Genomic DNA, 116,555 nt, shown 5'->3' with positions numbered 1-116,555 from the left:
TCTTCCTCGCAAGCCACTCTTTGGCCGCCGCCTCGTTGCCCGTCAATGAGATGTATGAAGGGAGGGGGTCCGGGCGCTGTTGTGGAGGGGGGCAGGCAGGGAGGGTTGTGGGGAGGGTCCCTGCCATCCTCCCGGAGGGTCCCACAGTGAGGTTGGTTGAGTGACAGGTGGCATCTAGCTGGGTCCACCTGGGCCGTGCTGGCCAGTGCTGAGAAGAGTCAAGCCATAAAGTGATTGGAACCGTGTCGAAAAGAAGGGTCGTAAATGGTGTATTTGAGGAACAACGTAAGTGTCTATTCATTTCTGTTTGTTTTAGTCTGTTTCCCACATGGCCCCCTTCCTGTTTGCCAGCCCTGAGGACGTGTTCCTCTCACTTCCCACGATGCCCTTCCCCGAGGGCTGTGTGGCTGGCTCCTCCCATGTCACCTCACATGGCCCTCCAGGACCCCTAGCTGATACCTGTTCCCACACCCCCTCCACAGAGGCACCTTCAGCTAAAACACACACACACACACACACACACACACACACACACACACAAACCACCCCAGAAATTCTGATTCAAATCCATTGTAAAATAGGAGTTTGGGAGACCAAACGTTCACTTCCAGATGGTTTTTCTCCTTTGGGGGTGATTGAAATCGAGTTTTGCAATTCTAGAACTTCATGTGATTATTCCCCAGACGATTTATTAATTCTCATAATTTCACAATCTGCCATTGTCTGGACTACCTTACTGACCTGTGTCATCATGGGAAACAGGAAGCGGGCCCGGCTTTCCAGATGGCCAAAGCCCCGGTGGGGACAAAGGATGAACCCACGGCGGACAGAGCTCCATTCATTCGGTAATCGAATGTTCATTCTCGAGGAGGTTGTTGATCGGGACAGTCTGTCGTACTGAAATTAACTAAGGCCCCAGCATCGCCAGATAAGGCAAGAAGATTGATGGGGCCCCGAGGAGACCAGCAGCAAAAACTGTTCTCTGGGCCCCAAGAGGAAGGGCACGACGATGTTTGGCCCAGTAGAGGGAAGATTCTGGTAAAGGCCGACATGGGCTCGTAGGAGTCCCAGTCGCCCTGGAAAAGGAGGAAATCCTTTCCATGCTGATGAGAAAGGCACATGCGAGGTGAGGACAGAGTGATGAATGGGGGTGACAGGTGACCTGTCCGGCTCCGTCGGGGGGTGACCCTGGGGGCGCCCCCGCGAGTCAAGTGCTTCACCTCCATGTTGCCTCCTGTCCTGGTTGCTGCCGTCACCGCCGGAGAGAGAGGCGAACGGAGGACCCGCGAGCTCCTTCTGGCGGGTAAACGGTGGCTGTTCGGATTGGGTCCTCCCTCGCTTGCTGTTGTCCCGAGGGCTTCCTTCTTCGCAGGGAAGGAGGACGGGAATCCAGCGGGAAGTCGGCATGGACCGTGTGCCGGGACCGTGATGGGGACCGGTCTTCCCAGGTGACCGCAGCCCCTGCCTCCTGGCAGCTCCCAGGCCGGTGGGGGACAGTGCCCCAGCAAGTGCCCTGGGGCGACTTGGGGCAGCAGATGGGGTGATGGAGGGCCTTGCGGGGGCACCCACCAAACTTCAGGGGCAGGGCATCTGAGCCAGGTTCTGAAGGTCAGGCGTCGTTCCGGGGGCTGGAGGAGCCTGGGGCAATGCGGGGAAAGGGGTCAGGTTTGCAGGGCCCAAGACGAAGGAAGATGCATGTGCGTGGGGCCTGGATGTGGCTCCGGAGTGGCCAGAGCAGGATGGACAAGGAGAGAAGGCTGAGAGGAGCCGGGAGACGTGGGCGAGAGCCAGCCGGGGAGGGGACCCGCGTCTGCTCCACGATGGGGAGGGGCAGCGGGGAGAGGCTGGGTGACAAAACGCGGGAGCTGTGGTCCAAGGTGGTGGCCACATGTGTGCTGAGCCCGTGGGGCTGTAAAAATAAATACATAAATCAAAATAAAAAGATCCGGGCCCAGAGCAGGGGTGCAGGGGTGAGCCTTACACAGGGGAGAGAAGGTTCTTCATTGCAACGAGACAGGAAGAGGCTGCGGTTAACCGCGGAAGGGAGGGGGAGTCCGCGAAGCTAACGGCTTCGGCTGCCAGTTCCTTTCTCTGTGAGGCAGGTTATAAGTCACCTATTGTGTATCAGGCACTCTCAAAATTTTTGTAATTAGTGTGGAGCACTGATTTCAAGGTTCACAAGGAGCACTGATTCTGCAAGAGCAGCCACGGTATTTCTGACAAAGATCAAAGGGAGAAGAGTGAGCTTTCCAGCTTCCCAAACATCTAAGAGTATAGTAAATAAAAAGCGTGGTCCTGTGCTCCACAGAGACGTGGACTGACGGAACAGAAGTGGACTCGTGCAGAAACGGGGATTTGAGGACAAAAAAGCAGCTCCTGACGCGTGCTGTCGGCATTTCCAAGAAAGAGAGAATGCCACGAACATCAGGTCTCCCGTAAGGACAGCGACAAATACAGAGTCGCCAGAGTCCCCACGGCCACCGCAGATCTGAGAGTGGGGACAGCGGGGGTGGGAGGGCCGAGGAGACCGGGATGGGAAGTGAGCAGAGGATGTCATCTCCGGAAGGGAAAGGCTGGCCCTAACACGAAGCACGGAACGCGGTTCTGGGTTTAAACTCCACCGAGAAGGAGCGATGTCCCCGGGGGTCTGGCATCAAAGGGAGGGAGGAAGTCAGAGGCAGAATTCAGAGACCCCTTAGGAGGGAAAGAACAACCCACCTCAACCCCACCAACCTCCCCCATCAGCATCAGGGGCTACCGCGCATTTGCCTGGGAATCCGACCCATAGAACTCCTCTATAGAATTTCTCCTATAGAACAAAGCCAGCCAACTCTATACCGAACTGCCTTGAAAAGAAAATTTTAAATGTGAATCATAACATTTTAGCCTGTGACCATTCTTTTCGCACAAGACCGTGAGGCCAAGTATGACTATAAGGTGATGCACTTTAGACCAAATCAAATATCCTCGAACTAGCATTTGGAGTCACTGAAAAACACATAGAAATAGAAGTTTAGGGGACCTGGGTGGCTCGGTCATTTAAGCGTCTGACTCCTGATTTCGGCTCAGGTTGTGATCTCAGGGTCTTGGGTTCAAGCCCTGAGTCAGACTCTGTGCTGGGTGTGGAGCCTGCTTAGGATTCTCTCTCTCTCTTTCTCTCTGCCCCTCTCCCACTCATGCTCTGTCTCTTCTCTTTCTCTCTCTGTCTCAAAAAAAAAAAAAGAAAAGAAAGAAAAAGAAAGAAACTCGAAGATTAAGAACAGAAATGTAAGCCAGAGGAAGACACAGAAGCAATGCGAATGCAGGAAAGAAATGGCATAAAAAGGCAAAACCACCTCAAAATAAAAGATAAATAAATCATAACATGCCCAAGGGAAAAAGAGCCAAATTAAATTTTAATAAGGGGCCTTGAAGACAAGGCACAAAAGTAGCCAAGAGAATGAAATTGAGTTAAAGAAGGAAGTAAAAACGGAGCAGAGAGCGAGTTATTGAAATGGAAGTCGGTACGAGTCCCAGAAGAAGAAACACAGCGGAACAGCATTAATATTCAAGACCTTAATCCAAGAAAACTTCGCGGATGTGAGAGAAAACTCACACCTGTGCACTGAAAGGCACTACTGCGTGCTCTGGAAATTTTACCCGGAGTGGTCAAGTCCAAGACCACTATTAAATAATAGTATCAAATTAGTATTTACTTAGTATTAAATTTAGTATTTAATTGGTATTAATATTAAAAAATAGTATTAGGGGCGCCTGGGTGGCGCAGTCGGTTAAGCGTCTGACTTCAGCCAGGTCACGATCTTGCGGTCCGTGGGTTCGAGCCCCGCGTCGGGCTCTGGGCAGAGGGCTCGGAGCCTGGAGCCTGTTTCCGATTCTGTGTCTCCCTCTCTCTCTGCCCCTCCCCCATTCATGCTATGTCTCTGTCCCAAAAATAAATAAAAAACGTTGAAAAAAAAATTAAAAAAAAATAGTATTAAATTAAAATAATTTAATTATTATTAAATAAATAATAATAATATTAATAATGGTCCAAGACCATGATTAAAACCATTAGGATTTAAAGACCAAGAAAAATAATCCTCGGGGTCTCCAATCAGCAAGATCGGATTATTCACAGGGTAACAAACCAGGCAGGCAAGACACTTCTCAAGGGGAAACGTACAAGAAAGGTAAGCGTGGAGCCATATTTTCAGGAAACTCAAGGAAAAGTAGAAGGAGCCACAAGTTTTAGACCCGGTCCCGCTGTCAATGTGTGTAAGAGGACAGATTTGAATATTCAGGAGCTCGGGGGACACTGTGCACCCACATCCTTCCCAGGGAAGCAGCAACTGATGGAAAGATAACCCGGCAAATTTCATCCGAAGGATCAATGAGCCGGGAAGAAAAGGCAACCTAAAACCAAATGGGAAAATGAAAACAATGAGTCTATTTCAAACGAATAAACACACTGAGGGGGGGAGACAGAACCAACGCAGGTCAACGTTGAAGTCAATGCCGTGGCTGTGGCTGTGGACCCTCGGTCCAGACAAGCAAAGGGACAGTAAGCCTGGACTCCACCAGGATCGTCTCAGCACGCTGGCTGCGGGGGGTCTGAAACCACACGTCTGTTGCAGCACAGAGCGAGTGAACACCGTGGGGACTTTGCGGGGACCCAGTTCTTGCCGTGGAAGTAGGGAGATGCAGAACAGGGAAAGAAAGCGATTAATACCCCGTGTAAATATTTCCAAGGTCTGTCCGCGGACAGGACCCAGGAGTATGGTCCCCAAATGTCATTCCCACTAGATGGAAGTAGGTCTCTTGGACGGTGCTTGGCTCAAGGGCAAGAAGAGAATGGGCAACATGGTTCTGAGATACCTTGTGCCAGAAAGTTCCAATGAATAAATGAGTGACATGATGGTGGCTGGTCACTAGGAGGAAGGAACAGGCTTGCAGGGGACCCCACTGGCCAAAGCTGGAATAAGGTGAGCACCAAAGTTTGAACACAAGAGAAGTGGGACCGCTGAATGATGGCCTCCACAGACACGGGGGTCCTAAGCCCTACTGCCTATGAACGGCACTTTATATGGTGGAAGGGATTGGCAGATGTGATTAAAGGGCAGAGAGATCTGAACACGGAGAAGAAGTAGACCATCTATGGACCAGAGCCGGGTGCCACCCTGCTGGCTCTGAAGGTGGAGGACGGGGACAGAAGTGGGCAAATGTGCGGAACTGGGCTCTGGAAGCCGGAAAGGGTAAAGAAGGGCCCTCCCCCGGGGGCCTCCGGGTGGCCTGTGGCCCCACCACCACCTTCACTGGGGCTCGGAGAACCGACCGTGGACTTCCGACCTGCGGAACCGTGAGAGAACGGATGCGGTCGTTTGTTACAGCAGCCACGGGAGACTGATACGGTCGGCGGTGGATTATGAGTCAGCAATGCCATGGGAACCCCTGAATCCATTCGGTAGGTGGATGGGGGAAGAGAGAGGGCGGGGATAGGCAACAAGTGAGCGGAGAAACGGACGCGGGAAGGGAGGAGAGGGCTCTCCCTTCGGGTGGAGAGCTATCTGGCGAGGGTACAAGACGTGTGAGCGTCAGAGTGAAGACAGGTCCGGGCAAGAACCACTAATGAACTAGGGGCTCGTTCTGATGAGGGTCAAGGGAAACGGTGACCGTGTTGATCACCCCCTGGTCCGGCGTCAGAATGGCTGTCACCAGAGCATCAGAAGGACATCTTGGGCCTCCAGGCGTGAGGCCCCGGGAGAAACGGAGGGTCGTGCAAAACTTGAATCCAGGCATGAGCAAGCCCCAGACCAAACCAACCAGAGGAACGCGCTATGGAATATCGGGCCCCACGTCTCAGGATTGTCAGTGGATGAAGGAAGGCTGTGGAAGGAACGGGTCCGGGGTGACGGACGCCGGGAACCAGGGCTGCGCTGAAAGTGGGCATCGGCGGCCCCACCCTGACCTCACACCGTCCAGCACTCCGGCGGGTCTCTGGGCTCAGGTGGGAGACCCCGAGGGCAGGGCACCCCGTGACGGGGACAGAAACGACCCCTCGAGCAATGCGGGCCGCCCCGAGCCAGCAGGACCCCGAGATGGACCCCAGGACAGGGACCCACCTGAACTTCCCCGCCCACCTGCACGGGCCCCCCACCTTTCCCCACGTCTCCTCAGATAAACCTAGAGGTGGTTCTACGCTTTGGACACGGTCTTTGAGACGCTAGTCTGCCGTCTTCCGGGTGCCGGCCTCCCGGAAATAAACCTCTCTCCTGTCTCACCCCCACTCGTCTCTCTGCCTTCGGATTTTGTCGATGGTGAGTGGCCGAGCCTGGTGTGTTTGGGGCCCGTGGAGCTCGGTGTTTGTGAAGCCTTGAGCCCCACGCACTGGAGGGAAAGAATGCCCTTCAGAACAATACTGGGGGCGCCTGGGTGGCTGAGTCGGTTGAGCGTCTGACACTTGATTTCAGCTCAGGTCATGATGTCACTTGGGACCTCACCTGGGGTCAAGCCCTGCATCAGGCTCGACTCTGAGCCTGGAGCCTGCTTAAGATAAGAGACTCTTAAAAACAGAGCAAACTGAGGGTTGATGGGGGTCGGAGGGAAGGGAGGCTGGGGGATGGGCATTGAGGAAGGCACCTGTTGGGATGAGCCCTGGTGTTGTATGGAAACCAATTTGAAAATAAATTTCATATTTAAAAAAAAAAAAGATTCTCTCTCTCTGCCCCTCCCCTGCTCATTCTCTCTCTCTCTCTCTCAAAATTAATTAATTTTTTTTTTTAAAGAACAGTATTGGGACAAGAAAATAATTGGAACGTGGTTGGTAGATTAGGTGAAATTACATCCTCAGTGCAAAATGTTTTGAATTTAATATCAATATTTTGGTTACATAAAGGGATATCCTTATTCTTAGGAAAAACACACTAAAATATTAAGGGGTAAAATAAAAAAATACAATATTAAGGGGAAAATGGGATAATGTCTGCAAACTGGGAGAAGACATCTGCAGCAGATATTACAAAACAAAAATCAGTATTCCTAAAAATAATTGAGGAAGAAACCCCACAAATAACCCAATAGAAGAATGATCATATAATACGCACAGGAAATAAGAGAAAACACGCGAGAAGAGATGCCCGGGTCTCTCATAACAAAAGAGATATAACTTCAAACAAGGAGATACCAGAAGGGTTGGGAAACACAAAGTGTGGGTACTAAACCCGGAAATATTGGACTGTGAAATAGGACAGCCCCTTCCGAAGGGCCGTGCGCCCTCGTGGGCCCAGACGTTCACGCGGTCCTGCTCAGAACAGAAAGCTCGGAAAGGATGCGATGGATGCGGGTCGTTTCACCGAGCGACGCCGAGCTGTGGAAGGAAGCTCCGTGCAGACGCCAGTGACCGATACAAGGTACCGTTTGTGCGTCTGTTGATTCTGCCTGTAGTTACGTGAAAGCAAGAGAAACGGTCCTGGGGGATGTGCAGCCGCGACCCGCAGTGGGGTGAGTCTGCGGGTGCCCTGAGCGGGTCCCGCTCACCTCCCAGAAGGGGAGGGTATCGCGGTATCGCTTGTGTGATGAAGAGGTTCATGTACAATTCAACATTCGTTCACAAATGCGGGCAGCAGGCTTTACCTCCGCGGGTTACAAATCGGTTTTCTGTGTGTTGGTACGTCAGCTACCACCCCCTGGACGGCGGTCCCCTGCTGGCGCTCTGGCTTCTGCCTTTACTCCTCCTGGCACCTGGGGACCGGCTCTGTATATCTGCCCTGTTGGGACTTGGAGACCAGACCCCGTGAGCACAAAGAAGTCGCGTGGACGTTCACCTACGCCCTGCCTGGGCGCGCGCACGAGACCCCTAAGTCCGGGGACAGACCTGAGGGCATCGTTGGGTGAGGTCTGCAGAATTACACATTTTGGGAGCTCTGTTCTTTGGGGACGTTGTAAAATGATGGTGTTTCCCTCCCCGAGCCTGATGACCAGAGCGTAGGAGGCTCACGGGAGACCTCCGAGTCTCCTTAGGGATGTCTGTGATGTCACGTAGAATTCCTGGCCGCCTTAAAATATCTGCAGGAACCCTGTGAAGGCAGAGTGGGACCGAGGGTCAGAGGGGGCTCCCTGATTCTCACGGCAACTCATCTCGGGCGGGTTATGGTTGCTCTTGTCTGTTTTTAGCGGAGAAACCGAGGTCCAGCAGAGGAGACTGGCTTTGCAAGGTCACGGCTGAGGGCAGACCCCAGCCGAGCATCTCTACAGTATCACCTCTATATCTGGGTATGTCTTCTGTTCTTTCCTTGCATAAAACAAAGTGACGGGACGGGAGCGGAGGACAGTCCCGTCTTCTGTTAGTTCATCTGCCTGCACGGGCCCTGACACCTGCCTGAGCTCCGCACGGCGTTCTCCCCGCGAGCACTGTGTGCTTAGGAGACGGGGGCCGGGGGAGGGTCCGCACCGCCAGTCCCGGTGGTCTGCGTCGGGATGAGCCGATGGCAGGAGGGCCTATAGAAAACTGCCAAGACGGAGCACCGTTTCCATTGTCAAGGATAGAATAGAAGTTGAGATTTTCCGGTCATCAGTTACGAACGCGGTTTCCGCCAGTGGTTGGGAAGCTGGGTCTCGGCCTCCCCGAGGGGCAGGGGGACCTCGGGGGGACCAGTACTCGCAGCCCTCGCTGTTTGCGGTTGCTGCCCCTGTGCTCGTTCTGAATGACGAAGTTGCTAATGACAAAATTGTAAAAGCTGGCCCAAGCCTGACCTGCTCATTGTCACCGTATAAAAACACGTGAAGCCCTAAAGCCGGGTCTGCTGCGCGACAGGTGCACAGCGCAGGTGTGGGAGAAGCACGGAGAGGCGGGGCTGTCCCTGCAGTGAGTGGGTGGGTGCAGGGTCGGGTCGGGGAGGCCCCGCGGCGTGAGGGTGCACAGCGTGCCGTCTGGGAGCGGACGGTCCCGACATCGTCTGACGCTGACTCACGTGCACCTGTGGTCGTCCGGCCTGCAGAACGCCGTTAGCACAAGGTCATTGCCGACCCTCGCTGGGTTGCGGGAAGGTGGCCGGGGTGGGAGAAGGGCCGTCGTCCACCCCGCGGGGCTCCTGCTGGGACCGGTGGGGCGACTTACCAAAGGACCTGGTGAGTGAGATGTCAGTACGGGCCAGAGCAGGTGTGGAGTCCTGTGGACGCCCAGGCTTGACGTGCAGCACGTGTCGCTCGCGCAACAGTCGCTCAGAGTTCCATCCGTGTCATTTCCATTGCTGTGTGACCTGGAACCAACTCCTGCCCCCTCTGAGCTTCCTCAGAGACCGTGGGGATCGGGGGGTCGGTCGCACTGTGACCTCAGTAAAGAGGTGCAGTTCAGAATAAGGGAGGAGGGACTCGTACCCTCTGCGGGGTCACAGCACCTGAGCCACGTCGGCCACTTCCGACACCCTGCTTTGTGAAGGGCACCGACGGGCAGGTCTGCGGGGGAAACCGGGTCGGTCAGGCTCTTCGGAGAAGCAGAACCGACGGGAGAGACACATTCACGCCCGTGTTTCTAATACAAAGACACCTCCCCTACGGGATCAGCTCGTGGGATTAGGGCGGCGAAGCCGTCCCAGGGTGTGCAGCCGGCAAGCTGGGGACCCGGCAGTCCTGGGTGGGGACGCTGCCGGGCCCAAGACCCGAGGGGAACCCATGTTTCTGCTGGAGTCTGAAGGCAGGGCCCCGGAGTCCCGACTCCAGCCAGTCAGGCAAGAAGACTGGGGCCCTGGGGCTGCCGATTCAGATTCTGACCGCCCAAAACACCCCCCCGGACACACCCAGCGTCACGCCTGACCGAATGTCTGGGCCCCCAGGCCCAGTCCAGGTGGCACATTAAGCCAACCATCGCAGGAACCAAAACCCGCCGTCCCCGGAGTCTGACTCGACGTAAGAGAGAGCTTCCCAGCGTTCCGGGTGGCCGGGGACGTGGCCTCTGTCCCTGCAACCAGCCCGACGCCCCTCAGGCAGGAGGCTGCCACACGGGCAACACGAGATGCCCTCCCCGAATGGTGTGTGTGACCCGAGGTTTCTTCCAAGCACGCGGCTCTTTGGCCCGATGACTGTGGATGAGCTTGAACGTGAGCCGTGTTGCCCACAGGACCCAGCTGCACCCGCCAGAGTGCTCGGCTGGGGATGCTCTCGCTCAGTAACCTTCAGGGGCTCCCATCACCTAGTGAACAACACTCAAACTCAGTGGCCCAACACAGGCCTCTCCTGGTACCCGCATGCTGTCCTCACAGCCTGCCCCCACACAGACACTGTGCCACCAGAGGACGTGCCTCGGATTCCCCGGTCTCTCCATCCTGTTCCTCCTGAAAGGACAGGATCCTGACTATGACGCCCTGTGAGTGCCCTGGGCCCCGTGCTCTGACCCTCCCACCAGCACCTGCCACAGGACACTGTCTGCTCGCTCATGTCTGTCGCCCTCAGGAACCGGGCGCACGTCTGCTCCTGCCCGAGCCGTGTGCCCCGGTGTGGTACGAGGCGACAGTCTCGGATATCACTCACTGATTCCGACGGATGTGTCTGCCCTCGAGCTCCCTTCCAGCCATGGCCTTTCCCTCTGAAACCCAGAACCTTCTGAAAAGCTCCTTACTCATACCTTGCCTCCATCCCGTTAATCCCTCCAACTGATGCTGCGGGAACGGCTTCCAGGTGCCAGGTCCTGTCCGGGTTTGGGGACAGATCCGGTAGTGGGACCTGATCTTACCTTTCAGGACATTTGTGTCCCAGCAGGTAATGTAGAAACAGAGCTGATGGCCAGACGCCCCCCTGCAGGCACCCCAGTGCCCTTGCGCTGGACTCAGAGCTCCTGGAGGGCAGGGATGTTCCCGACGTTTCACCTCGGCATCTCCAGTGCCTGGCCTGGTGGGGAGGCCGCACATGAGTGACGGACAAACAAGGACAGGTATTTCCACATTTACGCCGGTAACGGGTCCATTTCTTCCTGCTCGCCCGTCCACCGGATACCAGATGTGCCCAGAATCTCGGACCTGAAAAGAACATCAAAGCTGAAGGAGTCCTGTTCCTGGTGGATCATTCCAGGTCCTTCTACAACATTCCTATGGTTGGTCTCACGAGGACAAGTAAGCATCCCTGCATCTGGAGCCGTCTTGTGAGAGCGAGGGGACGTCGTTCTGCTGAGTTTGGATGCGGCCGAGGTGGAGAATGGGAAGCGCGGGCTCCAGGGACGCCGCAGCGGGTCCAGAGCGGGCACCTGGTGCCGCGGCCCCTGTTCCTCACGGTGCAGACGCTGGCACGTGCAGCTCGGGCCCCCTCGCAACCAGCACGCGGAAACGACTGCCACCCTCCAGCCCAAAGCCCGCGAGTTCCACACGCCCGCCATCCCGGCCAAGTCAAACGCGTGGAAATTCACGGAGATCCTATTTGCCTCGGAATTAAAGCCACGTTAATTGGGGACATGTGACGGTTCACTCGGGGGCCTTTGTGTGGGCTTGCCGTGCACATCTGTCGCGGAAACGCGGGAAGAATTTAGCCCGGTTGGACATGACACACGGAGGCAATTTCCGAGTCCCCTTCAAGCCGCTGTCGAGGACAAGCAGTGACCGTGCTGCAGAGAGATCATCTCATCGATTTTCTTCCAAACACAGCCTGGTTCCAGCTCACGGGGCCACACAATAACATCTTGTCTCCAGGAGCAGTCACGTCACGACAAATTAACCTGCATTGTAGGGGCGAATTTCTTCAAGTTCTAACCGTTGTCTCACTGCCTCCTGTTTGGGGAGATGCTGGAGAAGGGTCTCTGAGCTCACAGACTCTGATTTGAACGTGTGATGAGCTGTCACAGTCCCCTTGGTGTGGACAGAGCCCAGGACAGGAATTCGGATCTGGGGATTCGGGAAGGACACGGATGGAATCTTTAGGGACCGAGTTACCGCGTCAACTAGGACCCAGAAGATGAGGGAGGGCTCCAGGGATGTGGGTTTGGGTTCATATCACAGCCCCGGTCCCCACGAGCTGTGTCCGCTCTGCCTGCAGACCCCACCTCCCCGCAGCCCAGTGACAGCACCTGCAGAGGGAACAAGGCACGTCCCCCGCCCCCACCGGGTAAGGGAGGGCTGCTGGGAGCTGAGAGCCCAGTGCGGATACTTGCGAACATGACCTTCTTCCTGCTTCTGTTCACACGTGTACACACGCACGGCGGGGCCGGGGGGTGGGGGGGCTCCGGGTTCACACCCCTGCACACCCTCTGCAGAGTCGAGGGCACCACAGGAACAGCTGTGGGCGTGATTGATGAACTCTAAGCGCTACAGTTCGTGGTGAAGGCCAGGAGGGAGGGTGTGGCGCTGACAAACCCCTTGCTTTCTTGATTGCCTCTACAAGAGCACATTTGTCCGGACGAGAGCAGGACAGGTGCCAGAGAGGACCTCTCACTGATTCAGTCCTGCGTGGCCTTCTCACTCAGAATGGGATGCGGGGTCCCCTTCCCGGACGGGGCTGTGGCCAGGCGGCCTCAGGAGGTGACCCCAGGGGTCCCCCCGCCAGCCTCAGACCCTGTTCCCCACCCTCGCGCCCACCCGCGTCCCAGAGGATCAACGCGGCCGTTTCCTCCTCTAACAGCGGCCCAGGGGCGTCGCGGTGAAGAGCTCGGGCTCCAGAGTCACAGGTGGATTTAACCCAGAATGAAAGCCAAGTTCACCTGTGCTGCCTGTGACTCTCTAGATGCACTTCCTGGTCTCCCGTGGCCTCTGTTCCTGCGTCTGCAGACTGGTTAGAATAACACCTACTTCTTAAAGATGAGTGAGTACCCGTGGGGACAGACGTCCTCGGCCCCTGTCCCATGCCACGCAGCCTCTGACTCCGCTGTGCCCGTGGGTCTCCTCACGGAATTGTGCTCAGGGCGGGGAGTTGTGTGTTCTGTGCTCTCAGCGCCCAGAGCCCTGTCTAGGGCACAGCTGGCACGTCGCGGGTTAGGTGAGTGACAGCGTGACTGCAGGGTCAGCCCGGTGTCATCGCAGGGCAAGATGCCTTCCAGGAGTCGAGTGAAGGGGTGGGGGGGGAGTCTGTGCCTGCAGATCTGAGAGGCTTCGGGAGGTGGCACAGCGGAGCAGACACGACCACGAACGCTGCTTCCGGGATGTCTGGGTTCCAATCCCACATCTCCCTCTGTGTAACCCTGAGGGGGGCGGACACCGGCTCCAGGGGCCCCCGGGGAGGGGCCGAGGCCCCTGCTGCCGCCGCACGGCCCCCTTCGTCCCTCCTCCAGGCTGCTGACCGGGGCGCTCTCCCCGGGGACCCCAAAAACAAATCTCGTACCATCGTGGGCTCCCGAGCCACCTTCTGACTCTTAGCCTTGCAGACGCGAGGGGAGCCAAACAGCTCCGTGAACGCGTCTCGTGGCCCGTGTCTTTGCTTACGCACAGGCTTATTGCCATCACGACACGTAGCGTTTCTGCAGACCCGCCTAGGCTGCTTCTCGTTACAAATGGAGAACGTCCCAGCTGCGTCACAGGAGTTTATCGACAGGCATTCGCGAGTTCAGTGGGCACTCCAGACCCACATCAATAACGTGTTTTCTGTCGCAGGAAGCGTCTCCTTTAAACAGCACGTGAGCTCTTTTTCACCTTTAATACAAATATCAGGAAACCCTCCGTTCTTTCCACAAATACTCACCAAAGGCCTCTGGGCTCGGCCCTGGTGTGTGGGCTGACGCAGCACTTACAGGGATTTGGACACAGTATAAAAAATAATGACATCGCACAGCGAGGTGACACAAGTGCCTGGACGCTTTCTAGCACGAAGGGCGGGGGGATTCGGGTGAGGGCATTGGGGGGGGGGGGGTCCGGGCCGGTGACACGATCCTTCCTGCCGGGACGTGCTGAAGTCCGGAGCGGGAACAGGCGTGCTGTGCTTGGGACAGAAAGGCAGCCGGGGCTCGGTGAGACGGGAGCGAGGCCCGGCGGGGGGGGGGGGGAGGCCAGAGACCCTGCGGCTTTAGTCCACATGTGACAGGAGCCAGGGAAGGGGACACGACCGGATCTCATCCAGTTGGTGGGAGCCTTTGGCTCTTTGGCTCTTACGGAGAATGGAGTCGGGTTGGAGGACAAGCAGCGGGTCGGACCCCGAGCTAATCCGCGGCCAGGCGGTGCGGACCGTGGGTGTGCAGGAGGGGCGCGAGCCGAGTGTGTGTTTGCGCCCGAGTCAGTGCGGGGGAGGGGGGGGAGGACAGTGGCGAGGGGTGAGCGAGCCCGCCCCCTCCAGGTGCACGAAGTGTGCCTGTCACGCACCCACGGCGATGGCCATCTAGGCTGGAGCTCAGAGAAGGGATCGGCGTTGGGATGTGAACCGGGCTCATCCGTATCCGGACGGTGTCCAATCCCAGGAACCGTGGACGCAAGGAGGAGGGCTCGGAAGGGAGAGGCAGGGGAGGAAGCAGAGAAGGGGAGGCCGGTAAGGAGGAGGGAGGCCCAGAGAGGAAAGGGTTTGAAGGGGGTGGGGAACGCGTCCTGCTGTGCAGGGGTTACACGGGACTGGCGGAAGGAAGCAGAGAAAGGCCCGCAGGACGGAGGTCTCCGCGACCTCGACCTCGAGGGGGCAGTTTCTGACGCTTCTGTTAGGAGAGGCGGGGCTGGGGGGCGGGGCTGCTCCCCCGCAGCCCAGAATGTTCTTCTAGGCAGAGGCCTGGGCCCACCTTCTCCCCCACCTCACGGTCCTGGGTGCCTCGTGAATAATGCCTGCAAACAGGGCTTTCGCGTCTGGTTGTCCACGGACAGAGAGCAAGTCCAGGGCCTGTGTCTCTGCCCGTGTCTCATTGGTAGCAGGAAGTCGTAGGTCGCCGACTTGATGGGTGGGAGTCGTGCTTATTATTATTCCCCGGTCACCAGAGTTAAGGCCCGGCGGGTGCTCAGTGGACGTAGGGCCGAGTGAGGGTCCCGACAGCTGCCCACCCCTCTGCCCAGGGTCAGCACACCCCAGGGAAGGCCTTCACCGTGGTGGCCCCGGCCCTCGCGTGCTTTCCTGCCTCCTGGTGACAGCGTCCCCACGTCAGGACCCCCTCGCGATAGGGCTGCTGACGCTAACGCCGGGTCCCCGGGAGCCTCTTTAGAGCTTCTGGAAAACCTGGCCACTTCTTTGTTCCCTGCTCTCCCACTCTTACTGAACGGGTCTCCTGGCTCCCACCCCTCCTTCCCTTCAGCCCCTTCTCTGCGTTGCAGCCAGGGTGATCTCGTAAGCACGTAACTCGGATCATGGATTACGTCGTATCCCTCTGCTTGCCACCGTCCCCAGGCTTCACATCGTACCGAAAATAAAACCTGACCTGTTTACCGTGTCTAACGGCCCCTGCCGCTTCACGGATGTCCCTCCCACCGCGCTCACCACATTCAAGCCACACTAGCCTTCTGCCCAGACTTCATTCCCACCGCAGGACCTTTGCACTGCCAGCTCCTTCTGCCAGGGGCGCTCATCCTGGGCCGTCCACACACCACATTCTCCAGGTCTTCCCGCTGCCCTAACTCAGGCAATACCTCTGCTCCCCTCTGAGGGGAAAAGCTTCCTTCAGGAAACCTCTTGCTGTTGGAAATCGTTTCCCTTATTTGCTTACTTCCTTGTTACCTGTACATCCGTTGGAATGGACGTTCCGAGACACCCGATCTCAGACTGCGTGCATTCGTTTCCCCCCTCGTTCGTTCAACAAGTATTCGTTAAGCATCTACTATGTTCGAGACATTGTTGCTCTGGGGACGATACTTCAGCCCCAAGCCAGTGCCCTGCACATTCAAGTTGCTTAACAAATGTCAGTTGAATAAATAAAGGAATAAATAAATAGAGCAAAGAACAGGAAGAAATAGGTCACATACCCATCGCTAGTGGTAAAACCGTGCTTTAATAATAAAACTACTTAGTAATAAAATGCTAACGTAGGCTGGCGGAGACATCCAAGTCGAACAGCATTGGCCCCGGAGAAAATGAGCCGGGAAAGCCTTCCTGGCCAGGACTTCGGAAATTATGCAAGAATCATCACACCGTGGAACGTGCCTCTGAGCAGCCCGCGTGAACTTTCCGTGTACATTTCTTCTCTTCACGGGGTGACAACTCAGTTACTGATTTGGCCTCATTTATTAAGTGTTTTCCTTGCAAAGGAAAGGAAACTGTATCTGCAACTAACCACACGTGTGCTGCTGAACTCCAACAATAATATTCTGTCCAGGACTTAATGAATCTTTCAGGAATCTTCCAAAACGGCTGAGTTGGGGTCAGATTTGAGACCGCAAAGACCGCAGGGGGTGGGGCGCGGTACCTGGTCCGGCCCGAAACGCCCGTGTTCCTTCGGTTCCTGTTTTCGGACGCTGGTGTCGTTTTCTCATAACATCGCTTCTGTCTGAAGTCGGGTGCACCTCCTGCCTCTCCTTTCCGTTACGAGGACTAGTCCAGATTGAATCCAAACCCAGGAACGGCCAAATCCCAGTGACTTGGCCGGTGGGACTTTCGGAAAGCCCGAAATCTAGAGAGAGCACTGGGAGACGTGCTTTTTTTAAAAGTGCGTTCAATGGTGTGACGTAAGTTGACTCTTGCTGGTACTTGGGGGGGAGGAATCTAAATAGCAACAGATTAAAATGCCTTACGATAGCACATCGCACATACATTTGTCCTCGTGAGGAAAATGAACATTTCCCTACAAGATTACATACATGCTATTTTCTCAGTTCACTTGCTCAGAGCACTCAGGCGAAATGCAATCCAGTCGATCCGTGTGCAAACCTCAGGTTTACGTCTGAACCAGAATTTACTGTAAAAGTGAGAAGCGTTCTTAAGCCTGCTGTGGTATCATTGCGCTGACATGGTCCAGGCCCTCATCAGAGACTTCTTTTGGCGTCCAGACGTCAAAATATTAATTGCCTTCTGCGATGTGCTCGGACAGTGTTTCGTCACTTTTCTTTAATGACTCGAGCGGGAGCTCGGTGACATTTGCGAATGGCAGGATGAACATTAAAGAAGCTGGATAAATTCTCTCTCCGGCATCCTCCCTGATACGATTTCATGGGCAAGAAATGTGCTGCGGCCTCTGCCCCTTCGGCTATGATTCACTTACTTCACAGTGAGGGACGTCTTCGTCTCTCTGGGGTGGAGAAAACTATGTTGATGTTGTGCTCACACAAGCACAGAGGAGCAGACAGGGCCGAATAGAAAGTCCAGGAAGCCATATATACGTTCAATAGACTTGTGTTAAAGAGGGAGGGATGGTCTTTCTTTTTTTTTTTTTAATTAAAAAAAACATTTTTAACGTTTATTCGTTTGAGAGAGAGAGAGAGAGAGAGAGGCAGAGAGAAAAGGAGACACAGAATCTGAAGCAGGTTCCAGGCTCTGAACCAATACCATAGAGCCCAACACGGGGCTTGAACCCACGAACCATGAGATCATGACCTGAGCCAAAGTTGGACGTTTAACCAACTGAGCCACCCAGGTGCCCCATCTTTCTTTCTTTTTTCAATGTTTATTTATTTATTTTGAGAGAGAGAGAGAGAGAGAGCAAGCACAGGAGGAGCAGCCAGAGACAGAGAGAGAGAGAGAGAGAATCCCAAGCAGGCTCCACACTGTCAGCACAGAGCCCGATACAGGGATTGTCACAAACTATGAGATCAGGACTTGAGCTGAGATCAAGAGTCGGACGCTTAATCAGCTGAGCCACCCAGGTGTCCCCAGGATGATCTTTCTAATTAGCGGTGCTGATCAATGGGTACCCACATGGGATAACCCCCACCTGACACCAGTGTAATGTCAACTCCAGAAGACATGCAGCTCCAACCAAGAAAAGTAAAACAGTAAAGCTTCAAGAAGAAAACAGAGCATCTCCGTGACCTTGGAGTCTGTACGAAGCATCTCCAACAGGACTCAAACTGCCAATCATAATGAAGAAACCGATACATTTCTATATCAAAATAAAGAACCCCTATTGATCAGGTACCAACGAGAGAATAAAAGTGCAGCTCACAGAATGGAAAACAGTGTCTGTAATGTGTATCCGACAAATAACTCATTTTCAGAACGTCTAGAGAATTTCTACAAATTGCTAAGGAAAAGACAACCAGCCTAATGGAAAATGGGCAGAGCCGTGAACAGGCACTTCGCAGATCAGGACATCCGAAGGGCCAACACACACATGAAAGGGTGCAAATCTCCTTCATCATCAGGGAGACGCAAATTAAATGCACGAGACACCAGCGCATACCCAGCAGAAGGGCTAAGACGGAACATGCCTGCGAGTAGCGTCTAGAGCAACTGGAGCCCCATGCGCACTGTGGAGGGGAGCCTCGGGGCCGCGTCACCCGCCACGGCAGCATGGGAGCTCACCTGGGGACCAGCAGCTTTACTGCCAGAAATGCACGCGTGCATTCACCAAAACCACGGATAAGCGTGTTCATAGACCCAAACCGGGAGCTCCCCAGACGCCCACCAGTGGGTAAAGAAATCATGCCACATTCTCCAGCAGATAACGCTGTGAAAATGGGGAGGCCACCACCATACACGGCGGCACAGATGTTTTCCACCGCCTCATGTGGAGTGAAAGAAACCAGACACAAAGGATACAAAGCATACGCTCATTTGTTTCTTACCTTCCGCCTGCCTGCACGTGAAATCACATGGTTTCTGTGACTTCTCTCTCTTCACGTGCAAACAAAGCAGAATCAGGTCCGCAAACACAGAGAACAAACTGGTGGTTTCCAGAGGGAGTGAGAGGAGGCCCAGGCTGCCAGTTACGGGATGAAGAAGCCACGGACGGAAGGCACAGCACATGGAATACAGCCAGTGGTGCCGTAACAATGCTGTGTGGTGACAGACGGTGGCCATGCTTGCGGGGCCCAGCATAGTGTACAGACGTGAGACTAATGTAACACTGTGTGTCAACTACACTAAAAAAAAAAAAAAAAAAAAAGTGCAAGGTACATGAATGCGTTTACATAAAGTTTAAAAAAAAAACAGGCAAAACGAATGTGTGCCCTTAAAACAGGAGGGCCACTCTTCTTCACCAGGTTTTAACTGGGAGGGGCATGAGGGAGGTTCTGGGAGGCTTCTGGGTGTCTGAGTGTCCTGTTTTTTTTTTTTTCAATCTGGGTGCTCATTACATGGATGGTTTCAATTTATGAAAAATCACCAAGTTGGACACTTCTGATATGTGCATAAAACTGAACACTTACAATTTACGCATCAAATGAAACCTCACCGCAAGATATCTTATAATTTTTCAGTTTATTTTTGATTATATTTGGAGAGGCAGATTTTCTATGATAGCTTCCAACCAACCATTGTACATTAACCAAATTTTACACAAGCCATTTGAAAAAAGATCTAAAAATGTGCTTAGTTATTGGTATTATATAACGTTGATCAAGCACCAAGAGTGTGCTAACAGCTGTACAGAGCAAACATAGAAAAGGTTGACAGTCCCCGCCTTCAAAAATACCCACTGCTCCCCGAGTCTCGCACATAGAACTTAAAAGTCACACCCTTTTATTCATAAGGCATAAATAAGGAAGTCTGTCGCAGTTTTCATTGTTCATCAATAAATATCTAATACCCTTTCCCCAATTACCCCGACAATTACTAATATCTCTGCCTTTAAATACAAATCTCTGTAGTACAATATACAGTATATACTGATTTGGTATTATTCACACGATGGACCATGATATTCTTGCAAGTTGGTTATAATATGAAGCATGTTGAATTTCAACATTCACAAATTGCTACACCTCTTAACAGAATCATTTACTGTTGGCAGCACTTTTCCGTTGTTGTTTAAAAAAACGAGGTGCCGTCGCTCGTACACTGATAAACTGTAAACAAAAACAGCACTGCCTCGATTCCGATAAGGGCATCGGGACTCACGGCACATCAGAGCAGCGAGCGTTGGCACATCTAAAGTGGCCTGGCAGGTAGCAATCGCGTAGCCCCATGCCCTAAAATACTAACGCGCGACGGTCAGCTAGTAATGGTGATACAGAGGAACTTGCTTCGACTGTATCTGCAGTTTAAAGAAGGGGGTGGTGGCGTAAAATATCCGAAAACCGAGCCGGGAGACGTTTTTTTTTGCTTTTCTGCAAGGCTGTGTTCGAAGCAAATTCAGACTAGAAGAGAGGAATACGATTATTCTGAATTTAATGACTGGCTGAGGGTATCTGATTTCAGGACAATCCCTTAAGTAAGAACATCTGACTGTTCACTTTTCAAAAGCAAGAGGAACGAAGTGAATTTTGATAGTGTATGATTCTAGGCGCCAGGCATGGGAAATCGTACTTCCTGTGAACGCACCAGAGCCGGTGGTACAAGGTGACGGCCGCTACGGGAGTCAGGCCAGTCCGCACGGGACGAGGAGAAGTCTCCTTCCCAGCCAGACTCTGGTCTTGCCCCGCTCTGCAAATACAGGGGTGGGGGAGGGGGGACGGCTAGAGTGAGGGGGTCCGGGGAAAGAAGGCTGTCACAAGCATGGGGTCAGGACAGAGAAAAGACCCAGCCGTGAACTCCACCTTCTCTAGATGCCAAGGCTCCGAGCATCTGTCAGCTTCAAGCTGTGGCAAAGATCCCTAACTTGGTACCACACTCCAAGCGATAAAGCTGGGGATAACCCGTCCCCACTGGGGCCATCGGGTTCCCCAGGGGCATCACCAGCCCTGGGTGTTTCTTCTCCGTCACGCGGCGATGATGTCGAGTTGAATTTTCAAGCCACACTAGATGGAGGGCCAGACGAGATTTCTCTGCTACCTCCTCAGACAGGAAAAGGGGAGAAGAAAATTCTACAGAGTCCCTTCTCTTCCGCACACGGGGTGGGGCTTACGGTCACACACCCTGCCTCGGTAGCTAGACGCGTGGCTCAAGCAGGGCCCATTAGGAAGAGGCGATGGCAGTTTGGTCCATCCGCCATGGTCCTACCTGGCAAGGACAGCAGGGGTTGGGCTTGGACAAGGTTTTTCTCATCCCAGGTTGGTGCATCTCCACTTCTCTGCAAATCATGGAGCAAGAGGTTGGGAGCTACCTATCTCTGATGCTCTCGTGGCTTAATCTGTGATAAGGGGGACCGTGTCACAGAGCCGTCCTGGACGGCAGGAGAGCGGATAGGGTAGCTCCCAACTCTTACAGGTGGGAACCCAGTATCCCTTTTGAGGGTGAAAGAAACAACCTTATTTAATGTACCCAACCCAGAACAGAGCACCAGAAGACGAAAATTCTGACAATAGACAGTAATGTATATATATATATATATATATATTTTTCATTTTCAACGATAAATCCTCAGTTCTGCATACTAAGGCTTAAGTTTCAGTCACCTAGTTGAAAGTCCACAGATAAACAGGAGAATAAAAACAGTGACATAAAGGCCCCTAAACATGAAGGCTCACTACAGACAAAAGCATCCGTCCCTTAGCTGTTCACAGCGTGAAACGTTCCGACTGCCCCGTGTGGGGAAACGGAGACCTCGACAGAGCAAGCTGAGAGTCATTCGAAGGTCTTGGGAACGGATGCTGGATCCTGCTGCTTTAAAATCTGAGATGCTCCCCAAACCCCTCTTTCGGGAATTTATTATGCCGTCCGGAGTGCTTCTTCCTACTCTCAGCATTTGTTCATAACCCACCTTGTTCTCAGAAGAATTAAGGTAGCGAGTTTCTGCCAATCATTTTTCCTTGACCCTGTAGCAAGACATTAGAGTCAAACGCTGAAAAGGATTCTCTCCGTGCAATTATGTCAAAGCACCATTCAACAGGTGGAAACTGGGATCAAATTCTGATCAAATTACAACAGCTTCCTGCACGCTGGAGAAACCTTGCTCTCAAGTTATTTGACAAAGAAGGACAATAGACCAAAACTAGGTGTTCAGATAGACATACACAGATAGATACGTAAATGGTTAAATAGAGATTTTTTTTTTTTTTTTTTTTTTTTTTGCGCTGCTGACAAGTATTTGGAACTCTGGAGTCGGTGCTGCGTTGTGGAGAACACCTCCGCGCCTTTATCGTGTGACTGACAAGCTTTCAAGATCCTGTGAAAGCCACCGGAAGTGGTTTTGTGGCACATAGAAACCATGGTCCGCAGTTAGAATGTCAAAGTTTCTACCTCGTCTCTACTCCTCAAGGCACAAGGACACGTTCCAAACTCTCCGACTCGCGTGTGAGAAGCAGAGTGCCCGGTACCACCAGGAGACAGAAGACCAAGGAGCTCATGGGAGACCACGTGGGTGGCCATGATTTTCCAGTACTGACCTTACGGTGTTGGTGAGCGGCTCTCCCCACACCCCGGGGTGCGGACAGGAAGATCTCCCGGCCCGGGTCCCTCAGGCTCGTACGCAGAGGGAGCACACTCCATGCTATGCCTGACTCGGCAGGTGAGCTCCTCCCTACGCCGTGCGCAGGAGAAAGATCCAGAATGTTCCATGAAGATCTGCAACGAGGATCATGATGGTGACCAAAGGGCAAGATTGAAAAGTCGTAGTCCTTCCTGCGAGTCAGCAGAGAAGTAGCATCCTCTGGGGACACACAACCTGTGACTTCACCTGCAACGCAACATTAAGGAAAACAGAACTCATCCAGCTCTCTCCCTCCGCGGCCCCAGGCAGGCACGTAGCAAATATCTGCCGCGTAACATATTCCCCACCGCGAGACTTCAATAAAATGGAAAGAATCCAATTAAATTTTTTTTTGCTTGGAATTCAATTTGCATGTTCTGCTCGTCCGTTACATTCTTTTGGGAGGAAAAGATATTGCACTTCTAACAACGCATCCGAGCATCATTGAGTCAAAGCCAATAGGAGGGTAGGTCTCTCTAGAACGCACACTTCCTGAAGCGCACCTTGCCCACCGGCAGAAAGCCCCAGCGAGCTGTCGCCACACGGCCCTGAGACCTCACGCCACAGAGGGAGAGCCGGCGGCCGCCAGCCGTGCACAGCGGGGCGGCCCCGGGCTCAGGATTTCATCGTGCAGATGGGCACGACAACCACGAGGATGACCGTGCACGCGGCAGCGGCGACCAGAGCGGCGATCTTGCAGACCTTGGCTCGTCTGAACTCGGCTTCCTTACGCTTCAGTAACGAGTCGTAGCCCGGGGTATAAACATCCTCCATCCAGTATTCTAAGTTGTTTGGGTTTAAGGACTCCTGCGTCTAGAAGCAACGACAAGACGTTAGGGACACGGGAAGTACTTGAAAGCAGGTCCCAGAGCGCCTGACTCGTCCGCAGCCCAGGACCACCGCGACATCCGCCATGCCAGCCCCGCCTGACACGGGCCACCGAGGCCTCGGGCTCCTCCACACCACGACTACACCTGCCCCGCCCTCGCTGCCTGAGTCCACGGGTCTGACACGGGGAAACCACGGGTCCTCTCGCTGTGAGCAAGCAAATCAGGGCCGAGACAAACGGGGCTCAACGCCAGGGGTCTGCGGCCACGAGCGGGCCGGCCGGGCCGTGGGACAACCCGGGAACCTCACTGACGGGTATGCTCCCCTACCGGCCCTAAGAACAGAGCCCTTTGAGGCAGGGGCTCTCTCGTGGCTCTGATTCCGTTCCCAGATCCACACAAAAGCGTCTACTGAGAAATCAAAGTCCTGTCCCAGACGAGCAGCTCACACACAATCTAAAATACGGTCAGGCCGCTGCTCGGAGTCCCGGTCCACAGGGCCGTGCAGACGGTCCGAGGGCCACGGGCTGCGTCCGCGATGGCAGGCCCGCGCTGACCTCGGTCTCCCGTGTCCTGAGATTGACGCAGCGTCTGTAGGAGAAACACCACAGTTCTCCTGAACGGCCCGTGGACCCCGCTCCCCAGTGATGTGCTAATCAGTTCCTGTAACAGGGCGGAGGGGGGAGCAGTGTTCTCCCCCTCCGGCAAGAGCTTTTAATAACGTAGCGTCACGTGAAAGCAAACACAGAAATCCCAAGCGAGGTCACCTAAATCTCTGAAACACAAACAAACGTATCCATTCTGGAGATTTTCTCGGCTTGTTTAATGCTCAAAACGTGCACGTTAAAGTCGCTCGGACACACGCACAAGATCACAAAACACATCCTTTGAAAACTGTTTGAAAACTGCATTGTAGCGTGTTTTGGGGGGGATGTTGGTGATTCTGACCCGTGTTACTCACTGGCCCGTCCTTCCAGACACGCCTCTGATATTTGTCACCTGGCTCTGGGGACAGAGCAGCCTGGCCCCGTGGACGCACGCCAGGTGGGCCCGGTCAGTGGACGGGACGTTTTCCCAATTCCCTCCAGGCGTCTGCTCCGGGGCCCTGGGCCTCGGTGGGTTTCAGAAACAGCTCCCTTCCCTCGGCCTCAGATCCCAGGGCGACGACATCTGTCCCTGGTGCTGGTGCCCGGAGGCCCCCCCGGGCTCTCACCCTGCCCATCGCACCGTGACAGCCCCTCCCTGACAGTCCCTCCCTTCCTGGGCCATCGTGAGTGACGGGACCCTCTCAGGAACGGAAAGTCTGTCAGGACAGGGGGCTGGGTCTCTGCGGGAGCCCCCACTGCCGCGTCCTCTGCTGGAGTCCCAGGAGCCCCGGCCTCCCCCAGCTGCCCGCTCCCGCCATTAGGACGAGCACCCGTCTTCAGGCTCCAGCCAGGGCTCCCTCCCCCCAAAGTCTGCCCCCCACGGGCACTTGCCATGTGTGGCTCGGCCACGAAAGCCCTTCAGCCATCTCACGGACACCGGACGGGAGAGGGGGATCCGGGACGGGTAATCTCACGGGCAGACTGGTCTGCCACGGTGAGCGGCCACCTGCCAGGGTTGGACGGCTGAACAGCAGCCCCCCCCCCCCCCCACACACACTCTGCACCTTCAAGACGGGCCCGGCCGCCTCTGCCTCCCAGTCTTGTCACGGAGGGAGGCCTGGAGCCAACCAAGCCCACCCTGCATGGCGGGTTCTGTCTCAAACGGAAGGAAGTCGGCTTCCTTTCACGGTCACGTACACCTTACAGGCAAAATAAACTACTTTTTATTAGCCTTCCCGATAACTTCAGGCTCTAAGGACAAGAAACAGCGGTGATACCACGGTTTCCAGGGCCAGGGGCCAGGGTGGCTTGTGACCAGGCCCCTAGACCCTTCGAGTGACAACAGGGCCCCCCCTTTGCTCCCGCCCCCGAGCGGGCGACCTCACACCCAGACACACGGGGCCCCGGAGATCGTCCAGATGGCACAGCTGTCCTGACATCACCTGAGTTTCCGAAAAGGAACGAGAACGAGTCAGGCCGCGCCTCCCGGCAACCCCTCCCCTCCTGCTTTGTGCAAAGGGCGCTCCCTCCTTGGCTCGACCTTAAGTGAGGTCACCAAAGCTCTCTAGTCTGAAGGCCCGCTGTTATTTCGGGCAATTTTGTATTTATACTTATAAACGTGGCACGTTAACATGTCACGCATCTGTAGGGGCAAAAAGTCACCTGTGCCTGGGAACGGCCCCCTCCCCCAACTTCAAGACGCTGTTTCAGGGCCCCCGGGCAGCTCAGTCGGTTAAGGGCCGACTCTCGGTTTCGGCTCAGGTGAGGACCTCACAGTCTGTGAGTTCGAGCCCCGTGGTGGCTTCTGCTCTGACAGCGTGGAGCCAGTTTGGGATTCTCTGTCTCCCTCTCTCTCTGCCCCTCCCCCCACCCCGCGTCTGTCTGTCTGTCTCCGTCTCTCAGAAATACATAAACGTTAAAATAAAGACATTAGTCGATCTAGGACTCGTTCGATTCATCTGACCCTTTCACGGCCGTGTACTAATTGAACCATCCACGCCGTGAGACCCAGGAACGCAGGGGGAGTGGCCCCCACCGAGAAGCTGCACAGGGCCCACCTGCAGGGCATCCAAGCCCTGGCCCACGAGCAGGAGGAGGACAGGACAGGGAGCGGCCCGGAGGGACAGTGGACACAGCACACGCAGGGACACAGCGTGCAGGGGGTAAGAGGGGCGAGGGGGCTGTCAGCACAAGCCCCACCGTTAGAGTCTAGCCAGGGCTGCCCCTTCCCCTAACTGCCGTCACTCAGATTCACTGTGGTCACTGCGGGGACACGCGGGGCCCCCGCTCTCTTGGCAGCCCAGGAGGAGGACCAGGGGCTGGGCTGGGTCCCGCACAGACCGAGGCTTGTCCGACCCGGGCCAGGCACTCGGATCCCAGAACTGGCATCTCCTCGTCTGCAAGCCGAGGACCCTACGGTCCCCGCGCCCCGTGCTCACAGCCTCCCGGGAAAGAACACGCAGACCTGACTCGTTTCAGCATCACTTAACTGGCCCCTGAAATCCTTTCTAGCCCCTGCTTCCCGCCGGGGACTTTCAGTACCTTCTTCCCAAACCTTCTCACAGCGGCTCTGCAAGGGACACACGGGCACGACCAGTGCACGGCGCGGAGCGGGCAGAGGGGATGTCCCAGGTCCCTCCGCAGAGGAGCCCAGCGCTGGGGGAACCCGAGGTCTCTGCCCGCCACACCGCGCCCCCCGGCCCCCGCCACTGGCATCTCCCCCACAGCCCTCAACAGGCCAGGTCACAAAGCTCATTCTGCAGGCGAGGACGGGATGCTTTCCCGTGGTGACACAGAGACACGGGCAGGCGCGGTGTGCACGGGACCAGGTGGGGCTGCCCACCGACGTGTGCCCGAACCCCAGCCCCTCGTGTGGTGGCCAGACTCGGGCCACGACTGCGTGCACCGAGCTCCCGGGGGTGGCTCTTACCTGGGACTGCTCCACATGGACACATAATCCATGGCTTGGCTCCCACAAATATGTTTATCCCACGTGCTACATGTGGAAGGAGAAATCGGCTGGTGTTTCGTGAAGCTCTGTCCCAGGTCTCGTGGGCAACGAACGAGGAGGATGTACACTCGCTACGGAGCCTTAAACGCACCGGTAGCTACTCGGCGGCCAAAGTCAGTCAATCAACCCCGCGTTCCCACTGCCAAATGTTTGCAAGCAAATCAGCAAAGGAACGCTCCCCGTGTTAAAGTCTCGGCTCTGCGGCTGATCAAGGTTCGGAATCCCGGGGCGGGGGCCCCGGGGCGCCGGACGGCGAGGTCCCTCCTGCATGGGCTGGGGTGTGGGGCGGGGGGCCTCCCCCCGCCGCCCGCGACCGCGCGAGACTCACCTGCAGGTCTAGGGCCGTCAGCTTGCCCTTGTCACCCGCGTTCCTTGCGTACTCCTCGATGGTCCAGGAGGGCTGGCCCCGCTTCACCTCGGCCAGTTCCGTCAGCCGCATGTCCGCGTACAGGGGGTCACTCTTCATGTGGGCTTTGAGGGAGGCGGGGTAGGGGTGCGGGCTGAACACCTGCTCCACCAGGAAGCTGTCCTTGCACTGCTTGGGCAGTCGGTGCTGCGGGGGGACGCTGTATGGCCCGGCCGCCTGCAGAGGGGCACAGGGGGAGGCCAGGAAAGTAGCACAGAGGCTGTGGGATTTCACGGCACAACCGGGCAGCCAGCGGCTTTCTACTGCGAGGCCCCGTGGGCATCCGGGGAACAGGGGCCCCAAGGGCGTCGGGGGAACAGGGGCCCCGAGGGCGTCCGGGGACAGGGACCCCGCGGGCATCCGGGGAACAGAATGCGGGGATTTAGCACAGATAGAAGGTACGCCAGGAGTGGGGGCAAGTGTCCAGGAAAAGTGTGCAATGGGATGGCCCTCACGTGAGCTCAGGTAACAAGGCCTCGCGGACCAAGCCCTCGTGGCGTCACTGCCATTAGCAGCCCTCCTCGCGCAGGCACGGAGCGGAGCCCAGAGAGGCCCCGCCGAGCAGGGGCGAGGCCCCCATGGAGCAGGGGCACAGCCGCTGGGGGGCTCGGCTTCCAGCTGGGCTTCCGGGAGTGTCAGCCCCTCGTTTTTCCCAGTGTGTACCTGGTGCCGAGGAGTAAGCACCGCGGGCCCCCTTCCCCTCCAGGCGCTTCCGACATCGGGCCACCCTGCCCCTCGGGAGGGAAGCAGCCAGAGGGCACACGCCGGGAGCCTCCGGTGGTGCCGAGACCCTCCGGGGAGCGGCCAGCTGGACAGCAGCGTGGGGTCCCGGCCCGGGGGACTCTGCTCTCCGTGAACCTGTCACACGGGGGTCTCACAGGGCCTCCGGGAAGCACTCGGTGACTGCCAAGCCTGGGTGGGCCCCCATCTCTGCACAGTCTGCAGGCCCGTGACTGCCCGGCTCCCCGTCCGTCCGCCCCCTGGACGGCGAGGCCCGTAAAAGCGGGCACCTGTCAGTGTCCGCCTTTCTCCCCCTCTCCTGCCAGATCGGACGGCCGAGCAGAGGGCCGCCCACCCGTGCGTCAGAGGGGGTCGACGCCAAAACACGAAGCCGTGTACGCGACGCGGAGAAGCCAGGGACAACAGGGCAGGCAGGGAGGAGAGGCTGCGGGTGCCCGAGGGGGACGCGTGCGTGAGCGCGCGATGGGCCGCGAGGCGCGAGTGTGTGAGCGTGGGCCTGCACGTGGACCGGGCCGGCTGGCGCCACACCGGCTCCCGACAGCACGGGCTGCACGTGGCTGCACCAGAGCAGAGCGGTGGCCAGCACAGGCAGGAGATGCCTCCCTGGGATCGGACAAGGTCACTTCCGGCGCCTGGGGGCTCAGTCGGTGGAGCGTCCGACTTCGGCTCAGAGACTGCGGCCCGGGTCAGGATCTCGCGGTCCGTGAGTTCGGGCCCCGCGTCGGGCTCCGTGCCGACAGCTGGGAGCCCGGAGCCCGTTTCGGATTCTGTGTCTCCCTCTCTCTCTGCCCCTCCCCTGCTCGTGCCCTGTCTCTTTCTCTCAAGAATAAATACACCTAAACAAAGATTAACACACACATATATATATATATGTATATACATATATGTATATAAATCACATCTTTTACCCTCCTTCCTCCGATTCTGGACACTGAAAACTTGCGTGGAAGCCAGCCTCCCGCGTGGCTTCGCGAGCCCGCAGCCCACACCGCCGTCACGCCCTCCCCGGCACCGGCCCCTCCAAGCACCCGCGGCCCGTCCCGCAGAACCAGGGCATCGGCTCTGGCCAGAAAGGGGCGAGGAGGGCCGCCGCGGGCGCCACTGGCCCGCGGCTCCCCGCTGCAGGGGACGCGAGCATCGTGTACGCCCGCCCTGGCACCGACGGGGACGTGTCGGCCCTCAAGATGCAAAGGCACCGAGGCTCCGGGGAAGAGTGACCACACGGCTGCGATGGCAGACAGCCACGGGGCAGGGGAAACGGGCGTCGCGTGTCGGGGAGCTGCCGTCGGGGGCGGGGGGGCCGTTCCCTGACTGGGGACTCACCGCCCGCTCCCTGCGCCCCCGCTGTTTCAGGAGCAGTCACCCCTGGCTCGCCCGCGTCTCCCCCACACTCCCCGCTCCACCACCCCTCCTGAATCCGAACCCCGGTCTCTCCCGTGGACAATACCAGGCGCACGCTGCTTCCAGCTGGCGGACGGACCATCTGCCCGGGCCGTCCTCCCTGTCCTAACGCGGACAGTGCCCCCGATCTGGAAGGGCAGCCAGGCTCCTCCGGGGATGCGCCCCGGGGCTGTCCCAGCGCAAAGGCCCCGATGGGTGGGCGCGGATTAAATTACCTCTTTGGACTTCTGGTGCCAGTCCTTACTCTCCCCGGGGCCCCTGTCCTTCACCTCCTCCTCACCGAGGCCCACGCGGCTGGCGTAGGTGATGGTGCGCCAGTCTCTGGGCGAGTTGGAGGTGCTGGCGATTTTGGACTCCGTGGCGCTGTTCTCCTCCCTCAGGGACCTCGAGGACGGCCTGGTGAAGAGGCTCTTTTTTAAGGCCTTGACGCGGAGGCTCTCGCTGTTGCTTCCGCTGGCCTCTGAGCAGCACCAGTCGGCCGCGTTCTCGGGTTTGGGTCCACGGGGGCCGCTGTGCCCACGAAACATCCGGGGAGAGGCGCTCTCGTCGGACGGAGCCTCGCTCGTCCAGGAATTCAGGTCGACCTGCACACCCGCCTTCTCGGGTTGCTGCATTTTCTGATCCAGCTTATTTAGCTTGCCCAGGACCTGCGAAATTTCCTCGCGGACACCCGACAGCGACTCAAGCTTCCGCTCGATTTCGCCGATCCTCAGCACCAGCCTGCACACACTGGTCTTCAGCTCCTCTTCGGAGCGGTGGCTGCTGCCTTCGGGCCGGCTGCCCTTTTCTCCTTTGCTACCGGGAAGCCCGTTGGCGATTTTGGTCACGCTGTGCTCCGGCGAACTGTCACAGTCTGACTTGTGAAGCTGAGACAAGGACCCTGTGCTGTTGTAGCAGGAGGACTGCATCACCCCCGTGGAGCCACTGATGCTCATGTCGTCAAGAAATCGAAAAATGTCGCTGATGTCATCGCTGACGACCTCCGAGTCGTCGTCCGACTGCCTCATGGCGTGCCTGTCACTGTACTTGCTCTGCCCGGAGGCGCACAGGTCCTTGTACTTCTTGGGCTCCAACACGTGCTGCTCGGTCTGGGTGCCCACGCTGCTGGTGTCTGAGCTGAGCTGCCCCCCCGTGCAGCTAATGCTCTTGTCTTTGAACTTTCTGACCGGCTCGTGCTTCTCCAGGTCAACGGGGGACGAGACCTCTTTAGGTTTGAGCCCGTCTGGTTTTGCCGCGTAGCCCCCGGGAAGGACCTGCTGTGGGTCGCTTGGCGCGAGGTAAGTGGGCCGCCTGTCTGGGGCTGGGAAACTGGGGGTCTGGCTGCTGGGGTGTGGATATCGCAGCTTCTCCTCAGAGGGGTTTCTGTTCAGGAAGGACCGTTCAAAGTCAGGGACCTCCTCGGTGTTGAGGCTCCAGCTTTTGGCCGGCCAGGGGGTCTGCTTGCCCGGCCTCCCCGCGCAGCGCCTGGCTTCCTGCGCCCCCGTCACTGGAGTGGGCCCAAAATACGTGGAGGCCTGAAGGTCATCTAAGCTCTCGTGTTTGGCCCGCCTCTTGTCAGGCACCGGGGAGTACGTGCGGTTCAGGTACTGGCTGTTGCAGGGCATCTCAAAGCTGCGGTTGAACAAGGGTGTCCTGTGGGGCTCCGGGTGCCCCCGGGGCTCCCCACGCTCGGCCTCTCCCTTGCTGGCGGGGCCAACCAGCGTGGGCGACACGGCCATCAGGTTGTGAAAATCCTCCTTAAAGATGTTCCTCTTCTGGACACAGGACTGGATGACAAAGGGCTCCGTGCTGCCACCCTGGCTCATGGGCAGGGAGTCCTGGTCTGAGACGGGCTCGCTCTCGATGTTCATGGGGAAGTAGGTTCTCTGCATCTCACAGGGCTGGGGGCTGGCGATGGAGTAGGGCGCCAGCGCCTGCAGCCGGTCCAGGGAGGCCGCGCGGCTCTTCGGCTCCTTGCCGACGCCCAGCAGGAAGTTGGGCTCGGAGGCAGGCACGAACTGCGGCGGGCGGTCCTTGGGGTCCGCCTTCCGGCCCTGGGACGCCTGGCGGGCGGGGTAGCCCCGGCGGAAGGGCCTGTCGCCCAGCTCGCAGCCGAGGGGCTCGCACTGGGCCGCGGCACAGGCCTCCGCGTCCGACCCGCAGGGCTCGAAGGGCGCCTCCTTGTGGCGCCCCTTCTGCCGGCCCGTGGGCAGCTTGCCCTTGGCCGCGCCCCCGTTCATCTGGATCAGGTTGAATATGGTCACGACGTCCGCGGCCACCATGATCTTCTTCGACTGCTGGTTGTTCCCGGGGCACTTCATCTTCTCCTTGAACAGCGTGGCCGGGAAGTTGGGGTCCAGACAGGCCGTGTAGAAGAGCACGCTTCTCAGTTTGGCGAGCTGGGACAGGTCGAAGCGGGCACACAGGGACTTGCACAGGTCCTGGTAGGAAACGGTGTTTTGCTTGCTGTCCAGCTCCTCCAAGATCTTCATCAGGAAGAGGGAAGTGTCCTGGTTGGTGTCCATGGCTGAGGACGTCAGAGCCTCGCGGCCGACGCTGAATGCTCCAGTCCGTTCTACAGTGACAACATCACAAAGTAGAGGGAGATCATAAACACCAGTGTAAACCAGGCCAGTTACGAACCTAGCGACACGCGAGGAGCTCTTTAATTTAAAAGCGTAGGGGGCGCCTGGGTGGCTCAGTCGGTTGAGCGTCCGACTTCAGCTCGGGTCACGATCTCACGGTCTGAGTTCGAGCCCCGCGTCGGGCTCTGTGCTAACAGCTCAGAAGCCTGGAGCCCGCTTCGCATTCTGTGTCTCCCTCTCTCTCTGACCCTCCCCCGTTCATGCTCTGTCTCTCTCTGTCTCAAAAATAAATAAACGTAAAAAAAAAAATAAAATAAATAAATAAAAGTGTATCAGCAGCTTCGGAAACATTCATAGCCTACGACTTTTAAGTCCCTTCCCAGGAACCCACCTTAAAGAAATTGTCGATGACCGTGATTCATGTACAAAGATGTTTGCTGTGATGGCGTCTATAACAGTGGAAAAATGAAACATCTTGAGTGTCCAAATAACAAAGGAATGCGTACATAAGATATGTTATGATAAACAATGACTCTTTGAGGCAGTAAGATTAGATTAAAGTGCATCCTCATGATGGAGTACCACCCATCAATAAAAAGGAGCAAACGACCGGCACAGGCAACACCGTGGACGGGGCTCACAGGCATTGTGCGTGAGCGAAAGAAGCCACGTGCGTGAGGACGCCACTTTAATGACGCTCGGGAAGACACGTCGGTGGTCGCGGGGGCTGGCGGGCGGTGCTTCCCTGACCGTCTACATCTGTCAAAAGTCACGCAGCCGTGTGCTAACACGTGTGGCTTTCGCTACATGTGAATTACACCTTCATTTAAAAATTACACACGGAAGACTTTTTAATGACAAAAAAAAATATGACACAATATTGAAAAACGAAAATTAGTCTGTATATGTGAGAAGGTCTTCATTATACAAAGTCATATATTCTTGGAGATGACAGTGAAAGAAATTAATGGACACTGAAATGTTAACAGTGGTTACGTTTGGATGGTAAATATGGACTTTTTTTTTCTGAACGGTAATCTTCGTTCCTCAGAATTTTATTATGCAAATTTTCAAACATAGAGCAAAGCCGAGAGAATTTTATAGCAAATACTCCTATACCCGCCATCTGGATTCTACCATTAACATTTTACCGTATCTGGTTCCTCACATATCCATCCATCCTTCATCGGGCTAGCTTATTTTGTTTCTAGTGCACTTCAGAGTAAATTGCAGGCATCTGAACACTTCCCCCTGAGCGTTTCATCATGCGTATCATTAATCCAAGTCCCAACCAACAACAGTTCACAGCTTTTCTTTAATATAAGATCTACACGGGGCGCCTGGGTGGCTCAGTTGGTTGGACGTCCAACTTCGGCTCAGGTCATGATCTCACGGTCCGTGGGTTCGAACCCCGCATTGGGCTCTGTGCTGACGGCTCGGAGCCTGGAGCCTGCTTCGGATTCTGTGTCTCCCTCTCTCTCTGCCCCTCCCCCTCTCACTCTCTGTCTCTCAAAAAATGAATAAACGTTAAAAAAAAAAAATAAGATCTACATGCACAAATCTTAAGGGTGTGTTTGCTGAAGCTTCAATAAAAGCACGTCTGTGTAGTAACCAACCCCCCTGGAAAGATCTAGAACGTTCCCAGTGCCGCAGAGAGTTCCCTCGTACCCCTTCCCCTTCACCCTGTGTTCTGATGTGTTATGTGTAATGTTATTTTTCTTCATAATTTCCCATCCTCTCTGAAATTCTGACGTCTGCTATTTCATAATCAGCACACAGAAATAATAAGCCTTACTTCGAAATGGACGGAAAAGCCACGTTAACCAGTCCCTGAACGGATACATTAAACACACCAAACCGAGGGTTTCACAGAATTCCCTAAGACAGAGTAGAGCCCATCCATTATTGAGGACCAGGTCTGAGATTTACCAGGACGCCCAGGACACGTGTCTTCGGCTGCACCTGCTGGCAGGCCACTCTGTGCGGGCCCAGCCTGTTCCCCTGTTTTCTACACGAACCGCATCTTTTCTCTGGGCTGGTTTCAGCGGCTCCCGGCAGCAGGCTGTCCCTCCTGAGGGCAGAGCTCCCACGAGGAGTTCCCACACGTGTCTGCAGGGGCCACGGTCTGGATGTCCCCGTGGGGAGGAGGCAACGAGGCCCTGAGGGGTCCCGTTCCCACCCAGAGCATGCTGCGGGGAAGCACGCCCTACGGGGCCACCCAGCCCGCCCCAAGAAAGCGCTCGGTGTGGGGACCATCTGTTAAAGGAGGGGACTCGGGTGTGGAGTAAGTGGGCACAGGATGGGGGGGGGGGACAAATGCACATTCTGCTCGATCACTGGGGACCCGAGCACCTGCAGAGACGCTCTTCCTGGACTCTGACAGCCTCACCAGACCTCTTGGGAGTGTCCTGACCGACAGGGAAACAGACTTGGGGGGCAGAGGGCAGCCACAGGGAGCAGCGAGCCCCGACCCTTCACGGCTCCCGGGAGACCCCGACTCTGCTTCCCGGGGGGGCTTCTCCACGTTCTCCCCTGCCCACTGGCTACACACTTCTCGGCCCCAGTCAGCAAGGCCCAGGGTCTCCGGCAGAGAAGGAAGGAATCACGAGTGATCTGAAAAGCCTGAGTCATGTTTTATTAAAACTGCTCACGGACGGCCAGCGGAAGGCACCTGCCGCCACGCAAGTGGGCGTGTGGATGCAGGGGCAGCCCGTGTGCGAATGGCCACAGAGAAACCCCACAGGAGAGCAGACCAGGCAGGAGCCTGGAGACACGGGTGCTCTGTAACGGCGGGACCCGCTCCAGCTGCCGCGGGCGGGCTCCCTCCCTCGACCACACAGGCAGCCCTGTGGGGAGTGGGGGGAAATGCCGCCCCCATCTCACAGACCGGAGACTGAGGTCCCAGGAGGGGTGACCGCCCGTCCAGAAGGGACGCAAGTTGCCGAGGGCCCGAGTCGGGGCAGGTATGGGGGCCGCTCTGGCCCGTGCACCTGCTGAGCCCGGCTCTATGCAGGGGCCTACGTGGAACACGCACCACAGGACGGAGAGGGGGCTTCCCGGCTCTCGGTGCGCTTGGGACAGTAACACACGTGCACATTCACAGACACACACACACATGGAGACACACACCCCGCTCACTCAGCCTCCCTCTCTCTCAGCTCTCTCTGGGCCGGTCCCTCAGGGTGTGAACACTTTCAGCTCCCAGCACAGCCCAAAGCACATTGGGAGAGCGGCCGAGGCACCCACACACCCACCGTCTCGGGTCCAGGAGGCCAACACCAGCACAACACCTGCCAGCCACACGGTCCTCATGAATCTCGGTGGGCACGCGGACGGGCAGGGAGGGCTCTCAGGGGGCCCTGAGCAGCTGGGCGTTTGGCACTCAGGCCCCCTGAGGACCCCGTGTGGCCCCACGGACCGTCCCCCTCAACCCTGCCGAGTGCCCTACATCTCCCCGTGCTGGAACCCTGCTCCCCTTCCAGGGGCTCCTGTGGCAGCCCCTCCCCCACCCCTCACTGACCCCAGAGTTTAAGGGAGTCGTGCCCTCCTCGGTGGTCAGCGGCCCTCTGCCCGAGCCTGGGTCACAACATTTCTCACATGATCTCATGGTTGGTGAAGTTTTAACAAATGTCTGACAGGTATTCCAGGAAAGGGAGGACGGTGGAAAGCCAATAATCAAAATGATAATGTTAGAAATGTTTGAGACTGGAAACATGAACCTCAAACTCAAAGAGCAACCCCAAATAAGACATACAGAAATAAATTCACCTTTAAACAGCAAAAGACACATGAAGAGAAAGCCCTGAAATGGTTGAGGCAGGGGGGGAGGGAATGAATTACTGAGAAAAGAATAAAACTAAAAACAGATTTTTCAAGAATAAAAAAAAAAACCAGACTATTCTCTTCTATAAAGATGATATTGTAATTTGGACCATCTTTCAGATAAACCGAGGTCTGTTTACAGAATCCATATTGTGTGTACTCCATTAACAGATGTCCAGAATTATTGGTCCATTTAAAGTTAAAAAAGAAGAAGAAAAACTAGAAGACATAGACACACACAAAAAAGAAAACTAGAAGACATAGACACAAAATTCTTAAAGTGCTAAGGAAAAATGACTTATCGTTTATAATCCTATCACCAGATAAACTGTTATTCAGAAATAAAGATTAAAACTAACTGCAGACGAAGATGCCTTTGTCGCTCACATTCCTCACTGTAAAAGCTACTGAAGAAGCTCCTTCAGAGAAAAGAAAGATGGATTCAGAAAGAAGAAAGCAGTAAACGTATAGTAAATTCTAAACACACACCAACTGTATAAAACCATGTTAATGACTATTTTTAGAGCTAAAATAGAAGGGGGGTGGGGATCTAGGTTAAAACTCCCTAAGCATTACCTGGTATCCTCCAGAGGAGGAAGGAATGTTAAATAAATTTAGATGTTAACTCAAAAATGTATGTTAGAAAACAATTTATGGAGGGGCGCCTGGGTGGCTCAGTCAGTTAAGCAAAGGACTTTGGCTCAGGTCATGATCTCGTGGTTTGTGAGTTCCAGCCCCTCATCAGGCTCTGTGCTGACAGCTCAGAGCCTGGAGCCTGCTTCGGATTCTGTGTCTCCCTCTCTCTCTGCACCTCCCCTGCTCACACTGTCTCTCTCAAAAATAAACATTTAAAACATTTTATAAAGATTTCTTTTTTTTTAATTTTTTTTAACGTTTATTTATTTTTGAGACACAGAGAGACAGAGCATGAACGGGGGAGGGTCAGAGAGAGGGAGACACAGAATCTGAAACAGGCTCCAGGCTCTGAGCTGTCAGTACAGAGCCCGACACGGGCTCGAACTCACGAACCGGGAGATCATGACCTGAGCCGAAGTCGGCCGCTTAACCGACTGAGCCACCCAGGCGCCCCTAAAAAATTTTAAAAGAAGAAAAGAAAAAAATTTATGGATCACCACCAGGAGAACAGGAAGAAATTATAAAACTTAATGTAGAATTTTAAACGCATGTAGAGAAAACAGAATAAATGAACAATCAATCAATAGAAGGTCAGAAATCAGGGAAATGAAGCAGTGACAAAGTAAGACAAGTAAAAATCACGAATAAGGTGACAGAAATCTTTCCAAATACATCAAATCACAATAAACGTAAACAAGCTAAATTCATCAGCTCAAAGTCTGTGACTCTCATTTGGAATTTTTTTTTTTAATTGCAACCAGATGCCACCTATGAGCGATATACCTAAACATACTGTCACGGAAAGGCTGCAAGGATCAGGATGAAGTAGGAAATTTCAGCCAAAACCAAATCAGAATACAGTTGGTGTTTGTTATAGGCAGAATAGTACAATAGTTAAAGATCGTAGACTCTTTTGCCAGATAGCCCAAATTTAAATCCAGTAATAGTATTGATCTCGCATGATTGAGTTTTACGTATGAGTGCCTGGAAAAGAGTAGGCAATTTGGCAATACAGAAAAAGCTCAAGATAAGCAAATTCTATCGCCCTCCACATCCACCCCTGGTTACAAAGCAAGGTGACCATTCACAGGGTTCATAAGGACGCAAAGCTGATTCTTAAAGACAGATTTTAATAGTAAAAGAGTACAGGGGGGTGGGGAGATCATATAATTGATATCATACAACAGCTAATATGAATTTATTTACAGCAAATTTAAGGATACACTTCAAAAACATTGGGGCGCCTGGGTGGCTCAGTTGGTTAAGCGGCCAACTTCGGCTCAGGTCATGATCTTGCGGTCTGTGAGTTCGAGCCCTGTGTCGGGCTCTGTGCTGACAGCTCAGAGCCTGGAGCCTGTTTCAGATTGTGTCTTCCTCTCTCTGACCCTCCCCTGTTCATGCTCTGTCTTTCTCTGTCTCAAAAATAAACGTTAAAAAAAATTTTTTTTAATTTAAAAAAAAAGAAAAACAAAAACATAAAAATGCATGGAAAAGAAAGTTACAAATGGATGTGTCATGTGACTGGTGTAATTTGGAACAAAATAGATTGTTCTGCAATGTATATATAAAAAGGAAAGCACGAAAATGCACGTGGAATGAAATGGGCCAGGTTTGGGACAGTGGTTTCTTTTGGAGAAAGACAGAGGGGGAGGAAGATGTGGAGAAGCCTAAAATGAAGGCCCAGCATTAGGCGCTGCCTTGACATCTGGTGAGACCTGGAGGGCCTCGAATGGCTCCCCATCTGCTCCTGCGGACAAGACCCCCCAGCCAAACGGGGGTTGGTACCCTGCCAGCCGTGGAACTGTGCAAACAGGCCGATCACAGCCTCCCACGGGAAGCACGGGTCACTCACCGTCTTGTCACAACAAAGCCTGCCTCCCGCAGCCCGTGTGTCCAGTCTGCTCCCAAGTTCAAACCCTGTGTGGCCCCGTGTCCTCCTCCTCCAGGCTGTGAACGTGTGATTAATAACCACTGTCGGCTTCGTCTGCCCAACGCCTGGTGTTTGGTGGGTGGCCACCCCCAAGACTCCAGGAGGGGAAGCCCCCTCACCACGGGGGGAGGACAGGTGATGGGAGCAGGACTCTCACAGTCTTTCCTTTGAAAACACGAAGCAACAAGCACTGCGGCAAAATGACGAAATGGGAGCCCCTATTTCACCTCAGTAGCAGATGGACATCCCTTAGGTCACTTTCTCCTCTTTAACGCACTTTTGAAAATACATACTAATTAAAGTACATTTTAAAAACTAGAAAAACAAGTTCCCGCTTAGACCTGCCAGAAACAGAAAAGAAAATTTTTATAAATAAGGCCGCAAACAAGCAACTAAGAAAATCAACAAGACCCTATTTCTCCCCAGCCCCACAGTCTTCTGTGGAGTTTCTCAAGTTCCCCGCATGAGTGAAGACATATGGCGTCTGTCTTTCTCTGCCTGACTTATTTCAGTTAGCATAACACCCTCCAGGTCCATCAGTGGGATGGGGCTTTGGGGAGGGGGTAAATGGGGGATGGGCTTCGAGGAGGGCACCTGTTGGGATGAGCACTGGTGTTGCATGTAAGTGATGAATCACAGGAATCTACACCCCAAACCAAGAGCACGTTGTGTCCACTGTATGTTAGCCAACACACTATATGTTTAAAAAATGTTAGCCAACAAACTATATATTTGTTACATGGCTATATATGTTAGCCAACAAACTATATATTTAAAAAAATAATAATAACTAAATAATAAATGAAAAAAAGAAAATTGACAAGACAGCATTTTGTTGATGTTCTGCTTTGTTCTATTTGCATTTTTATGATGAGAGGCTCTGTGTGCTGGAGGGAACCCTGAGCAGTTACTTGCTTTAAGATAATTTAGATGAGGGGCGCCTGGGTGGCGCAGTCGGTTAAGCGTCCGACTTCGGCCAGGTCACGATCTCGAGGTCCGTGGGTTCCGGCCCCGCGTCAGGCTCTGGGCTGATGGCTCGGAGCCTGGAGCCTGTTTCCGATTCTGTGTCTCCCTCTCTCTCTGCCCCTCCCCCGTTCATGCTCTGTCTCTCTCTGTCCCAAAAATAAATAAAAAACGTTGAAAAAAAAAAAAAATTAAAAAAAAAAAAAAGATAATTTAGATGAGTTTTCTGGTCAAAACGCCGAGCTATTTGGACAGTCAAGTGTTAAAATTTATGATAAAGCTCCTATGATCATAATTTGGTGGAGAAATCCACGGAGAGTAGAAAGACAAGAAGTAAGACCCAATGCAGGTAAGGATTCAACGTATGATGAAGGTAGCCTTTTGGGTCAATGAGAAAATAATGGTTTATTCAGTAAAACACAAATGCGTCCATATTAGGTATCATTGGAGTAACTGCTTAACCAACTGGTAAAAAATTAAGTGAGTTCTCAGTCGTTGGCATGTACGAAAGGACATTATGCATGAAATACAAAGAAGGAGATTTTAGTCGGGATTTAGACAACGGGAGGTCGGGTAAGTGTCTTCCACACAAGATTCCAGAAGCTGAAATCACGGAGAAAGAGACTGATCAGCTTGGATAACTGGAAATGACTTACTTACAATGCCAATAAACGTCATAAAAAATGGGGAAAAAAACTGGAATGCAGAAGCTATTCGCCTCTTACTGAAGGCTCTAAATACTAGTAGGAAAGGAGGATCAGTCCAAAAGAAAAAGACAGTCAATTTACAAAGAAAGAAAGGCTAAGAAAATAACGCGCATCGTCATAAATAAAGCAAACTAAAACAGCAATGTGTTTGACTACCTTCTAATTTATAAATCTAAAGTATTTAAGCTGATATTTTCTTTATGAAATGGAGAAGCACCGTAATAAACAGACTTTTTGCCTGCTGCAGTGGAGCTGGTCAGGACACTCATACCTGGGTGGCTCAGTCGGCTAAGCGTGCGACTTCAGCTCAGGTCATGATCTCACCGTTCGTGAGTTCAAGCCCTGCCTCGGACTGTGCGTGGACAGTGTGGAGCCTGCTTGGGATTCTCTCTCTGCCCCTCCCCCCCCCAAAAATAAATAAATAAACAACAACCAAAAAAAAAAAAAAAAAACCAGAAGGCTCGTACCACTATCGGGGGGATGTGGGAAAGCAGGCAGCCCCCTGTACTGTGGCACCAGGGCACATCTGTGCGACGGCTGTTGTAGGAAGTGATCAGCGGTAACGTTTAAAATAAAACTTAACACCTAAAATGAAAATATACCTATTTTTAAATCAAACAAATCCACACTTGTAAGCATTTCTCCAAAGGAAAGAATCAAATATGTGTAAAAAAAATGCTACAGATACATTCACTTCAATATGGCTCATAGTAAGAAAATATCGCGGATACCCTTTGTCTCCAACAACTGGTCGTGTGAAATTGTAGTGCATCCATACGGTGAAATGCCATGCGGCCATTCATAAATCATGTTGCAAATATATATTCGTTGACACATTTAATACCAATGGCCTTTCGTCAGTAAAAAGGTATGCTACTAAATGGTATGTGATAACATGATATAAAATTGTCTGTAAACACACACCCTCTATATACCAAAACTAGTAGTAAGTGTCCCTGGCTGATTTTTTCTTCCTTTTGTTCAGGTCTGTTATCACTTAAATGTTCTGGATCATCTGATTTTCTAACGAACAATAAAGAGGCAAGGATTTTCAGGCAGATCCCAGCACTGTAAATTGGGGAATAAATTATCACCTCTGATCTTTGGTTTTCTCATCTAGAAGAGGAAGGTATCACTTCCTCCTCCCGAGATCACGAACGGGGTCAAATGAGACATCCATTTTTTCATTCAAAAGATGCCTGGCATATGCCAGGCACTGTTTTCAGCCGTAGCGATACCGCAGGATACAGAGCAGACCAAAGCTAAGACAAAACTACCCTAGAGAGCTTGTCTTCTAGGTGGGGCACAGATAATAAGCAAAATAAATCAGTAAAACATACAGTACATTAGAGGCGAACTACCTACGGAGAAAAACAGAGGAGCTCGGGAAGAACAGGGCAGAGGGGGTGGTGATTTTAAGTAAGATGGTCAGACAAGTCCTCAGGGGAAAGACTGCATTTGGACGAAGTCCCCACACACGCATGGAAGAAACCATGTGCCTGCCTCCCCTCCCTGGGGGGGGAAGGCAAGCATCCAGGGCAGAGGGAACAGCTAGTACCAAGGCCCTGGGGCAGAAGCATAAAGGGCAAGTCGGGCTGCCCATAGAGGCATTTTATAAAATATAGCGTGCAACGCGTGCAAAGAAATACTAGGTATTAGTATTAGCTCCAAAGTGATTATTTACCAAAACGTCTCCAAAAATGCCTTCCTAACGCTCAGGCGTGGCTCGTGTTTCCTTTTAGAGTAAAATACTAATAACGAGAGGTAGCAGGTCCCTTAACGTCCCCTCTCCCCGCCTGAAATTGTCCCCAGGCCACCTCCCTCCTGTGACCTCCCAGGAAGAGGTGAAGCCCTGGACCAGATGGTGCCAAGAGGATGGAGACGGACAGACAGACCGCATGGGGGGAGGGGCAGGGACGCCACGACGTTGCCGGGCAGCACAAGAACCCCCCGTGCGTTCGCGCCCAGGAAACCCCCCGCATCCGCCCTCGGAGTCCTGCCATTTTCCTTCGCCGTAACTCGTGTTACCGGTTTTCATCCGGGGCCAGATCCGAACGCGGGCTCCAGATCCCACGTGCGCCCACCGGACAGCGGCGAGCGGCTCCGCGGTTTCCGTGCCTGATGCGCTTTGGCGACGGTGTCGCGCTCTCACTGTCGAGCTTCCCAAAGTGGGCCCCGTGGAACCTCTGGACTCCGCGGCTCAGTCCCAAGGGGGTGGAGTCAGGACCCAAGAAACGCTGATCAGGGCGAAGATCCGGGCGGATTCTCCAGGGCGTCCACGGCCCCCGGAGCTCAGAGCATCGCCCGGGTTGTGCCGCCCCAGTGGGCGGCAAATGGGGACCCTGTCAATCGCTGTCCTGTATGTGCTCCCTCCTGCCGCTGTGACGTGTCACCACAAACACAGAGCCTTAAAACGACACCGACCTGCCATCTGAGGGACCCAGACGTGAGGGGTCCACCGTGGGTTCACGGGGCTAAAGCCCAGGTACCGGCCAGGCGGCGACCCCCCCAGGGGCTCCAGGGAGGAACCTGTTTCCTCGCGGGTTTCGGTTCCTGGCCGAGGCTTTCCGGGACTCCCGGCCCCTTCCTCTGGCTCCAAACCCAGCAGTCACGTGACTGCCCCTCTGCCCCAGAGGCCACGCCTCCCTCTGCGACTTTTCTGCCTTCTTCCCAGGTATGGGCTGTTGTGATGACACGGGCCACCCAGATATCCAGGGTACTCCCCTTCTCAAGGTGCTTAATCAGTCTGCAAAGTCCCTGCTGCTGTGAAGGTGGCAGTCACAGGTTCTGGGGGCACCTGGGTGGGTCGGTTGAGCCTCCGACCTCAGCTCGGGTCATGATCTCACAGTCCGTGAGTTGGAGCCCCGCGACGGGCTCTGTGCTGAGATCAGAGCCTGGAGCCTGCTTGGGATTCTGTGTGTCCCTCTCTCTCTGCACCTCCCCCACTCACGCTCTGCCTCTCTCTCTCTATCTCTCTCTGTCAAAAATCAATAAACACTAAAGAAAAAAATTTTAACAGTCACAGGTTCTGGGGGCCCCTCCCCCCCATGCCCCCACCCGAGCACACGGAAGGAAGAAAACCTCATCACTGCGCTTTCTCCTACTTAGGGGGACATAACTGGAAACCTGGGTCCTTCCCAGCGGCGAATGTTCTGCCCTAACTGATAAAACAGTACCTGCTTGGCCCAGCCTGTCGGTGAGAACCCTCTGTGGGCGGGCAAGCCAGGGGGTGACCGTTATCACCGGGGAGGTCAACACGGGCTCTCCTGTCCGGGGTCCTGAAACGCATCCGAAAATCCTGGCGACGCGGACGGCCACACTGCCTTGTCCTCTCCCCATTCCGGGAGCCAGTGGGCATAGTGGCCCACTATGCCCCCAAGACCAGGCAGCGCCCCCCTCTCCCCACGAGGCTGCTCCTCACACCGGAACCAGCCCTGCCCCAGACCAGGCAGATGTCGGGGACCTGGTGAAGGGCAGCCCTCCCGGGGTCGGCAGACGGCCCCTCTGTCCGGGCTCCTCTGACCAGCCCCGACTGGCTGCGGCCACCGCACCTTCCCGCTGATGGGACTCGGCCACAAGGCGCGGTCTGTGACTCAGAATGTGGGCTCGAACCCGGGTCCCCCCACCCCCGGCAACGGGCACTTGCAAGATGTGGGGTAAACGGAGGCTTGGTTCTCAGCCCGAACACTCGGCCTGGACAGCCCTGGGCAAAGCCTGGGAATCCGCATTCTGGAAGGGCCCTGAGAGGCTCCGGGAGGGCTGGCGGCTGGCTGGGGGGTTTTGGAAGAGTCACACTTCAGTGCCGACGGCCGGGGTTCTTCCTCACGTGCTTCCCGATTGGGCCCTGTGCCTGGCAAGTCGCTTCCCCGTCCTGGCGCGGAGCACAGTCCCCCTCAGCCCAGACCTGGTCCTCGGTCACGCGGGGACTCTCGCCGAGGTTACAGGGGGCAGGATCGGGGCGTTTCCTTCCTTCCTGCTGCCGCCACCGAGTCAGGCCTCCCTCGTCCCTGCAGAGTGAGCTGTGAGTCATGCAGACGCCGTTCGTCCCCTCCCTCACCTGGCAGCTCCCGGAGCCACTCAGCCTTTGCCAGGCACCGTGCGAGTCACAGGGCGACGACACACAGGCTCCCGTCCCCATCCCTCCGGGGCCTCCCAGCTCCGCGGGAGAGGCGGACCAGCAGATGGGCCGTTAGCACACCCCAGGAAGTGCGCCAATGGTGACGGGGACAGAGAGGGTGAGCCCACTGCCCACCGCCCACGGCCATTCTTTGTGTCCGCCCGCCCCCCACCTGCCCCCGTGCCCACCCCCACCCCCACCCACTGCCCGCCCCAACCTGCACCCACACAGAGGTATTACTTCCCACCTTCCTCAGCCCCGTACACGTTCCTGATTCCTCCTGGGTGGCCGTCGCACAACAGTAGGCACCCCACAGGCTTCCAGAACAGTCTAAAGCCCTTCGTACTGCAGGACCCCCACCAATCCCTGCCGGTCTGCTGACCCTTTTGGTTTGTTTTCTCAGCCGTGTCCTCGAGTCTCCTCGAGTAACCCTAAAACCTGCAGAAATCTTGGCTTTCTCGAAAGCCCAGGGCCTCCTCGTGCTAATCACTCACTGAACACGAGCCACTGACGGCCACGACTGCCCCTCCCCCCCGAAGAGAGCAGAGCAGCAGGTGGAAAGGGCACAGCAGGTGGGATGCACACTGAGGAAGACGCTCAGGGCAGGGTGGTGGGGTGGAGGGCTCAGCACCACCACCCCCCCGGGGCCACGCCAGGGGGACAAGGCTGCCACGAAAGCTCTCAGTAGCTGAGGGTAGGCACTCACACCCAGAGCACCGGAAGATCCCACGGCGATGGTGCTCGGGAGGCCATGCCGTCAGGACGGCCCCCACGGGCGCAGGTGCACCTGCGTGTGGTCCGGCCACAGGGGGCTCCCGGCCTGGGAAGAAGACGGATACGGCCGCGTGCCACAGCCACCGGACGCGGGCCACTCAGCTCTAACACAGGCTCTCTCTGCCTTAATTCCCAGATCACAGGCAGCTTCTCTTTGTTATCTGGCTTCTAGTCTTCCTGATCCGGGAACACATTTATCAGACTCACTTTCTTCCCCCTCGACTCTTACACCAGCATTCTGCGGCTCACGCACCAGGCTTTGGGTTATCATGCGTCCTTCTTTAGAAGACCGACCCAAGGGAGCTCTCCAACGAGCTAAGACAACTATAACCTCAGTGTGGCGGCCAGCCCCCGGTCCTGATCCCGGCGGAGCCCCGTCTCAGCGACCACTGGCCCTCCCGATGGGCTCAGGCCCAAAGCCAGCATCGGCCTGAGCTCTGTGCACCTGTCAGGACAGGACGGACTCTCCTCCAGCCACAAACGGTCCCCAGATTCCAGGCACTCAAAACACTCTCTCCTCCACGTTCTGTGTCCACAGCGAGTAAGCGAGGGCCCGTGCTCCGCGTCACCTTCCCTCCGGGACTCACGCTGAGGGAGCAGCCACCTTCTAGGGCTTTCTCTATCACCGGAGCAGAGGGGAAGGGAGGACGCGGTGAGGTCCTCTTAGAGCTTAGAGCTCCCACAACATCTCTCCAGCCAAGCAAGGCGCACGGCCGCGCCTGATGTCACGTAAGCAGGGAAAAGCGACCCTCCACGTGCCCAGAAGGAGAAAGAATCAGAATGTTTATGAACAGAATGAAGAACCACACCACATACACTGCTTATTACCTTTTGGAGAAACCCAGTTCCTAGATGCAATACGACAAGTTTAAAATATGTGTATTTTCGACGCTTCAGGTGGCCAAGATGTATGTTTCTAAAATATATCTGGCTTTCATCCACAGACCCTGAAAACGCCTCAGAGCCATAAAGGTGGAGTGGGTATCATGTCATTAATGAAGGTGACTTTGGACCCCACCCGAGGGCTGTGGCTGGTTGCCAGGAGGACCAAGGGTGTTATTAGAGGCTTGGACCAATCTGCAGGGAGGGGAGAAGGGCTGAAGGCTGAGTCCACGGCCACTGGCCGAGTCAGTCGTGACCATGTAGCAACGAAGCCTCCGCAGAACCTGAGAGGAGGGCTTCCTGGCCCCCTTTTCAGACAGCTTCCACGTTTGAGGGACCAGGCTGGGCCCCCAGCCCTCGGAGGACAGACGCTCCTCTGTTTGGGCCCTTGCCCTCCGCAGCTCCTCGGCTGGCCGTTGATTCACATCCTTTCTCATATCCTTTAATAAATGGCAAATGGGAAGCGTTTCTGGGAGCTGCTCTGGCAAATTAATTGAATGCAAGGGGGAGGCGGTCGGAGCCTCCAATCTGTAGCCGGTCAGCCGTGTGAGGCACACGGGACAGCGGGGGGCTCACCACCTCTGTCTGAAGAGGGGGAGGGGGCTCACCACCGCTGTCTGAGCAGGGAGGGCGAGCCGGGTCCCGCGGGACGGAGCCCTCACCCTGTGGGATCTGACGCTGTCTCCAGCAGCCAGGGTCGGAAGTGAACTGAATTCCCAACACCCTGCAGGTGTCCAGGAGCTGCCTGTGTGGGGGGGGGCCCAACGCCCCCGACGCTGGAAATCTAAAAAGACTAGTTAACAACACTAACTACTTTAAACGTTTTCTTACGGGGAGCCAGGCAGCGCTCTAGACGCTGGAGATACAGCAGCAAATAAATGCCGGCCCCCGCCTCCCGAGAGCCACACGTAGTGGAATCATCCAGCTGTCATCACTCGGGCCAAATGACCTCCTCCTCATTTCTCATCCATCCAGCCAGCATCTGCCAAGCACCTCGTCACCCGCTGGGCACTGTGCTAGTCTCAGGAGACGCAGGGTCAGGGTCCCCGGGGGCTCACGTTGCGGGGACACGGCGAGCCATCAAGAAGGATGGGTGCCAGTGACACATCCGTCACACAGGATAAGGTGACCACAGTATTGTATTTCAAGCGCTCAGAGAGAAGACGTGCCTCGTTCTAGAGAGAAGCCTTTTCCAGTGATTCTCCAGCTGTGTTCTGGGGAGCCATTCGGGGTTCCGGAAGGGGGCTTCGGGAAGTCCCGCTGCGTGAACAGGCTGCCACGTTCCTCCCCACTCTTCACTCCGTTTCGTGTACTTACCGTCATAGAAGGTTCGATTAAAACCGGGGGGACTGCTGATCTGATGTGATGCTGCTCTCTCGTTTCGTACGTATGAAAATAAACGCGCCGAAGAGTTACGTCCCCAGGCTCATACGACCCCTGAGCAGCACTCCTGAGGCGGGCTGCTAACCTCCACGGCACTCTGTCCTTCCTTTTCTTTTTCTTCCTTTCTTTTCTGATTTCAACGGACACAGACTGCAGGTAAACTCCAAACACTAAGATCCAAACGTTCGTGGGCAAAGCTAATCAGGGAGGCTTTAAGGACATGTTTGCAGAGGAATCTGGACCCTTTTCCCAGCTGGTTTGAGAGCGGGCGTCACCACCGGGCAGGAGCAGAGAGCAGGGCTGTCCCCTGCCTTCTCGTCCTCCGCGGGCCACGTCCCTGCCCTGCAGGCACAGTCACAGCTGCAACACCAGTTTCCGCTTCACGTTTTGTCAGGATTCGAGAAAGGGTGCATGTCGGCCATCGTGGGTGAGAAAACCCCAGGCGGGTCCTGCGTGCCGTGGACGGAGGCGGGACCGACCTCCTGACCTCTGTGGAGCATGAATGTTCCAGAGGCAGCGTCGGAGAGTTGGTGAACACGGAGGCTTTCAGAAGCTGGAAAGCCTCATCAGTGTTGCCCGCAGCCCTCGACAGGGAAAGGAAAGGGCTCCCTCCTCTTTGTCTGTCTTCCAAGTACTAAGTGCGCTAGCTTCCTCACCAAACTCATCAGAAATGCAAATAAACTGTTTGATCTGCTCCCTCTCTGGCAACTGACAATTTATTTTCACACAGTCCCCGATATACACAAATCTCAGACACACGCACCGTAAGAATCAGACTTGATTTACCAGACGCTGAAGGTTTTCCCTCCAGACGCCAGTAAGCTAAGAAAATCTCTAACTGCTCTCTTTCTGCAGATTCGCCTCTGGCTCCTGCTCCAGCCTCCGGTGCTGCCCGGGAAGGCAGCCCATCCCCGGGGCTCGGGGGTCGTGCGACTCTCCCCACAGTGCCGGGAACCTGCCTCTCCCTCACTCTCTTCTCTTCACCGCTTGAAATACCGCAGCCAGGCTCTCGGGGAGCCGGTGGCGGCCCGGGGCTCATTCCAGAAGACCTCTGTGGCCATAGCAGGGCGCTGCCCTCCACCTACAGGGCAGGCTCCACGGGTGTCGTGGTTCCCGAAAAGGGGAGGGAAGGACCTTTTACCGACCCCCTCCGTCCCAGGGAGGTGATGGCAGCGGCTGCTGGAGGAACCGGAGCCTCACTGGCCTCATGAGCTGCCGCCAGGCTCCTGGCCTCTCTTCGCGTCAGGCGTCAAACCACAGCCGGCTCAGCCAGAGCAAGAAGCCTGCCCCCTCCCAGGGACCCCACCCCACCCGCGAGAGAACCGGGGTCGCAGCTTCTTAGGATAGGCCTCTATTGTTTACAGCGGAGACTCTGGGTTCTTCCCCTCCTCTCAGGACTTCGCCCAACGTGTGCACAACAGTTGAACACAGGGACGCTCTCCCCGCAAAGCAGTGCTGATGGGGCGCTGTGACAGGTAAGCGACTCAAATGCCACCGCACCGGCAGCTCCCGGCACCCCGGGGAGCACACAGGCGATGGCTCCGGCTGGACTGGACGGCGGGGAGCACGACTGCTCGCTCAGGCGGGGCGGCGAGCCGAGCAGGTAGGGGAGCCAGGGTGCACGAATCAGACGGCAGACGAGCGCTGGCTCGGCCACCCGGGCCCGGCTTCGGTGTTTCCCGGCAGGTGAAGGGGCACACCAGATGCCCCGGGAACAACGAGGACCCCGTTTCCACCGCAACGTGACTGGACATCCGGACTTAAGTCGTGGACGGCCCGGCCGGCCCACCTGGGGTTGGTCCCGGCTTTCCGGCTCACTTTGCGCCCCGGAGGGGTCAGGCTGTCTGCACACATAGCTCATAAAGTTAACCCTCAAAATACCGTTTCCTACAAGCGGATTTTCGGCCGTGAAAACTTGCCCCAAACTGCACGGTCGCTTCCCCTGTTCCCCTTCCCGGATCCCTGATGTCTCCGCCAGCTTTGGCCGAGCCCCGCACCCCCCCCGCCCCAACACCTCTGCCACCGAGCCCAGGGCGCAGCGCCCAGGCCCGCAGAGCTCAGAGCCCGGCGAGGGCAGGGGGCGCGCCCCGGGCCGGGCGGACACGCACACACGCGCACTCACGCGCACACACACGCGCGCACACACACACACGCACACACACACACACACACACACACACACAGACACTCCCGTGCGCCCCCGCCCCGCGCGTCCCGGGCTCTCCGAAGTTACCTCTGAGGCCCCCGCGGGGCTCCCGCTTCTCTCCGGCGGCGCGGCGCTCGGCCTCCAACGCCGCTTCTGGGGAAGGCTCCGCGCCCCCCGGCCCCGCTCACGGGCAGCCCGGGGTGGGGGTTGGGGGGGGGGGTCCGCGCTCAGCCGAGCGGCGCCCCCCGGGCTGCGGGCGGGGCCGGGGCGGGCGGGCGGCGGGCTGGGGCGCGCATGGCCCCGGGCGGCCCCGGCCCCGGTCTTTTGTCTCGGGCTGGGGGCGCAGAGCCGCGCGGGGCCGGGGAGCCGGCGGCGGAGAGGCCCGGCTGGCGGCTCGCGGTCGCCCGCCCCGGGGCGCGCAGCGGGCGGGGCGCAGGGGCGGTGACTGCGCGCACCCCGGGGACGGAGGGGCGGGCCCGGGGAGGGGCGCGGCCGGAGGCTGCGGCGGGCGGGAGCGGGCGTGCGGGCGCAGCCGGAGCTCGGTCCCGGGTCGCGGCCGCCGCGCCGGCGGAGAGCGAGCCGAGGCTGCGCGCTGGAGGCGGCCGGGCGGCGGGAGCAGGGAGCGCGGTTCGCGTCTCGCCGGGTCCCCTGAGCTGAAGGTGACCGCGCCCCCGGGGCCGAGCCGGCCTGAGCGGAGTCCTCGCCTCTCCGCCCGGTGCCCCCGGCTCGCCCCTCCCGGGCCTCCGACTCCGCAGTCTGTGGCGAGGCCGCGGCCAAGTGGTCCCTCCGCTCGTTGATTTTCCCTCTTGGCCGGTCTCGGCTTAATTGGTACCCAGATTGGCGACTGGAGGTCATGTGACCATCCCGAACACACACACACACACACACACACACACACACACACACTCGCCCGGCGAACCAGGAGTGGGTTTGCAAAAGTCAGATTGGGCGCAAGGATGGGCACCGGCAGCCTTTGGCGAGTCGCCCTGTGCGTCGCAGTGGGGCTGAGACGCAGCTGCTGCCTCGGGTGCCACCGTCTCTACAGACCTGTCCCTGCGGCTGGCCAAGCTCGCCTTGAAAGCCTTCGGGTCCCCTCGGCAAGAGAAGCGCCAGAAAAAGTCGTTTCAGGCCCATGCGATCCCGTTTCAAAAGGAATGTAAAACCCCCATGGAGTGTCGGTCCCTGCGCGGGGACAGGGCCCTCTCCGTGGGCCGCAGGCGGTGGCTCTTTCCGGAGCACAGCCAGGATGCCAGCGCGGCCTTTGCTACCTGTGGTCTGAGCCCGGAGCGGGGTGGGGGTGGGGGGGGGGAGGGGGGCGGGGACGGGACGGTGGGGGGGGGCACGCATATCCCACCGGCCTCCCCTCCCTGCCTGTGGCTCCCGCAAGGCTCTAAGAGTGAACCTGCTGATTGATAATGAACGGACACTTCAAATAAGGTCTGATCAGGGTGAGCCGGGCGGGCGGCTTGAGTTTCCCCAAGCTCCTCGCTGCGGGAGTTTTTAAATCACCTGACTTTGGTATCTTTTCTCCGGGAGGTACAAGCCCCTTCTGTGGAGGAGACAAGGGGACTCCAAGGCCGAAGATGCGAGTCAAGTTTGTGCGGTGCCTTCCACCGGCTCAGGGACTCACAATTGGTGCCAGCACTGCCTCGGGTCTCTGGTCCGAACACGGTCTGTGACAAAGAGAGGCGTAATCCCAGAGAATACCGTGTCAGGGAAGGAGTCTGGTGATACCTAGAGATCTGGAGACTCTCTGGCCCCTCGAGTTCAGGTGATTTCAGACCCAAGCAAAATACAGATCTATTTCTCCAAAAAAAAAAAAAATGAGGACGGGGGTGCCTTGTGCAGCAATTGGGACGGGGGCTGTGCCAGGCCCCTGTTCCCTTCTCCAGGTCGTCCTTTCTCGTTCTTCCTAGGGTTTCTCTGTGAAGGGCCACCACAGAGGTTCCGGGAGGAAAAATGAGCCCAAATCTGCTTTTTTCTCCACCAGTTCAGCCGAGGCAGGCTGGACGTTTATTTAATTTCTTTCTTCTCAAAAACCGTTTTGGAAACCAACGTCTTAAATTTAAAAAGGCGTAAAATGAACATGCAGATTATAGCTCTCTGACCCTAAAAATCCCTGGATTGCAGCCAGGTGTTTGCTAGGGGATGTTCACAGTCACAAAGAACTCAGCCGGTGGTGCTCTTCCCTCCCCCACCCCCCCCACCCCCCCCACCCCCCCCCACCCCGCTCTTGATTTCCCTAAGACGGTGCCAGACTCCCCCCACCCCCGCAGGCCTTCACAAGCAGTCCCCCCACTTCCTGTTTGGCTACTAAGCCCTCCTCAGGAGAGACACAGGTGCACAGGTTAGCCCTCAGCCAGGCGCTGTCCCCCACGACGCTCTGGGAAGAGACACCCCCTTTACTTTTCTGGGCGCACGGCGCGTAGCCCTGTGCCCACCGCATCCCACCCACCTGGGGGAGTCCTCACCGGCAGACTCACTCCTCTGCACCACCCCCAGGGCCAGAATGCTACCAGACCACCCCCACCGTTCGTCCACGGACCCAAAGCATAAAGGCTGGGGAGAAATGAGGAATGCATGCCTTCGTCGCCCAGGATAAGCAAGGCTTTTAATTTCGTTTGTTTATTTTTTGGTGTGGGGAACAGGAGGAGACAAGGGGATGAGACGGGGGCGGGGCAGGGCACCTGACATGGAGACAGCAATGGAATCAGCACCCAGAGACCATCCGGCTTTCAGCCGCCACCCCCATTCCCGTGCGTCCCTCCCAGATCCCCACGTGCCACCTACAACACCGCTGCTCAGACCCAGGTGAGGCCCCAGGATGGAATGGGCGGGGCAGCACTGAATTTGGGATCTGGAGACGGGAGTGTGGACGTCTGCTCCGTGATACAAGCCAGCCGTGTGGACACAGACAAAACCCTGCAACACGCAGAATGTTGCTTTTGCTTCGGCTTAATGTCTGGGCTGAAGAACATGGAACGGAATTCGAGCTTGGTTATGAACCCCAATAAATCCGTGGGGATCCATGCGACCCAGTCTCAGCGCAGTATCCCACTCAGGGAAACATAGTCCAGCAGCCGAAAGAAATCTATCCTTAATCCAGTAGTTTATCTGAATTTCTCAAGGACAGCGTCTTCCTCTCTCGTCATTCCTCACCTCAGTTATTTCAGAGCTTTTCTCTCTCCAGGACCCTCCATATCTCTCCCAGGCCCCCATATCTCTCCAGGACACCCATATCTCTCCCAGACCTTCCATAGCTCTCTCAGACCCCCATATCTCTCCCACACCCTCCACATCCCTCCCAGACCCCCACATGCCTCCTGGACCCCCATATCTCCCGTAGGAAACATTGTTTCTGTTTCTGTTTCTGCCCCTTCCCCCGCTGCTTTATAAGATCTCCATATTCGCCGTCCTCCCTCTAGAGGGGAAGGGCGAACCGGTCGGAATCAGGCTTCCCTTTTGTGACAGAGGTAGGGAGAAGCCTGTGAACACTCATGCAAGAGCACCTTAGGGTCCATCATAACTAGGTCTCCTCTGGGCACGTTTTAAAAGGCCCTCCTGAGTATTAAGAAAGGCGCTGGGTGTGGCAGCAGCAGACAAGCCTCTTGTCTCCAGCTCCCACCCCCCACCCCCCCCCCCCCCCGTCCTGGTTCACTTGACACGGCTTGGACCCTCTGCTGAGCTCAGTCTCACCTCCTAGAATTGGGTAGGATCCTTTGGGGGGTCATTGTGAAGCCTGAGTAGATGCAAAGTGTAAGTCTCATAATTGGCAGGTGTTTGTGGCTTTTAAGGTGACACAAGAGAGAAGGAAAGAAGAAGGGAGAAAGAAAGTAAGAAAGAAAGAAAGAAAGAAAGAAAGAAAGAAAGAGAAAGAAAAAAGTGAGGAAGGAAGGGGAAGGGAAGGAAAGAAAGAGAGAGGGAGGAGGAGGAAGGAGGGAGATGGGAAAGGATGGGAAGGGAGGAGGGGAAGGGGAAGGGAAGGAAAGAAAGAGAGAGGGAGGAGGAGGAAGGAGGGAGAGGGGAAAGGATGGGAAGGGAGGAGGGGAAGGGGAGGGACGAGGGGAGGGGAGAGGGAGGAGGGCAGACGGCCATCTTGGGCATCTAGGCAAACGCCTGAGTGCACGGATGAGCGGGGAGTTGAGGCCCACGAAAGCTGTCCCCCACCCCACCCCACCCCACCCCCGGGCTGCAAGTCCCAGCCGCAGTCTCCTTCTCGGAGGAAGTGTGCCTCTGCTGGCTTGACAAAACGGCGGCACCAGGAGCCAACAAGGCCATGCCGCTGGCCCAGTGCTGTCTCTGACCCTGAGCCATCCAGGAACCCCGTATCTTGGTCCCGTGTACCCCAGGCTTGTCATCTGCCAGCACAGCACTTACGGCCCGGCCCTGACCCTGGGGCTCCCTGGATCCCATCCTCCTAAACTCGCCTGTCCTGGGTCACATCTGAGGACTCCCAAAAACGCACATGGCACAGAAATGAATGTCCGGGGTCATTTCAGACCCTGGTTTCCGAGCTGCAGGAGGAGAGCGGCCTCTCCTGTCTACGGCCCAAGGAAAGCCTTTGCGACACACTGTCCCTTCCCAGGCCGATCTCACCAGGGGCAGGGTTTTGGGGCACAGAAACAGGCTTCTGAGACAACGTGGGGTTGGTGGGGTGCAGAGTCACCGTGCGTCCCTAAGCACGTGGCTGTGGGCTGCGCGGGGGAGGCTGTCGTAGCAGATTCCGACCACGTTTTCGTGGGCTCGGTGTCCGCAGGGGGCCGCTGCCCAAACCTCCGGGAATGCTGTGTGTCGGGGGAGGGGGTGCTCAGAGCCCCGCCCTGCTGCCTGGGAGCCTCCCCGGATGAGGCTGGAGACCAGGGGCCTCTTCAGACCGAGGTGAGCCCGGCAGCCCCGTGGTCGTCTCCAGAAGGCTGGGTCCCAGGCTGGACGTGTCCCGGTTGTATTTGGACCTCGGATGCCACGCCTCTGCTTTGCACGTGGCCCCTTCCAGGCACAGGCTCCCGCTGGGGTGTCTGGCAGGTGCGGAGGACATTGGTCATTCTGGGCTGCCCAGATTCTAAATTCTCTTCTTAGTTTGGAGAAAGTTGCCATTTTGAACCCTCAATGTCCCCTCTCCCCCCCCCCCCCAACCCCTGGCGGACGGGGAGCGGGTATTGGCCAACCCAGGGCTCCTGCCCGACGCCATGAGTCTGAAGCCAAAGAATCTGGGGGCGCTTCGGAGACCGTCCCACCCCTGGCTGGCATGTGGCATCCGGGGCGCCACGTGGGAGCGCCGTGACTTTGTGACTGCTTACGTGGGACGGTGCGGCGAGAGTCCCCAGCGGGAGTCACTAGACCTTTCTGGGTCTCTCCACGGCACCCGGGGGATTCGGGAAGCCTGACCCCTGGAAGTGCCCGGGACATAGCAGGGGCTCAGTGTTGGTCACACAGTCAGGCGTCCCTACAAACACTGCGGAACGTGAGTCTCATCCATTTCCGGAATTTCACCCGGGCGGCCCCCAGCCCGACCTGACGCTAACCCCACAGCACGCACCTGGTGCCGGGCAGCGTGGATTTGGTTTGCGTGATCTGCTCTCTTGCCGAGGCCGGACAGACGGGGATGGAGCCCCGGCCAGGGCAGTGAAATGACCTCGCCGAGGCCCCCCAGAGAGCGGGCCTTCCCTCAGGCTGATGCAACACGGTCCCGGCTAGACTGAGCTTCTGACAGAACGTGGTTCTAGGTCCAGCGTGCCTGGGGACACCGCCCGCCAGGACAGAACTCGATGGAAAAGAGTATTTGCCAGAAGTCCATTTATGCCGCCCCGAGGTGGCCGTGCTGCGTGGGCTGTTTTGTGATCGCGGCAGGGCCGGCCTCTCGTTCTGAGATCCCAGCGTTTCCCTGGCGGTACCCGGATCCCTGAGATCGACAAAAATATTTTTAGGGGTTGGCAAACGGGCACGCCTGCAGGTTTCCCCTGAAATAGCCCTCTCCTGTATCCCGTCAGGGATGCCGGGTTACCGGATAACCTGACTCATCCAGAATCGCCTACCAGCTAAGCAGAAGACACAGCCTCGTTAGCACCGGATCGCAGGGAGGAACGCATCTGTTTATTCCGTGAAAACGCCAAGGGCCACGATGTGCCAGGCCCTCTGTCGGCTACGCCGGAAAGCTGAGACGTCGCCAAGTACCCATGAAGAAGCTACCGCACGCCGGGCACGTACTCTGAGACTGACCTGACTTCAGCCTCACAAAAAGCCTCTAAGGCAGGGAATGCCGCGATTCCCATTTTACAGACGGGAAATCAGAGAGCAGAAAGGTTTCGTTACTTCTCCAGGATCACGTAGCTACAGGAGCCCGAGCAGGGAGCTGGCCCGGGCCGTCTTCTCTAGAACACGGTCCCCTGGTGCGTGTCCTTGCGCTACAGAGATGAGTGGCACTGGGCTCCGAGAGCCTCGGGGCCCAGGGGAGGGACAGGTGCCCAGAACGTCCTTACAGCTCACAGGGTGGTCAGTGAGTACAGAGGGGCACGGGGATACTCAGGAGGCGGCTAGGCCATCTGAGGGTCACAGCGCTGTCACCTTGCTTATTGTCCAAGCAATTGCTTCTTTTCTTTTTTGGAGTGCGTCACGCACACAACAGCACAAAATTTTACAACGTCCAAAAGGTACCAACGAGTCACCCTGTCTAGAGACACCTGCCCGACCAGTGTCTTCCTCCAGAGACAGACCATACAAGGAAAAGTGGATCGGTGTTTCTTATTGCAAAACACCGACATTCTGCACACGTTATCTCGCACACTAATTGTTTTCACCACCAAGATATTTTGGAGATCACTCCATGTCGGTACTTGTAAGGCTCCTTAGTCCCTCCAGCTGAACTTTCACCTCAAGATACACATAGATTCGCCTGGTAGCTGGCTTGATCTTTGCACGGTTGCATCGTGTTCCGTTGTACAAATTACCTTAATGTATTTAATGAGCTTCTACTACACACCCTGAAGAACAAACACCTGCAGGAAAAATCCTTAAATGTAGAGCCAATGAGTCAAAACGTGACTGTACCTTCCTGATATTAAAAATTTACCCTCCGGGGCACCTGGGCGGCTCAGTCGGTTAAGCATCCAACTCTTGGTTTCGGCTCGGGTCATGATCTTACGGTTTCATGAGTTCAAACCCCGCATCGGGCTCTGTGATAATAGTGTGGAGCCTGCTGGGGATTCTCTCTCTCTCTCTCTCTCTCTCTCTCTCTCTCTCTCTCCTTCCCTCTCTCTCTGCCCCTCCCCTACGCACGCTATCTCTGTATCTCTCAAAATAAATAAACACACTTAAAAAAAAATTCACCCTGCACTGAGGTTATACCAGTACATACTCCGAACAGATCAGAAAAAGTTATCTGCATGATTTCGATTTTTTGGACAATGTGACATTTTCTTCATGGCCCCACTGAAAGTCAGATTCCTTTCTCGAATTTCTGTTTGCCGGACAGAGTTCAACATATGTCAGCGCGCTTACCGTCTAAATGCGTTTGGATCTCCTGTGCCTGCTCCCCTCTCTGACAGCGACCCAAGGGAGCTTTCTTGGTGGCGACACGCCTTTCTCTGTCCACACCCCCTCCCGGCCCCACAGCACCGCTCTGTGAAGGTTGACCCCGGATTACTTGGGGCAGAGACATCCAAACGTCACCTGCCCGCTTTGGGATCAAGGCTGCAGCCTGGTTTTCTCCTCTTTCCGTCTTCCCCGCTCGCCTTTGTCGAATCTCTGAGTCTCTAAGTCACCTGCTTTCAGGATTTTGTGTCCAAGCCGACGCGCACGCGTGAGAACCGCTCGCACAGATCAAAAGGACACCTGTCGTAGTTTCAATTCTGTGGTCATTTCGAGTCAGGCTTCCTATTACCCTTCCGTTCACTACATGCCTGCGGCTTCTTCGCATCTGGGGGGGCAGATTTTGATGATTTTCAAAGATGGCGGTGTCTGCGGCCCACCTTTGTGGCCGTAACGGACCCAACCACCCACTTCTTTGGACGGTGCTCCGTCACTCCCGTCACCACGTCGCTACCACGCCACTCCCTTAGGGTCTCCCCTCTGCACGCTCTTCCTCTGCCAAATACTGGCTTTTTACACACTTACCTTTATGTCTTTAAATACATTTCCCCGCTATCCAGAAGCACGACGTTCCCGGGACACCTTCCAAACCCAGAATGCTGTAAAACAAAAATGCAACTGCTGTTAATTTAGGTGGGGAATGGGTGTCCCCAGACGAAAAGAATAAGCTCTCCTCCCTGTTCCCATACCTTGGGACACACCTCGCTGATGGACGCAGCGCACGAGCGGAGACAAGCACAGATGCTCCCAGAGGGTCCAGGGCTCTGGAGGCTGGATGCCAGGTGCTGAGTGTGGTTCTAGGGAAGGGACTCGGGGGCTGCTCGCAGCTAGGGGGCACTCGCGGCTGGGGGTACACTAGCGTCTGGGGGGCATTCATGGCCGGGGGACACTCACGGCTGAGGGGGCACTTGCACCCAGGGGGGCACTCACGGCAGGGGGGGCACTCAGGCTGGGGGGCACTCACACCCGGGGGGGGCACTTGCACCCAGGGGGGCAGTCACAGCTGGGGGGCACTCACACCTGGGGGCACTCACGGGCGGGGGGGCACTCACAGCTGGGGGACACTCACGGCTGGGGGGGCACTCACACCCGGGGGGCACTCACGGCTGGGGGGGGGGCACTGCCTCTCTAACGGCTCACTGCAAAACCAACACTGAGCACTACTTTCTTTTTGCTGTGTTTCGCTTTTGTCTTTCTTCATAAAGGCCGAAGTCCTCTTTGGGGTTTCCTGGTGGCAGAAACAGGCACTGAGGCCGAGTCTTCCACAAACAGAAAGTGGCGTGACGCCAACTTCTGCAAGATGGGGGATCCACGCGCATCTTCATTACTTGATCATCAGCTTTAAGTCACGCCAACCCCCTGCACCCCTCGTCCCAGTCACAGGTTTCGTTGGAAACATAACGTGCGTGTGGCGTGCGCACTCTCGTCCGTGCGTGGAGCGTCACCAGGGTGCCTGGCAATAAACGGACCTACCTCGCCGGTCTTGTTGTGGACGGTGACTCCGTTCGTCTCTTGCGTAGCTAAATTTCATCGTCGAGCCGTCTATGTTTATATGGCAGAATGTTACTCGGCCGTCAGTCCTGCCACCCGCAACGACGTGGATGGCTCCAGAAGGTACGACGCTAAGTGAAAGAAGTCGGTCAGGGAAAGACAAACGTACAGGATTTCGCTCATATGTGGAACTTAAGAAACAAAACAGATGAACAGAGGGGAAGCGAAGGAAAAATGAGATAAGATAAAACCAGAGGGAGGCAAACCGTAAGAGACTCTAATGATGCAGAACAACTGAGGCTTGACCGGGGGGGGGGGGGGGGGGGGGGCTGGACGGGGGAGGGGCGCTAGGAGGGCACCTGTGGGACGAGCGTGAGCGCTCGGGGTTGTATGTAGGTGACGAATCACTGGCTTCCACTCCCGAAACCAGTATTACACTACATGTTAACGAACTAGAATTTAAATTTTTAAAAACGTAGGAAAAAAAAGAATGCCGTGTGGAAACCACACACCCTGTGTTCTTAAATATTAAATATTTTTCTCTTGTTTTTACGCTCGGCAACAGCTTAAAGCCTCTTCCATGAAATCCTCAGCCATCTTCTCTCTTGGAGCACCTTACTGGGAACTGCTCTGCTGCCTTTTGGATTGGGTCATTTTCTTTTTTTTTTTTTTTTTTTAAATTTTTTAACGTTTATTTATTTTTGAGACAGAGAGAGACAGAGCATGAACGGGGGAGGGGCAGAGAGAGAGGGAGACATAGAATCGGAGGCAGGCTCCAGGCTCCGAGCTGTCAGCACAGAGCCCGACGCGGGGCTCGAACTCACGGAGCGCGAGATCTTGACCTGAGCTGAAGTTGGCCGCTTAACCGACTGAGCCACCCAGGCGCCCCTGGGTCATTTTCTTAAAGAAGCTTGAGACCAGCTGGTATTTCTTCTTTTCATAAGTGATTAATCTTTTCACCTGGCTGCTCAAAGGATTCTTCCTTCCTTATTCCTTTCCTCCTTCCCTCCTTCCTTTCCTCCTGCCTTCCTTCCCCCCTCCTCCCCTCCCTTCCCCTTCCTTTCCTCCCTTCCTCTTCCCTTCCTCCCTTCTCTCCTCCCCCCTCCCTTCCCCCTCCCTTCTCCCCTCCTCCCCTCCCTTCCCCTTCCTTTCCTCCCTTCCTCCCTCCCTCCTTCCTTCTCTCCTCCCCCCTCCTTCCTCCCCTGCCTTCCCCTCCCTTCCTCCCTTCCTTCCTTCCTCCCTTCTCTCCTCCCTTCCCCCCTCCTCCCCTCCCTTCCCCTTCCTTTCCTCCCTTCCCCCTCCCTTCCTCCCTTCCCCTTCCCTCCTTCCTTCCTTCCTCCCTTCTCTCATACCCCTCCCTTCTCCCCTCCTCCCCTCCTTTCCCCTTCCCTTCCTCCCTTCCCCCTCCCTTTCTCCCTCCCTCCCTCCTTCCTTCCTTCCTCCCTTCTCTCATCCCCCCTCTTCTCCCCTCCCTTCCCCCTCCCTTCCTCCCTTTCTCCCTCCCTCCTTCCTTCCTTCCTCCCTCCCTTCTCTCCTCACCCCTCCCCCTCCCTTCCCCCCTCCTCCCTTCTCCTCCCCCCCCTCCTCCTTCCCTCCTTTCTTCCCTCCTTCCTTCCCTCACTCCCCCCTCACTTTTAGCAGACACTATTTGTTGCTGATAAGTTATCAATGGTTCCCGGAACCCAGTGTATACCTTTGGTCTGTAAGTTCAAACCTTCTTTCATTTCTGGAGAGTTTTCATAAATTAGATCTGGAAATGTCTCCTGGCTCGCCCCCCTCCCGGTTTCCCTCCCTCCCTCCCTCAGGCCTGCCTTGCCAGCCCCCTCCGTGTGCATCGTGTGCATCGGCCTCTTTACCTCCCTTCCCTTCCCTGGTCTGGTCCAGGGAGTCCTCTCCCCTCCCCATGTCCCCTCCATGTCCCCCCCGCGTCTCCCCCCATCCCCTCATGTCCCCCCACGTCCCCTTGCTCCGTCCCACATCCACTTGGAGCCTCAGCTGCACACAGGCGGTCCCTCTGTCCCGTGGCTGAAGCCACCACTCACACTCAGTGGTGTGTGCCCAGTGGACAATCCTGGCCTGCGGTTCACGGCCTCCACGCAGGACCCCTTTCTCATCCCAGGCCAGTCCCCGCGGGTCTCTGGCTCCCAGTGAAATCCAGTGTCTGGATATTTGACGGCTGTCCTGGACAGGGGACAGAAATCTCCAAGGATGCTCCCCCTCCCCGTCCCCGCTCTTCCTGTCCCTGTCAAACGGGGTTCAGGGACATTCTCCCCGACCCTCTGCTCCAACACAAGGATTTTTTTCCTCCTTGGGGGCCTCCTCCACCCCCTGCTTCAGGGCCTCGCACCGCCTGGGGGAGCCCTCTCCCCTCCGTTTCCTCCTGGCTTCCTCAGGGACGGGCTCTGTTGCGGATGTCCGCTGGGGGTCCAGCCTAAGAGTAGTCACCCTCCCCACCCCTGCAGCTCAAGGTCCAGCTGACTGCCCTCCCCACGGGGCCACCCTGGGGCCAAGGCTGCAGGGACCGGCAGGTGCGGGTGGCCCGGTCTGGGACCTGGGGTGAGCAGGCCTGCATTTGGGCCTGTCTGGGTGCTCGCCCCAGGTCCCCAGGCCGCAGCCGCCCCGGCTGGTGCTGACCCACAGCGGACCCACCCACCACGGCACAGACACGGAAACTGGAAGACGCATTTATAAATTCTACAAAAGCAGCTTCCTGTCTGTTGAATTGAATGATAAACAATTTGGCTTATATTTTTGTGCATCTTCTTTCCTACCCCCCCCCCCAATAATTTGATTAAAAGTATGGGTTTGGGCAAAGTGGGGTCAACAGCAAAACCCAGCAAACAGCAACTGGCATCTCACACTGCAGAGTCTGAGGACAGCGTTTCAAGGAAATGTCCAGCCCTCCCCGGGGATGCTCCGCGAGGCCAGCGGCGGAGGGGTGGGGACCCCGGCTGAGGGTGTAACACTGGGGGAGTGAACAAGGCTGAGAGCCATGCGCGAACGGTGGGCCAATATCAGCAAGAGGGCCTGTGCTAGTCCGACAAAACTGGGGGCCACGGGCAGATGCCACCAGCAGGGTTTGGAGCTGGGGCCAGAGCGGCAGCGGCCAGCGTGGTCAGGGGCAGCCGACAGCGAGACGGTGGGGTCCAGCGGTGGCTTCAGCCCGCCCGCCGTTACTGTCTGTGTGCAGCAACCACCGCCGGTTAAAGGGCGGTGAAGGGGCCAGCGCAGCGACAGCCAGCCTCTGCCTGCATCAGGGGCGTTATGGGCGTCGGACGAGAAAATGAGATATGAAAACCCTCCGGCAGAATCCAAAGGCAGCATTATCATCGGTGTTTGATCGGGTGTGGCGGATGCATTATTCCACGTCGCAAGTCTCCGGTGAATCCAGGTGCTTAAGGGACAGCGAGTTCCCGAGCCCTCGTCAGCGAACGCCTGTTTCGACAGTTCGCTCCTGGCGCGGAGATGCCCGCAGAAGGCTCACCGCAGGCTCCAGCCAGCCCGTCCTCAGAGGTGAGCCGGGCTCCAAACTCCCGGGATGCTGGTAGGAGCGGTTGTCACAGGAAGCCCACGGCCTGGCCCTTTGTTTGTTTTCTTTTGCATTTACTTAGTCAGTCACTTATATTTTCATTATCTGAAAGAACGAGGGTAAAAGAAACACACGAATGAAGCAGGCTTGACTCCGAGCTCTGTATTTGTTACCAAGCTTCTTCTAAACAACAGTGTTCGAGTCGCAGGGGCTTTGCAGAGACGGCACAAGAGATGCCCAGGTACCCTAGACTGGATTCCACCTGCTGCTACCATCTGACGTTAACAAGGTTCACCCGTCACGAGCGACGACCTTGCGTTGATGCGTCCGTACGAACTCCGGTCGCCCAACATCTTCCGGGCCTCCGTCGTCTGCACCCACTGCCTTGATCTGTCCCAGGACCCCCTGTGGACACTGCGTCGCATTTCCCCGCCGTGTCTCCTGGGGCCAGGACGGCTTCTCAGACCCCCCCCCCCCCCCCACCTCGTTTGGGATGCCCTTGGCAGTTTGAGGCGGGTCAGTATTTTGCAGACTGTCCCTCACTTGGGTTTTCCTCATAGTTAGACGGGTTCTGGGTTTGGGGGGAGGCAACCACGGAGGTGAAGTGCCCTCGGCACACATCAGACCGCAGGGACCTACCGCCGGTCCGGCGCATCACCGTTGCTGCTACTTTGGTCACGTGGGTCACGCTTCTCCACCGCAAAGTCGCCCTGTTTTTCCCCATTTCTGAACCATATTCCTTGGAAGGAAGGCGCCACGTGCATCCCACACCGACTTCTTCCAGATAACAGACGAACGCGATTGCCTTTTCTCCCTCGCTTCTTTACCTCCTCGGCGCACGCTGAAATCGCTGCGGACCCCCGAGCATTTATTCCAGCGTTGGGGAACGGTCCCCCCCGTTCCCCCCCGGGGAACGTCCCGGCTCTGCTGCTCCAGCCGTGGCCACCGGCAGCTCCATCCGGGGCCCCCGGACTTCCGGCCCACGGATCCGGGGGAGAGGTTGTCTCGGGCCACCGAGGGGTCATCTGTGACAGCAGCGTCACGGGGTCACCGCTCCAGTTCCGCGCGGAAGCTCCAGCTGTGCCTCACTGCTTCCACCCTCGGCCCCACGTCCCTGCCAACCACGCACGTGACCGCGTGCGTACGTACGCACACGTCTTACTACCGAGACGCTACACCCGTATGCGGACACACGCGTATATACCTGTGCGGACACGCACATAGATTAGCAACAAAATTGCTTTATTGTCAAACAGGTGCTTGCATAGTGATAAAGCTTAAATGTACACGGGAATTACACTTTACCAAAGGCCTTAAGAGCTCCTGCGGGCTCGTCCGCTACTTGAAACATCTGACCTGCGCTCGCGTCTAGCGGCGTCCTTCACCAAGACGGGATTCCGTGTTTTCACCAGGGCGACTTTCCAGCCACAAGGCGCACTCGCGGACTCACACGGATAAAAGCCGCCCACTCCGTGGGGTCCTCCCAGACCCCACTCCAGCGCCTCCACCTGGCAGGACCCCCAGCCCACCCCCGTGGGCACCCCCCAGCCCCCACCCCGGTGGGCCTTCCCAGCCCCGTCTTCAGAGACCCTCTGTGTGCACTTCCCGCTACCCCCCACGTATCAGGACCACGGGGTCGTTTGGGGACATTCCTCATGGATCCCATCTCTTCCCTCCTCCAGTTACTACAGGTGCCAATGAGCGGTCTGTGCCCACAGGACACACGGGGATGGGTGTAGGTCGCCCCCTGCAGAGCAACGAGAACATCCTGTCTTAGCTCCGTTCATGTGTTCAAAACATTTTGTTTTAAATCTTCATTACCTAGGCTTTTAACATCAAATGTATGGTTGTTTCCTTTTCCATTATAATGTCCTTGAGATTTCCAATTTAATTAAAACTATCTTTTAAAAGCTATCTTATGAAATTTTTTTAATTTTTTTATTTTTGAGAGAGAGAGAAAGAGACAGAGCACAAGTGGGGGAGGGGCAGAGAGAGAGGGAGAGACAGAATCCGAAGCGGGCTCCAGGCTCTGAGCTGTCAGCACAGAGCCCGACGCGGGGCTCGAACTCACGAACTTCGAGATCATAACCTAAGCTGAAGTCGGACTTAACCGACTGAGCCGCCCAGGCGCCCCTTGTAAAAATTATTCTTAATCGCACAATTAATATGTGAAATTCACGCTTGATTCTTTTTTGTTTCCTCCTAGTATCTTTCTGTTTCCTGCTGGAATGTATCCTGTAGCTCTCCCTTCCGGAGAGTCTGTGGAGGTAAACTGATCGGAGTCCTTATAAAAATGCCTGCATGTCACCCCCCAGTCGGATGATGACGCACCGAGAGGACATTCAAGCAGCAAACACACCCCCTCCTCCCCCAGCACCTTGTAGACTTCCTCTCTCACCCCGGGCTGCTGGGGTGAGCCTGATTCTCATTCGGACGTCGATATTCTGCCTGTGTTTTCTGGGAGTTTGGAGAATTTTCTGTCTACATCCTTGCAGCTGAAATGCCACACCGCACGGCCGGCTGTCGTCGCGGACTTGCTCCTCAACTCCCCCTACGTGGCAGGTGTGCGGACCACGGTCTGTCCACAGTTGGACGAAACGCCGCGCTCTCGTGGTTCCCCGATCCCGCGCCCCCGCCCGGTCTACGTATTCTCCGCCTCTCACGCTGCAGTTAGATGGCTGCTTCCGTCTCTGGACTGACCCCCGCGTCCCTGGACGTTTCCTTTCTACGACCCGCACCTCCCTCCTCTGCGGTCTGGGAGGACGCCTCACTTCAGCCTACGGCTCACTCACAACCCTTTCCATCCGCTATTCAACTCAGTCCCCGGGGACTTGATTTCAGCGTTTTGCTGTTAGTCTCAAGGTCTTTGGCATAAACGTCTTTCTGGTGTCACGGGTGCATCTGCTCTCGGCGGGGCTGGGGGGACAGGAAGTCCCCTCGGCACAGGGCGGCGCGCACGGCTGGCGGAAAGAGAGGCACAGGTGCGCCGCTGGGGACGCGGCCGCCCAGGGCCCAGTGGAAGGTCGGCTCCCCCCGATAGTGAGTGCTTCCCTCTTGGTTTAAATAGCAGGGGAGGCTGTTCTGAGTCATGTGATGGCTTCGGAGACTTGCAGGACCACAGGAGTCACCGGCGGCCCCTCCCGGCTAGTTAATGCCACGTCATCAGCGGGTCTGAGGCTGTCCAGTCCCTTGTTGTCCAAATACCACCAGGGAGCAGGGCTGCTGTGCCTCCCAGCTCCCTAGCAGCCCGTCCCCACGTCACGGCCTGTCCCCAGGTCACAGTCCGTCCCCACAAGGGTGAAAGAGTCACACCACATCCAAAGCCACAGCCCAGCCAGATGGGTCACCTTAGAATTGTCTTCCCTTGTTGGGACACATTGTCTCTTTTGCAGGGGACTGGCTTTCCCCGAATGTTTACTGGCTCTTCCCCGTGCCCGGTCCTGCTGGCCGAGGTCTGGCCGCTGACCTGCCATCTAGGAGAAGGGGACAGACCCCCCCCCCCCCGCTGCCCCACAGAATGCGTGGTGCCTGCTGGAGCCAGGCCACGTGGCTGGGCTCAGGGCATCCGGGCGCAAGCGTCCCCTGTCCTCTCAGGGGCCGCTGGCCTTCCCGGTGCATGTGCCTACAATCACTCTTCCCGCAGGAGAACATTCCTGCTGCCCGGAGAGAGGGGAGACCGTTTGCGTGGGGTCAGCCCAGCCGTCAGACCCCCCCCCCCCATCCCCGATTCTGGTCCCTCCGTTCTGAGCCAGCACCCACCCGGTGTCCCGAGGCTGCCCCCCCTTCCCGAGCCAGACCTCCAGGGCCCTTCCCGGATCCTGGACCGCGAGTATCCAGGGTTGCTTACGTGCGAGGCAGCACGGAAACAAGTTTACACCGAAATATTTTATCTAAATAACATCAGGGCCTCTTATCAGCTTTTCTGCTTGACTTTGGACAAACAGTTTCATCTCTCCGATTCCCATCTCTTCGGCGGCAATTGAAGGGTCCCACGAGATGATCTGTAAGTTCTTTCCACCTGAAACCCTGTATTTACACATCAAATGCGCGGTGTGACCGCCACAGCCAGGCTCCCCACCCCCACATTCCCGCAAACACCCAGCCTCCCACGGTGACCCCCAAGGACAGCCAGCGACCCGTCCTGCCCCGCTCGACCCTGCCTTCGCCCCTGGGTTTACCGTAAAACCTCGGTAACTTGGATGACACTAATATCGAATGTGTGATCATCCCGTGGCTGGACCAAAGTTTATCTTTGTTTCCACGGAAAGTGCAGATAAACGGGGTCAACAACACTCCCAAATCCGTGTTCAAAATCCTGAAGAAGGAGCTGTTTCTCAAGTCCCTGCGCGCATTTTCGACACACGCATTTACATCCACCAGGAACCAGCTTTTAACCCACAGCGTAAACACCAGATGGCCTGGCGGCCGGGACTCTCGTCTGCGTTACCCCGGCTCCTTTCCCGTGGCCCCGACGCATGCCCGCCCCACACTTGAGAACGGGAAAAATCCCGTGCCACGCAGCAGAGCACGTGACCCACACTGCAGCGGAAATGAGGCGGTGACACAGGGGACTCGGGTCCTGCAGCACCAAATGGAGAATCTGTAACCACGGCGGCTGCGGCCGGTGGAAAGGGGACTCGGGAGGGGGGATGCAGGGGGAGGGGCCTCCACCCTCACAGAGGGGCCTCCAGCCCTTTCAGGTGGGCACGTACCGCCCACGGCCAGACGCAGGACGCCATTTCTGCAGGAAGCCTCGCAGCTTTGCGGGAGGACCCTGTCTTCAGGATCCACGCATTTTACGGTGCCACAGACGGCGCCACGGCCTGAGCCACGGGTGCACCGGCTGAGAAATACCACGCCCGGAAGCAGACATGTTAACCGGTAGGTAATAAGACGCACCATCCCGCGATGCCTGGAAGTCACCTCCAGTTTAATAGACGGACACTTAGAGTCTCGTAAACTGTGTATTTTACATCCTTGCCACTGTTAAAGAGAAGCAGATGAGCTCACTGGGCCCCGGAACGTCTGCAGCCCAAACCCTTGCGTCCGGAGTGGGCAGAAGAGAAGAGCAGCCCCCGCCGGGAAGTCCGCCAGGAGTGGCCTTGTGCAGAGCACATCAGCCCTCTGCGCGGGAGGACTCCGCCAGGCGAGCCGACTGAAGCCGCCCCGTGCTGCAAACGTGGCACCTGGTGGCTGTTCACCTAAAGAGACACTTTGCGATTTCCTAGGAAGATGGGGGTCTCCCAGATTCCCCCGAGAAAGGGTTCATCGTCACGGGTGTCACGAGGCACCCTGTATCCAGCCTGGGGCTGACTGAGTGAGGATGCGGGCGGTGAGGAGGGGTGTGCACGGCACAACTAACCGCCCCTCAAACCGCATGCTGGGGGCAGACCCTCCTGAGCCAAGAAGGTGAACCCACAGCGCCCCTGGTGGCCAGCGTGCTGCCTGTCTGTCCCGTCACAGCGAGTATGTGGCGGTCAGGGTGTAGGGACAGATTTATTCCCACTTTCCCCATTTCCTTTTTTTTTTTTTTTTACATTTATTTGTTTTTTGAGAGACAGAGAGAGAGGGAGACACAGAATCCGAAGCAGGTTCCAGGGTCCGAGCCGTCAGCACAGAGCCCGACGCGGAGCTCGAACTCACAGACCGCGAGATCGTGACCTGAGCCAAAGTCGGACGCTCAACCGACTGATCCCCCCCCACCCCCGGCGCCCTCACGTTTCCCATTTTGTATCCTACCTTCCTCCAGTGTCTCAAGTTATTTCCGTGATGGGTCTGTGTCCCCTCCCCCATATCTGCCTTGAAAATCAAACTTCACAAGTGCTTGGCCGTGTCTCTGTGGCTCCGTGGCGCTGACCCCACGGGAGAGACGGCCACGGCCAGCGAATGACTCTGTCCTGTAAGATGAGACAGGCAGCCCCTGGGGGCAGTCACCGAGCTGGCAGGCCGGGAACTTCCAACCACCAGCAGCTGACCCTGCCAGGCCCGGATTTTTGGCCACGGCGACGTCTGTCCCCGTCACAAATGAGGCCCCTCCTTCCCAGATGCGTCAGGCGAGAAACTCACCAGATGCTGGAAATTTTGATCCCAGTTGCCAAGTTCTGGCCTCAACTGAGGATTTTCAGACCGATTTATAAAAAGTCAGGGTAGGAAGCTACGAGAGACATTTCCCTAAAGCCGTCCGGGACGATGCCCGTGGCAGCTGTATCCGTGGCAGGACAGTCTCGGGGCAAAGGGAAGGAGTGTACAAAGTATGGTGCATTCGCCTCCCCGGCCTGTCCTTCAGCCACTAAAATAAAGTTAGTGCGATGTCTGAGATACCAGTTTATCAGACACTGTATTTTAAAACTACAGAAAAGGGGCGCCGGGCGGCTCAGTGGATTGAGCTTCCGAGGCTTGATTTCGGCTCAGGTCATGACCCCAGGGTCATGGGATCGAGTCCCGCGTTGGGCTCCACACTGATCATGGAGCCTGCTTGAGATTCTCTCTCTCTCTCTCTCTCTCTCTCTCTCCCTCTGCTCCGCCCTGACTCTCTCTCTCCTTCTAAAGCAAAACTTTGTTTTAAAAAATGTGTACAATTCAAGGGGCACCTGGGGGGGGCTCAGTCGGTTGAGCGTCCGACTTCGGCTCAGGCCGTGATCTCACGGTTTGTGAGTTCGAGCCCCGCGTCGGGCTCTGTGCCGACGGCTCAGAGCCTGGAACCTGCTTCGGATTCTGTCTCCCTCTCTCTCTGCCCCTCCCCAGCTAGCACTCTGTCTCTCTCTATCTCAAGTTTGGATAATAAAACATTTGAAAAAATGTTTTTAAATGTGTAAAATTCTAAAAATAAAATAAGGGGGGAGGGGCCGAGATGGCAGAACAGCACGCAAGTGTTTTGTGTGTCCTTGAAATGCAGCCAGATCAACGCTAAACCATCCTGCACACCTAGAAAACTGATTTGAGGATTAACGCAGCAATCTACACAAACTGAACCACAGAACTCGGCAGGTTCTGGACATGGAGAGGCGTGGAGAGGCGAACTGTGGGGGGGAGACGAGCCGTGGAGGGCGGGAGCTGTTTTTGCTTGTGGAAAGAGGACGGAGACGGGGGGAGAGTATAGGATAGCACCCCCCCACCCCGGAAAGCAGCTGGAGAGAGAAGGAGGAGTACGCAAGGGACCGAACTAAAAATAAAATAAAAATAAGAACGACAAAAGGAATCCTATATATTACCATCCCAACAGAGAAAATACCTCTGCGTAGGGGTTGGGAGGTAAGGAGCAGAAAATAAAAGTCGCCAGGTTTTCTTTTTTTTTCCCCCCATAAAATTTCCTTGACAAGTATGACCTTGCCCCAAGGGGAAGCAAAGGAACGGAATTCAGGCGCTTCCTGCTCGGCGGGGCTGCCCCCGTTTATTACATCCCCAGAGCTGTCTCCCGGCCCCGTAGCCTCACACACAGACCTGTAATTAAAATGTGTGTTTTATGTCTCTTGACCTTGGTGGGAGGACTGCTTTTCCCCAGGCCCCGACATGCTCGACGTTAGACCTCTCAGCCGCACAGAGGGAAAGCCCGGTCTGCCTTGTCCCTGTTTGCGGCCCCAACGACTGGACACTTCATCCAAATTCTTCACACAATTTTCTACAACCAGGCCCCCCGTGCAAAGGTTTCCCAGCCCTGCTGTCGATTCTGGCTTGTGACTGTGAAAGAATCCCATCGTGGCTCCCCCTGCTGACCCTGCCATGGGCAGACCCCGGCCCGCAGTCGGGGCCCCGGTAGCAGCCCGCCCGTCTCCGGGTGTCCCTGTCCCCATTCTGGCCAAACCGCAACTCTTGGCTTCCCACGTTACCCTGTGCTTCCCGCCCCCACCCCCTCTGTTCCACCTGAACCTGTCACACCTTTCCCCGAGCCGGGCCCCTCCTGACACCTCCCCGGATTTTCCAGGGCCGCGTGGTTTCTCTGCTGAGTCCCGGTCCTGACACCCGACCCCGAAGAGTCCATCTACGATCTCGGGCTCCCTGCTGAAATTTGTGACTGAACCTTCTTACACTTGCTGGAAAGCTCTGCGTTTCCCCGTGGATTTGCTGGCGCCCTCACCCCGCGCGAAGCCCCCACTGCGTCCCGCACGGAGTAGGGTCCTTCCCCTAATTCCCCCAACCCACCCAGGCTGACGGGGTCTCGCTCACCCCTGCACCCACAGCGCCCCTACGGACACTCACAGGCACACAGTAGGTCCTCAGTGTTGACGAGTACAAACATGACCAGTCCCGGGAGGCCATGCTGTGCCTCCCGTCCTGCCAGGACCTGCCACCTTCACTCTTGTCCCCTGCCTTACCGTCCCCGGCCCCTGCTCCAAACCACGTCCCATCCAAACTCGGCGCAAAGTCCCTCGCTCTCGGGCGCGTCCCCGGTGCGCCTGTCACCGCAGCCTTCTGTCCTCTCCCTCCACCGCACGCGCCCGTGCCCACCGCGCCACGGGTCTAGATGGCCGCTCACCTCCCTGCACTCCCCGTCCATGCAGCAGGGTTGCGGGACAGTCACCGTGTGCGGGGCGTGCGGCCAGCGAGATCAAAGGCGTGCGCACACGTAGAGGTGGCTTGGGGGTCACAGGGCACCCGCGGACACCGCACGCGGCTGGCTCACGGGAAAAGGTTGTTGAAAGGCTGCAAGTTTGCTCAAAGGGGAGAAGGAGGCACCGGTGCCTGGCCATCTTGCTCGGCCCTTGCGTTCCGCCCCCACCAGTAATTCACGTTCAAGGAGGGCACACACCAAGACCCTGGCATGCGCCCACCTGGGGAAAGCCAGACCCGATCCGGCCCTGGCAGGCCCCGGTGGGGCGGGCCGAAGCCGGCTGCCCTGTTCGGTAGATGGCTGCGGCACAGCACGAACAATTCTCGCCCATCCCAGGGACACGCCCCGAACGTTCAGTGACACGAAGCCAGAGCGGCGTGATGCGTCCGGTCCCGGAACGGTCAGACCGTCAGCAGGCCCGACAAGGTCACAGTAGGACGTCCTCGCCCCTGGTGGGCGCACGACGGGGCCTGCCCGAGACTCGCACATCCCTCCTCGCCCCAGCCAGACCGCGAAGGTCCCGCGAGGAAGGGCACCACGTGCGTGACGCCCGTTCCCAGGCCCTCCCGCGTCCAGGGCACGGCCCTGCTCGGTGAACACGCCTTCAGCACGGCTCAGCTGGGGCCACACGGGGGTTCCCTACCCGGACGGCGGCCTCCCCTCTTCAAACCCGGTCCTGGGTCCACCGCTGAGGTGAGAACTCCAATCAGTAAGGCCTCTGAAAGGACCAATCAAAGCTTCTCAGTGGTTTGCTTGGAAACGCCAGTCCTCCAGAGGGTTCCACGGCCCACGTGGCCCGCACCCCACGCTAACGGCTGACCTGCAGAGCCCCGAGTGTGGCCACGCCAAGGACTGGCTTTCCCGTCTCCAGCTACCACCGGGGTCTCCAGCTATCGCCATCCACGGAGTCTCAAAATTGCTAAGAAGGACAAAAGAATTCAAACAACGAAATTCAGAGCCATGAGCAGCCCAGGAAAGGGCTCTCGACTCGCACACCGTATTTCTATTGGCCGCCCAGCTTCTCCGAGGAAGGATTTACCTCTGGTCGTGGCCCACACTAGCCGCCCCTGACCGGGAAGGATACATACTCACCTGCCAGAGCGGGGAGCCATTAGTATGCTGTCCTTAGTCCCGCCCGTCCTCTGCTGGCCGTGTGGCCCCAGGAGAGTTACCCAACCTCTCTGAGATTGTTTCTCCCTGCACGCGTTAAGTGATGACACAAACCGTCACCCCGGAGGCCTGCGCATGCCTTTGTCTTCGACACTTGTGAACAACCAGCCGCACTCAGGCTCACGCCCGAGACAAATACGCAGAGGATGTTCAGGGTCAGCGGTCAAGGTCAGGGGTCAGGAAGACTCACATGAAACACCTTGGGTACTGCGTTCCTGTCAACACATCCTGCATGAAAAAGGCAGGGCGCGTCTGTGGAAACGTATCATGACACACTCAGGAAATCATAACTTGGATTGAATCTCTTGCACAACGTGGCTTCCGAGCTGTGCTGACAGCCTCCACGGCCTCAGCCGTCCCGCAGCCCGGGTACCGTCACCTTGCGTGCGCCTCTGTGGGGACACAGCACTTACGTGCTCCTCACAACCGGGACCCGGAACCTATGTGAATCACGAGGCGTCATTCGTGGTCCCAATTCGTGGTCCCAAATACAAGCACTTCCCGTCGAGTGGAGTTGGTGGTGGAACTTCTTACGTGAACAGAACCAAGTTCCACGCGAGCGCGGCAGCGAAGACTCGTCTGGCGCGCCGGCTGTCCTCGTGGTGGTGGTGCTCCGTGGCCGGCCACGTCCCCGTGCCCCTGCACGCACTCTGGCCACGTGGAAGACCCGCCACCTTGTGCACCGCCAGCACAGGGCGCCTGCTCCCTTCTGACGGACAGAACGGCGCCCTTTCGCAGTCAGGAACGGGACGCGTCCTCGGCCACTCTGCCTCGGTGGCTGTGGGGCCGCGATGCCAGCGTCCTGTTTATAAAGTCGCGGGGACGATGCACGAGGGGAATCGGAAACACGGAACCATTCTAAGCATCGGAATCCTGGGCGAGAAACACAATAGTGTGTTTCTGGTTTGTTTGTTTCTGGAAGGAAATACGTAAGCCTCCTGGGTTTATGGGCTAAGTTAATGTTAAACACGGATTCGTTGAACGGGCAGGTGGCAGATGCGTGTGAGATGCACGGGGTACGGTGAAAAGGACAAATCCAGAGTGGCTCTCGCCCAAGGCCACCTACAAGGTTGCCAGCTACCGAGCTGCTGTCCCCAGGGTAGCTGAGGGGGACCGGTTTCTCGGGAAGCCGTGGCTCATCCAGTGGAGAGCAGCAAAACGACTAAAATCCAAAGTCACAGGCCGGTTGTCTGCCTGCTGCGGGACGAGAACCCCGGCCCCCCACCCACCTTCTGGAACACCTCTTCCCCCACAATACGTAGCGGTCAGCAAGCCCTAGGCCAACTGGAGATGTTCACTCTGATAAAACAGGCGGCTGAGGAAAGCATGCGAACTGCTTTTATTTGGCAGAATGTTCAGTGGAGTTAACAGGGTATGAATTCCATCTATTCCAACGGCTTGGGTTTACTGATGGGGAAACTGAGGCTCAGCGACGGAAATAATCGTGCAGCAAGCCGATGGCGGGCGGGCCCACTGCCATGATCTCTGAGCACTGCTGCTGACCATGCAACAGGGCAGACCCCCGCCAAAGGGAAGTCCCCCCCCCCCCCGCACAGGCCAGGCCCCCCACAGGGCAGCCCCCCCAGGGAAGTCCCCCCCAGGGAAGTCCTCCCCACCCCCCCACCCCCCCACACACACAGGCCAGGCCCCCCACAGGGAAGCCCCCCCAGGGAAGTTCCCCCCCAGGGAAGTCCTCCCCACCCCCCCTTCCCCCCCCCTGCACAGGCCAGGCCCCCCACAGGGAAGTCCCCCCCCAGGGAAGGTCCCCCCCCACCGCCCACAGGGAAGTCCCCCCCCAGGGAAGTCCCCCCCCAGAGAAGTCCCCCGCCCCCCCGCACAGGCCAGGCCCCCCACAGGGAAGCCCCCCCCCACAGAGCAGCCCCCCACAGGACAGGTCCCCCCATGCCCCGGCCCCGCGCTGTCTCTGGCTGCACCGGCTGCATCCGGGCGTGGTGGCTGAGTTATAATGGAAGCTGCAGGAAAACATCGATTTCCTATAATGGTTTTATCTATAGAAACTTGTGAGGACATCTTTTGGCGACAAGATCCGGCATCGACCATCCGAAAACCTTGGAGGAGACGGGACGCTCCCAAGCGGTGCCTCCCCCGCGTGAACCAATAACCCTTTGCTCCCCGAGAAAAGCCTCTTTCTGCACGGCAGGCTGTAGCTCCTGACCCGTCCTCGCCACAGGACGCATCGCGGGGCGGAAGGCGGCTGCCAGCATCAGGGGCATCTAGCTGTGTCCGCGGTCGCGCGAGTTACAGGCTTCGGGAGAACGCGGTCACGGCGTCCAGAGAAGCCGCGCATCCACACAAGGCTGTCCGACGCCAAGTGCGAACGGACATGGGAGAACAGTGGAAGTGCAGAGGCCAACAGGAGGCACAAGGGCAGAATGTAACCCCAGCGGAGCCGCGGACCCTCCCTCCCCCTCCCCGGAAAGATCTAAGCTCATGACAAACCTGGGCGGCAGGAATTCCCACCACCTCCATGCTAAGGGTGAGAAACACTGCAGCCCAGAGAGGCCAAGTGACTTCTCCAAAGCCACACAGCAAAGGAATGACAGTCCCAGAAGTAGACCCAGGGTTTCCGGCTTCCAGATACTGATCTTCCTGAGTTTCCCGCCATGTCTCATGCTGCTCTAGCTTCTCGGCACAACCTCCTTTCGCTCGATGAAACATAGGCATCTTGGAAGTTCCCCTCCTGGGTCACTTCCATTTTCTCCCCTCAAACGATTTTGCCGTCAGTCCCCCTCAGAGCGTCAAACAGCCCCTGTCTGCAGACGCCCCGTTCTCCCGCCGCCCCCAGCCACTGTCTGAAGCTCAAAGCCCCCTCTGCACCCGTGTCACAGACACTGGGGGTGTTTGAAACGGTTTCTGACGGGAGCCAGGAGGAGCAGGTGCGGCCACGGCCGGCCACGGAGCGGGTGCCCCGGACCCTCGGGGGAGGGTCCGCAGACAAGGCTGCCCAGGCCAGGCCTCCGTGGGGTGACGTGGGCACCCAGGACTCCACACGACGTTCACCCAGGACTGGGGCTGGCCGGGGACCCTCCCCCGCGGCCTCCCTGCCCGGCGCCACGGCGTGGAGCAGACACGGACGCTTCCCGTTTTCACGGCACCTCGCGGTTTCCCAGGCGATTTTCTCTCCATTGTCTTCTCTGGTCTTTAGACGACCTTGTAAAGCAGGGAAGGAATGAACTGGAACTCCCAGTTTTATAAACGAGCAAACGGGGGGTTCCGGAGGCTCGGTGACTTGTCCGAGGACCTGAAACAGCCGTGCCGGGTGGTCCTCTGCCCCCGACGCCCCACGCCTTGCCACCCAATACCCCCGCTTGGTTATGTTGGGCCGACCCTGGGCTGCTTTCCCCCTCGGCCGCCGGAAGAGGCAGGAGTCGGCAAGTTCTTCTGAAAAGGCCCGGATGGCAAACATTCCCGGCTCGGGGAGCTGGAGAGCCTCTGTCACAACTATCCAGCTGTCGTGGCTTCAGGAAACACAGACGCAAGTGAGCGGAGACGTGTTCCGATAAAAGTTGACCTACAAAAACAGAGGGAGAGCCAGACTGGGCCTGCAGACTGTAGGCGGCCGACCACCGGCACGAAACCCCGGAGACGCCGTCTGCTTCGTGGAGCTCTGCCCCCGCCCCCCTCCCGGCCTCCAGACCAAGATCCAGGCCTGAGCACGGCCAGAGCAGGCAAAGGGGCTCCACACTCCGGGAAGAAACCGTGTGCTCGCTCAGAGCGTCCAGGACCTGAACGTGCCAGCGGGAGCCGGGGGAACAAACGGCCCAGGATCCTGAGGGCGCGGGGCTTGCGCCGGGAAAGGGGGCACAAAGAACAGAGGCTGCAACGTGGCGACATACAGTCACGTTCCCACGAGGCAGGGCTCGCTACCCAGCTACGTCCACGTGGAGCCAGAGCCGGCGACCGCACGGCCGGGAGATCCCTCGAAGCTTCGGCTCCACGGCCTCCGGGAAATGTAGGGGTGCCAGAGCCGTCGGGAGCACAGCCAGGAAGGGTCCTGGGGTCAGAAGGACACGCGGTAGGAGGCCAGGGGCCCCCCAAGCGATGCCCTCCCCGGGAAGGCGCAGACGGCAATCACACGCCTGCCGAGGCCTCGGACGGAGGCACCGGCATCCTTGGGGCGCTCGGTGGCCTTGTCTTCTGCTGGCCTGGACGGACGGGCTCCCCAGTGACGGGGCTCCCCCAGAGTGGCGAGGGTCACGCGTCACAGGGGAGACGGACGTTTCTCCCGGGGCCCCTCCAAAGGGACCGTGGCTGTCCACCTGAGTGACTCTGTGTGTGGACTCCCGCAGACGGGGTCTGAGCCTGTGTGCCACGCCCGCTGCTCAGCTGGGCACAGGGGGAGGGGTCGGCCCAAGGAGGAGTGGACACCCACTTCTGGGAGGTGGCAACGGGTGTGACTGATTGTCCAGGGGTCCAGAGGGAGCAAGACGGGGAGACCAGAGATCAGAAAGAACGGGGGCGGGGGGGGCGAGGACAGACCACCGACGCTGGCCCACCCGAGGACCGACCTCACCCCGTCCCCAGTGACGTTCTTACAAAGTGCATGCTTCCTGAGTCCATCGCGCTCCGTCCTGCTGGGTCATCGGCTGCGAGTCCCAGCGGGGAAGGGGATTCTTGTGCCAGGAACGCAGCCGGGGTCCCCTGGACGGGCAGCCATGTCTACCTGGACCACGTCGTGCCCGTGGACTGGCCGGCAGGGACCCTTGTCCCTACGTGTTGTGTCAGAACACTCCTGTGCCCCAGCCACACGGCGGGGACTGAGAGGACCATGCCCAGGACGTCGGGGACCCTCGGAGGTGCCCAGGGTTGGGGGGGGGGGTTCCACCCAGGAACAGTGGTCAAGGGGCCAAGCAGCAGCCAGCCGCCTACAAAGGTGAGGAGATGAAGGGCTCAGACCCCGCAGGGGTACAGGTCCGCGTCAGCCCGCAGGCAGCCTGGACGAGACCAGTGCAGGACCGAGGGGCGGGAGATCGGGACGGGAGGTGAGAGACGCCGTCCACTCCTGCCTCAGGACCAGCGGCGGCAGGCACGGGGCTCACCCTGCCGGTCCTCCCGCAGGCGGTCTGGACGAGACAGTGGCCGGAGTGGCGGCAGGACTCTGCACGAGCGGCATGAGGACTGGACCGTATCCGCCACCTCGAGTGACTTCCCTCCCGCTCGACCCCCCCCCCCCCCCCCCCCACTGGCAGAACAATGTGTTTGCACAAGTGTGACCCGAGGGCGCCTGGTCTGGGCTCCGCCACGGACCCCCTGCTCCGGGCCCCTGGGGCTTCTCCCGAGCCCGAGCCGCCTGCAGAAGCCCACCGGGCGCTCTCTCCCCGGGGTGCAGGTGGGGGTGTGCTGACACCCCACGGGGCAGCCGCGGCCGCTGGGGCGGGAGCCAGAGGATCAGCCCCCCCCCTTCCATATCTGGTGCAAAACTGGGCAGCGCCTTCCGTCCGGCTTCACGGAAGGTCCCGGCACATTCCGATCTGAGTCTCCCTTTTGCTCTCTCCTGCCCCGCGACTCCCGATCCCTGAGGTCAGTTCTCAAAGTAGACCACCTTCTCGTGAGCCCCCATCAGAGGGCCTGCTGGGGGGGTGCAGGGGAAGTTCTGCCTCTTCCCTGCCCCCACCTTCCTCGCGGCTCTAATTTCTGCGTAAGACGGGCCGCTGAGGGTCCTCTGAATGACGAAGGTCTCCTCCAAAGTGACTTCCTGACTGTCTAAGACCCAATAACCACGTCTAATGAAAATGGCGGCAGGGTCGCCTGGGTGGTTCAGTCGGTTGTGCGACCGACTTCGGCTCAGGTCACGATCTCATGGTCTGTGAGTTCAAGCCCCGCGTCTGGCTCTGTGCTGACAGCTTGGAGCCTGGAGCTGCTTCGGATTCTGTGTCTCCCTCTCTCTCTGACCCTCCCCCGCTCATGCTCTGTCTGTCTCTCTCTCCTCAAAAATAAACAAACATTACAGTTAAAAAAAAAAGAAAAGAAAATGGCATTAACCGTCCCCCTGACACGCCTTTTGCGGTCGGTGGCGTTCAGAGGCAGAGGTCGCTCTGTTCCTCGTCCTCCCTGCGCAGGGAGCACAGGCCCTCTCCACCCGGGCACGGCTAACCTCTGGAGGCGGACGATTCTTTGCTGTGGGGCCGTCCTGTCTGTCCTGTGACGAGGACACTCAGCAGCCTCCCTGGTCCACCCTCCCGATGCCAGTAGCCACCCCCCGCCCCAGTTGTGGCATCAAAACTTTTTGCAGACTTTGCCAAGTGTCCCCTCGAGGCAAAACCGCTGCTGGCTGGGAGCCTGGGGCTGGGAAGTCCCTCCGGTCCCCACTCTCTGCCGCTGGGGCGGGAGCCAGAGGATCCGTGGTAACACACGTATATTGGGGGCTGTCGTGGGCACCGGAGGGAGAGTGAGCAGGGCCTTGAGGCTGGGCAAGGCATCTGGACCGTGCCCCTGGGGCAACGGAAACCATCAGTGGGGGTGGGGCAGTTGCCTGATCGGGGTACCCTGTAACTCACCCCAGTTGCTAGGCGGATAAACAGCTGGAGAAGAGGGGCGCCCCGCCCCGGCCCCAGAGCCCGCACCAGCCTCTCTGGCCGGGATTCCCGCTCCCCGATTTCAGCTGTCACTGCAGATAAGAGCAGGATTGCATTTGACAGTTCTCACAGATGCAATTTTTATGTGGCCTTTCCAGAACCCATTTAGGTTGGCATTTGAGTAACGAACACCAGGAGTGCTCTGCCCGACAGAGGGAGGCAGGTCTGAGACCTTTGCGACATGCAAATCAGACCGTGTCTCTGCCTCGCTTAAAACCCTTCATTACACGCAGAACAAGGAGAAAGGAATCCCAGATTCTTCTGCACGTGGCCCCCGCGCCAGCCCTGCTCTCACCGGCCCCCATTCCCGGCCCCCCCCGCCCCCCAGCCCCGACTCGGGAACCTGGTATCTGCTTAAAATGTTATTCTTCGCCATAGTATTCTTTAGGAGAAAAGGCAAAGCAAAGACTTTTTTTTTTAACGTTTGCTTATTTCTGAGACAGAGACAGAGGGTGAGCAGGGGAGGGGCAGAGAGAGAGGGAGGCACAGAATGAGAAACAGGCTCCAGGCTCCGAGCTGTCCGCACAGAGCCCGACGCGGGGCTCGAACCCACAGACTGTGAGGTCATGACGTGAGCTGAAGTTGGTCGCTCACCCGACCGAGCCCCCAGGTGCCTTTTTTTTTTTAATGAAAGCAAAGACATTTTTAAACGTTTAAAGACTGACTTAACCCCACACAGAAATGGCTTTTCACTAGAAAGCCATTAGAGCGCATATTCAAACACAAGTAGAAACCATGCCATCGAGGAAACAACAGTGAAAACACAGATAACACGTGTTGGTGAGTTTGGTTAAACACCTACTTGAAATATCTGATGTTTCTTATTTTTAAAAGTCAAACCAGAATTGTAAATAATAATAGCAAAAAGTAGTAGGTGTTCAACAGGAATCTAAATACACAAATCCCGTATCCATGACTGGGAGGGGGAGGAGAGTGGAAATATGGCTTGTTTGTTTAAAGTGTAGTTAAACATGCAATTTTAAAAACGGAGAGTAGCCATTAAATGAACAGAAACATTACCTGTAGTCTCCAAATCGAAAGCAACTGAAAAGAAGAAAAACAGAAGCAGGAAGCGTTATCAAGCCAGTAGAAGGCAGAGAAGAGAGAAGGAAGCGGGAGGGCAGGCGAAGAGAAGTGAGTCCACCTATATTGGTAACACTGCTCTGTGTACACGGCTCGGGAGTCTGCAACACTGCGTGCGGGGCATGTACGAACACGTAACTCCGCAGTGAAAGTGTGCATCCACGTCCCTGGGGATGACACCCAAACTCATCCCGGTATTTGCCTCGGGGGACGTGGAGGCTAGCAAGGACCAGTCTCAGGAACGGATGGACGGCACGCCTCGATTTCCCTGCAAGGCCTGATTTCTTTCAACGGAGCTCGATCACAGGAGCACGGTGTTAAAATTTGATAAACGCAGGTTGAACAGCACCGCCGGCTTTCCCAGGTCTCCCGCTTGCCTAGGCGAACCGTCATGTCCGCGCCCCTCTCTGGCACTCAGGATTTCAAGAGCAGCGAGCACCCCTTCAGAACCAGACTCACACTGGAGACTGTTAATAAATTAGAGCAGAAAGGAGGAGAACTAAGATAAAAACAGAGAGGGAGGCAAACCACAAGACTCTTAAAGGCAGAGAGCAAACTGAGGGCTGCTGGAGGGGTGTTGGGTGGGGGGATGGGCTGGATGGGGGACGGGCATCAAGGAGGCCACCTGTTGGGATGGGCCCCGGGTGTTGTATGTGAGTGATGAATCACTGGGGTCTATTCCTGAGACCAATACTATACGGTATGTTAACTAACTTGAAGGAAGGAAGGAAAGGAAGGAAGGAAGGAAGGAAGGAAGGAAGGAAGGAAGGAAGGGAGGGAGGGAGGGAAGGCAGGAAGTAGGAGAGGAGGGAATGCCCAAAGGAACCAAGTGGGGTTCCTCTGTGTCCCCCCGCCCCAGGGCTTCCTCACTTGCTCTTTCTGTATCTAATCTAGAAAATACCGACCATGTCTACCCCTCGAGACCAAGGTCAAATACCCCATCTGCTTGAAGCCTTCCCAAATGCCACCAGGCAGGAGTGAGTTCCATAGAACTTTATCTACATACATCTTTTAAAATACCTTGCTTTTGGGGCACCTGGGTGGCTCAGTCCGTTGAGCGTCTGACTCTGGCTCAGGTCATGATCTCGCTGTTCGTGGGTTCGAGCCCCGCGTCGGGCTCCGTGCTGACAGCTCGGAGCCTGGAACCTGCTTCCGATTCTGTGACTCCCTCTCTCTCTGCCCCTCCCCCACTCACGCTCTGTCTCTCTCCAAAATAAATAAACATGAAAACGCCTCGCTTTTCACGTGGCATTGTGCGCACGTGTCCACACCACGTGCCCTGAGGGCAGCCACTCGGGTTCATTCCTCTACCCGCCTGGCGCTTAGCCAGGTGCCCGCATGGGGCAGCTATTCAGTGCACTGTGCCCCCGACAAGACTCAGCTCCCTTCTGCAAGGACGTGACCAGCCCTGTCCAGCTTCCTTTCCTAGAAGGAAATACTAACAGCTTCCAATTCTGGTAACTGCGGACTGGATGATCTGGGCCCAGCCTGCCAGAATTTTGCTAGGAATAGACAGGGACTTCCTTTACATGATGAAGAAATTTACGGGGAGGAAAAAAAAACAGAGGACATCACACTTAATGATGATAAAATACTGCAGTGTACCTGCTGAAATTGGGAAAGAGACACGAATTCCCACTCTCACCACGTGTATGCAACGTCTTGCTGGGGACCTAGCCAGCCCACAACAGTAAGAAAAAGAAATAAAATATATAAAGATTGCAATGGAAAAAATAAAATTCCTATATTTTCAGGTGTCATGATTATGCTCATAAAATTTTCAGGAGCGCTACAGATAAAATCCTAAAACTAATAAGATTAGTAAAAAAAAAAATGATTGCAGGAGACAAAATCTATTTTATTTCCATGTGGCAGCAACAGGCAAAAATGAATATTTTCAAAAATGATATTTCTAACAGCACCAAGAAATGACAAGCTTCTAGAAATACAGAGACTAAAAAATACATGAAGCCTATACGGAGAGACATATAAAACTTTATTGAGGGAAATTTGAGGAGGGTTCAAATAAATGGAAAGGAACAGATCAGAAAACTCCATATTGGAAAAGTGGTCCTTCTCCCCAAACCACCTTTCGACTCAGTGCACTCCCAGGGAAAATCCCAACAGGGTCGTACTGGGTTTAGGTTTTCGTTTCTCGTGTGGCTGGCTGTTTCCAACACATACGTGGAAATATCTAGAGTTTCATTTATCAAGTTACTGGCGGCCGCTGAAGTACAGGGACTGATCAAAGAGCTTGGAAACAGCTCCACAGATATGTAGGAATTTGATCAAGGACAAAGATCATATTGCTGAGCAGAGGGGAGAGGGTGGTCTTTCCAGTAAATGCAGCTGGGACAATCCAATAATGTCGGATGCTTATGAAATACAAAAAGCAGCAAAAGTGGATTGCAGACTTAGAGATGAAAGGCAGAATTATAGAGGTTTTCGTGGCAATAAAAGAGAATCTCTTCCTAATTCTGAGGTAGGAGATGTTTGGCTTTTTAAAAAAATTTTTTTAATGTTTATTTATTTTTGAGAGAGAAAGAGAGAGGGAGAGACAGCATGAGTGGGGGAGGGGCAGAGACAGGGAGACACAGAATCCAAAGCAGGTTCTAGGCTCTGAGCTGTCAGCACAGAGCCTGATGCGGGGCTTGAACTCACAAACCACAAGATCATGACCTCAGCCTGTCAGACGCTTAACCAGCTGAGCCACCCTGGTGCCCCATTTGGCTTTTTTTCAAAATAAGCCGTAAGAAGTGTTAGTTATAAAGGAAACAATTAGTAAATCAGACTGCATTAAATTAGAAACCACTGTTCATCAGAAGACGCCTTTTAGAGAGTGAAAAGGTAACTCCAGAGCAAGGAACACATCTTCCATGGAGGAGCACCCCACAAGGAACTAGTACTCAGAATATATAAAGAACTCCTACAAACAAACAGGAGCACTCTTACATTGGTGGCGCCACCCTGGAGGAGAGGGAAGCAGAGACACGCATCCCCCACATCGTGGAGATGCTGGGCACGTGCCGGTGCCCCCTGCAGAAGTTTTCATAAAAGCTCCAAACTGGAAACAACCCAAATGTCCAGCAAACAGTAAAGTGGGTGAATAAATCCAAGTGTACTTATACGAGGGAATACTATGTAGCGATTACACTGGTGAGTCCTTAAAATGGAACATTGAGCAAAAGGAGGTTCTACTTATGTAAAGGTCAGAAACAGCCTCGGATGAGCTCTACGCCCAGGACGTGTGGACAGGTGGCAACCACAGAAATCCAAGCAAGTGATTACTACACGAGTGGCGGGGAGGAGGGAGGGGGCTGTGGGGCGAAAATGACACAAGAAGTGCTCCTGGCAGCCCTCTATTTCTTAACCTGGTGCTATGTCTCCCAGCGTAGCAAGCTGGGGGGGCTCCGGGAGGGGGCAGAGGCTGCGGGCACGGCCGGTCAGAGGGTCCGGGCTGACCCTGCAGTGATGGTACACAGAGCACTTTAAAGCAGCAAAAGAATCAGGCAACGAAAGTGTCACCCTTGAGGTTTAACGAGTGGCCCCAACAAGGCAGGGACCTGGTAGGCGTGGCCGTGGCCTCGCCTGTCTGCTCTCGTCCTCTCCCAGCACCGACGACAAAGACCAAACCTGGCCTCCAGCCTGGGCAGCCGGTGCAGCGGGACAGACCCTGTGACATTCAGCAGTCGTCCCAGAGAGCAGGTGCCCAGGTGAGCCGGTCGGGCGCTCACGGGGCAGAAGCTGCCCACGGGGAGACACGAAGGCCGTTCCTACCGATCCCTGCCCCGCCCCCTGGCCCCACACATCCTTCACCTCACCTTCATCCCGTTCTGCTGAGCGTGCGCCTCCAGGCCGTGCGTGCTGATGGGAGCAGAATGTGAGACCCAGACAAGCCGGCCTCGGCTCCCGCCTGCGGGGGGCTCCCTGCCCTGGGGTCGCGGGACCGTGTGCACGCTGCCTTGGCTTCCGCCCATGTGCTCACGGCTGCCGAGGTTACAGACCTGCCGTTTTCTCCTCCCGCTTAACCCCCGCCAACAACCCGAGAATGCCGCCCCTGGCCGCAGTCAGCCCGTGAGCGGCAATCCGCGATAAAGGGCTTTGAAAATACACACGTACACACATACCTTGAACTTCCAGAGCAAAACTGGACAAAACAGTGACTCTGCAAAGTGAGGCAGACGCAGTGAAAGCACATTCGTGTGATGTCTGGCCAAGAAAAGCAAAAGCTTAACATGTTACAGCTTTCCCTTCTCTCTGTGAGGGAGTTGGTTGCTTACGTTTCAAAAAGGGATTGTAGGGGCGCCTGGGTAGCTCAGTCGGTTGGGCGTCCGACTTCGGCTCAGGTCATGATCTCACGGTTCGTGGGTTCAAGACCCGCGTCGGGCTCTGTGTCGACAGCTCGGAGCCTGGAGCCTGCTTCAGATTCTGTGTCTCCTTCTTTTCTGCCCCTCCCCTACTTGTGCTCTCTCTCAAAAATAGGTAAACATTAAAAAGGTTTTTTTTAAAAACACATGGCAAATAACGTTGGCTCTTTCTAATTTTATTAAAGAAAGAAAGAAAGCCTGACGTGACTGCCTGGTCTGCCAGCAAGGACTGGCGTTGCTAATTGGGTCATAGGGCAGATGTTCTCCAATCACTTGCCAAGTTAAATGTCCAAGGTTTCACCCAAGACAAAAATGTTCATAAAGCAGGCAAAGCGACAAAAACACTTTACTTAACATAATATTGCATAGAAATAGCTTATGCTGAAACCGACATTGATGGGGCGCCTGGGAGGCTCAGTCGGCTGAGCGTCAGACTCTTGATTTCGGCTCAGGTCATGATCCCAGGGGTCGTGGGATCGAGCCCTGCGCTGGGCTCTGTGCTGAGTGTGGAGCCTCCTTGAGATTCTCTCTTCCTCTCTCTCTGCGCCTCCTCTACCTATGCGCGCACTCTCTCTCTCTCTCTCTCAAAATAAATAAATGAATTTAAAAAAAAAGAAGTTAGCTCTGAAATTTCCCAGCCATTCCTGATTAAACAAGGGGCTGTAAGTGCAGACAGCACGTACCGAGAATGGTCACTGAATACGAACTGCACCGGGTTTTTGGTTATATTTCCACAAGATTAAATGAGGAATAACTTTAATCAGTGGGTGGCATGCACTTGCAAAAAAGGCGGTGCAGTGAATTTGACTCCCACAGCCCTGCAGGCGGGCCTAACGAGGTCGTCAGCCTGTTAGGAACTGAACCGGAAAGGTTGATACGTCAGCACGGGCGCCGATTTGTCGGAACTCGGAGGGAGTTGCCAGAATCGAGAGACGCTCTGCGGGGTGGTCTCCTTTCCCACCCACGTATCTCCGAGAACACGCTTTGTCAGCATTTGCGTCTGGAGGAACGGAAAACGGAGACAGAACAGGTACTAAATCATGTCACGTTTCAGCAACACGTAAAATTCATCAGTGGGTTACGATATCATTTTTCAACAGCCATCCATCGCGTTAGAAGATGTGTTTTCAACAAACTTTGTGTTTTGTACTTTGTACGTGTGCTGCTTTGTGTGGATGTCTGCCTGCCAAAAGGGGTGCCCCACGTGCCCCCTCCCACGGCACGGAGCTGTCCCTCCCTGAGAAGGGCTGCTCATCGGTGGCCCAGAGCGGTTGCCCACAGAAAGTGAGCGGTCATGGTGCCTGTCACTTCCAGGCCATGGCTGTGGAGGAGGGCCCTACACCCTCCTCTCGATCTTCCCAGTGGGTTCTGCTAAGATGGGATAGCCCCTCCAGGAGAGAAGCCACGGAACGGACAGAAGCCCGAGTCCCCGAGTCACTGGGCAGAGAGCTGCTCACCTGAGACAAGGCAGTGGGCACAAGACAAACCTCAGTCGTTCGGGACGGGAGTCGGGGGTTTGTTTAAGCGGCCGTCATCTTAAACAATACAACATGTAATCATTATTTATCGTACTCATAATAAATCACACAACACGTAATCATTATTTGTCATCCTCGTAATACATCTATGTTGTTTTTTTTAAATGTGTGTTAATAATGAATTACATTGGTAACTCGGTCCGGAAGAGACTTTTAGCACTTAGAGCCTATGGTCAAGGGAAATTATTTAAAAATTCAATTCCCGGGGCGCCTGGGTGGCTCAGTCAGTTGAGCATCCGACTTCGGCTCAGGTCATGATCTCACGGTTCGTGAGTTCAAGCCCCACCCCGCATCGGGCTCTGTGCTGATGGCTCGGAGCCTGGGGCCGCTTGGGACTCTGTGTCTCCTTCTCTCTCCGCCCCTCCCCTGCTCATGCTCTGTCTCTCTCTGTCTCAAGAATAAATAAACATTAAAAAAATTTTTTTAATTCAATTCCCATTATATTCATAATCTTAGACGGTATAGACAATTTGGCTGGAGTGACGATGAACACGAAAATGTATCGTATTAGCTAAAACTGTGCCCTGGAAGGGAACTAGCAAAATGGATTCAAGGAGTTAAAGGGATGATATGGAACATCCTCAGGGGGACAAGAGTTTGTTCACTCGCCACTTGTAAAGGATGGTGGCTTGCCTGGCGCTCCCACCAGAGTCTCCCCTACAGCGTCCTTAAAATGGTTCAATACTTGAAAACTCTGTGTACTCAGTAGATACACAAAATGTTAGGAAAGCACGAATTAGTAAGTGGGGATCTACCTCTGGAGCTGGGATATCTTCACATTATTCGCTGCACATGCATTTATCGACGACTCTGGACTTGCCTGAATCTGCATCAGAGCCTTTGTACCCGCACAGGGGAGACAGACAGCACTGCACTCAGGAACAGCCCTCCCTCTCTCTCTCTCCCCCCCCTTCTTCTCTCTCTCCCTGTCTCTCTTCCTCTCTCTCTCTGTCTCTCACTCTCTCTCACACACACGATGTCTAGAGTTTGCTATTTTGTTTTATCTTCTTAATTTTTTGCAGATTTATCAAGACAAAAATTGTATATATGTACAACAAGATTTAAAGGTGTAGAACATGACGATTTGATGTATGTACATATTGTGAAGTGATCATCACAATCAAGCCAAGTAATACGTTCCTCCCCTCACGTAGCTGCCATCCGTGTGTGCGGTGAGAATATTCAACAGCTCCTCTCTCAGCAAATTTCAAGTATATCACCCAGTATCACCACCCGTAATCCCCATCCCGTACCTTACATCCCTAGAACTTATTCTTCTCATCCCTGGAAGTCTGTGCCCCTTGGCTAACATCTCCCCGTTTTCCCCCACCCCCGCCCCGACAACCACCGCTCTAGCCCTAGTTCAAGGAGTTTGACTGTGTTAGACTCCACGTGAGATCAGACAAACTTTCTCTCCCACTCAGTAGGCTGCCTTTTCACTGTCTCCAGGTTTCCATTGCTGTGCGGGCCTGTTTAACTTGATACGATCCTACTCGTTTATTCTCGCCTGGGTTGCCTGTGGGTTGGGTGTCATACCCCAAAAAATCACCGCCAAGACCAAAGTCAAAGGGCTTTTACCCTCTGTTCTCTTCTAGGAGTCTCATGGTGAGAGGTCTCTCACTCATTCATTCTTCCATCCATTTGGAGTCCGCCATTTTGAATAAATAAGACAGCGCCCCCTCCCCAGGAAACGGGCCGTGGGAGCAAGCAAACGGCCCAACTCAAAAGCGTAAAGAAAAGAGCTGCCTCGTTCACCTGGACATTCTGTGCTTTGTCCCGACGGCTGTCACCCCGGGTCCTGGATCTCGCCAGTTCCCGGTGCAACAAAGCCAGTAGCCAACCAGGCTCCGCAGCTCACGCAGACCCGCTGGTGTCTGGACTCACAGCCCCCACCCCACTTCCACTTCTCAGGGGAGCCACTGAAAACAGTTCACACGTGGCTGGCAGGTGGCCGTAAGGACAGCCTTGGCGGGCGGGCTGCTTTTGATGGGCCCGTGCCGGGTCACCTCTGCTCCGGGTGCCATGCTCTGCCACGGCCCCGCAGCCCCGACGGAGTCCCTTCGTGACCCCACTCCAACATGGGCAGTGATGGGACCAAACCCGAGTGAGAAAGGGGGAGGTGGGGGAACTGGGCACATCACCCCGAGGCTGAGTTTTGCAAAATCTCGACATCGCACAACTTCCTGAAATATAATAAGCAAAATGACCATAAGATCTACCTCCAAAAGGCTTCTGGGGCACCTGGGGCGGGGGGGGTTCAGTTGGCTGAGCACCTGAATCTTGATTTCGGCTCAGGTCCCTCTGTTCTCTCTCTTTCAGGTTAAAAAAATAAAAAAATAAAAGGCTTCTGTCTCTGCTATTCTGATGTGTTACACAAGAACCCCAAAAGTGATCACATAGCCTGATGTCCGTAGCCTGGTCTACAGAAATTACAGGGTGCTGTATTTGCATTTAATGTAAGACAGCCTTTTATTAACTAAATAAAGTTTTAGGATCGTAGGTCCCCTAACTTGGAAGGGGTAAGCAGAGGATTTATGGTAGGAGGCACCTAGCTGGGTTAGATATCCCCAACCCCAAGGGCCACCATAGTTTACCCTTTACCGTGGATGTGGGGCTGGGGAGGAGGGGTCTGACAGCCAGCCACCAACCACCTTCCTTCTCAGAATGGCTGCTGGTACCACATAAAAGCACAACCCCTAAGTTCTCCTGATGGCGGTGGCTTTGGCCCCACCCACCCCCCCCCTTTCTCAAACAGCTTGACCGGAGGCCCCGGGATCAACCCAGAAGAGAGGTGTGGAGGCACGGGGAATGTTTGCTGTTATCCGGGTAGGAGGGGACGGAACAGAGGCGGGGCGGTGTGCAACTTGCTGGCCTGGGGAGAGTGGGACAGATGGTGTGTCTTCCTCCCTTTGCAAGGTCCAGAGGACCCGGAGCTGCCTCTCACAGGACAAGGATTGAAAGGCCAGAGGATGTCAGCCTAACTGGCATCCACTAAGCTCCTAACAGGGCCCTTTGATGTTTTGGGGATGAGACGCTTTCGCGCCACCGTGGAATTCCGAAGGTCAGGAAAAGCCGCGGGGGGGTCCAGCATCGTGGGGACAGAGGACTGGCAGTTCAGGGCTGGCCCTGCTGTGACGGCTGGTGGACAGGAGATCATGTGTCTGCCTGGCTGTCCCGCTCAGCGACCAAGGCAGGGAGAAGGAGGGGCTTGGAGGAGGTGTTGTCCCCAGGAGCGGGGGCACCGGTCTGCTTGGAGCCTCCCTGGAGCCTGTTTCTTGGGCTCGGTATCTGGGAGGCAATCTGACAAAGGAGGCGCGGTTGGTCTGACCCACCTCCTCACCCTGGTCCATTTGCAGATGAGCCTCCACAAGGACGTCCTCAAAATTAGCCATACTTATTCCAAGATTATCCCGAAGCCCCCGGATCCTTGTTAATCAGGCGGGTGACCCTGGCGGAAAGCGGCTGGAGACAGAACCATATCATCGCTTTCCATCTGTGCAGGAACGCTTCTCCGGGGCCACCTAGCCTCCAGGCATTTTCCAGCTGCACGACACATCCCGGCCTCAGGCAGGAAAGGCCTCAAACCGCTCCAGTGAAACACAGCTCAGCCTCAGAGCTGACAGCCGAGTCTGTCCTCGCATGGCACTTAATCTTGTGTTCATTCGCAGCAGTGAGAGGGACAGATGATTAAGTACCACGGGGAGGCGTGGGGAATTCACCGGAAGAGGGGCTTGCTCGCATTAAACCCTATCTATAACCTTTTGCAGTTGGGGACAATCGAGCGGCCAAAGAAAATAGCCCAAGAGGGAAACCAAAGAGATTTAAGATGCCTTGATGGAAGGTTCTTGACAAAGCTCCCAGACCGGTAAACCCTTTCCATCCTTCACCAGGAGAATCTAAGAATGAGAGAGAAAACAGCCCACGACGAGTCTCGTCTGCATAATTAGTGGCACTGACAAAACACACACTCCTCGTGTAGCAACAGGATGCCTGGAACACACTTGTTTGCAGGTGCACGTCGTGGGCAGCACCCGCCTCGCTCTCCGTCACCTCCCCTCGCGCGTCCTTCCATCGAGGGGCCGGCCAGAGCTGGGCCCTGCAGTCCCATAGAAGGAAACCGAGAAAGAGCGTCTGCTCCTTTAAAACGGACCAGAGGAACCAGGAGAAAACTCATTTTGCAGACATACCCTGACACTGCGCTGGAAAAGGCTGGCCCTCATCCTGGTGCCAGCAGGACGCTGAGAAGAACGGAGATTGTGAAGGATCCTGCTGAACTGGAGTCACCCAGCTCGGAACGGAAGATCAAATCCCAGAGTCAGGGGTGGGGGCGGGAAGGGACAGGAGTGCCGGGGGCCTGGAGGGTCCTGGAAAGCTCTGGGGTGGGGGTGGGGGGGGAAGCTCCCGGAAGGAACCGGGAGAGCGCTGCATTCAGTTCAGCATAGCCTGTACTTCATAAATTGCCACCCCCACCTGCCGCCCCCTTTCCTGGGGCCAGTAAGCCCCGTTCACCATCGCCCAGCTCCCCCCGCTCCCCCCGGGGCCACAGGCATCTCTTCTACTTCTCAGTGTGACCCAGAAAGCCACCAGGCGCTGACCACCAACAGACGGCATTTTTTACGGCCCCTCCGGAGTCTCCTAATTTGGGGTGTAAGGGCATTTGCACACGTCACCCCACCTCCTGTCCCTGCTCAGGGAGCAGAATGAGCAAACACGCGTCCTGGTTAATCCCTCTAAGAACAGGCATTTCTGTGTGTGCAGAAGTAGGGTCTAGGTGGCAAATTAAAAGACAGGTCTCCACTGGTTTAGAGTAAAACGTGAGGCAGGTTTGAGAGCGTCCAGGGGATGTCGGTTCAGTTTGACTAGCACCTAACTCTCGATGGTCCGTCGGTCCCCTCTGGGGACGCCGGCTGGGAAGGCGGGCCCAGGGACCGAGCTCTGGTCAGCGCGGGGCCCGCGCGCACGGTCAGGGGACAGAGGACAGGCCGGAAGGAGCGGAGCCGACGCGTGTCCACGCCAGGCCGAGCACGCAAGCTCACGCCTGTGACGACTGGGTGTCTCGGGTGCAGAGCCACGGGAGCCGCACGGCTGCACCAGCTCAGGAGGGCGCCCACGGGTGCCTCCAGATGCACGGCCTCGGTCCGCAAAGTACCACGCTCCGTCACTTCGGGGGCAGGAAAGCAGGCGTGTGACGTGGCGCAGCGGGCCTGGTTGCAGGGACTTAGTCGGTGTCCGAGGAGACAGACGCCGCTCGGGGATTTCAGGGCATGGGAAGGGACGAAGCGGCAAAGGGAGAGCAGGCTGAGTCCGTGTGGGTGGGAAGCGGGGTCCCCCCCGAACAGTGAGGCCGCCGCACCAGTCTGCAGGACTCGGGAGTCTGTGCGCCCTGGGAGGCGGATGGGGGGGTCCGGGAGCCTGGCCCTGCGTGGCCGCAAGCCGCTGCTGCCACCTGCTGGACGTGACGTCACACGCAGGGAGGAAGGGTCGGGACAGCCTCTCCTCCGGAGAAAAGCAGCCTGAAGCCCCGCAGCAGGCCCGGCACGCCCAGCCCGGAACGTGGGGTTTTCCCGGAATGTCCCGGAACCAACCACCTCACGGAACACCCACCTCAGACCGGGCCGCTCACCCGGCCCCCGGAGCAGGACCACGGCAAGAACGCGCGGCATCGGGCGTGGACGCCGACCCAACCTGAGCGCCGCTCAAACCACAGAATGACCAGCCCTCCCCCACTCGGGCTGACACGAGCCACCAGCCACCAGCCACCAGCCACGGCTGCTCCTTTACCAAGCTGTGGCCTTGCTCCGCTCTCCTCCCAGATTAGATTCATTAACACGCTGGACCACAGAGGGACCCTGCTTCCCGGCGGCATCTAGCCCAAAGCCCCTCTTCCTTAGCCTCCCCCGCCGAGTCACCCCCCACAAGCCCAAACCCTGTATTGGTTCTTCCCAGCACCGTCTTGCTGAGACGGCCGTGGCCAGTGAGTGACGGACCCCCCGCGATGAGTGCTGGCCCGGCCCAGCTGATTCCAAGAAAGTGCCTGCCAGAGAGGGACATGGCTGCCACGTCCCCGCCACGTCCCTGCTGTGTCCCTGCCACATCCCAGCCACATCCCCGCCGTGTCCCTGCCACATCCCCACCACGTCCCTGCCGTGTCCCTGCCACGTCCCCACCACGTCCCCGCTGTGTCCCTGCCACGTCCCGGCTACATCCCTACCATATCCCGGCCACGTCCCTGCCACATCCCCACCACGTCCCTGCCGTGTCCCGGCCACGTCCCCACCACGTCCCCACCACGTCCCTGCTATGTCCCAGCCACATCCCCGCCACGTCCCCACCACGTCCCCACCATGTCCCAGCCACATCCCCGCCACATCCCCACCACATCCCGGCCACTTCCCCGCCATGTCCCTGCCAAGTCCCGGCCACGTCCCCACCACGTCCCCACTGTGTCCCTGCCACATCCCAGCCACATCCCCGCCGTGTCCCTGCCATGTCCCGGCCACGTCCCCGCCACATCCCCACTGTGTCCCTGCCACGTCCCGGCCACGTCCCTGCCACATCCCCGCTGTGTCCCTGCCATGTCCCGGCCACATCCCCACCACATCCCCACCACGTCCCTGCTATGTCCCAGCCACATCTCCGCCACGTCCCCACCACGTGCCCGCCACGTCCCTGCCATGTCCCAGCCACATCCCCGCCACATCCCTGCCACGTCCCAGCCACATCCCCGCCACATCCCCACCACATCCCCACCACATCCCGGCCGCGTCCCCGCCACGTCCCCGCCACGTCCCCGCCATCCAGCTTCAAGCCTGCTGCCAGAGAGGCACAGAGCCACCACACTCCTGCTGTGCTATCTCCCTGCCACCGGGGTCACTTACACACAGCTGGTCGTGCCTCACCGGCACGATCCTCCCTCTCACTATGTTGCCTGTCGTCACCCCTGTCTTTGCCATCTGAGCCGAAATCACTTCCGTTTCACTAACTCTGTGTCCCTCCCTCCCAGGTGACGGCTGCCTGGCCCTGTTGTGCTGGTGTGACCCTGGACTTTGCCAGGTGCCGGCCAAGACCCGTTTCGTGGAAGACGCCTCCAGGCCTCCACCCACGTCCCCCACCTGGAGGGAAGGACGGCTCCAGGACCCAGGACCCAGGAGCCGGGGGCGGGGTGACAGCGAGCCTGCCCCCAGCCCCACTCCAACAGCGCGTGTCTGCTGGAGCCCTCTTTGCAGCTGCCGCCATTCACACCAGGGACCTCCCGTGCCACGTTTCTGCCAGTCACTGTCCCCATCAGCAGCGCTGACCCAGATCCATCACGGTCGCTGACGGATTCCAAAAGCTGATGCCACCCCGCCACCCCGCCACTCCCGGGTAACAGGTGAAAGTCGGGTCCAGCTCTGTGTATTTTTGTTTATCTTTGAATGTTTGGTATCTGGGCGTATGATTTGGGACAAGGTAAAGAACTGCAGAAACCAGGACAGCCCTGGAAAGTTGAGGACCAACGAGGGGTCCTTTCCCCTGGGACTTACTGTATTATTGACGCCCCCTCTCAGCCGCCTGGACCTGGGGATTCAAGCCAGGAGGCTGGACCCAATTATTTGTGGAGGAGCTTGGCAACCGGCAGATTTTACTTTTGTCTTCTTTGTGACAAACACGGAAATGAAAGCGATAATGTCATTTGACCATCGCTAAATATCGTTAATGTCCGCGAAGACCGTCCCTATTTCCTTCTCCAGGACCAAGGGCCACTCAGGGCTTTTCTCAAGCGTGGCCCCCACGCCAACCACCGTGCATTGGGCCCATTGTGAATATCGAGGTGCGTGGCCTGCTCTGCAGAGAATTACACCTGCTGAGGGGCGGCCCCCCTCCTGCGGAGAGAGGTGCGGCCGTGTGCCACCCGGTCCCTCGGAATGAGCACAAAGCACAGGTTTTATCGGGGAAACACACGAGCCAGGGTGATGAGGCACGCAGGCCCCTGCACTGCCCTCATCCGTGGAGAAACGCAGAGGGGCAGGCCCTCCCTCCGCTACCCCCACGACGCGGAGCCCATGAGCGAGCGCCACGCGGCCCGAGTTTAGACACCGGATGCTGGAACGCAGTAGACACTTCGGGAGGCGGCATTCTGGCTGCAGAGTTCAGGAGCCTCTAGTCCCATGGGAACCCTGTGCCCGGCCTCTCTCCCCCGGGGGCAGATGACATTTGTCCCAGGCAGACTTCCAGGCACCTGACGAGGACCCCTGCCTGGGGGCACCGCCGAACGATTCTGCAACACAGATCCACCCCCCGCCTCTCCTTTGCACAAATGTTCAAGAGCCGGTTTGTCTGAGGGAACACGTAAATCGGGGTCAAGGCTGGTTCCGTGCCTCCTGAAAACTGACCCAGCCCGGGCGTTACCATCCTGCGGGTGCAAACACAGTCACCTGGAGATTAGTGAAAGGAAAAAATGCATGGAAAGAAAGAAAGAGAGAGAGAGAGAGAGAGAGAGAGGGAGGGAGGAAGGAAGAGAAAAGGTCAGCCCATGAAATGCACAAAGGGGTGTTGGACTGCCAAACGCGGGGGGCCCCGGGGCTCCGTGCTCAGTCACACGGCCGACGGGATATTAATCATCACCTTGGAGCATCAGATGACGGAAGCCAGCCGAGGGCTCTGCTCCTACCGGCCACGTGGCTGCCACTGGGTGCTCAGCTTTGGGGATCTCAGTGACCAGGCTTCCCGAAGGCACGGACGAGAGGACGGAGGTCGGGGTGCGGAACAGGCGGATGCGCCTTTGTTTCACGTTAAAACTGCGGAAAACGGAGACCTGCTTTCTCAAGTACGGTTCCTACCGCCCAGCTGCAAACACCTCAGTGCTTTGGTACGATCTTAACCCTCAGGAGGGCTGAATCACGTCCAGGTATTTCTTGGCTTCTGTATTTTGTGAATGACCTTCTTCTGACTTTTGCTGACAGCTTTCACTTCGAGGTCTTTAAGAAGCAGATTGTAAACCTTCCTTATGTACGAAGGTATCGGCCATTTCTTCGTGACGCTGTGGGCAGGCAGCTTTTCCTGGGGTGCTGCTTGTCATTTTTGGTATTTGACTTACAAAAGGTGCAAAACTTATGAGTTGGCTCGATCAGTCTTTTCTCTTAGAATTCCTACCTTTTTATGGTTAGAAAGTCCTTCCTAAAATAAAAGTTACATAAATGATAACTGTATTCCTTTCTAGTGATTTTATGGGTTTGCTGGGGTTTTCTCTTTCTTTCTTTCTTTCTTTTTTTCTTTCTTTCTCTCTTTCTTTCTCTCTCTTTCTTTCTTTTTTTCTCTCTCTCTCTCTTTCTTTCTTTCTTTTTTTCTTTCTTTCTTTCTCTCTTTCTTTTTTTCTTTCTTTCTCTCTCTTTCTTTCTCTCTTTCTTTCTTTTTTTCTTTCTTTCTTTCTCTCTTTCTTTCTTTCTTTCTTTCTCTCTCTTTTTCTCTCTTTCTTTCTTTCTTTCTCTCTTTCTTTTTTTTCTTTCTTTCTTTCTTTCTTTCTTTTTTTCTTTTTTTCTTTCTTTCTTCTTTTCTTTTTTTTTTTAGCATTCAAATCCACCTGGAATTTATGCTGAGCTATGGCAGGTATGAGACACAAAATCCAGCCATGTGATCTGTGATCAGTGATCTGATCAAACGTGTTTCTGACCAGTGCAGCCTGCCCCATGAGCTGTCCTGTGCACCTGCCCCCAAATCCGGATGGTTTCGTTGACCAGTCGGCACCCGGCCACACGGTTTTCAGCCTGTAACTCTGAGACAGTAGATTATGTGACAACACACGTTCTCCCTCTTTTTTAAATGTCCACAACTATTCACACACATAAATCAATCTTCTGTGTTAACTTTAAATAGTTTGGCAAAGTCCCCCCAAAACCTCCCATTGCAATTATATTCAATGTGTTCACCAATTGGTTTGCTGTATCGCGTTTGCTCTCCAGGAATTATAAATCGTGTAAAAACTATAACTATAAATATAAATCATGTAAACTAAGCCAGAGTTCATGACATCAGCAAACTTTTGTTCTCCTTCTCACTGACCCCAAACGGAATTTTGTTAATTCCTACAGTTATCTTATGTTCAGATAATGAGATCTTTTACTAATTACGTGAGGCAAGTGGTTAACACTTGTGATTGAGTTTGCCATATTTCTGTGATAACCTGGCTCGTTCTGAAATCTCATGTTCCTTCTAAGGCTTTCAGTTGAGATAACTCGGGATCAGCAGCTCCATAGCGAGGGGGGCAAAGTACGTGTAGACCATAACATCGAACGTCATCTAGTTTACAATTTAAAATGAGATGCTTTCAGCGGAGTTGCCTCAACGCATTCTCACAGAATCACAAGAGACAAAACTCGGTGTCCTCCTGTTACAGATGAAGGAGCTCGGGCAGGACAGTCCTGAGTCTCCCCGATCCACACCGCTGGCGGGTGGCGGAGGTGGAGCCTGATGCAGGGACTGGATAAAAATATCAGCTGCGTGTATCATGGGGGATAGTACGCGCGAATTCGTGTGACCCGGGACGACACCGGCTCGCCCAGCGCTCCCTCAGTCTCCCACCTCACGGCACATACAGGAAGTGACATCATCACATGGCACACGGGTCAGGTGCACAGAGCTGAGGGTGCTGTCTCCTGCGGACACCCGGAACCCACGTAGAACCCTGTGGGTGCGACGCTCGGATTTCATGCCGTGGAGGGATACCCAGGGTGCAGCGTCAGGCCACGGTATACGGCTGCGAGTGTGAGCAGTGAGCCCTCATTACAGAACCCGGAAAGTCAAACAGCCTCATTACAGAACCCGGAACATCAAACACCCTCATTGCAGAACCCGGAGCGTCAAATACCCACAGTGGTAGGTATTAATTCCCCTTTTCTTCTGCCCTTGAGTCTACACAGAACTGGTCTCTTTCTTGTGCTTCGGCAACATCCCGTTGGTAGTTAAAGACAGAAACTAGGTGACCCCAGAAGCTGCCGTTTACCAACCTAAACAGCCCTGCTTCCTCCGACAGCGTGATCAAGGGTACCCAGGCAAACCCGGCGCTCTAACACACGGTTAACATGGCTCAGGTCCCATCCCCTGTCCCGTGTGGAGCCCACCCAGCGCCCAGCCCCAGCCCAACAGTCCTGTGAATTTCTGAGCGGATTCGAATCCCCAGAGACCTGGGGGCGGGGAGGCGGGGGGCTTACTGTGGATGCCGCTCTTGGCCGTCCTTCCCTCAGCTCTCGTCCACCCACCGTGACCCACCTTGATTCCCATCCTACCGCCATCTCCACAACGTCCCGTCTAAGTGTGCAGACGCACACACAGCCTGTTCCTGTTCTGAACTGCATTGTTTTCTCCTTCTGGCTACACAAGCTTCCTCCTCTACCTGGTCTCTCCTCCCGGGCAGAATCCAGTTTGTCCAAGCGTCTCACGGGGTGTCCAGAGCAGTAGCTCTGACATACAAGGTCAGGGGCATCGCTCTCGTGTCCCCCCCATTACACCCCTAGTAAATGCAGGGACGCTGTGCTGTCCGCACAAGGCAGGAAGAAAAAGGCCCTCCTGGATGCAAATCAGAGCAGCCGCTGCGGAAATCAGTGCAGAGGGTCCTGAAAAATTAAAAAACAGAACTACCCTATGACCTAGTCATTCCATTTCTGAGTGTTTACGTGAAGAACACAAAAATATTACGTCAAGAAGAGAAAAGCACCCCTCTGTTTCCAGCAGCGTTGTGTACAGTAGCCAAGACGTGGAAGCAGCCACGTGTCCATCAAATGACGAACAAAGAAGATACGCCACATACACGCACTAGAATACTACTCAGCCATAAAGAGGAACGAGGTCTTGCCATTGCAACGACGTGGATGGATCTAGAGAGTGTAACACGCTAAGTGAAATAAGTCCGAGAAAGACAAATACCGTATGGTTTCACTCGTATGTGGAATCTGTAAAACAAACGAGCAAACAAGGCTCCCCGGCCAGAGGGGAGGGGGTGGGGGGATGGGCAAAATACGCGAAGGGGATCAAGAGGCGTAACCGTCCAGTCATAAAATAAATAAGTCGCAGGGGTGAGAAATACAGCACAGGGAATAGAGTCAACGTTATAGTAACACTGTATGGTGACAGGTGGTTCGGGGAGCATTTCGCGTCGTGTGGGATTGTTGAATCACTGTGTTGCACACCCAAAACTAATATAGCATTGTGTGTCACTATACTTCGATTCCACGGTTTTGCCTTTCCCAGAATGTCACGTGGCCGGGACCACGTAACAGGTAGCCTTTCAGACTGGCTCCTTTCGCTCATTTCCCGCTGATGCTGAATGATATACGGAAGGGCATCTTGGCTGCTCCGAGCTTTGGCGATTACGACCAAAGCTGCTGCAGACGGCCGTGCGCAGGTTCTCGCGTGGACCTGACTTGTCTATTCCTTGGGGGTAATGCCGAGCCGCGAAGGCGCTGGGTCACGTGTGGGGTTTTGTGGGAACCGCCACGCTGTCTCCCGGGGTGGCCGCACCACGTCCCCTCCAGCAACGAACGAGACTTTCTGCTCCACGTTCTCACCAGCACGGGGTGTCGTCAGGGGCTCCGGATTTGGCTGTTCTGTGCTCCTTCTGCAACTTCCCGTGAACTTAGAATCATTTCAAAATAAGAACATTTAAAACTCAAAACTGCAGAAGAACAATTTGACTATGCTACCTCCGTGCTGGCTTCCCGCCTCACTTGTGCATAGAGAATGTAGTCTCACCGTGACCCAGACGGTCTCCTGAGCTGTCCCGCTAGCCCCCCTGCTCACTGGCACACCTATCGTTCTATTCCGATGTTCCCCAAACGTGCCCTGGAACTCTGCCTCAGGGCCTTTGCACTTGCTCTTCCAGCTGGAACGTTCCTGCTCAAACGCCATCTCATCAGTGAGCCTATCCTTGAACCCAGCCCCACTAATTCCTGTCTCACTCCATTACCGCACACCCCACGTCACCTGTCCTCACCGCACCATCGCGACCTGACCTCACACCTATTTACTGGGTCGTCTGTGTCGAGACTGTTCTGGAGAACGTAAACTTCACGAGGGCAGGAAATTTGTTTCTATGTTATTACCTCCCGAGTGTGCAGCACATAGATGTTCAATAAGTGGTCACCGAATCGATTACTCAATTCACTGGGACTGTTGTCCTTACGGTTACGAGTTGCAAGCTGAAGCCTCTCCCAGTCTGTCTTGGGTTCTCTTTAGAGCGCACACACGGGTTTTACCGTGCAACAATGTAAACATCCATGCGGCGGGACTCCCTTCTTTCTCCTTCTGGACATTGTATCATAAGTAGAAGGACCCCCTCCCAAGCCAAGGCTTCAAGTGTTTGCCTCTCTGGAAACTGCTGGGCAGAAAGCAGGAAGCAGAGAGGAGCTGCTTCTTGTCTCCAAGCTGTGAGCATCACTTCCTTTTCACGTTTGTTTTTATCCTCACGGTACCCCTTTGCCAACCCTTCTGTTCCCAAGTTTGCCGGTAACCGGGGGCTCTGGCGGTGTTTCTGGCAGGCCACAGCTTGCACACGCCGTGCAGACTGTGCGAGATCTTGGCTCTGTGAGCCGGCCAACGCTTTACCTTCAAATAGGGGAGTGTACCCTCTACCTGTGTCTGCGTGTCAGAAACACTTGAGGTTAGTTCTTTTTCGCCAGTTTTACAGCTTGTATCTCTGCTTCAAGATCTTTGTAGAGGCAATGACTTCCTTGTTTTTAATATGATGATGACACGTTTGGTCACAATTTTTATCTGCCCCATGCCAACATTGTTGGTAAGTGTTTTCCATTTTCAGTGTGTTTTCCCCAGTGTTTCTTCCCTTTTATCCTGTATCCTTGGATAGACCCAGGGCTTCTCAACCCAGGCACCCCTGGCATTTTGGGGTCCACGGCTTTGCTGTGGAGGCTGCCTTTGCACGGCCGGATGGATGTTCAGTGGCATCCTGGACGCCCCCCTCCCCGGATGCCTCCTCCCACTTGTGACAACCAAAAGTACGTCCAGACACTGCCAAGGGGGCAGCCCCCAAGTGTCCCCCCAGGGTCACTGTTCTCCCCGTCGAGAACCACTGGCATCGATCACGAGCTCCTGTCTCTGGTTGCTCATCCCTGAGACAGAAGGACACAAGCCTCTCGCGTGGAGACGAGCCCGTGCTGGGGCAGGCATGACGTCCCCTGTCGGCGTGTGGCGAGGGAGCAGGAGCCAACGAGCGCCCACAACCCTCTTCTCCAGCCCCTGGGCACGGCAGGTGGCGCTCCACACGGGGGGCGAGGGGGAGCCAGTGACCCTCCCAAAGCCTGTCCCTAAAAGCCCTCCGAGGATGAAGCCCAACCCTCTCTTACGGTGACCCAGACTGTTCTGCTGGCCCTCACCTGCCTCTCCATCCTCGCTGCCCCTCGCGCACCTGTGTCCCCGCCCCCGCGCTCCGGCCAGCCCGAGTCCTGGCTTCCCCGAGCCATGCCCTGCCTCGAGCCTGGACCCCTGTCATCACGTAGCTCGGTGAATCCGTGGATGCACGAATGAGTGACTTTTCTAATGTGTGTTATACTTGAGAGAGACACAGAGTGGGGGGGGGGGGGGGGGGGGGGGCAGAAAGAGCGGGAGACACAGAATCCGAAGCAGGATCCAGGCTCTGAGCTGTCAGCACAGAGCCCGACGCGGGGCTGGAACCCAGAAACTGTGAGATCATGACCTGCGCCGAAGTCGGACACTCAACCGACTGAGCCACCCGGGCGCCCCAATGTTTATTTACTTATTTACTTGAGAGAGACAGAGACAGAGACAGAGACAGAGCGGGGAAGGGGCAGAGAGAGGAGAAGACACAGAATCTGAAACAGGCTCCAGGCTCCGAGCTGTCGGCACAGAGCCCGATGCGGGGCTCGAAGTCATGAACCTCAGATCATGAGCTGAAATCGGACACATAACAATGAGTCACCCAGGCGCCCCAGGATTTGCTTTCTTACTGATGTCATTCTGCCTCCACCTCCTCCTCCTCTTCCACCCCCTTCTCTTCCTCCACCTCCTCAGCCTTCTCCTCCTCCTCTTCCACATCCACCTCCTCTGCCTCCTCCACCTCCTCCCACTGCTCCTCCACCTCCACCTCCTGCACATCCTCCGCCCCCACCGCCAGCCTCCGCCTCTCCAGCCTGCCGCTCCACCTGCTGCCTCTCAGCCTCCTCCACATCGCCCCGTCCTCCTCCTCCATCAACTCCTCCTCCTCCGCCGCCTCCTCCTCCTCCTCTGCCTCCACCTCCTCCACATCCCCGTCCTCCTCCTCCACCTCCTCCTCCTCCTCCTCTGCCTTCTCCTCCTCCTCCACCTCCTCCACATCCCCGTCCTCTCCTCCATCAACTCCTCCTCCTCCGCCGCCTCTCCTCCTCTCTGCCTCCACCTCCTCCACATCCCCGTCCCTCCTCCTCCACCTCCTCCTCCTCTCCTCTGCCTCCACCTCCTCCACATCCCCGTCCTCCTCCTCCACCTCCTCCTCCTCCTCCTCTGCCTTCTCCTCCTCCTCCACCTCCTCCACATCCTCGTCCTCCTCCTCCATCAACTCCTCCTCCTCCGCCGCCTTCTCCTCCTCCTCTGCCTCCACCTCCTCCACATCCCCATCCTCCTCCTCCACCTCCTCCTCCTCCTCTGCCTCCACCTCCTGCACATCCCCGTCCTCCTCCTCCATCAACTCCTCCTCCTCCACCTCTGCCTCCACCTCCTCCACATCCCCGTCCTCCTCCTCCATCAACTCCTCCTCCTCCTCCACCTCCTCCTCCTCCTCTGCCTTCTCCTCCTCCTCTGCCTCCACCTCCTCCACATCCCCGTCCTCCTCCTCCATCAACTCCTCCTCCTCCTCCTCCACCTCCTCCTCCTCCTCCTCTGCCTCCACCTCCTACTCTGCCTCCACCTCCTCCTCCTCCTCCTCTGCCTCCACCTCCTGCACATCTCCGTCCTCCTCCTCCATCAACTCCTCCTCCTCCATCAACTCCTCCTCCTCCTCCACCTCCTCCTCCTCCTCCTCCACATCCCCATCCTCCTCCTCCCCCACCTCCTCCTCTGCCTCCACCTCCTCCACATCCCCGTCCTCCTCCTCCATCAACTCCTCCTCCTCCTCCTCCACCTCCTCCTCCTCCTCCTCTGCCTCCACCTCCTACTCTGCCTCCACCTCCTCCTCCTCCACCTCTGCCTCCACCTCCTCCACATCCCCGTCCTCCTCCTCCATCAACTCCTCCTCCTCCTCCACCTCCTCCTCCTCCTCTGCCTTCTCCTCCTCCTCTGCCTCCACCTCCTCCACATCCCCGTCCTCCTCCTCCATCAACTCCTCCTCCTCCTCCTCCACCTCCTCCTCCTCCTCCTCTGCCTCCACCTCCTACTCTGCCTCCACCTCCTCCTCCTCCTCCTCTGCCTCCACCTCCTGCACATCTCCGTCCTCCTCCTCCATCAACTCCTCCTCCTCCATCAACTCCTCCTCCTCCTCCACCTCCTCCTCCTCCTCCTCCACATCCCCATCCTCCTCCTCCCCCACCTCCTCCTCTGCCTTCTCCTCCTCCTCTGCCTCCACCTCCTCCACATCCCCGTCCTCCTCCTCCATCAACTCCCTCCTCCTCCTCCTCCACCTCCTCCTCCTCCTCCTCTGCCTCCACCTCCTACTCTGCCTCCCCCACCTCCTCCTCCTCCTCCTCTGCCTCCACCTCCTGCACATCTCCGTCCTCCTCCTCCATCAACTCCTCCTCCTCCATCAACTCCTCCTCCTCCTCCACCTCCTCCTCCTCCTCCTCCACATCCCCGTCCTCCTCCTCCATCAACTCCTCCTCCTCCATCAACTCCTCCTCCTCCTCCTCCATCAACTCCTCCTCCTCCTCCACCTCCTCCTCCTCCTCCTCCTCTGCCTTCTCCTCCTCCTCTGCCTCCACCTCCTCCACATCCCCGTCTCCTCCTCCATCAACTCCTCCTCCTCCTCCTCCGCCTTCTCCTCCTCCTCTGCCCTCCACCTCCTCCACATCCCCGTCCTCCTCCTCCATCAACTCCTCCTCCTCCCCCACCTCCTCCAGCACCTCCAGCCGCACCCAAGCTACTCTCTGATGTGACTATTCGCCGCAGCAAACGTGCATCATCCCAGTTTCAAGTGGGAGAATTGCAAAGTGCCTTCGCTGGGAGGTTCTGAACGGAGGTTCTGCGGGAGAACCAGCCCGGCCCTCAGAGCCAAGGTGAGCCTTACTGGCGTTTCCACCCTGACCTCTTGTGGTCGTTTCTCGTATCGCGGCAGCCCTCAGAAAAGGAAATGCCCCGAGTGTTTCCGGGAAAGGCCATCAAGGGACTCAGCACAGCAGCTGGAGCAGCGCTGACCGGGAACGACGTGCGTTCACGCCACTTCCCTTCGGGGACTTCGCTCTCACCGCACACGGAAGACGCCCGGCCCGGCAGCGGGTCACCCTGAGTGGCCGCACGCGGCCAGGGGCGGCTGGACCGGGGGTCGCGCCCGACTCCACGCTTGGTGCCCCGGTACCTTACTCACCGGGCTGAAGGGTGACCGTGCCTCTGCTCGAGCCAGACGCCCGTCCTCCCCCGCCCGCAGACGCCAGGCTCTTTGTTCCCGGGCTCTGACTCGGGCCCGGGTTTCCACCACAGACCCCTCGGCCTCAGACCAAACACCACCTCTGGCCCTCCTGGTCTCACCGGCTTGCATCTGGCAGACGCGGGGACTTCTCAGCGTCCGTAAGCGCGAGCGTCAGTTCTCACAGCAAACCTACGGTAAGTCCTGTCGTGTCTGTGTCTCCGTTTCTCGTACACCAGTCTGGAAGAAGTGTCCCCCCCCCCCTCGGTGGCACCACATTCACAAAGGACAGAATCAGCAGCTCCAGCCTGAGCCACATTCCCCTGCGACCCTTCCTCACCCCCGACCAACCACTCCTGTACCCAAAGCTTTCACCAGGAATGGGTTTTACTAAGCCATTTATCTTTCAGAGCCTCTTGAGAGAAGTAAAAAGCATGCCTCAGTTTACTCTTACCAGCCGGACGGTACTAGCCGGACGGCTTTGGGAAAACCTGAGTAAATGATCCGTGCCTCAGTTTCCCCACTGTAAAACGGGAACGTTGAGAGTCCCCGCGTCAGAAAGCCATTTGGAGAGCTGAACGAGGGGACACACAGCAAGCGTCTCCCACGTGGGTTTGCTCACAGGAAGAGCGGACAGTGATTCCTTCCACGGTGGCCGTGATTAGGATTATTTCTTAAATCCGCAGCCGCGTTAGAACAAAGGATCCAGGAGCGCCGTGTCGGGACCCAGGGTCAAGGCCAGGTACCAGAACAAGCGGCTCCTGGTGCTCTGATCGCGTGGGGAACTACAAGGGGCTCGGCAGCCGAGCCTGGACCCGGGGACGGAGGCGGACGCGTGCACGTCTCACTGTGTCACAATTACGCGTCACTCTCCTGTTGGGGGACACGTGGCCTCAACGGGGTTTTGCCAGATTACCTCCTCGTCTGCTGCGTATTTTCCTGGCAAGTTTTTTCGTCCTTTTTTGAATGTCCGCGTCTCTCCGTCTGTTAAAGGAAACGGACTTGGATCTTACGCTTTTGTCGGAGAGTCTGGTTCATTGGTTACATAGTCTTTTTATCTTATTTTTTATTTTTTTAAAATTTACATCCAAATTAGCATATAGCGCAACAACGATTTCAGGAGTAGGTTCCTTAGTGCCCTCCCCCACCCACGGCGTGTCGCGTGGCTCCGTGCGACCCTCGGGGCCTGTTTGCCCGGCCTGCGCGCTCAGGCTCCCCGGGCCTGGGAACATGCACGACCAGAAGCCAAGGCCAGGCCCTGGTCGGCGTCCTCCCGGAGAGTCGAGGAGGGAGGAGGGCGCCCCGGACGCAGAATCGCAGCGCAGAGCAGGACCTGACAGGTTGCTCACGCGGCACCTTAACCCCCCGCCCCGGGTACTCGCGGGGACACAGCAGGGAAGAGGGGACGCCCGGGGGCAGCTGGAACCCGTCTCCATCAGCCGCTGGCCAGTCGGGTCTGCCGTGCCCTCGCCCCGCAGGCTCGCCGTTCGGGCCGCTGGTCCCGGCTTCCTGACCTCCGGGGGGCCCTGGTGGCCTCGGGCCGACGGGCAGGACAGGCGGGCGCGGGGCCTCGGTCCGTCCTCCAAGTCCCCCCCCCCCCCCCCGTCAGTGCCGGCCCGGCCCCGGCCCCTTCCCGCTCCTGCACATGCTGTTCCACCTCCCCGAGGTCACGGGCACAGAACGCGTCCTCGGACGCTCGCGCCCTGCCTGCTTCCGTAGTCCCTGCAGGCCGCGTCTGGAGGACGGCCGCTCGCCAGGCCACCGCCCTGAAGGGGGCACGGGATGCGTCAGCCTACTCTTACACACAGGCCTGTGCGCGCGTACCACACACGTGCTTACACACACACAAACTAAGACACACACCGTGCACACGCACACACACACACGCACGCACACGCACACGCTCCCCTGTTGTGCAGCCTCCAGCTGCCGGTCCGAGGGCAATACACCCAGCGCGTTCGTGAGCGCTGGCTGTAAAACGCACAAACCGAGGATCGCTTCACACACGCAGTCCCCCCACCCCAGGGTCGCACCTGCCTGAGAACCAGTCCCGTTAAGATGAGCTGCCCTGTGTGGCGAATTAGAGAGACTCCAGTTAATACTTCAACTGCCTAAAATACGACAAGTCAAAAATGAAAAGGACACGCAGCTCACATAGATGCTCTGCGAGGGCAAGCCACGGGAGAAGCCAGACGCCCTTCTGAAGGCTGTCCGGCAGAGCTGGGACCCCGTGTCCCCCACCCCCTGCTCACCTACCTGGGCCTCCTTCCCTCCGCGAGGGACACGACTAGTAAGAGACGTGACTTGTTAAAACAAACGTGGCCTCGCACTCCAAGAGGGAGCGTGAACAGCGTGGTCTGTGGGCGCCCCGGAGAGTCGCGGCAGCAGCGGCCTCCTCTCCAGCAGGCCAGGTGCCCTCTGGGAGTTCACACGCGGGGCACTTCCTCCTGTAGCCCCTGGGTCTCTCACACGAACCCCCGGACACACAGAAGCTTCTTAGAAAGCGGAATGGCCCTGTCTGGGCTCTGCCGCCCTCGCTGGCCTCAGGCAGGCAACTATTTCCCATCAAGTTCTGCAAGGCTTGTCCATGATCAGCAGAACCAAGGACCCGTCACAGGAGCACAGCACACGGGCAGGGACATCCGGTGACAAGCCACTGCAAGCTGGTGAACGTCCGCCCGGCAGGGAACGCCGCAAACGGCTGGCTGTACGTTTTCACATTTAGATTTCGACGTTCGAAGCCTCTCAGGTCCCACTATGTCTGGTTTATTTACCCGTCTTGTTGGAGAGAGTGACGAAAGAGGGAATCGGCGGGTCTGAGCCCAGCGCTGCGCGGGGCACATTCACTCACGTGGTCTCACACGGGGCTGGAAGACACACACGCACGCCTCCACCTGCAGACCCACCTACACAGTCAGAGGGCGGCGGCCTCTTCCCGGGCTGCCCGCCCCGGGGCTTCCGTGTATCCAGAGCTCTGTTCTGACCCTCACTTCGCAGAATCTGCAACACCTGTCATTTCCTTCCTCCCCACCTCTGTCCTGCTTTAAGTTGAGCGGGGCATTAATTTTTTAAATAAGGGAGAGGAAATGCCATCAGGGACGTAGGCACAGATAAGCAGTATTTATCTTTCAACTAAGCTAAGTAAGCCTCACGGAGCTTCGTTTCCACGTGACGTGTCCCAGTGCACCTCGCCCACGACGCATTCACACCTGCCAGACGGCGCGGGCTTCGGATTTCTTGGTAGAGGTACTTTAAGGCAAACGTCGGATCTTCCTTCGAGAGCTGTTACGGAGACATGTGATCAGTAATGCATTAACTTCTTACGAACAGGCAACGCTATACATTCAGTAACCAATAATGTATTAAGACCTTAGCACGTGGCAGGCGCTATTCTGGGGACCAAGGACACGGCATGGAGTTTACATGTAGTGGCATAAGAAGAACAATAAACAGACAAGTACACGTATGTGTCAGTGGTGACAAAACTAGCTTCGAAGAAAAGCAGGGACAGGGAGACGAGGAGGCCGGGGCAGGTGAGAGGGTGCCATCTCGAATGGACTCGTTAGGGTAGATCTTGCTGCTAATGTGACATTTAGCCAAAAGGAGGCCACGCAGGTGTCAGAGAGATGGTGTTCTAATTGGAAATGGCATGTGCAAAGGCCCTGGGGCAGAGGCAAGGCCCAGTGTGTGATAGGAACAGCAAGGAGACCTGGGTGGAGTGAGAGAGGGGAGCAGGGCAGCCTACGGTATGCCGATGACGCGGGATCTCCCGGCCCACAGCGAGGACTCTGCCGTGACCCGAGGGACCTGTGGAGCCACGGGAAGGGGGTGACCCAGAATGACACGGTCTGACTTGAGTTTTAAGCAGACGCCGTGGCTGCTGAAATGGCACGTAGCACAGCCACTCCCCGTCTTCTCCCTGTTCTCGGCCCCTCTGTCCGGACCACATGATGACGTTGCTTCCTCAGTGACCTCCCGAGTCTGAGGCAACAAAGTAACCAAGGCCCCAGTCACTGCTTCCGCTCGCCTGGGAGATTTACCCGCGGTCTGCACACCCCGCGAGGGCAGCCTTGCTCCGTCACGCCGTCTGCACGGGCGCCCACAGCCCCCATTCGCCTGTAAGCTCCTCCAGGGCAAAGAAATAAAGGCACAGGTCTCCACGGTGCTCAGGCTTCGTTTTTATTAAACCACGTGCTGCCTCCGGGGAGATACAGCCGACCGAGGGCACCGGCCTCCAGTTTCCTCCCGCTTCCATGGCGGGCACCCCTGCTCACCCGGGATGGGAAATTTCTGCAAAGCCGCCCGCCCCGGGGCCCGGCTTCTCCAGGCACAGACAGCTCCGCAGAGGGAAGCGGACTAAAGAACCCCTTCTTCTGCACAGAGGCCTGGACACACACAGGCCGGGTGACCCGGGCACCGTGGGGCAGAGGGAGCGCCCGGAGCCGCCCCAGGAGGCCTGGGCACGCGGGGTTCCTCCTCTGGCCAGACGCGGGTCACTTCCTGTGGCCCTGCACAGCGGCCAGTCTCAGCCTGACCACTCGCTCTTCTCGGCGTCGCGCACGTAACGCAGTCAGATGCGTCCCCGTCACCGGGCTCTGTGGGCGCCGGCCGCCGGGACACCGGGAGCGGGCACCTGGGAGCTCGGTGCCCCCCCCCCCGCCCCACCCCTCCCTGGGTGGCTCTGCCTCCGGCCCAGCAGGAGCCCGTGACCTAGGAGGGCAGCTCCGTGCTGGGGGCGGGGCACAGGGACTAGGAGTGCGCCACCCGGGGGGCGGGCCGCTTCTCGGTGAAGAAGCTTTTCAGCAGCAGCACCTGGCTGAAACTGACCAGGAACAGGGCGACAGTCTCGCCGACAGACCAGTACGAGACCCGGCTGTTCAGCTCCTCCGCCCGCGCCCGGTCCTGGGCCTCGCGGAGCCGGTAATGCGTCTGGGAGTCAATCACCGTCTTCAGGGCCTCGTGGATGGTCACACAGGCCGACTCCATCTGGGCGGGAGGAGAAGAGCAGTCATGTTCTAACCCCGAGAGGAGCGTGCAATCCGCACACGGCCCACGCTGACACCCGGGCCACGTCCCCTGAGCCGCCGGCACCGAAACCGCACAGCGAGCCCGAGGCTCCGAATAGGAGGTGGCGGAGTCAGGAGCGGAGCCCGCGTGTCTGAGTCCCGAGCCTAGGCCTTCGAACGCGGCCCTGGGGTCTCACCTAACATTCGGGACAGTGGCGGGCGGGGATCGCCACCCCGCTGGTAGGAGGCCTGACTGACTGCTGGCCCCGCACACAGATGAGAAAACTGAGGCTCCAAGAGGCCGTGTGACCTGCCCGAGCTCAGAGACGTGAGTCACAGTCGTGGGGGCCTGTTCCTGTACACACACAGGCACAGGAAGACACCCCTCTCGTGTATGCACACACACCCGACCGCACATACGAACGTGCACGCTTACACACACACGCTCACGTGGGACCCCCTTCACCCGGCTCCGTGTACTGAGGCAGAACCTTGACTCCGTTCCCCCTCCCCCACACCTGCCCACTCCCGCGACACGATGAGCTGTGACTAGGTCACACGGCACGGCCACCCTCACGCCACGGCCACCACCCCAGCGCCTGACCTGACCACAGGAGCCGCTGAAAGGGAGCAGAGCTCCAGCTGCCAGCCTAGAGGACACAGGCACGTGCGGGGACCGGAGGAGGTCTCTGGGGGCCGGGGCACAACAGCCGACAAGGACCCGAACCCGCCAACAGTCTGGCGAGCGCAGAAGCTGATCCCCGGCCTCACCCCGACCCAGCCTGGGGACCCGCGTGGCCCGGACCGCCCGCCTGCGGCCCTGAGGTGCACGTGGTCCGCTTCGGACGCTCGGTTACGCCACGAAGGGAGTCACAAGCCCGCGGTGGTCATGAGGCTCACTCACAGGTGACCTATGACACGCATTTATCCAAAACCTAGAAGATTCTATCCCAACAAGGCCAGAGAAGCTCGCAACGCGTCCCGGAGACACCTGCTTCGGTCCCCGAAGCGCAGAGGTGAACTGTCCACACCGTGAGCGCAGGAAGGGAGGGGAGACCGAGTCACGGAGCCACCGCCTGACTGACCCCCAACACCCTCCCTTGTGTCACAAATGGAACTGTTTCCGGGAGGCAAATAGGAGACTCTGGCCAAAAAGCAACGTCGCCCTTACTTGCCTCACGGGCTGTTCACTCCGGGCCACGGCAGGCGCCACACCAGGCCACGCGAGGGAGGACGAGGCCTCCTTTCGGCCCCGGCGTTTACAAGGCCACGTATCGTGTCCACCCGATGAGTGGTCTGCCGCCAGGGCTACGGTTTCCTGCGGACACGCGGGCGGCTGCTGTCACCCGGGTCCATGGGGAAGAGCTGCAAAGTGCCACCCAGACAGGAAGCGACAGGGTCACTGCCACCCAGGTGGAATTAGGGGAGCTTCACAGGGCAGCAGTTCAAAGGGCAGAATCCAGGGTCACAAACCCACTTTCTCGGGGACACCCGCACACCCTGTCATCTCGGGCTGGCGCCCGGCGTCGTCACCTGCCCCACACTTGGTAGGCGGCGCGTACCTACAGGCGTCGGACGCTGAGAAGCGGCCACCTGATCCTGGAAGGGCTCGTGACACCAACGAGTTCCTTGATGTGTCAACCGGCTCCAAATGCCGGCCACAACAGGACCACCCGGGGCACAGACCTCTGCCGGACGCACGGCGGCATTCGTAGGCGCTGACGCCCCCCACCCCCCGCCCCAGCTCTTCAGGTGACGCTTCTGGAGCTCACGAAGGCACGTCCGCCATCGCAGAATGAACAGCGGATAAACCGGGAAGGGCTAGGAAGGAGGCCGCGGCGTGGGGTCAGGCTACTCTGCGAGCCGTGTCCAGGCCAAATCACGACACGGCACTTCTGGAAGCCTCTCTAGTCCAGCTGCACCGGTCACTGCGGTTCTGCGGGCAGGACAGGGCAGAGCGGCGGACAGACGTGGGCACCGAGGGCCCCGTCACAAGCAGGTTCGGGGTGTCCCTGAGATCAGCGGGGGCCGGGGACGCACACGTAGGCATGCGCACCTGTGGGACCTGCACACGCACACACACTCACTATGCGTGCACACACAGACTTTGCCTTTAAGCACGAGCAAAGCGCCCACGTGGGTTTCCGGGCTAGAATTCCACCCTCTACGCTTAGGTCCGTCCCACGCTCATTCAGACACTCGGAGAGGGCGCTCCCCGGGCCCTGGGCCTGGCTGGGGGGCTCAGCAGTGCAGGTCGGCAGGTGCAGGCTCCTCCCAGGGCCCAGAATCACCGGAAAAGGAGGGAGGGAAGAGGAAGAGAGACAGGGAGGACCCTGAAGTCACAGGTGCAGAGGCCCGAGGCAGAGGACACGTCGGGTCCGCCGTGCGAGGTGCCACGTGGGAGGCCGCGTCCCACCCACAGGCCAGAGACGGCACCGCGGTTCTGAGAAGAGGGCGGCGGTGGCCTTCACAGGAAGGTCTCAGATCAGGTCCCGGAGGGTAAAGCAGCAACGGGCGGGAACGTAGCTCTCCCAGCATCAAGGCCACGGGGACCCAGGGGCAACACAGCACATGACGACCACCCCCCACCGAAGCACCCCCTGCCCAGAAAGGCACACTACGTCCCCATCGCTGGGACCCCCGCCTGTGCCAGTGCATGGCCCGTGACCACGAGCTTTCCGTTAGGAAACCCATCCAGCCTGCTTTCTACCCTGCGGAATCCCTTCTGCTTCCAAGAACCCTGTTTTCTCAGGGCCCTGGGCCCCCTGGGCTGGAGTGTGGCTTCCGCCCTGGCTGCTTCCCTGGCTGGAATCCGGGAGCCTCTCGGGGTTTCCGGTCACTGCTGCCTTGTGACAGTTGCTCCCTGGAGACAACTGTCCCCCTCCCGGGACCGTCCCCTTCCTCTGCTGCCACACCAGCGTCTCACCCTGTCTGTCCCGCCTGTTGATGCTCCAGTCTTCAGCCTGCAACCACCAGCAAGGTCCCCCAGCCTGCACCCCACGGGGCCCCCACGGACAGGAACACTCGGGTCCTTACAGACTTCAAGAGCTCGGAGCCAGGGAAGCACGAGCTGACCTCAGAGCAGAGGTGGGAGAACCTTTAATCCTCCCCGGAACACCAGTGAGCGACCCGGGGCCTCTGACCTCCGCTGGAAAACCTTCAGCCTCTGCTGGGATCTGCCCGGACTCTCAGGAAGCTCGGCCGCCCCAGGGGCACCCTCCCGGCCCCTGCCCTCTCCTGGGAGCCTCGTCAGGCTGGGACCCAAGCTGGAGACAAGTCCCCGTGGCCTTAGCCCCGGCCTGGACCTTGGTCACTCTGGATCCCGCTCATCCATCAGAGTTTGGATTTGGGGGCCAGAAAACATGGCCTCTGGCCCACCGCTGTGCTGGAAGAGGTTGGGGGGGGGGGGGGCAGGGGGTGTGAGAAAAGAGCCGGGGCCAATGGGGGATCCAAGCCACGCCAAGAAAACAAGGTCTGGGGAGGGACGTGCACCTGCAGGCCCCTCCCGAGAGCCGTCCCTTAAACCACAGCTCTGACCACAGCGCCCCGTGGCTAACTGACATGGCCACACATCTCAGCCTGCCGCCAGCCGGCACCAGCACACAGGAAATGCCCGCCACACGGGAACCAGGCTCTCAGGTGTAGACACAGACAGACGGTGCTCAAGGCTGGGGGTGGGGGCGGGCGGGGTGGTCAGAGGTACCAGGGGAAGGGACCCCCTCTGGAGGCTGGGCAGGAGAAAACAGGAGATCCAGCCACGCAGAAGGGGGTGAGTAGTCAGTTTCCTGCAAGAAAACCAAATCTAATTCTAAGCCTCCAGGAAAGGATTTCTCAATCGCAGTGACCATTAAGCCTTTTCTCTACCCGATCTGTCTTCCACCGGTTAGAGGGGGAGACCTTCGGCTCCGCTTCCAGAGTTACCACATCTTCAGCACGGAGGCTGTTTCACCGGTGAGCCACAGAACTCCCAAGAGTACGGGCTGTGGGACCTCCCACCCAGGACACGCCACGGGTCACGCGGCCAGGCTCAGATCCAGGGCCGTATGGCGGAAACTGCCACACGTGGCCACTGGCCACCTGTGACTGCTGGGCCCCGGAAATGTGGCTACACAGCCAACGAGGAAACGAGTTTTTAATTTCATTTTAATAAACTTATGTTGCAATAGCCGTACGTGGCCAGGCCACACCCCGGACTGGGTGGCGGTAACCCCCATCTGATCAGGGAGGGCAGCCGAACCCACTGTCAGAGCCACAGAGGAAGGGAGCGGGTGACCACGTGACCACCGAGAGGCCGCCCAGAAGGCGACCTGGTCCCGCTGGAGACTTAGACGCTCTGGCTTTGGATCAGGAGCAGCGCAGCCCCGACGGTCAATCCTGTCTTGCGGGGTCCCCTGGGCCCCGCCACACAGTCATGTGGCAAGTCTGTGCCATGTGCCACGACTGGGGGCAGGGGATACCAGGGTAAACGGCACGGGTTGCTGGGCGGGCCTCGGGAAGCCGAGAGCCTGCACTGCGCGTGAGGGGCAGGAGGGAGACTGACGAAGGAGCCTGGGCTCAGTATGTCACTGGCCCCGAGAGCCCATGCACGGCCATCTATCCCCGATTCTCTTCCAGAGTGTGGGGCCCTGGCTGCGAGTCCACTGCCCAAGCAGACTGTCTCTGCCAGCCCTCCCGGCATCCAGGGGGCCGCGGGACACCTGGCAACGACGGGCTGAGCAGAAGTGCGGCGAGTGACTCCCGGGCCGGGAGTCTGAAGAAGCAGGCGGGACTTCCGGAGGAAGTCCGCTCAGAGCCCAGAGGAATGGAGCAGGGAGCCCACCAGACAGCACCCCGGATTCCTACGTCAGTCCGTGGAGGAAAGCTCTCCACCAACCTAGTTACCGCTTGAGTGAGAAAAGATCTGCCACAGGGTTAAGCCACCGACACGTGGGGTTGATCTGCCGTCGCAGCTCACGTGGCCCTAACAACACACCGTACGAAGCAGGCGTTCGGTCTTGATGATGCACACACACTGTACACGCGGGGGGGGGGGGGAGGGGGCAGGCACGGACGCCCCCCGAGCGATGCCGTTTGAAAGGCCGGTGGGAACACGGAAATTCCAGAGGATCTGGCGAAACAACGCAGAGGGAGAGCACAAGGGGGACCGTGTCCTTTAGGACTGAACGCAGGAGGAGGTGAGGCCAACACTGAGCCACGCAGGCCAGGAGCTGGAGGCGGGGCGACTGAGGGCAGGCCAGGACCGACCCGAGGGGAAGAATGGGCTGAAGGCGGAGCCCGGCCCGCGGCCGCCGACGTCCACTCACCTGGGTGAGGGCCGTCACCCTGTTCCCCATGTCTGGGAGGATGGGGGGCTCGTCGCCCACTTGGAAGTCAAAGTAGACGGTCTTGTGAGAGAAGGTGGAGAACTCATTGCTGAAGCAAAACTGATAAACGCCCTTGACCTCGGCCCGGTGCGTGAAGCTGTCGTACTGCTTCTTGGTTTCCCTGTAGATGGTCTTTCCCAGGGGGTCCTCCACGTAGCAGTCCACGTCATAGTGGCCTCCGGTAATGACCTGACAACCAGAGACACACCCACCGTCTGCTTTACCAGTGGGGCAACCAGCGCACGTGCAATGCCGACCGGCCACCGTGAACTTCCTAGAACAGGTGCTGGGATGCTCTCGGTCGTCCTGGGGACGACACTGAGGTTGGGAGAGGTTAAGTAAATCCGCCATGGCCACACTGCTAGAAAGGGACAGGGCTAAGATTTGAATGCCCGTCTGCCCGACTTCCCAAGGTTTTGCTCTGCAAGGGCACAATGAGCTTAATCCTTCCCCTTTTACAGAAGAGGAAACTGAGGCTCTGAGATCAAGTAAATTGCCAGACGGGTCTAGTGAATGTTAATATTATTACTGATTAAATGCAAAAAGCAAATACAGATTAGAGTGCTCATAGACCCGGTGGCCATCAGAGGTGGGAGGGTCCTTGGGAATGACACAGTTCAAACTCTTTATAAACATAAGAGTGACAAGATGGGCATTGGGCAAAATCACACAGGTGGTCATCGGCTATAACCAACGTCCATCGAGGGACACAGTCAGCGGCCTACATCCACTTCCAAAGTTCTTCTTTGCACAGATGGGAGGATTTCCTTTATAAGTGGTCGGCCCCCTGCTGCTGGAGGTGCCAAAATCAAGGTGGCCATCCTTTGACAGGGCATTTCTGCCCTAGCAGTGACCAGACCACCTCCCAGGCCCCTCCAGCCTCATAATGACCAGTTTTTAGTGATTGTACGGGGGTGGGGGGGGGGGCTGTTAACCCAGACACAATTTGCATGTTGTCCACAGAGATGTCAAAGTGGCCATACCAGCGACCCAGAGGCCATCCCACACCATGTTGTCCCCAGGCACAAGCCTCCTGCAGTGGCTCTGGCCAGAGAGGACCCATGAAGGGCCTGCCTCACTCCTGCTTGCCCACGCCACCTCATCCTGGGAATGCCTGGGAGCAGGTGTCCACGGGCAGGTGGCCGTCTGGGGAGGATTCCCACTGGCACCCCAACCCCAGATCTGCCCACTAAACCTCCGGGGCAGATCCCTCACCCGAGACCAGTCCCCACCCGTGCGCCGGGCGGTCTGTGGGAGGAGGCGGGAGTGCAGGAGCGGCAGCATATGGCCCCAACAGGACTGCTTGCTGGTAAACACTGCGCCTTGTCCCCTCCCCTGCGTTCACCCCGCCTCCGCCTGTAAACCCTGGAGAAGCGGGGAGTACGACCACGAACCCACCTCCCGCCCCCACTGCCGTGCTTGAGTACACGCGGGACAAGGCGGGCCGAGAGCGCTGCCTCCCGGCCCGCCCGCAGTGCCGCCCGTCGGGGCGCGGCCTCACCTGGTAGTCCAGGGAGAACTTGGCGCCCCGCTCCACGTCCTCGTGGAAGCACTGCTTGGCGCTGTCGGGCAGCTCGAAGGTGAGCTCGGCGCCCCGCGGCCGCTCGGCCCGGAGCAGCAGCAGCAGCAGCAGCAGCAGCAGCAGCGGTGGCGACGGCGGGGAGCCGGGACGCGCGCCCGCGGGGCCCATGGCGCTCCGGTCCGGTCCCGGCCGGGGCGGCGGCTGCGGGGCGCTGGGCGCGGACGTGGCGCCCAGGCGGCGCTTCCGGGGAAGGCGCCCCGCCCCTTCCCTGCTGCGCGTGCGCGCTGGCTCCGCCGGGCAGGCCACGCCCCCTCCCCCTGCGGCGCCCGGCTTGGCGGGCGGGCTGGGGGCGGGGCAGGCGGGCGAGCTGCGCGGGAGCCCCGCACCCTGGGGCCACTGAGGCTGCGCTCAGCCACTCAGATGTCTGGGCTATCAGGACAAGGCGAAGGTTCTCCTGGGATAAAACGCTCTTTCTTTCTTTCCCTTTGCCTTCTCAAAACCATGAAAGCGGGGAAATTGACTTACTGCCTTCTCCACTACCATTGGCCTAAGAAGATATCTTGTATAATCACTACTACAGGGTTTTGATATTCTAAGAGCAGGTAAAACAGAAAAGACACCGACTGTGGTTTGGCTACTCAGTAAAGAATTTTTCGGGACAGCGTTATCACATGTGTATCCGGATTTCCGCAAATAATTGTACCGCCATATAGACCCCCACGTGGACGACAGGGAAGTGTACCGCCGCGGGGCACATCTGGCCGTGAATTAACGTGCGAAGCTATGTCAAAGCAATCAGATGACTCTGTACCAGGCTCAGAGAAGGTATGTTGTGCTGTGCCTTGAGGCTCTTTCCCTGGTTCTGTCCTGCGGCACATTATTTTTTAGTTACTGATATATGTATATATACATGTGTATATATATATATATATCGATATCAATATATACATATATATTGATACATATGTATATGGAAAAAACATGTAAGAAATAATCATTTCATCTAGATGCACCGAGGGAAGAAGCAAATGACAGATGTAAGACTAAGATGACCTTGGCCAGCTGCGGTGCTAAGATTAACAAGAAATTTTGCCAGGTTACATGTTAAGTCCTGTGTTTAAGTTCCAAGAAAACACCTGCATAAGCTCAGAGGCGGGAAGCCTGATGCGGCCGCAGCTCAGGCCACGGCATTCGAAGCCTGAGCCTCAACAACACTTAGCTGAGGGTAAGAGTGGGAATGCACCAACTGAGCAAGGAGGCCTGACTCGCCCCCTGGGGGTTAATAAAGGAACAGAACTGTCACAGCACCTAAGGGGTGGAAGGCAGTAACTGTCACACTGTCTCAGGCACTGATCAGAGCACATCTGTGTTACTACCTTGGGAGGGACATGAATAAAACAGGGGAATAAGTCACAGCGAGGTAGTTAGGAGGGGACCAGTCTAGTAAGCTGCCAGGAAGGCTGCTCAAACAAAGTGAAGTCAAAGGAAACAGGATATAACCTTGAAGAATAAAATCTAAGGATGAAGAAAGTGTTAACTTTAAAAAGTTTGCATAACAGCAATCTTTACAGCTACCATTCAGCACCTACAAGGTGCCGGCCTGCAGTGTTAGCTACTCACACACTTCATGTATTTTGCATTAATTAATCTGCACGAGCGGCCATGCAAAAACAAAAAAAAAAAAAGTGTTATTATTCCCCCTTTGACAAAGAAGAAACAGAAGCTCAGGAGGTTTAATTAAATAGCATTTGCTTCGGTCGGCATTTGCCGTGTGAGTCAGTGGCTTAAACCAACAAAGACGCACAATTTCTCGTGATTTCGTGGTTGGCTGGGTGGTGCTTCAGCCGTTTTTGCTTGGGCTTATTCACGCAGCTGCCTTCAGCCAAGGGTCCTCGGGGCTGGAGGTCCAAGATGGTCCCACTGAAGAGGCGGCCGGCTGATGCGGGCTGCTGGCTAGAGCAGCTCAGTTTTGCATGCATCGTCTCCCTCTTGTGGTTTACGTGATTTCTTCATATGGCAGGCTCAGGGCAGCATCCCACGA

At 56.9% G+C, this 116,555-nt stretch overlaps 2 protein-coding genes and 1 long non-coding RNA gene across 5 annotated transcripts; 1 reads left to right on the top strand and 2 right to left on the bottom strand.

Annotated features, from left to right (window-relative positions):
* Positions 1 to 19,181: 19,181 nt before the first annotated feature.
* MINAR1 (membrane integral NOTCH2 associated receptor 1) lies at positions 19,182 to 42,211 on the bottom strand. The gene is made up of 4 exons (XM_060617486.3): positions 41,911 to 42,211; positions 29,476 to 31,814; positions 27,041 to 27,295; positions 19,182 to 23,101 (listed from the first exon to the last, which is right to left on the bottom strand). The coding sequence occupies exons 1-4, from the start codon at positions 41,918 to 41,920 to the stop codon at positions 22,904 to 22,906; spliced, it is 2,802 nt and encodes a 933-aa protein (XP_060473469.2). The 5' UTR covers positions 41,921 to 42,211; the 3' UTR covers positions 19,182 to 22,903.
* Positions 31,701 to 114,770, bottom strand: TMED3 (transmembrane p24 trafficking protein 3). Of its 3 annotated transcripts, none has more exons than XM_078449118.2 (3): positions 114,494 to 114,770; positions 112,933 to 113,181; positions 31,701 to 31,814 (listed from the first exon to the last, which is right to left on the bottom strand). In XM_078449118.2, the coding sequence occupies exons 1-3, from the start codon at positions 114,680 to 114,682 to the stop codon at positions 31,776 to 31,778; spliced, it is 477 nt and encodes a 158-aa protein (XP_078305244.2). In that variant the 5' UTR covers positions 114,683 to 114,770; the 3' UTR covers positions 31,701 to 31,775. The 3 variants fall into 3 exon arrangements, with proteins under 3 accessions (XP_078305244.2, XP_078305245.2, XP_078305243.2); XM_078449119.2 differs by lacking the exon at positions 31,701 to 31,814 and adding an exon at positions 60,967 to 61,893; XM_078449117.2 differs by lacking the exon at positions 31,701 to 31,814 and adding an exon at positions 106,782 to 107,609.
* Positions 42,294 to 44,111, top strand: LOC132668579 (uncharacterized). Its single transcript, XR_009605637.2, has 3 exons — positions 42,294 to 42,367; positions 42,991 to 43,078; positions 43,896 to 44,111. It is a non-coding gene; the product is annotated as an uncharacterized LOC132668579 (long non-coding RNA).
* Positions 114,771 to 116,555: the final 1,785 nt, after the last annotated feature.

This window comes from Panthera onca, chromosome B3 (genome assembly GCF_046562875.1).
Source record: "Panthera onca isolate mPanOnc1 chromosome B3, mPanOnc1 haplotype 2, whole genome shotgun sequence".
NCBI lineage: Eukaryota > Metazoa > Chordata > Mammalia > Carnivora > Felidae > Panthera > Panthera onca.
This window is presented reverse-complemented; position numbering and strand designations above follow the sequence as displayed.

What these genes read in the sequence shown, in the direction of transcription:
- MINAR1 (XM_060617486.3), bottom strand. An exon ending in GGCACCAGAAGTCCAAAGAG is followed by an intron (nt 27,296 to 29,475) that starts GTAATTTAATCC and finishes GCCCCTCTGCAG; the next exon opens with GCGGCCGGGCCATACAGCGT. An exon ending in TGACGGCCCTAGACCTGCAG is followed by an intron (nt 23,102 to 27,040) that starts GTGAGTCTCGCG and finishes CGTTGCTTCTAG; the next exon opens with ACGCAGGAGTCCTTAAACCC.
- TMED3 (XM_078449117.2), bottom strand. Translation starts at nt 114,682, where the DNA reads ATGGGCCCCGCGGGCGCGCGTCCCGGCTCCCCGCCGTCGCCACCGCTG. An exon ending in AGTTCTCCCTGGACTACCAG is followed by an intron (nt 113,182 to 114,493) that starts GTGAGGCCGCGC and finishes TCTGGTTGTCAG; the next exon opens with GTCATTACCGGAGGCCACTA. An exon ending in GGGTGACGGCCCTCACCCAG is followed by an intron (nt 107,610 to 112,932) that starts GTGAGTGGACGT and finishes CCTCCCGCCCAG; the next exon opens with ATGGAGTCGGCCTGTGTGAC.